We start from the raw sequence: 144,179 nt of genomic DNA, 5'->3' as shown, positions 1-144,179 counted from the left end.
AATGGTGTGCAAGGTCTTATAAAAACTTTTGAAATTCCCCTCCTGTAGATCAAGACCACCCCCAGAAACATCATGCATACATCACAGAAAGGAGGGGTTGAGGGAGGAGTTGTGGTGGTAACCTGAGTGTCCTGTCACCTGGCTGGTTCCCCCTTCCCCCCTCCACATGAGTACTTTCCAGGTGACAGAGGGGAGTTTGCAGTTTCCTGCCTGCAGAGGGAAGATCTGATCATTGCCCTTTGTTCCAGTCCATGCTGAATCCACTCCCATATGGAAGTTCTTTGTGATCTTGATGGTCTTCTGTCTAGGACCATCAGGGTTGGCATAGCAACTGGGCAGGGCTCCTGTGGGTGTGCCGGTATGCTGAAGGGATTATGGCTGCCCTGTATCAAACCTTCCCCATTTTGTAGTCCTTCCTTCATGGAGTAAAATAAAAGTGGAACAGTGCAAATCCGATGTATGGTTGATTTTCTATGAATTTATAACAGAAGCGTAGTGTATGTAGTGTGTGAGTGTGACTGTGTGTGAAGAATGTACAAACTGAATGATTGGGGGGGGGGGGGTTTCCTGCTACAACATGCAACACTATGCATATGCAGCCTGGTATTTCACATACTGCCAGAGTATATTTGAACTATTGATACCATTTCATAGGACAAATTGCTTTTTTGAAGTGTATCTTTAACCAAAATATTTTAGATCCGTGGAAGACAGGCTGTTGCAGAGCAGGTGAACACATGGCTTACAGCAGACAATTAGCACCTTCAGCACTGAGTCATAGTGGGAAATGTGGGGCTTGCAAAGTGACCCTTTTTGTGATAATAGGGACGTTGTGAGAATGTCAAAGTTTTCATCTGTGAAATGTTAGAGGGTATGATGTAACCTCACATGGATACACTTCTTTTAAGTGCAACACATTACTTTTAACGTGGAGCTGAGATCTGAACTGGGGATATTCTGATATGCAGCTCAGTCTATTAGCCACTCTGCTTTGCTAAAGCTGTTTTATTGTATTTCTAAATGAAATTGTTATAGTCCCAAGAAATCATTAAAATCCCAGAGCTGCATTGCTGCAGTTTCTCTATGTGAATGTAAGGGTGGATGTGGACTATAAGTAGGTCTAAGTGGGGGGGAGCAGTTGCTTCTTGTACAGTTTGACTTCACCACACATTCTTCCATTGTCTCCCGAGACAGACTGATGTCAAGGAACCAATTTGTATATTGTTGTGAGTTTGAAGGGTTAGTCTGCATGATGCCCGAGTCCCTTGTAATTCTTGGAATCCCGCAAGGGTTAAAATCTAATGGAGGATTCAGTTGTGCAAGTAGCCCGGCCACCTTCTTGGTGAGTTAAGGGGCCTAAGTCTGCTCCTTACCATAACAAAGGAAATGGCTTTGTGCCAGATGGCAAATGGGTGGCCCCTTCTCTCACCTGGCTAGTAGTGAGAAGGACAAAGGCCAGAGTTGAGTTGTGTGAGCTGGGCAGAAACTAGAGAACGAGTGTCATCCTTGACTTCTACTCGAATCCAAGGCTTTAACTAAGGGAGAAGCAAGACCTTCTTGGGGTATTGATTCTGGGAGCAACTCCATTGTAGGCTCAGGTTCTATATATGTGTAAATAAACCATATATCAAAAAGTCATCACAGTCTCTGCTGTCCCTCATTCCAAGGAAAATGAACCCTGGGTAAGTGCCTGGAAGCCCTGGAACCTCACACCACTTGGAGATTGGGGTAGCAGGCAACAATGTGTACACATAGGTTTTGGATTTAGAAGGTCATTATAATATATATGGCAGGCATGCATATGTGTGGTATGGAAAGGATAAAAGGTAGAAAAGTTTCATGAATCATGTAATTAGGAAAAATCTATATAGTGTATGGGATAAATATAAAAACTTTCTGGAAAGGAAAACACCTTTTTGGCTCTCACCTTTAGAAGCCATAGAGGTTAAAAAGGGAACATGAGAAAAAGCTGAGTAACATATAGAAATGTAATAACAGAAGTGGATGGTGAGATTAAACTAAAGAGGTTTGAGGAGGCTGCAGAAATAGTAACAAGTTGGTTGCAATATCATCAGCTTAATGAGGTATTCAAATTGGATAAGAGGAATGGTTTTGTGACTCAAAAGAGTCCTTGGAAAGAGACCTGCTAGATAATAATAAACCACTGTCTAAATGTTTAAGATGCTTCTAGAATGGCAAACAAAAGATGAACAGGTGAAATCATCAATGACACACTGGGCAATAGATCATCAATGGGCATACAGTGGGCAATAGATATTCGTCATAATATTGAAATAACTGAGTGGGAGCGATTGTGGAATGTTGACATGAAATTTACTGCATGTTACGGGATAAAAGAAATTATATGAAAATGATGTATAGATGGTATCTGACTCCTATTAAACTAGCAAAAATGTATAAATCAGAATCTGATACCTGTTGGAAGTATAAGGAGAAAGAGGGTACTTTTTAAATATGTGGTTGTCTTGCAAGGTAGCAAAAGCATACTGGAAAATGATATATACCGGTAATCAGTTGAAAAAAATACTGGAAATAATGCTTGTAAAAATTAAAAATAAATAAATCCAGAAGCTTTTCTTTTAGAAATAATAGGTTCAGAGATACCCAAAGATCAAAGGAAATTATTTATGTATGCTTCCATGGCTGCTCAAACGTTATATGCCCAGAGATGAAAATAAGAAACAATTCCAACTAAGTAATATTGGCAACATAAACTGATGGAGTGTGCAGAAATGGTGAAACTTACCGGGAGATTAATAAATCAATAAGAGAGATGCTTTAATATAGAATGGGGGGGGGTTATTGATTATCTGAATAATTATTGTAAACAACTTAAACCACTAGCAGGACTGAAATAAAAATGTGCAGTGAGAATAACTTAAATAGAACATAAAGGACGACTAGTAGATATATATGAACTGGATAGGCAATGGGGAAAGATATAACATAAGTAACCGCAGAAAGCGGGGAGGGGGGTTGATGATTGGATGTTTTGATGTGTAAATTTAGATTTGTGATTTAACTGTAAAATGTGAAAATGGAACCAGAAGAGATACCAGGCGAACAGAGAATTATTCAGAATCACACACAGAGCTAAAAGCTCTACCAGGTTTAAAGGATCCTGCCAGTAGCCCTGAATCTTTGAGATATGAACCCTTATTCCTTTCTACTAGCAAGAAAAAGAGGTAAGCAGCGGCATCAGGGGAATCATATAAACGGAAAATGATGATACGCATTGATACTGAATACTTTCCATGCTCTCTTTGGCATCCTAGCATCTGGCAGAGAGAGAGAGGACTTCTACTCCATGCCTTACCAGATGTTGGCATGAAAGTTAGCACAATAATCTTTTTAATACAAACCATAACAGTTCCTTAGTGTATTTTAGCCATTTTCTTTTATAAAAAAGAACCAGTTTGCATATTTTGAGCTAATTAGGCCCAAATTTTAAAGAATCCTTTCTAAACAAAACATTTAATTACACAAGGTCCTCTTTTCTACGTCAGCAAAAGAATTCTCCTTGGGAGGTCCAGATTTGCAAAACATAAAAAAATCTCCCACTCCTTCTGAATGTTATTTGATCCAGTCACCTGCAAGATTTCCTTTACTGTTAACTTTATCCAATATTTCATTCTTTTAAAATATATATATCCCACCATTCAGCCCGACAAAGCTCCTTAGTTAGACAGCTTGAGTCCAGGTTTTCCCAGACCTGTCCTCTTTTTTAGATCCAACCCGGCCATCCAGGCACATTTTTTTTCATTTTGAGGGAAACGTCCAGCCCTGTGCAATCTTATTTTCCGGATGTGCATCCAGGCCGATGGCACACTTGGTGCCCATGGTGTTGGAGCGAGTGGGCAGGCGCGGGTGCGAGGGAGTGAGAGAGGCTGAGCAAGGCAGCGGGTCTGCAGAGTGCATGGGGCTGGGGGGCAAGTAGAGAGAGCGGGCGGGCGCAGGCAGACAGCTGGCAGTTCATTTGCCTGCCTTGATGATGATGCAGCCAGGAGCTTGCGCTGTCTCAGTTGCAGTGGGCCAAAGTCATGCAGGCTCATGACCGTTGTTGTCGTCCAGCACAGGAGGGCATGAGGGAACCGGAAAGCGGGGACAGCTGGCTGGTCCACGGCGGTGAGGAAATGGACCAAAAAGCCAAATAGCAAGTTCTTGGAAAGCTCTATTTTTAAAAAGGAGCTAATTCAACATGTCCAAAAAAATTCAAATTCATGTTCATCCATTTACAAAACCAATTAGTTTGGTTCTTGCTTTTGAGAGAGAGAGAGAGAGAGATTTTATTAAAGACAAAAAAGCACATACCTTGTCTCTTTCTTCAGGTCGTGTTTTCTACAGATCAGTTACATTTGTTGTGAGACATTGGTGTTATATGTAGTACAGTGGTACCTCTAGTTACGAACTTAATTTGTTCTGGAGGTCCGTTCTTAACCTGAAACTGTTCTTAACTAGAGGCATGCTTTCGCTAATGGGGCCTCTTGCTGCCACTGCGCTGCTGGAGCACAATTTCCATTCTCATCCTGGGACAAAGTTCTCAACCACGTTAGCGGAGTTTGTAACCTGAAGCATTTGTAACCTGAGGCGTTTGTAACTCAAGGTACCACTGTATAGGGTTGGGAAGAAAAGAGAGGGAACGGGACGAAGGGAAGAAGAGAAGAAGAGAAGAGTTTGGATTTGATATCCCGCCTTTCACTCCCTTTAAGGAGTCTCAAAGCGGCTAACATTCTCCTTTCCCTTCCTCCCCCACAACAAACACTCTGTGAGGTGAGTGGGGCTGAGAGACTTCAAGGAAGTGTGACTGGCCCAAGGTCACCCAGCAGCTGCATGTGGAGGTGCGGAGACGCGAACCCGGTTCCCCAGATTACGAGACTACCGCTCTTAACCACTACACCACACTGGCTCTCCAGTGGGTTGGTAAAGCTTATGTTCTTTTAATTAGTGTATGTGTGGGGGTTTTGTGTCAGCATCACTTGGGTAGGTTCTCTTTCTGGTCACTTGTTATGTTTCCTATGGCGGGAGAGGTTGGGGTGGCCTAGGGTGTGGTTGATTGTCTCTGGTTGGCTGCAGTGGGATTTGTTTGTTAAGTTAGCTATTTTGAATCATATTATGTCAATGGATTCATGTTGTTGTCCTGTTGGACTGTGTATGTGATAAAGGGGAGCCATACTGGAATGAAGGCGTCCTCTTCTATTTGTCCCTGTGTCAGTGTCAGTTTATTGGTTAATTTTTGTAGTAGGGCGTTTCCCATACTACTTGATACCAGTGTTCCATGTTAATTCCTGACAGGTCCCTCCAGTGGCTATGATGTTTCTGGCTCCTGAAAGGGGTTGTGGGGTGGATGTCTTCCTGGGAGATGCCTCTCATAATTAGGTTCAGGTCACCTCCCAGGATTGCTTCCCCTTTGGAGAAGGAAATGAATTTGTTTAGAGTTTTCTAGATGTACTCTAGTTGTTTTGAGTTTGGGGCATATATGGAACCAACTGTCAGTTTAGTTTTGCCTTCTAATACCCCTTTGGCGAAAAGGAATCTGCCTCTTTTGTATTTTAGCACTGTTGTGGCTTTAAAATTCAGGTCTCTACTGAGTATTTTGAATCCTCACGACGGGGTGAGAAAGTAAGAGTGTCAACTGGGTTAGTATTCGGGTGGGGGTGGGAGTTGTGGGGTCTCTATGAAGGGGTGGGGGAGATAGTAACGGTAATAGTGATAGTAATAGCAGGAGGTAGAGTCTGTCAGATCAAGGTGGTTTCCAGCAGCTTCGTACGCAATGGTAGTTATTGCAGGGCTGTCAATCTATGGTGTATGGGCTTAGCTGAGGTTGGTTCATAGTTTTGTGTCATATATTTGACAGGACTGTTCTGTGAGCAGTGCTTGGCTGTGTTGGTTTGCGCTGTCCTTTCATTTCTGCTTATTCTTTTTCCTCTTTAATGTCATCCATTTGTTCATTATTGTTTCATTGTGGTTGTCATCTGGTGTGTTTGGTAGTTTGGTTCATGTTCAGTTCAAATTCAATTTCATCCATATGATTCTTAAACCTCCCCCCCCCCCCAGCATTCATAGAATCATAGAATGGTAGAGTTGGGTGGGGCCCCAAGGCTCATCTGATGCAGCCCCCTGCATTGCAGGAATCTCAGCTCAAGCATCCAAGACAGGTGGTTCAACCTGTCATTTTAAAAAATCACATGAACAGCATATGGATATTTTCACATAGGCTTCAAGGTCAGACGTACCCTTGTAAGATGATTACACATCAACCAAAATGCTCGCTTGCACTACAAATTCCTGATCTCTCGTTCCTTTCCCATGTTGACACCATCACATAAATACAAATGTTTGTCTTCTTCATCATCTTCTTCTTCTGTCATGGAAAGTCAAGAACATTGAAGCCTTCTGCCGCTGGCAGAGCCGGTGGGGTGGCTCAGAGCATTCAGTTTCTCAGGGAAATAAGGTGCAGATCAGATTATCTGGGGAGATGCCGTCAGCTTTGCTGGGAGTAAACCAACAATGCCTGCAATGAATAACGACTTGTTGGTAGATGACTTATTACTTTCAGGCTTCTACTTCCCTCCTTCTTCTTCTTCTCCAAGTTGCACTCAAAGCAGCCTTGTGACCCAGCTGCTCACAGGAGACCATGAGGGCCAAAAGGCAGTGGTGCTAGGGCTGAATTTTCATGGATTTGGACTAATCAGCCAGTTCTTTGGCTAAAGGTTTCCAGTTTTGTATTGGTTTTGTTTTTGTTTTTAAAGATATTTATTTATTGAAATTTTCAAAGAAGAAAAAAGGGAAAAAAATTAAAAAGAAAAAAAGAAAAGAAACACTCCACATTTACAAGCCTTATTTTCAATAACTTATTTCCATGACTTCCCCACGCCTCCCCTTCTTGTATTTCAATTCCAGTTTTTAGTTCAACAAGTTCTTATCCCCAATTTTTAATCTTATTATATATAGTTCATTATTATATTTAGTTCGTTTTATATAATCAATTTTAACTTATAAACATCAATCTTTATACATCAGTACCCGTTCTTAAAATCTTTTTCTAAGGTCGACCCCAATTCCCTTCCATGAATTCCCCAATTTTTATACTAATAACAAAACAAAATAAAAAACAAGAACAAAATATAATTGTACACCCTTTGGATTCCCAAACCTCACCCCCCCTTTCCCGGTTTCGATCCCCAACAAATATCCGTCGGTCTAACTGCTATCAGCCTGGAGACCTCACGTCCGAGGCTCTTAATTCTCTCTCAACTCCTCTCTGCCGGTTTTTTTGATAGTCCTTTATATTAAACACCAAGTCTCGGAGAAGCTCTGTCCCAATAATGTCCATTTTTCTTCCAGCCAGACCTCCATATTTAAGAGTGGAGCTCAAATCTTGTTTCTTGCTTCTTTTAAGTCCAAATGCTCCAAAAGCTCCAGCTTCCACCTTGGTCAAATTTGTAATCCATAGGTCTTCAGATCTCCACATAAGGGGATCTCTCCATTCTTCATTCTTCAATTCAAACCAGATTTTCATCATCCAGATCTTATTTTCCTCTATGTCCATCTTAGCAGGCCTCTGGCTCTCCTTAATCATCTGCAGCATTGTAGCTCCTCCTTCCTTTCCCTCCAGATCATCATGTATCTCTTTCTCCACTTTCTCAGATTTCTCAGATTTCTTTTCTTGTTCAGCTGCAAAGACTTTTTGTTCAGCTACAAAGACTTTTTGTTCAGCTGCAAAGACTTGAGTCAAGTCTCTTCCAGATTCAGTAAGTTTATTTACTGTTTCATTCAGTGTTGTAACATTTGTAGCCAAAACAGCACTTTGCTCTTGTAACTTTCCCAAGAGAAAGAAAACCCTATCCAGTTCAGTCAGTATTTTTCCACTTGCAGCCATTCTTGTAATGTCCCTGAACCCCCTCTAGAGGGATTCTAGTTACTTAGTATTCCTTCCAGTTCCAACCCAAAAGTCCAATTAACTTATTCTTCTTTGTTTTTGACAATTTATAACCAGATTGCAACAAATCTAACCAGCAAAGACACCAGAAACAAAGTTCTCTTTTCTTCCCAACTTTGACAGCTAGTTTGACAGCTGTCAAAATCTTCTATGTCTCTTCAACAGGCTCTCTCACGGATCACTCCCGGGTCCTGGAGGGGGGGGGTGACACTTCCGCCCTCAAAGTTAACTCTTATCCTCCAGCAAAGATCACTTATACTGCCAAAACGTGGAATTAATTGCTTTTATCCACTAAAGAAGAAGGTATTCTCTCAACCTCAGTTATTTAGTCCTTGCTTTAAGTTGTTTACAAGGCGGGGAGACGGACTTCCTCTTTGCGCCTTCCCCGATCGTGCCTAATCCAAAGAAAAATTTTCCCTTTTGTAAGTCCAATTTCCGTATTACTCACGGGTTGTTAATTTTAATCCAAATGTTCAAAGAAAGAAGTCAGCGCTCTCCGACCATGGCATGCGGCTTCACTCCGCAGGGGAAGCAGTCGACTCTCAGCACCGCACCGCTCCCCGTCCCCCGTTCCGAAGCCTTTAAAAAGGCTCCTTCGCGGGTCGGGGGGGCACAAATGGTGCCCGCCGAGTCACCAGGTCCACAGGCTTCTGCGCCTGTGGTTTCTGAGGGTCCCCGCGTCGTCGCCGCGGCAGGACCCGTCCCCTACAGAGCCGATTCCCTCCGGAGCTCAGAGGGAATCCGCCATTAGACGATGGTGCTAACCCGGAAGTACCCCCAGTTTTGTATTGGTTTTGTACTAGATAAACACTTTCCGACATGGCTTCAAGTGGAAGTGCCCTGGGGTGTTCCACTTGCATGTACCACATACAGTGCCGGATTTATGTATAAGCGAAACAAGCTATAGCTTAGGACCCCACTCTCTTGGGGGCCCCCCCAAAAAAATTAAGGGGGGAACATGGCTACTAGCAATATAGTGCAGCTTCTATAGCCTACATATAGGAGGGGTGTTTTAAAAGAGAGTCATCACCATGACCCATAGTTAGAAGTCAGTGAAGATGTCCTCTTCTTGGCTCATTGCAATATGGTAACTCTAGTTGGAGAGTTTTCAGCAGATCTGGAAGAAATGTTCAGTGTAAGACTATTTTAATTTGGGAACATTTAGTCATCTTTGGATAAACATAGAGTTATTTTAGCTCTGCTTTTTAATCTTATCAATGGTGCTTTTTATATAAACTATTTTAAATCAGTCCTTAAATTAGAAGTAACGAAAAAACCTACCACAATTTCTTCAAATTCTTGCATACTATCACACCATCAGAAGGATGTCTGGTTTTCTTTTTTGAAGCTACCATCAATAGGGATAGTGAGCAGAATTTCTCCAGTGAACATGTTGGATACAAATAAGAGCTTTCTGCAGTGGGAGATTTCTGAAAGGTTTCCCAAAATTTACCTTACACTACTTCCCAAAACTATTTGCTGTTGCTCATAGGCTCACAGTCCCAATTAGCAGTTAACTTCAGTACCATTTTTGTTTAAAAGTACATCTTCTTTCTCCCTATTAGTTTTGTCATACAGCCAGTCAGATTTGGTAATATGACTATTTCACCAAGAACAAATGACGCCAACTTTTGCATAGACAGTACCCTCACTCTGAACTTCATTTATCCTCAGTGACATCATCACGCATGATTGACAGCATGGCAACATCAGTATTACTAGAAGGAAATGGGACTACTTTTCATGGGGAAGACTAATTAGTGGTTGCAGTTGATTGGGGCTGTGAAGGGTCTGGCAATGAAGAATCACTGACACATGAATGCCACATATAGGGTTGAGCACACACAGGACAAGTGTATTGCATGCTTTCTTTTTGCACTGCACAACTCACACATACAGGAAAAGGATAAGGAGGAAACCCGGGTGCACCTCACTGTAGGTTGAAATGTACATGGAAAGCCTCACCCATCCACAGTTTGATTAAACTTGACTGAAACGATATCATTCTCAGGAGCTAATATGACAGGGAACTTTCTGTTCTTAAATGAGACAACTGCGAAATTGCCAATTATAGAATTGACATCAAATAACCAAAAGATTCCATCTCTAATAGTATTTACAAGAGATGTCATGTGGGTTGGATGGCAGCTTCACATCAAAAGGAATTATTCACTTCTCTCTTTGTGTGGTTAGTTTCAGCCACTGATTAAACACCAGTTGTTATGTCTTGAACAAAATCTTAGACAAGTAGTCAAACATCTCACAGCAGTGAAAGAACTCAAGGAAGTCTAGCATGATGGAAAATAACCTAGGATAAATAAAAAGCAAAAGAGAAACAGAAGTATATTCTCCCTAGATCTATAGCCAGGAAAGACCACAGTTCAGGTGGTGTACCTCCTCTGCCCCTTGAATCAACACTACACTAAGGCCTCAATATGATGGCAAATTAAATTTGGACAGCAATGCTATCTCAGAGAATTGACCTTGCCCCAGGATTTTTTTGGGACTTTTCCATTTAAGCAAGACATCGCCAACTCAGACCAAGAAGTATACTGAGGCCACTTTCTGTGACTCAATCGGGAAAGCAGGAAGACAACATACCACACAGCAGAGGCTGGCAAAGGCTTCAGTGAGAGACTTATTTTCACTAGCTGAGGGCTATTCTAGGTATAAGTAAATGACTGCCACCATAGTTCCATCCATTTCCAAAGTGTCATGGCTACAGTGGCAGAGCAGTTTAAAGACAGAAATATCCAGAAGATTGGCTGTATGGCCATGCTAGTTGGGAGGACAGATTAACTGTCTTCACCATACAGCAAGACTGTCTTCTTCTTCTTTGTCTTCTTCTTCTTCTTCTTCTTCTTCTTCTTCTTCTTCTTTGGCAATCACTCATAGCCGAGTGTGCCTGGTGTGCTCTGGTACATGGGGTCACGAAGAGTCGGACACGACTAAACGACTAAACAACAAACAACAACATAGCCGAGTAAGATTGTCTTCCATGAATATGGTCTTAACAGTGAGTCCATAGGTGACTATGGAGGCCAATTCTGGATGGAATCTATCAAGGAGTTGAAGATGGAGTTTATAAGTGGTCCATGTTTCACAAGCTTTGTAAACAAGTAAACTGATGTCAGCCCCTGTGGAAAGATAACTGCCCAGGTAGGAAAAGTGATCAACACTTTCCACCGTTACAGCATTAAGTTGGATTTGTGGTGCTGCGGAGGGGTTGTTTTGTGTTTGTTAGTGCAGCACTTTCATTTTTTGAATATTGAGTGACAGGCCAAGCTTTTCATAATAATAATAATAATAATAATAATAATAATAATAATAATAATAATAATAATTTATTTATACCTCGCCCAATCTGGCTGGGTTTCCCTAGCCACTCTGAGTGGCTTCCAACAAAATATTAAAATTCAGTAGTCCATCAAACATTAAAAGCTTCCCTAAACAGGGCTTCCCTAAGCAGGTCTTCTAAAAGCTCCTGTGAAGATATTAGGATGGTTTGGAGGTCATCTTCTGCGTGTGCACACACTACATTGTCGTCAGCATATTGAAGCTCCATGACTGAAGTTATGGTAACCTTATTCTTTGCTTTCAGCCTACTCGAGTTAAAGAGCTTTCCATCTGTTTGAGATATAATTTCTACCTGGTGTTTATCAGTGATTGTTGCCATTATATTATCATGGAGGAGCCAAAGGATTTACACAAATTTATCCGGGCAGCTAATTTTCAGAAGGACAGTCCACAGGGCAGGACAATTTACAGTATCAAAGGCCTTAGTCAGGTCCATAAACACCATATACAGGGGTTGGTTTTGCACTCTGCATTTTTCTTGAAGCTGTCAGACAGTGAGAATCATATCCACTGTCGGAAACCATTTTGAGATTCAGGAGATTCAGGAAGGGTATCCTCAGATATAGTTAGGAGAGGGTTTGCTAAGGGAGAGAGACAAAAAATTAATAGAACAAAAGACACCATGGTGGTTGTCACCCACGGAAACAATATCTCTCAAAAAGATAAATATGAAGACAAATTGGCCAAAATATAAGGTAAAGGTAAAGGTACCCCTGCCCGTACGGGCCAGTCTTGACAGACTCTGGGGTTGTGCGCCCATCTCACTTAAGAGGCCAGGGGCCAGCGCTGTCCGGAGACACTTCCGGGTCACGTGGCCAGCGTGACAAAGCTGCATCTGGCAAGCCAGAGCTGCACACGGAAACGCCGTTTACCTTCCCGCTGGTAAGCGGTCCCTATTTATCTACTTGCACCCGGAGGTGCTTTCGAACTGCTAGGTGGGCAGGAGCTGGGACCGAGCAGCTGGAGCGCACCCCGTCGCAGGGATTCGAACCGCCGACCTTTCAATCGGCAAGTCCTAGGCGCTGAGGCTTTAATAAAGAGCTCCTAATTGAAGTGGAAAATCAATTAAAATTAAGAAAATTTGAAGAAATAAGAGAAAAGATAACAGATTGGTTTCAATATTTTCAATTAAATGAGATTTTTAAGGAGGATAAAAAGACAGGATTTAGTTATACAATATCCAGATTTCAAAGAGAAATTGTAGACAAAGGGTACCCTCTTTTTCTTTACATTTCCAACACTTATTAGAACTTGCTCTATAAATTTTGGCAAGTTTTACCAGTGTTATGTACCAACAGTCCATCATTTTCATATAGGTCTCTTTCAGGATTGTACATGCAGTGAATTTCAAATCCACCTTCCAAAGCTTTTCCATCACTCATTTGAATATTATATCTTTTGCCCATTTTATCATCACACATTTACAAGACATTGATACAGTGGAACTGGTAAATGAAGTAGCTTCTTTCAAATTTCAAGCAACAAAACTACTTAAAAACATTGGCGCTGCTTCCCATTGAGATATGTTGAAATGTATAACCAAGTATGGGTTAAGGGATGTTTGGTGATAAAGCGAGATATCAAATTCAAACTCTTCTTCAGCTGTACTTGGTACCAAAATCTGCGGCACATTTTTCAAGATGGGAATTTGGACTTTCATTTTAAACTTTCCCTGACAGAAAACTGAAATCTGATGTAACAGTATCATATACCTGAGATCTTTTTTTTTTCATTTCAGACATAATTCTGTTAAAAACTTCATTGGCCGCCCACACTCCAGGGGCGCTGGGCACCCCTACGTTGTTTTTTTTCTTTATAATAATTTTTATTAATTTTTCCAACACAAAAAGAACAAAACAATACACACATAAACAAATCAAAAAACATACAAACATGTATAATTTCAAGAAGACATATTTTCATAACCTTGCTTCTCGGACTTCCCCTTACCTCCCCTTTTCTGCATCTCTGTTTTAAAAAATTTTCAGCAACTCTTCACACCAATTAATTAATTACTTATTTTCTCTTTAAGTTTCTTCTAACACTTAATCAATTACAGCTGTAATTCTATATTTTCCTTTCCCTTGACATTTCAGCATTCATCAATTTTACAATTTCTCAAATATACTTTAAATTTCGTCCAGTCTTCTTCCACCGTCTCTTTTTCTTGGTCACGGATTCTGCCAGTCATCTCCGCTAGTCCCATATAGTCGATCACCTTTGTCTGCCATTCTTCCAGTGTGGGTAGTTCTTGTGTCTTCCAATACTTTGCTAATAGGATCCTTGCCGCTGTGGTAGCATACATAAAAAATGTCCTATCCTTCTTTGACACCAATTGGCCGACCATGCCCAAGAGAAATGCCTCCGGTTTCTTATGAAAAGTACATTTAAGTACCTTCTTAATTTCATTATAAATCATTTCCCAAAAGGCTTTAATCTTCGGGCAGGTCCACCAAAGGTGATAAAAGGTTCCTTCCATCTCATTACATTTCCAGCATTTATTATTGGGCAAATGATAATTTTTTGCAAGCTTGGTTGGGGTCATGTACCACCTGTAAATCATTTTCATAATATTTTCTCTCAAGGCATTACATGCCGTAAATTTTATACCGGTGGTCCATAACTGTTCCCAATCCGCAAACATAATGTCATGACCAAAGTCTTCTGCCCATTTAATCATAGCTGATTTAACTGTCTCATCCAATGTATTCCATTTCAACAGCAAGTCATACATTCTTGATAAGTTCTTAGTATTGGGTTCTAACAACTCTGTTTCTAATTTGGATCTCTCCAACTGGAAGCCAATTTTCCTGTCTTGTTTAAACACCTCCATTATTTGAAGATAATGAAGCCAATCTCGTACTTTGGGCTTTAGTTTCTCAAAACTCTGTAATTTAATTTTTCCACTCTCTTGCTCTAGAATTTCACAATATTTTGGCCATTTAGATTCCATATTAGATCTTTTCACTTCCTTAGCTTCAATTGGTGACAACCACCTAGGAGTTTTATTTTCCAACAAATCCTTATATCGAATCCAAACATTATACAATGCTTTCCTAACAATATGGTTTTTAAATCCTTTATGAATTTTTACCTTGTCATACCAAATATATGCATGCCAACCGAATCTAATAGCAAATCCTTCCAAATCCAAAATGTCTGTATTCTCAAGAAGTAGCCAATCCTTCAACCAGCAGAAAGCTGCCGATTCATAATACAGTTTTAAGTCTGGCAGGGCAAACCCTCCTCTGTCTTTTGCATCAGTTAATATATTAAATTTTATTCTGGGCTTTTTGCCCTGCCAGACAAATTTAGATATATCTTTCTGCCACTTCTTGAAACAGTTCACTTTATCCACAATCTGTAATGTCTGAAACAAAAATAGCATTCTAGGCAGTACATTCATCTTGATTACAGCAATTCGGCCTAACAAGGAAAGTCTCAAATTTGACCATATTTCTAGATCTTTCTTTACCTCCATCCAACATTTGTCATAATTGTCTTTAAATAAATTCACATTCTTAGATGTCATATTAATCCCCAAATATTTCACCTTTTTTGCCACCATTAACCCAGTTTCACTTTGAAACCTCTCTTTCTCATCATTTGTTAAATTTTTCTCCAAGACTTTAGTTTTTTGCTTGTTCAACTTAAATCCTGCTACCTGACCAAAAGCTTGAATTAGTTCTAAAACTCTTTTCGTACTAGTGTCTGGCTGTTGTAAAGTCAATACTAGATCATCTGCAAAGGCCCTCAGTTTATATTGTTTGGCTCCAACCTGAATTCCTTCAACCAGCTGGTCCCCCCTAATCATATTTAACAATACCTCCAAGACGGATATAAAAAGTAATGGGGATATTGGGCACCCCTGTCGTGTCCCTTTTTCTATAGGAAGTTGTTCAGTAACCACATTATTTACAATTAGCTTAGCTTTTTGTTCAGAGTATATTGCACCTATACCATTTTCAAACCTTTGGCCTACCCCCATCCCATGGAGATTCTTCTTCATAAAACTCCAAGAAATATTATCAAAGGCTTTCTCCGTGTCCACAAATATTAATACCGCCTTCGTATTAATATTAACTTCTAACAATTCTATAATGTCAATTACGTTATCTGACATATGTCTCCCTGGGAGAAAGCCAGCCTGGTCCTTGTGAATCTCCTCCACCAACACCTTCTTTAGTCTTTTTGCCAAAATGTCAGCAAATATTTTATAATCCACATTGAGTAATGATATAGGGCGATGGTTCTTAATCTGGTTCTTTTCAATCTCAGTTTTTGGTATAAGTGTGATAAATGCTTCTTTCCACAATTCAGGCGCCTTTTCCCCCTCTAAAATTTCATTGCAGACCTCCTTCAGTGGTTGTACTAACCATTCCTTCAAAGCTTTGTAATATCTGGAGGTCAGTCCATCTGGTCGTGGAGATTTCCCTAATTGCATATTTTGAATGGCACCCTCTATTTCTTGTTCAGTTATTTTCTCATTTAGAATCATTGTACTTTGTTGTGAAATTTTTTGTAATCCATATTTCTTAAGAAAGTCGTCTATTTCTCCTTCATTCTCCGGCCCTCTTGCATATAGTCTTCTGAAATAACTCTGAAAACAATTACTGATCTCATTTGGTTTACAAATGTTCCTTCCTTCCACCTCCAAACTTGTAACTGTATTCAGTTTCTGTCTCTTCTTCAATTGCCATGCTAGGAGTTTCCCACATTTGTCTGCTGATTCAAATGTCCTTTGTCTCATTTGCTTAATTTTCCATTCTATCTCTTGATTCATCAGTTCCATATATTGCATCTGATAAAACTTAATTTCTCTCAATATCTCATGAGACTTTGGTTTTGACCTCAATTTCTTTTCTCCTTCTTTCATCTTTTCCAATATCTTATCTTTCTTTTCATTTTGTTTCTTTCTCTTTAATGAGTTCTGTTGTATTAGGAAACCTCGCATCACGGCTTTACTTGCGTCCCAAATTATTCTTTTCTCCACGTCTGTTTTCAGGTTTATCTCAAAATAGTCTTTTAAAGTTTTTTGGGCCTTTTTGTAAATCTCCTCATCTTTAAATAGGGTGTCATTCATTCTCCATCTAAAGGAACCAGCTGTTGTTAGTTTCATCTCCATCTTTACAGCATTATGGTCAGAGCAAGTCTTTGGGCAGATTTCTATTTTTTTTATCTTTGGAGCCATCCCACTAGTAATCCAAATTTGGTCAATTCTTGTCCATGTCATTTTTGCTTCAGAGAAAAAGGTTCCCTCTCTCTCAAGAGGGTTCCTTGTTCTCCAGATATCAAGTCCATATTTTCAGTCATTTCAAAGAAAGTCTTTGGTAATCTCCCATCCTTAGAGACCACCTGTCTTTGTGCTTTATCCATGTTTGTAGAGACCACGCCATTCATATCTCCCATTAAAATTACATTACGATCCAGATAGTCCATTAAAATCTCATGCAACTTCTTAAAAAAATCTGCCTTCCCTTCATTTGGTGCATAAATTCCAACTGTCAAGAATTTTTCTCCTTGGACTTGTATTTCAATTGCCAAGAATCTTCCTTGTTCATCTTTGAAAATTAACTTTGGGGCCAACTTTTCCTTTGCATAGATCACCACTCCTCTTTTCTTAACTTTATCTGACGAGATAAATTCCTGTCCTAATCTTTTGTTTATAAGTAATTTTCTATGTGCCCTGGTCACGTGGGTTTCTTATAAACAAATTAAGTCCAAATGTTCTTTTTTTAGGATATGAAATACCTCACGCCTTTTTCTGGGAAGGTTCAGTCCATTACAGTTCCAACTTAGAAATTGCAGAGCCATCTTGTTATTTAATTAATTACCTCCAGCTGCTCCCTGCGACTGTTCTTCCTCAGTCGGTGGTTTAAGTCCAAATGTTAAGTTCAGAATATCTGCTTCTGGGGTTGATTCCACCACTCCCTTTTGAAGATCCTCCTCGTATCCTTCCAGGAATTGTTCTTTATCTTGCACTGTTCTTATTTTTACTTTCTTCCCTTTGAAGTGAAAAGACAAACCTTGTGGAAACTCCCACCTGAAAGGTAAATTGTTCTTTTTCAGCAGGTGAACCAGGTCCTTATAATGTGTTCTTGCCTCCAAGATGGATTTAGGGATATCCTTGTAGATCTGAACAAAGGCGTCTTCAATCTCAAGAGTTCTTTGATAATGTAGATTTAATATTTTATCTCTTTCCTCTTTGGATCTTAAGGTTATCAAACAATCCCTTGGAATCCCTCCTACCCAATCTGAAGGCAGCTGTTATCTTAAATTCTTCTTCCTCCAAGTTTACCTGCCAAAATTCTGAAAATTCTTTTGTGAGAAAGTCCACCAAGTTGTCCTTTTCGCTCTCTGGGACCAATCTTAATCTCAGATTTTTTTCTTTCCTCTGCATCTCCCACAAAGACAAGGCCGCCTCATGTTGATCCAACTTTTTACAGACTGGTACCAATTTTTCCTGTGTTGTTTCTGCAGTAGCTTTAGCTTCCTCAGCAATCTTTCGAGTTGTGGCGTTTTCTTCAATCAATTTATTTATGGTTTCTGTATTTGATGTAATACTTTTAGTATTCAAGTCTAATTTTATTGACAATTCTGCCAACTGCCTGGTATTTTCCGAGCTCTGCTTTGTTAAGACTTCTAGAGATTCATTTATTTTAAGTAGTGCTTGTGTCACTGGATCCATCAGTAAATTTGTCACTTTTTCCTGCCCAGCTGCTCCTGCTGGCAATGTACTAGATAATGAGCCCCTTTTCTTTTGTGTAGCTTCAACTTTAGATCTTGTTATTATTTCTTCTGCTGGGCCACTCATGTCCCAAGGTCGTTCCCACAGGAGCAGCTTTAAATGGAAAAATCCACTGACTTGTTTTTCTACAGTCTGTTTTGCAACTGTTACCCCTCAGCCCTCTAGAGGGGGTAATTCAATGTATCCCATAAGCAGAAAGAAGAAAGAGAAACCAAAAATTCCCAATAGGAAAAGTTTTTTTAGCAACAATCTTTCACAATGTCCAAACTTTCAATTTGTAGCTTCAGTAAAGTCCCAAACTTGTAACAAATAATGTCCCAACTTTGTAGCAAGTCCCAAATGACAGTTCACTAGCTCAGTGCTTTATTCAGGCAGCCCGCTCCAAGAGTCTAAGACGGCAGAAAACTATTGTTCTTTACTTTTTTCCAAGCAGGTTAAGCCAAGTCCTATTCCCTTCCCCCCCCCTTGCTCCTGCTTGCCAGGGGGGGAGATTCAAGTTTAATGTCAAGGTTGTATAATTCCGAATTAATCTCTCCTCCAATTGCAGCTTTGTATTTTCGTTGCTTTAGCTGTCAAACAGTCCAGGGAAGGCAGACTTCCTTAATTTTAATCTTTCCCGTTTCGGCCAAATTTCAGACAAAGTTTTGAAAAGTCCCAGTAAGCCTTTCAATCCTACTTACGGGTATTCAATTTCAGTTCCAAATTTCAGGAAGGAATCGGCGCTCTCCGCTCATGGCGATGCGGCTTCACTTCACGGGCTGGGTAGCGACTCTCAGTACCGTGCGCACACCCGATGCCGCTCCGGAGCCTTTAAAAAGGCTCTTTTGCAGTAAAGGGGGGCGCAAATGGTGCCCGCCGAGTCTCCTTGTTCACAGGCTTCCGCGCCTGTGATTTTTGAGGGTCCCCGCTTCGCCGTAGCGGTCAGACCCGAACTCGTGAAGCAGTCCTCCTCCGGAGCTCGAAGGGAGGACCGCCATTAAGCGCTGGTGCCGACCGGAAGTCCGGCACCCCTACGTTGTTGTACTCCACATCATCATAGCGGTGGCGCTCGTTGAGCAGCAACACCTGCAGCAGGGCGCGCAAGTCCCTGCCGGCGGTGGCCGAGCACCCAGCCAGGGGGCGCTTTGTGGCGTCCTGGGAGGCAGAGAGAGCAGGCCATCTCCCATGTGTCGCCTCAAGAGGCAGGCTGAGCTAGAAGCACAGTGCGGCCTCCCCACACCCCACTTGTAACGCCGCGCAAAGGCTCTCACTGGAGCACATGCCTGAGCATGGCAGCCCCACGACCAAGTGGCTCACACCGCCAGAGGCGCCACCATGGCCGGGGCGGCTATCGTGGGGGGGGGGGTTCCTGGTGGCTGGGGCACCTCTGTTGCACAGCAGCTGCCTTGGGATGGCCATCCTGACTCGGCCCCAGACACACTGGCGAGATGTCTGGAAGCTGTGGCTGGATGGTTACGTGGGAGCCGGTTGAAGTTAAATCCTTCGAAGACAGAGGTCCTCTGGCTGGGCCGGGACGATATGGGATTGAGGGGGCAACTCCCATCTCTTGCGGGGGTGCAATTGGTGCCAGCACCGTCCGTTAAGAGTTTGGGTGTAATCTTCGATACCTCCCTCTCTATGGAGGCGCAGATTACAACTATAACAAAGGCGGCATTTTTTCATCTCCGCCAAGCTAAGCAGATGGCCCCTTATCTCTCTCGCCCTGACCTAGCCACTGTGATCCATGCGACGGTCACCTCCAGACTGGATTATTGTAACTCGCTCTACGTGGGGCTGCCCTTGAGACTGACCCAGAAACTCCAGCGGGTGCAGAATGCCGCGGCGAGACTCCTTATGGGGTCTTCACTGCGAGATCACATTCACCCAGTACTATACCAGCTGCACTGGCTCCCGGTGGAGTACAGGATCAGGTTTAAGGTGCTGGTTTTAACCTTTAAAGCCCTATACGGCCTAGGACCCTCGTACCTACGGGACCGCCTCTCCTGGTATGCCCCACAGAGAAACCTACGGTCTGCAAATAATAACATCCTCAAGGTCCCAGGCCTCAGAGAGGTTAGGCTGGCCTCAACTAGAGCCAGGGCCTTCTCGGCTGCGGCTCCAATCTGGTGGAACGCTCTGTCACAAGAGACTAGGGCCCTGCGGGACCTGACATCTTTCCGCAGGGCCTGCAAGACAGAGTTGTTCCACCAGGCCTTTGGTCAGGGTGCAGCCTGACTCCCTCCTCTGGCAACCTGCATAGAATATTGCTTAATTGGTTGCCATTAATTTGATTTTAATTAATTTTTATAATGAATATTTTGAATGTGTGATTATTTGATTGTTTGATTATTTGATTATTGTTAGCCGCCCTGAGCCCGGCTTCGGCTGGGGAGGGCGGGATATAAATAAAATTTATTATTATTATTATTATTAAGTGTTGGGCCGAGAGCTCGAGAAGGCACTCTGTGGGGACGCTGCCGTGACCTTTCCGAGGGGGCTTGGCTTGGGCAAGGGGGGCGCCACCAACTTTTTGGGAGCCCCCGCGGTTGGCAGAGACCTGCTGCTGTGGATACTGGAGCTGGGAGTGGCAGCAGGGACAATAGAGGAGGCAGGGACATGATGCGAACACCATGGTGCGAACACCGGTGGGAGCCCCTTCCCTGCTCTTCCTGCTGCACCCCCCTCCCCTGCACCCCTGGCGAGGGCCTTCCTCACCACCCCCTAGCTACAGCCCTGGTCATAGCTCTGGTAAGGAGCACATCACAGTGATCTTTAGCTCGGGGAATTACATAGTCTAAGAGGTGCCAGTGCTTCAACTGAGGGTGCTTCCATTATATTTTTAATTTACTTTTTTGTAAAAAGAGTGCATTGGTGGTAATAAGTTATGCACTGCACATATTGTCAAAAGTTAGATTCCTTTCTGGTTGCTGTTGCCAATTCCTTCTTTCCCAATAGTCCCTGACCACAGATTGAAGTATCACCCAACTCTAATTTTATCCTCCTTAGGTGTCTCTGATAGGATGGCATCCAGCTGAGAATATTTTTCTTCTGTAATGTCTTCATCAGCATCCAGGGTTGGTGCATAAGCACTTAAAATAGTTGCCTGCTGGCTTTTGGCAAGTTGTATTCGAAGGGTTGAACGTTGCTCATTAATGCCCGCAGGGACCTCTGACAAGAGCTTCACAAGATCATTTTTGATAGCAAAGCCTGCTCTGTGTCTGCATACATTACTGCAGAAATCACTTCCTCGTGGCTTCTTTCCATCTATTTCTGGTTAGCATTTAGATGAAGGAACCACATTGGTAGGGCCAAAGATTTAATTGCTCCCCATACAAATATTCCTTGCCAGAAAGAATTAGGTAAACATCCTTATAGTCTAGCATTATTTTTGAATGGTTGTTGCCTTTCAGAGACTGTGGCCACTGAAACCTTATGCAGTGCTTTTTTTCTAGAAAAAGAGGTGCCAGAACTCACCATGAACACTTCCCCTTGTTCTGGCAATGGCATCCACCTGAGAGGTGTTCGAAGTGAGTTCCTGTGAGTTCTCCCTGAAAAAAAGCCCTGCTGATAAGACAGGCATGAATATCATCCCCTATGATTGGACTACAGCATCTGGAGACCTCATTGTGCTGTGAAGGCCGTTGAGAGGTCTACCATCTATGAATATGTCTATTCTTTTAAATAAACCATCTAGTTTAGTGATCATCATCAGATATTGTGGTTGTGAATTCCATAATTATATGTTGTATAACCAGCATTTTCTTTTGTCTTGCCTAAACTGACTTGAAAACCAATTTCGTAGGGTGACCTCTGTGTTCTACTATCATGAGAGAGGTGAATTACTGTCATATGAATGGTTATGCTTTATGGTGAGGTGGGAATGGAACTTGCTGATGGATTTGGTCAGCTCTACTGCTCTCTTACCTTCTCAGTTCCAGCAAGTCCTTATGCGCTTGTTTCTGATAAAATGAAAATGGAAGAGGAACTGCTCATGTTTCATGAAAATCATCCAAGTTATTTTACTATTGCTTCATCACAGAATTGGGAAAATGATCCCAGAACATGGCTGCAAGGAGTAAAAGACAGTTCTTCCATGGGAAGCTCATTAGCACCACTGCTTTTCAACGTTTGGTTTGTCTTGAGGACATCTGAATGTATTCATCATTCAGTTAACTGAGGCAAAACAGCTGTTATAACTTTGAAACAACACAGTCATCTGAGAAGCCCTTGCATGTACAGCTGTTTGCACAAAGGTTGCATGACTGGGAACCCTAATTGCATTGGGTACTGCATGGTAACCTTCCTGCGCACAGCTGTATTTGTAAAGACCTCCCTGCTACAGATGTTTGCACAGTCTATGCATATAGGCATGCATGTAGACCTCAGGAGGAAATCTGCCTAGAAGTAACTAGAAGGATATTATCCGACCAGCAAGAGGAATATTTTTCCAATTCCCACCCCACCCCAAAGCACACACATACAAGTACTTCTTTGTAAGTTACTCTGGGAGCCTTTTTTTGGCTGAAGAATGGAGTAAAAATGCTTTAAATAAATAAATATTTTCTCTGCAATGGTTGAGGATTTCTGGAAACAGTGGGCTGTTGTTACTTAAGGTAAACCTTAAGTACAAATCTGAATCATAACATTTTTGCTGAGTACTTTGAGGAACCATTTAAAACTTGGAATAAACTATGCCCTAAAGACTTGAATCATCCTCTATCCCCTCCATGCTATAAACAAGTGCTCTTGGAAGTCAAAGTGTCATCCCTGTATAGCAGTAATGGAAAAGTTTAGAATGATGTATATACCATGACCTTAACAAAAGGAGAAACATAATTTCCACAGAAGAGACTTGAAATGATCCTTGAAAAGTTTTGCCCCTAGCAACAAGCTTGCCCCTAGCAACAGGCCTTGTGTGCCAAGGCCCCGTGACTCCGCAGTTCCCTGGGGAGATAAATAACCACACTGGACAACAGAATATTGGGTTTGGGGTTTGAATAAGGCCACCACTTTATTGATCACAGTAGTGAACGGTTTGGCATAGGCATTGGGTAAAGCCATTGCTATTCCACTCCAGCCCATTTGCTGGAAGTGCATCTAATAACGAAAGGGCTGAGAAAGGGTGCCAGGCATGCCACAATTTAACCTCTCCTGGAAGCGGGCCCAAGCATCTCCATTGGTTGGTTGGGCCTGCCACCAAAGGAACTCCCAGCTAATGTCTGCCAGCATTGGCCAATTTGCTGGTCAATCTGGCCTGCCATTTGTCTGATCACTTGGCATGGTTCGGGGCCATACCACAACACTGCCCATCCCAGAAGGTGAGCAGACTCCCCCAGTAACAGGGTTGCCCTTGACAACAGACTTCTTTATAAGGCATGCTCTGCAGGAGAAAGTGTGTGGTGTGGAGACTGTTACTCTGGCCAGTTGGCTGAAGAGCAGTGAGATAGAATGATTCTCTGTACATTAAGAACAAACTTAATTAATTCCGGAGGTCCGTTCTTAAGCTGAAACCGTTCTTAGCATGAGGCGCACTCCCACTGGTGCTGCACTGCCGGCACGCAACTTCCACTTGCATCCTGGGCAAAGTTTGCAACTAGGGGCATCTACTTCTGGGTTAGCGGAGCTCATTACCTGAAGCGTTCACAAGGAGGACGGTACGTAACCCGAGGTTCCACTGTATATAGTTCCATTTTATTTTCCTTAGTTATATAAGTTATATACACTGTAGTGTTAATTCAACAATAAATACTTTATGAAGAACTGAAATAGGAGAGGTGTTTATTCTCACATGGGAGTTCATCAACAGATGAGCAGCTGAATTAAAAAAGGAGATTCTGGAAGACTTTCTAAGTGACTCTGCTAACTGAAAAAAGGAACCCCAAATGATTGACAAACTGCAGTAACATTTTGCCACTCAGTGCAGTCAAAAGACTGAGGAAGCAGCAAGTCGGGGCTCATCCACACCTCCACTTGTCCCAGGCATAGAAAGCAAAGGTCTGAATGGTTTTCCTTAGAAAACCCAAATTACCATTCTCTCCAAGGGAATGCTAAAGAGCAGTCCCCCCCCCCCGCCCTGAGGGAAAGGAAATGGACAAGAGGAAGCATGGAGGAGCCCTCAGTGGTGACCATTGTCTTAGTGACCTGATAATCAGAATTATACTTGTGGACATAATTCATTGGCCAAAGCCGTCAACTGAAGAAGACAATGTAGGATTAAAATGGAATATCATACCCACCCCCAGTTTCTTGCCCAGTCCTCAAACCTTCGTTTCAGAACAAGTGCTGCAAATCGACCATTAATAATCAAATAAATAATCATGACCTTCATGATGGTGATGCAAGAGGTCCTCTATGAACTGAAGAATGAAAGATGGAAGGAGAAAAAAATACATCAGAATCAGGCATGGGCATCATTCCATTCTGTTTAGCAACGAGTGGTAAAATGAGTGAGATGTGAAGGCAGGCAGACAAACCTCCAAGTCTTCCTCCTCTGCTCTCAACTGCAAAATAATTTCCTGCTTGCTTTCCCACCCTCCCTCCAGCATGGAGCTATCAGAAATTTCCTTTTTTTCCTAGGGAGAATGTAGGGTGACTCAGAAATGTCAGAACATTTAATTGAAGGGAGTGTATGAAAATAAAAAGAACTCTGTCTGACCAAAGAAGAAGGAAAAAATGTTTAGGCAGCCTAAAGAAAAAGCCCTCAATTCACTTTGGGAAGCAATATGCATATGTTTACTGAAAGTTAAACACCTGAATGAATTCATCTCCTGAGAGAAAGTAATTCTTGCATGATATCTCAGTTACTGAGGCTACAGCAGCATGAAGTGCAGTGACATCATTACCCTGCTAGCTTTTCAGTCATCCAAAGGTCGAGGACACCTGAAATAAGCTTTCCCAAAAGAGTGGGAGAGGGCTTTTCCACGGTGCTTTTAACTGTATGTAACCAGCATATTAATACACTGATGAGTTGACGGGAAATGGAAGTAGGAGCTCAGCAGTAACAGAATAGATGGAACATTCTTTAGCTGTTTCATTTACTCTGAAACACAACACACAGGAAAGATAAGGATTAAGTTCGTGAGGTAGGGTCTGTTGATTGCCTTGGTGTTCTGGTAGGGCTGCCATGCATCTGGAATTTCCTGGACACAGCCAGGATTCGTCCGTCAAAAATGGTGTTGGGAAGTGTTTATTTTTCCCTTAAAAATAACTTTAAAACTGCTCTCTTTTTTTGGAGATTTCCACTTTTTGAAATATGGCAGTGCTATGATAAACGTGTAACCCTGAAATTTTGGATCCTCTCCAAAAACAGGTCCTGGAGCCATGTTCCCTCGCATTCCTATATCACTCCACCACCGCTTACTTTTCCAGATCAGTTCTTCAACACAGAAATAAAAGTTTTTGTCATAAACAGAAGGATCCACAGGTGGTTCATAGCAGTTGTAACTGAAATTCCATAGCAACTGCATTTCAAGACTCACCATCACAAAGTTCACTCCAGCCCCAGAGGGACTATCTTTATCTCCTGTTCCCATGATCACAGCTTAACTTAACCAATGCCCTCTTCTGCAGTTTAAACATTTTAAAGGCCTGCGCAGTTCCAGAGGGTTCAACCACATTTCCTTGTGGCATCCAGAATGAAAACAAATACTGTACAGTACAAAATACTGCAACGTTTTCATTTAACTCTTTCACCACCAGATAACAATCTCCAGGGTCATCATACAAAGAAAAGATTAAACTCAGGGCCATCATCACTAACACACGGGATTTCAATACTGTTCCTCAAATCATAGAATAATAGGATCATAGAGAAGTAACATTACTTACCTTAATCTGGACACTATACTAAAATGGTAAAGGTAAGGGACTTCTGGACGGTTAAGTCCAGTCAAAGACAACTATGGGGTTGCAGCGCTCATCTCGCTTCAGGTCGAGGGAGCCGGTGTTTGTCCACAGACAGCTTTCCAGGTCATGTGGCCAGCATGATTAAGCCACTTCTGGCACAACGGAACACCGTGACAGAAACCAGAGCACATGGAAACGTCGTTTACCATCGTGCCACAGTGGTACCTATTTATCTACCTGCACTGGTGTGCTTTTGAACTGTTAGGTTGGCAGAAGCTGGGACAGGGCAATGAGAGCTCATCCCATCATGGGGATTCAAACCACCAACCTTCTGACTGGCAAGCCCAAGGGGCTCAGTGGTTTAGACTACAGCGCCATTCGCCTCCCAATAACAACTACTACTACTGTTGATGTAGCCTAGAATAGCATTAGCTTCTTTTGCTGCTGCATCACACTATTGACTCATGTTAAGCTTTTGGTCTACAACCCCTAAATCCTTTTCACATGTACTATTCAAAAGCCAGGTGTCCCCCATCTCACATTTGTGCAGCTGGTTCTTTTTGCATAAGTGTCACCTGCAGTTCCTGCTATGGCATTCTGCATGTTTCTGTGGTGTGCAAGACACCAACAGCCCACCTTATGTGTTAAGAGGGCATGCAGGAGGGTGGGGATGGGGCAATGGACAGGAGAGCCAAAGATGCAGATACAAAGATAAATAATAATAGGAAATTACTTTTTACATGCCTGGTGACTGCTAAACACACTGGAGCCTTGGCAGAAATGAAAATGGCAGTACTTGACTGAAAGTAGTTAGCAGAGCTACAATTCTGGGTGCTGCATCTCCTATCATCCCTGGCCGCTGCCCATGCTGGCTGAAGCTGATGGGAGTTGGGAGCCCAGCAACTTTGGGAGGGCCCCAGGTTCCCCACCCCAGACAGACAGAGCGAGGTGGTCGCTGAAGGTAGCTTGATTCTGGACTGTGTCACTTCCATGAGTAGGCAGGACATCATATTTTTTGAATACTCTGACAAAACACCTCCCTTCCTGTGTAGCATATATGAGAGAATGATACGCCAAAACTTTAAAGTGGTAGCTTTAATACAGGCAATTTACTTTTTATTTCCTTTTTTAAACAATAAGCATGCCTGCATGCAAGTATGACTCACTCAGCCTTGCTTCCACCTGCAGTCAGAACTGGTGTGGTCTGGGAAAGGAGCCTTTGGGGACCTAGGAACATAGTTTGCCACAAAGAGACTTTTTGGGCACCACAAACAACTCCCTCCAAACACATGCAAAACATCTATAGACACCCTTGCGGAGAGAAAGAAAGAAAGAAAGAAAGAAAGAAAGAAAGAAAGAAAGAAAGCTCCTCCACTCAAGCAAACTAACAACCAACAATTTTAGCAAAAGGACAGAAGCCAACATGGTCTAGAAATGTACCACATCAGTCCACTACCTAATTCTCTGTAATGTGTGGTTTAGCTAGACATAGCATTTTGAAGAATTCCCATAAACTAAAAAGGCATATGTATTGATGCTGCTGTGCGATTTAATAAAAATAAAATAGTAATAACTTCAACAATAATGTCAAAATTAGTATGCTGCAAACTGCATTTTAGTCATGTATTTATTATGAGGGGAAATCCATTAAAACTGTTGGTACGTAAACAACAGTTTACTTTTGCGCTTCTATAGAGCAGCATAACACTCTAAAAGTCCCAGAGGTTGTGATGAGGGAGAATCTGAAATACAGGAAGACAAACTGTGATTTTGACACAAAGTATTCAGAGTTTCATCTGCCAGATTTGCACATTCACGCAGCAGATGGAAGTGGGAACAATTTTTTGTTACTATAGCTTGCTCAAAAATGACAAGCATTAAATTGCGGTTTATGAAACAGGAAACAGATGTACTCTGTGTAGCAAGTCTTATGAAAGTAAGGTGGGGCCCTCCCATATATACATCTTCATAAAGAAGGACTCATAGTCAATGTCCCAAAAGTTCAGGCAGCCATGGCGATTCATTGGGTGGGGGTGGGGCAGAATCCAAGCTGTATCATCATTAATTTCAGCTTTCACTTGGTCCTTGTGAATGTATTGTGCTGCTGCAGCTGTTTGGATGAACAGAAGTAAATATCCCTTAGCACCCTTTAACCATCTTTTTAAATTTACAGGGTACTAAAAGAATGGATATTCCACTTCAGTCAATGCGCATAAGTGAACTGGAACATCTAATTCACTTTAGTGACTGTGAATATAGAACCAAGAAATAATTTGTAGTTCTGTGTTAATTAATAAGTGCTAAAGGTATGAGCTTGTATACAGGGCAGCAGTCCTGAACAAACACATTTGAAAGTGAACATGGGGGGGGAGCATTCAGAAGGAAAATATATCTGGACATGAAATGCAGCTAGAGCGTGCCTCAGTGTGCTTGTGTAGTTTCTGCTCATTTAGTCTTAAAAGTGCCATGGGACTCCTCATCGTGTCTTGTAAACAACCTCAATAATTTATTTGTTTCCACAAAAGCTGTACCTTGTTCACAACCCAAGTGTAACCTTGCTCCCATTTGCAAAAACTTGAGCAATGGGTCTAATACTAAGTTGGCAATGTAGTAAGAGTTTATCACAATAATTTAACAATCCTAGAAAGCATTTCAGTACCAGTCCTAAAAGAACTGCATTGGCTCCCAGTACATTTCCAAGCACAATTCAAAGTGTTGCTGCTAACCTTTAAAGCCCTAAATGGCTTTGGCCCTGTATACCTGAAGGAGCATCTCCACCCCCAGCGTCCAGCCCAGACACTGAGATCCAGCTAGTGGTTCCCTCATTGCAAGAGGAGAGGTTACAGGGAACCAGCTAGAGGGCCTTTTCAGTAGTCAGCTCTGTGATTTTTAAGACACCTGAAGACAGCCGTGATGCATTTCAGTCCCCCTGAAATTCCACCAGCGTGCTGGAGCCTGTTGCTGATTGGCTACAAAGTCAGTTAGCCACAGAGGGCAGAGGAGCATAAAAAGGAGAATAAAAGGAGAGAGTTACGGTAGATAGGGCTGGATTTGAGAAGTTGGACAGGGTTTGATTTGAGTTGTGAGATAGGGAGAACTGGTTCAGATTTGAGTTAAACATCCACACTGAGTGAGGAGACTACCTATGGCAAGAGGACAGAGCCTTGCGGCTTAGACAGGGAGACCACGTTGAGGGTCTGGGGAAGGTGCACAGACCTGGAGGGCCGAGTCTGAGCCGGGAGAGACAGAATGCAGACGACACCTGGGTCTCATTCTAGCCAGGAGGTGAGGGTTCTTCTAGGTAGATAAGACTCCCAAACCAGTCGCAAAGGGTGAGGGGATCCCCTACGTCTGTTATACTATTTGCAAACCCTCAGGAGTAGGATTGTGAAGAGTGGGTAACTGAGTGCCCCTTGCTCATGAAGCAGGGAATAATCTGTGAAGGAAGCTGTATGGTGTTAAAAGAATTTAACTGTCATAGCTAAGTAACAGAAACTGAATTTGAGTAAAGAGAGGTTAGGGTTACATAACTAGCTGCAAGAAAATGCATTTACCGTATTTTTCACTCTATAGGACACACTTTTTCTCCTCCAAAAATGAAGGGGAAATGTGTGTGCGTCCTATGGAGCGAATGCAGGCTCCTTGGCTTCAGCAATAGTAACACGAAGCCTACGAAGCGCAGAGGGAGAGCTCCCCCTGCGCTCTGGAGGCTTTGTGTTGCTTTCACTGAAGCCGCCTGAAGCCCCCGGAGTTACCGCTGCGCTACGAAGGCTTGCGGATAGCCTCCTGAAGCCTGGAGAGAGAGAGGGGTCGGTGTACACCGATCCCTCTTGCTCTCCAGGCTTCACTTCGCGAAGGGGCTCCGTCAGTGGAAGGGGCTCCGTTTCTCCTGCCGCTTCGCTGAAGGGGCGCTGAGCAGAGAGGGGGAGAATTATTTTTTTCCTGTTCTCCCCCTCCTATGGTCCGGTGCATCCTATAGAGCGAAAAATATGGTAAGTTTCATTATTAGCATCGTTAGGGACCTGCTCCAAGGAACATACATCCTGGTTGCTCTTGTAAGCTTTCTACTTCAGTTCTTTCATAATCAGGGTTTTAACAAGGTACAGTGGAACCTCAGTTGTCGAACACTTTGGAAGCCAAACAATTCAGAACCTGAACGCTGACAACCCGGAAGTGAATGCTTCCGATTCTGAACATGCCTTAAAAGTCAAATAGCTTCTGAGGTGCGTATCTCCAATTTTTGCAATGGATTTTACAGGCCGGCAGTTGCGCCTTGGTTGCTGAACGTTTCAGAAGTCGAACTCTCTTCCGGAACAGATTACATTCAACAACCAAGGTTTCACTGTACACCAAAATGTGACACACCTTGAAATGAATTGTCCCTATTTCTTTGGAAAATATCAGGAGACACTAGAACACCAAGGCAGAGAGCACAAAAATAGGTTTTAAGCTTTTTGCCTTCAACTAGCCTGCCTTCAACCAAGCAGAGCTGAAATTTTGCAAGTTAAATGTGCATAAGATGTGATCATACTGTACCTTAAATTCTCTTTAAAATGTCTCAGATCTTAAGAATGCTAAACTCACATTTTTCTCTCTAGTTCTTCATTTTCTGGGGAAAAGATTAGCAGGTATACTTGTTTGTCCTACAGCCTCGCCAGGGTACCTTAGATGTCTGGAATCAGTTCCCCTGGCTTTCATATCTACTTGAATATTCATCAGAGTGTATCTAGTATGCCTTAACTATTTGAGCAGGTTTTTATAGAACTGCAATTTCAAGCAAGCAAAAAAACTATCAATGAAACACAGAGTCATACATTAACCAAAACTTCTGTAGTACATTACCCAGCACCCCACAAAGAAAGGTTTCCTGGTCATATTATATTGCACTCTGTAGTACTTACAGAATAAGAAGTGCAGTTGAAATAAGGATGTAGGACACACTTAACTCTGATAAAGAAAAATTAAATAATCAAATAATCAAATCAATGCCAGGTTTCAGAACTAGAAATGTGATATTTTAAGTTTTGCATCTCTGGCTTTAAAGGCGAGGAGAAAGCAAGAGGAATATGATAAATACATAATTCTGACTTCTTACTGGAAACCAACCAGCTTTCAGCCAAGCTTCCTGCAAGCTATCCAAGAACGGATGAGTCTTCCTCGTCCCATCTTCCTCCACCCCTTCCCCTGCACACAGTGGGTAATCCCAAGCCTAGAAACCAATGGAAAACTAATGTGCAGATATTTTTATTTATGTGTTTATCAAAAGCAAATGTTCTGACTCAATGTGAATATTATCCCCTCCCAACTAGTGCACTGAGGCCCCTAGATCTCAAGAGCTTATTTCAACTTGGTTATAAAACTTGATTGCTCCTGAAGGAATCAGTTTGTATGGAAGAAATTTTAAGTCCCAGAATTTATTTTTATTTTTAAAAAGCCATGCCTGTTTTCTGATATGGACTCCCACACATCATAGTCTGCCTGGATCAATTTGAACATGTTTTACCAGAGTGAGCAGTGGGCATGAATACATTCACTTGAGCCTTCAGACTGTGAGCTGTGGAGCCACTTCTGTCTGGAATAATCCAACAAGACATTTACACTTGTATTCAGGCACCAAGTGCTTATGGGATTCAGGCTTCCCTTTTCAGAAACAGCCTCCTGAAGGTATCGCTGTCACACTTGTGAAAAATAAGGTTTCAGTCTACAGATTAACTAATGTTGTGGCTCAGCCTGTCCATATGGCTTTTAGCTTAGTTGGGGGAAATGGATGCTGCTTTTTCATTTTGAACCACATATGATGGAGGATCCAGACTTCAAGCCAGGTTTTCGTTCACCTGGGACATTTTACAGCAGTTTTATTGGGTCACCTTTCAGAACTTCATTTGAACCCATCATCCCCAAGAGCGAGTGGCTGATGACTAACTGGTGAGTAAGCCTTATAACCCTAACCCCACACCCATTCCAGTCTGTGTCATTCACAGACCAGACAGGAGAAAATGCTACTTCAGCAAAATAGTGAGACTAAAATAAATAGGAGGAACTGTGACCCCCTTTGACCGCACACCCCAGTATCTCCTTCCACAGGATTTCTCCTCAGTTGCCTGAGTATCTTCTGCTCCTCTCTGTGGTTCTCTCTTGCCTCCCCAAAGTCCTGGAACTCCCCTTAGAACACCCACCTCTATGACTCATTGCAAATCCCTCCTCAAGGTTCTCAAAGGTGTCTCACTTTTCCTTAGGATGTCCCTATTTTCATCAGAGAAGTGTTAGAGGGTATGCCATATATAATCTGGGACAGGTAGCCATCAAAATCCACCTCCCCCAACTCCTGTATACTACATACTGGGTTCCAGAAAGTCTCTGAAACCCATTAAGGGACAGGGACCTGTAGCAAGTTTTGGTACTCTCGATAAAATGCAGCCAGCAAATTCTGCCAAAAAAAATACGCAAATATAAACAATATATCCAAATGTGAAAACCCAGTATAAAAGACACACATTCCTGGAAAAGCTATGATTAGTCTCAGTCAATTTTATTGCACATAGCCAAAGGCTGCCGCAATGTACACAGAATTATTTGACAATTAAAAAAGCTATGATTAAGAAATCAGAATTCCTTATATGGGGGAGAGAGAGTCTGGGCACAACAGTTTCAGAAGGCTGGGTTTCCCCTGGGGAGAATCTATATAATCAAGCTTCCTTGCTGCTTTTGGTAGAGTTCACATGAACCATTTACAGGAAACCCACTTCATCCCCTGCATGCGGAAATGGAAAAACAAATGGAAAAGTTCTGTCAGGGGCTGGTTTCCAGAAGATGACAATGATGAGATCATAGACTTGCTTGCACAGTTTCTCCTATGGTATTGTTACCCATGGAAAAGTGAAATCTCCCTGGAGTTCAGAACCCATGAGAGGGAGTTGAAAGAGGGGAGAGTTAGACATGCAAAGACTGAAGGAAAATAGGCCTGGTATTCATTATATCCTCAGCAAGAGTGCAGAGCAATATAAGAGCTTCCAGAGTGTGCAGTCCTCTGACATGAGCCTCAGACGCGTTTTCCTTAAAAAGTCAACTCTCCAATAGAGCTGGCTTCCCTTGATTCATGGTTTGCTGTCATTGGGCCAGAATTTGATAAAACAATAACTTTCAGGGCGCTTTAGGTCTCCTGAATCAGAACTCTGAAGTCCAGGCAAGTTCTTTAACTGTTCCCCTGCTGTAGTAGATTCCAGCCAAAAAACATTGCTCAGGCTGGGGCAAATTCTTTCAGGTTTCAGAAACTACATCCGCTCTGACAGTGGCTAATATGAACCAGGAGTGGGCAAAATCATTCAGGCTGTTGTGTCTGGATATTTGAAAGAAGGAATCTGTTGGTCAAGAGCCCAGGCTTGTCATGTATAGACTTTGCCTAAAGTGGACCAGGAAGTATAATGTTAGTAACTATTAAAGAATGCTCAAAAGGCAGCAAAGCAGTGATTTGAGATGAATTAATCTGCAATGCAAAGAGTGTGATATTGTAAAACATTTGAAAAATGCAAGGAACAAAGGGCACAACTGAGGGATTCTTATCATAATAGGGTGGTTGTTTTTAGCGTCCACCAAATTGATATTAGAGAGCTACAAAAGAATAACAACAACAGCAGTCCTTTAAAAAGATGTGCATTTTATGCTTTGAGCACAGAAATATGGATTGGAGTAGACTTGTGGAACATCCACTGATCATAGAAACCAAGGTGCAGGTTTCCGCTGCCATCTAGTGGTTAATGCAGAAGAGGAATTTGTCTCCATCTAGTGTTACACCAGGGGACGCAGGTGGCGCTGTGGGTTAAAGCCTCAGCGCCTAGGACTTGCCGATCGAAAGGTCAGCGGTTCGAATCCCTGCGGCGGGGTGCGCTCCCGCTGCTCGGTCCCAGCGCCTGCCAACCTAGCAGTTCGAAAGCACCTCCGGGTGCAAGTAGATAAATAGGGACCGCTTACCAGCGGGAAGGTAAACGGCGTTTCCGTGTGCGGCTCTGGCTCGCCAGAGCTGCGATGTCACGCTGGCCACGTGACCCAGAAGTGTCTCCGGACAGCGCTGGCCCCTGGCCTCTTGAGTGAGATGGGCACACAACCCCAGAGTCTGTCAAGACTGGCCCGTACGGGCAGGGGTACCTTTACCTTTACCTTTAGTGTTACACCCATCCACTGATTGCAGATGTAGCTAGGCTTCAGCTTAGGCCTCATCAACTTTCTTGCCTGCTGACTGGTGATTTTCAGGGTCATGCCTGGGTTAAGGGCCACGTCAAGTTGCAAGCTGAAATCTCTATGGTAGTTTTTGAATGGTGCCACGGACCCCCTGGGTAGGTTGTACCCAATGTTGATGTACAGGACTCAACTCAATTCCACCCAAATTTGTGAGAACTGCTATGAGGTAGGCAAACCCCGCCCACCGACGGGCCCAATTTGCAGGCAAATTTCTTCCTGGTGGGCCCTGAATATGGCAACCAATTATACCCACATTTTAATAATGCAATATCCACAGCCCATGGTACCTAGTGGGTCGGCAGGTTGATCTGCCACCAACTGTGCCACTTGGTCAGAGTGTAGCCAACCTTTTAAACTGCTACAGCAAACCAGAGTGAAGCCTTGCTCCCTCTGGTCCACTGTCAAAGCTCTGCCCACCTTGAAGACCACGACTGGCCAATTTACGTAACTGTGGTTTTGGTGAGCCATCCCAATGTTACCCACAGCTGGCCAGGGCCAAAGCCAATGGTCAGCTGCAAAGAAGGGAGGCATCGCTCACTCCCCGTCCCCAGAAGCCAGGCTGGGCCGCAACCATCACCCACTCTGAAAGGGTAAGCAACCATTTCCATTTCAGTTACTTGAGCTATCAGTGAGAATTCACATTTCTCCTTAAATGTGGAAATTTTGAAATAAGGTCAGTAGTACTATGCTATATAATTTAAGGAATGAACGCTACTTGAGAGTATACTATTCATAACATTTTACATTTATGTTTTAACTTTTGGAAACATTACAAAATGTAATAAATATAAGCTTTGTGTTGTGCTTACATTTCTGTAACATGTTTATTTTGCAGTTTATAGAAATTAACATCAAAACTATAACATATTTAAATTTTACATTATCCTCTCTCATTTTTATCATCTCAAGAACCTTATGAGGTAGGCTAGGTTGAGAAATAGTGATTGGCCCAAGGTCATCCAGTGACCTCCCTGGCTGGATGGGGATTTCAACTGGGGTCTCCTAGGTCCTTTTCTTGTCTAAATGCAGCTGCTTCCCAGACAGAGAGGCCCATGGACTGCAGTGTTTGGAAATCTAGTTGCACTGAGTCAGCTATATGTATGACGAACATTTGTATCTGGCAGCTCACTTCTATCCATCATGCTTGTAGAAAAGTGGGTTGGAAATAAAACAAATGTATTCAGCTGAGGAGAATCATCTGAGGTCTTATTAATATTGTTACAAAGTCCGGTGCCTGCCCCTCTCTCTGCCGAGTGGTGGCAAGAGCCCATGGGGTCCCAGGCCCCATGGATACAGGATCTGTGCTCCTTTGGAGAACCGAAGACGTGGCGGAGACTGTCGTGGCTTTAAGAAATATAGTTTATTCGGAATTTGATTGTTAAAGAAGGAGGTAAATGGAAAATGAAACCTTATGAGGAGGTTAAAGAATACGTTAATGATTGGTTGCATTATTATCAGGTTAATGAAATGTTTAAAAAAGAGTTAAAAGAGAAAGGTTATGTTGAAAAAGAATCAAAATTTCAAATAGAGATATTGAATAAGGATTTTAAAATTTTATCTAAGATGTATAAATTGCTACTAGAATAGTACACCAAAGATGAAGAAATTAAATTGGTTATGATTGATTGGGCTAGAGATTTTGGATATAATATACAGCTAATGTGAATGGATAAAACTATGGAATGAAAGGTTAAAATTTACGGCCTGTACTGCATTAAAAGAAAATGTTATAAAAATGGTATATAGGTGGTATATTACACCAGTCAAGTTAGCAAGAATGTATAAAATGTGTAATTAATGTTGGAAATGTAAAGAAAAAGAAAGGACTTTTTATCATATGTGGTGGGAATGTAAGAAGGTGAAAGGCTTCTGGAAAATGATATATAATGAATTGAAAAAAATGTTGAAATATACATTCATTAAGAAACCAGAGGCATTTTTGTTAGGAATGGTAGGAAATGAAATAAACAGAAAAGACTATAAGCTTTTTTTATACATAGTAACAGCGGCAAGGATACTTCTAGCCCAAAAATGGAAACAAGAAGAACTACCATCGATGGAAGAATGGAGAATGAAGTTAATGGAATATGCAGAACTCGATAAATTAACAGGAAGGATCCGAAACCTACGAGACCACAGGTTCACTGAAGACTGGAGTAAATTTGTAGACTATTTGAAAAGTATATGCGATGAACAAATAACGTTTGTGGGTTTGCAAGAGGCTCTGTGAAAAAAAAATATTAGAAATACTGTAAAAAAGGGAATAAGAGGGAGGAGGTTTTTAATAAAAGGCAATATTAAATTAAGAAATGTGGAAGAAATATTAAAACGGAGGATTTGCAGAAGAGCTGAGGGAAGTCCAAAAGAATGCATTTGTGAAAATTTTTGTTATGTGTTTTTATGATTTTGTATTGTAAAATGAATAAAAATATTTCTAAAAAAAGAGAAATATAGTTTATTCACTTATTTACACCCTTAGTCTGCATGGAGGGAGTCCAGATGTCACTGCATGGTTATTTCAAGAGGCAACAAAACAAGCTGCTTGCAGCCAGCCTAGCCAAGATGGATCTCAGCTCTTCCTTCTGCTTCTGCTTCCCAGCAATGCTTGCCCCGAAATTCCCCTTTCCTATCCCCCCAAACTCACATCCCATCACCTTAGTAACATCTCACTCCCCAGGCTAAATGATTCCTCTCCCCATGGCCCATCAAGGCCTTTTGTCATGTTAACAGGTTTGCTCTTCACTAAGCCAGCCAGGCTGGTTTGCATAAGTCAGCCCAGGAATTCCCTGTCCGGCACAGCTCTACGGCTTGTACTTTAATCCATTTGTTGTTGTTTAGTCGTGTCCGACTCTTCGTGACCCCCTGGACCAGAGCACGCCAGGCACTCCTTTCTTCCACTGCCTCCTGCAGTTTGGTCAAACTCGTGTTGGTAGCTTCAAGAGCTTTAATCCATACCCCAATCAAAATCTTGGGATTTATTAATTTCTAGGGTTTGGGGCTCCCTCCCCCCCCCGAAAAACCTATATCAATATAGTGTGAAAAGCAGCCCTTACAAGTTTAAAACTCATATTCCTATGGGAGGTGGAGAATTGGCTAAGTAACAGGACCTAAAGAATCGTGAAAGAATGTAGTCTGCATAGATGAGTGCCCTTGTCAGTCTAACCTATAGTATGCAGGTGTTATAAGAAAAAACTGCTCCTTTTCCCTTATGGGTTATCCAAGGGCCCATATAGAGTCCTCTATTGGTAGGAGAAAATAACAGAGGCCAACCAGAGAAAACTGAGAAGCAAAGCAGCTAGTAAGCCTGATCTTTATTAAACTGTTGCAACAGGATCCTCACTCACCACACGCAGGCGGGAAGAGGAACCCAGAACAATGGTGTGCAAGCCCTTATATAGATTTCTGAAATTGCCCACCTTGTAGTCCAAGACCACCACATACATCACAGAAGGAGGCGGTCTACAACAGAAATCCTGTTTTGATTGCTTTACCTGCAATCTGCTTTACCTGCAATTCTTTACCTTTACCTGCAATTCTTATAACAGCAGCTTCACTCAGTAAATGCTACTAAGTTCTGTGAGACTTCCTGGCGTTTACAAAGTGCTCAGCAAGCTGCAGGGCTGAGAGGGGTGGCGTTCTAAACTAGAAGGGATCAGAGCTCAGCTGCTCAACTCTCCAGCCCCCCACAAAAAAACCCAGAATGCTGCCAACAGTTCTCTTGCACTCTGGCTCTCTGCACACTCCAAGCTCAGCACAGTTCAGCTATAATCAGCCACAAGATGGCCCCATAATGAGATTCACTAAATTAACCCATGTGTCTCTTTTCCTTTAAATGCTATGCTGCAAGATGCTTCTGATACTAACATGGCACAGACATAATGTGGCTGTGTAAATATGGCATGGGCAGACAAAACTTTTTGTCACAGCACCACAATTAGCTAAAAGCATAATTCTCTTGTCAGCAAAAAAGAAAAGAAAAGAAAGCAGATCTGGGTCTCTGCTTGGCAGGTTTGGGGTGGGGGGGGGCACCAAACTCTATCAATATATCGCCCAGCTCTATTTTCAGAAGGCAAAGATGAGAAGGAATCGCCAGAGAGAGGTTGCTGCTTTGACAAGTGAAGGCGCTCAGGACCAGCAAAGTGTCAGGGGATAAATCTGAGCCACAAGTGACTTACAACCAAGTAAAAATTGCAATAATAAAACCGTTTGAACCTATTTAAAACAGGCTAAACAATACAATATCATGGGCGCTATCCCCAAATGCTGAGAAAGCAAAAAATGCCTTTGTCTGGCATCAAACAGATGACAAGGTTGGCTCACCACACAACAGTCCTGTTGCCACTCTCAAGGGTGATGATCTTAGGCTCCAGGCAGGTTCATATGGGGGCAAGATATTTCAAAACTAGCAGCAGGGAGGGAGAACACATTTGCAGGGACTATTTATTTGACTGAGTAAAGACCTATTACTTCCCGACCAATCCTCTCCCTAACCTCACATAGAATCATAGAATTGTGGTGTTTGGCTTATAATAATAAAAAAATCCTAGTTGAGAATTAAGGTGGGAATTCAGTTATCAGCACCTTCAAATGTAAAGTGCCTCTTTCTCTCTCTGCTTCCTGAAAACATAGAGGAGGTTTAAAGAATGCACGGCAAAGGCGAGTGAATGGAGGCGAAAGAACTCACAGCTAACAGCAACCTCCACATTCTGACATTCTAAAGTCTATGTTGCCACCCTGTGGAATTCAGAGGGGAAAAGATGCCTAGGAGAACCTTGTGGACAGCGACAGAGAACTACAGCAGGAACAGGACTACCAATCAGTGGCCCTGACTAGGCCCTGCCCTCCTCGACTAGCCATCTCCTCTTGGCAGTGGGGGATAATGGGCATCCAAGAAGCTTACTAGACTACAATATGGTGGCATCATCTTGAACCGTTCCCAATGCAAACGCCCAGCTCCTTCTTGGTGCTACTTGCCTGCTGTTGCTACAACAATAATCTAAGGAAACAGCAAGGTTGAGCCTCAAGACAGGCATATTTTGAATAAATCTGTCCAAAATTTGCTACCCCTAAATTTTGCCCCAATTCTCTGGCTATAGTGGCAAATAACTTTTTTCTGATTTCCTAAGCACTGTTTCCAGTAGTGGAGCCGCGGCAGCCTGTGAGAGTACATTTGAGTGGAGAACACAGGAGGCTGCCTGAGGCTGAGAGATGCCATTGCTCCATCTATCTCAGTATTGTCTACACTGACTGGCAGCAGCTGTGCAGGATTTCAGACCAGGACCCTCCCAGCTCTAACTGGAAATGCCAGGGGTTGAATCTGCAACCATGTCACCAAAGTGATCACACCCCACGTACAGCACAATGCAGTAGTCCAAGCAGGAGATAACCAGAGCATGGACCACTCTGGCGAGACGGCCTGTGGGCAGGGAGGGTCTCAGCCGGCATAACAGGTGGAGCTAGTAGAATTAACCTTCACCTCCATGGACAACTGTGAGTCCAAAAGGACCCCAAGGCTAGGGTTGCCACAAAAGTTGTTGAGTTTTTAGTTTTGCCCAAAGTTGTTGAGCAAAAGAAAATTGCCATTTTTGAGCTTTTTTAAAAGGAAAATCGGCAAAACCAACGCTGCCAAGATGGGTTGTCATACGTCCGGATTTGCTCATTTCTGCCCTGCTTCTGACTGCAGTATTCTGGAAATGTCCAGGAAATTCCTTATGTATGGCAACCCTACCCAAGGCTTCAGGGGCACAGTCACCCCATTCAGGACCAGGGATTCCCCCCCACCTGCCTGCCCCCTGCCCCCCCCCAAAACAGTACTTCTGTCTTGTCAGGATTCAACCTCAATCCGCTAGCTGCCATTATCAGATCCCACAGCCCAGAACCTACCAGCGTTATTGTTAGATATGATTGAGAAAAGAATGAGATGGCAACTGGAGCCTAAATGTTGATATTAGATGCACAACGTTAGGTGCACAACAACAGCTAATCATGGGAAGACTTGCATTCAGATTCAAAAGGCCCCCTTCTGTGGACAGAGTAAGTCTTCCTTTCTTTGGTCAGCAAAGGGAAACCTTTGGTCCAGCCCTAATCACTGCAACCTGGGGATGGGGAATTTGTGCTTCTCCCAGATGCCGTTGTGAGTTGGAGTTCCGCAACCTCAGTCGGCCGGCTGATAGCCAGGGATGATGGGAGCTGGAGTCCAGCGACATTTGGAGAAAAACAAGTTCACCACCTCTGTGGTAACCTGTTGAACACATGTTTGATATTAGAACACTTGCTGTAATAAAAATGTTACTGAGACAGGCCACAAGACTTTTTGTATTAGGTAGAATATGTATATCCTGCTATATAGACCCAAGAGGATCTCAGTGGCTTATAAAATATCCTTAAATATAGCACAGGAACAGAAATTAAATGGCGCTCCACAATGAATCAGGATTATCTGGGCAGCATCCTTGGTATCCTCCTATCAGGTAGCAACTCCCAACAAAATATTTTGAGGCAAGGGAGCCATGAATAGTGTGGGAGGGGAGGGGGAGAGAAAGTGTGTAATTTCTCACCCAAATACTGAAACTGAACAACATGCAGTGCAGCTCTCCTTCTGCATGATGCTTAGGCTGCAATCCTAAACATACTTTCTAGAGAGTAACCAATAAATCACAATGGGACTTTGTTCTCAAGTAAGTATGCATAGAACTACATTGTAAATTTCACAAAGTAATCTGCAAGGACCAGATAGTTTTTTTGTATTCTACAATTTCTAAATTGCCTTAGAAAAATGGTTGGAATTTCAATGTGTCTAGCATTCATTAATCTGCTTTACAAAGACAAAACATACTTCAAAACAGGGAAGAATCACATAAGGACTTTTTATTTATTAAATTAAGGTATGAAAGTATAGAATCAATACAGTTCCCCCCCTCCCCCCCAGGAAGTGACAAAGCACACATTTCATATAACTGTTTTAACATCACTGGTACAAACACTTAAAATACCTCTTGCCATTTTGTTAGGTATGTTGCAACCACAAAAACCAAATACCATCTGGTGAGAGCACCAGCTCTTTGCTTTAAAAAAGTAGTAGTGATAATGAACCATCACCACATCCATAGTTTAAAACCATGGCTCATTACCAGACCAAAACAGCAAGATACTATTTGAGCTATATTAAAACATTTTGTATCATTAGCTTTTGTAACACAATATAGATTTCAATAAACACATTTGTTCCAACAGGTTGGTGAAAAATAGATGCAAGTGCAAAAAAAAGTGCCCCTCAATTACTAAATGTTCCATTTCGAGCCAAACCTCAGGACACCGTAATGTCCAAGTTCAGTATGTGATAAAAATATCAGCTGGAACAAAGGAGGCAACTGGAATCAATAGCTACTGCATACGGATCTAGGACAAAAGGAAGGCTTGCAGATGTTTTCAATACAACATCTTTAAAAAGATGCTTACACAATAATCTTTCACAGTGGAACAATGGATTCGTGCTATGATGAGGAAAGCTCAGTAACAGCCATTGTAGATTTTTGAATCTTGAGGCAAAACCAGCTCAGAATAGCAGGATTTGATTTCTTCACTTCTAAAAATGCTAATTAAGACAGAGTAAGACTCTTTTGCTGCTAGGAAGTAATTTGCAGTATGGTTTCTGATGGTTCTCACAACATTCTGCCATTGTTGATGAATACATCACCCACATTTACCAGACAGAGAATCTCTAATTGCATAGATGGATATGAGGAGTTTTGCTGGCACGATACATGGTGTATTCTCAAGAGAGAAGGAACCTGATGAAATGGCAGTTTTAAAAGGAGTTAACTTTCCACCCTGTTAAAATCCTACTTAAACAGGAACACAGGAAAATGGTCAGTTATGGGAAATAACTGTACCAATTGTACCAAGCTGTCAAAGAGAAAAACATTACATCTGAAGCAGTACAGGAGGTTTCTGTCCCTGCACTTTTTATATTCACTGCAGCTGTAAGACTACTGCCGGTATCTAATCTAGCACCAAAGCTTATAGCAGACTCCAATCACAGACTTCTCCTGAGTCAAGGAGAGTCTCTATTGCATCACGCTATACAACTGGTACAACAGGTACATCATCCTGGATTTATCCTGCACTTCTGAGATATACTAGTTTCCTGAAGGAAGAAGTCACATTACTTCAAAATCAAAAGTTCATCCAAAGGCGATCAGTGTTATGACGGAGAAGAACTGAACTGGACCGCAATCAGATTGACTTCCCCTTTCACTGTGCATCTTTCACTCTTTGGATAGGTTGCACTGGCAATTCGAAAGAATTCATCAGCAGCATCAAGGGCAATGAGACGATCCTGCACAAGAGAAAAAGTGGCTGAACTCCAAGCAAACTCAACCCTTTATCTCCAGGTAGAATTTCTATCATAGTGACGTTTTTGCCCCTGCTGGGCAACTTAAAGACTCTCTTGGGAAGTTTTCCAAACACCACTCAAGGTTGTTTGTAGCTTCTGTATATAATCTTAAACAGACAAAGGGCTTCTTTACAACACTCCCTTAACGGATTGTGCAGAGACTTCCCATATACTAGTTTGAGGAGCACTGAATCAGGATACATGCACATCAAAAACTAAGGTGTTGGTCCCATTCTTTTCCATGAGCTATTTCAGCAACATGTGCCCTATAGATTTATTCAGCCTTTCAACTAAGCCATTGATCCAATGACAATAAGCCAGGCTTGCCCTATGTTCAATTTTAGTAATTTTTAAAATATGCTGCATTAACCAGGAGATGAAAGCTCCACCTAAGTCACTGGCGACAGTTTGTGGTAAGCCCCAGCAACAAAAAACACTTAATAAAGTTCTTGCCACAAAAGGGGCACTAATTTGTGATAATGGAATCATTTCACAAAAACAAGTACAATAATCAATAACAGTTTAGTTATACTTCTTGCCAATTTTGTGTCTTGTGGCATTGGGCCAATAATATCTACTCCAGTTTTAGTGAATAGTTCCCCAATAATCTCACTGGGCTGCAACGGGAAACGCTTATGATCTCCGTCATGTTCCACTCATTGGTATACATCACAAGACCTGATATATAACATCTCAAAACACATCAGGCCAATAAAATTCTCTAGCAACCTTTCCCAGTGTATGCTTAAGCCCCAAGTGCCCTGAAAAGGCAGCTTCGTGAGCCAGATGTAAAACAATCTATCTGTATGTCCGGGGTACTAGCAACTGTCTTCTCGGCTCACACTCTGGGGCAGATTTCTTTGGAAGGAACTGTCTATAAAGCAATCTTGATTCAGTGCCAGAGACAACTGTCAATATGTCATCTGTGGCTCTTGGCACAAAAGTTGCTATATTTCTATATTAATGCAAGCTTGCAGAGATGTAAAATCTTGTGCTGAATAGGTCATTCCTAGACACGGGACCAATCCTGAACAGGACTGTATGCAGCTAGACAGGCACTACTAGGTCATAATCCAATATACTTTCCAAATCACACTGAGCAGTTCCATGAAAGCGTATGAAAAGGTAATCACAGGAGAGAGAGAAGTCAAGACCTACCACCACAAAGAGGTATCTCTCTGAAAGCTCCCAGCTGGTTGGGAATATAGCTGTCTCCTCAGCCAGCTTCAGAAGGATCTCCCGGGCTTTCCTCATGTTCTGAGAGTCACTGACAATGCTTCGTTTGGTCACGGATAACAGGGTATCTGCTTCCTTCAGAAAACCTAGGGCAGGATTTTAAGTCCCATGTTAGCAAATGCAGGTTACTGCAAATATCTTTGCAAAGGAACAAAAGGTAGCCTTCACCTTGCAGACACATGTGAAACCCAGTGGTAAAATGAAACGGGGCACAGTATTAAGTAATGGGGCTTTTGTTTTTTTAAAAAATATCTCACTATCACACAAAATTGAGTGCGTATATCTTTGTTTTTCTTTTTGTGTGTTTATTAGATTTCCCTTCCTCACATATAGTTAACATACAAACATTATGTATAAGAAAATAGCCTGAGCTTCACCGGCTTACCCAAATCTTCCAGAATGCATTTCCACCTGTTTCTCACTTCCCTTCGCATTTGCCGCAGGGTATAGATGTCATAGTTCAGCTTTTGCCATTCCTGCAAAGGAAGAAGATCAGCCACCTTTACTCCTGAATGCCTTAATTCAGCTCTCTCTGATCTCCAGGGGTCTTCACATTCACAGGTACATTTGCCTTTTAAACACAATTTTATTCAGGAGCACTATATGTTCCAAAGCCAGTTTTCCCCCATACTGCACTCTAATTATGCTCACTGGGTGGAGAGGGGTCAGGGAGTTTGAACTCATCAACCAAATATTTTGCTTCAGGACAATTGCTTATAGGTGGATATTTTTGATGGGGAGGATTGCTTCCTTCTCACATAGCTATTCACAAATTTGAACTACTGGCCTGAATGCAGAGGGGACTGGTTTAAATCAAAGCAATTTAAAAAAGAATCACAGAGAGGACCAGCTTAAACAATTACATCAAATTGACAATCTGAAAATCCAACTTTTTCCAACAAACATGTCTACTAACTGGTTGCTATAACTTTTGAAATTAGTGATGTTGTAGTTACCTGGTTCAGAGTATGAATAACAAACTTAGTTGGTCTCTAAGGCGCTAATGGGAAGATTTTTTTATTTTGCAGTGTGTGTGTGTGTGTGTGTGTGTGTATTGGGGGGGGGGGGGAGAGAAGTGCTCTCCCAGCAGTGGCAGTGCTGCTGCTCAGCGGAATGGAGATGGAACAGAGAGTGGCAGCAGCAAAGTGACAGAGCTCTTGATTTGTGGTGGCTGCAAAAGGGGGTGGGGGTGGAGTTGCTGTTGAATATTGTTGCAGTAGTTATAGCCTTCAGATGTGTTTTTGTTGTGCCTTCAGTGTGCAGCAGCATTTTGGTCACTGGAAACGAAATGGCTAGTTTGTATTCAGCTGAGCAGCATATACAGGTAAGGGGTATGTAAATAAAAGCCCCTCCTACCCAGAGGGGTACATGACAAACTACCTTCCCCCAAAAATAAAGTGCACCAAAGACTCAGCTATACAGCTGCAAATAAAATGACTGTGTTTTAAGTGTAGTATACAATGTGACACTAGATGGCAATAGTGAGCCTTATGGAAAAATTCAACGTATTTTTAAAAACACTTTTCAAAAAGCATTTTCAGAACGGTTTTTATATGTGTGCAGATTCCACCAAAGAAGCTTCCCTGTCAGCAGTGACTACATTTTTGTACTGGGCCATTTATCCTTGGTGGATTATCCATGGATTGGGAAAATCTGGATTAAATGTGTAGGAATTTGGGACTGCCATTTTGTTAAGGATGATGTGTACACATTGAAAAACCTTGCTCACATAACTAAGAGCAAATGCACATTAAACGAACATGTGGAGAAGCCCTTTATTTGTCTGGACATGTTCCAACTATTGATTTGCGGAATAATGGTTACCGGGAAATTGGGCATTTTTCTCTGCTTGCGACAATGTGTTTGACATATGTATGAAAGGAGCCTGAATGTTTTATGAGTGTCCTGTATCAGTTTATGAATGACCTATTCATTCAAAGCAGTAAACTTGTGAATTGGAGTGTTGTCTTTGTAAACCCTGTAGGTGGTGCTGTGGTGCTGTTTAGGAGCCTGTACTGTCACCGTGTAAAAAGGTAAAGGACCACGGATGGTTAAGTCCAGTCAAAGGCAACTATGGGGTTGCGGCGCTCATCTTGCTTTCAGGCCAAGGGAACCAGTGTTTGTCCACAGAAAGCTTTTCCGGATCATGTGGCCAGCAGGACAAAACCGCCTCTGGTGCAATGGAACACCGTGACGGAAACCAGAGCACATGGAAACACCATTTACCTTCTCACCACAGTGGTACCTATTTATCTACTTGCACTGGTGTGCTTCCGACCTGTTATGTTGGCAGAAGCTGGGACAGAGCAACGGGAGCTCACCCCATCACAAGGATTCAAACCACCAACTTTCTGATCGGCAAGCCCAAGAGACTCAGTGGTTTAGACCACAGCGCCACCTGCATCCCTTGTCACTGTGTAAGATCAGGAAGATACATACAGTATATCATATTGATACAGAAACAAAGCTTCACATTACAGTCTCAAGTAGAGACACACTTTGGAAATAACTAACATAGAAACTACTATAAGACAGATAGAACGTAAACAACGAAATGATATATTTGGATATAGGCATTTTCTTATAACAGATGTCAAATGCAAAAAAACTCTACTAACACATATGACTAACAGCAAATTGACAGTGAACTCCTGTGTGGAGCAGTCCTTTGTTTGAGTATTTCCCAAGTGATCCCTGCATTGTGCTGCTTATTCTTAGTATTTTTTTAGTTTGAGTATTTGATTTAAAAATATATATATATTTGCTGGCTAAAGGGTTTTGGGGGGGTTTATTTTATTTATTCAATGTGTATACCACCCTTCTTCTGAAGACTTCATGGGGGTTCACAGCATAAAAATACAGAATGATACCACAAAACACATAACAAAACAAGAACAAAACCCAAACAAACCAATAACCCTGATTCCACAAAAGGACGTAGACTGTTAATTATCCAAAGTCCTCGTTGATAAAGAATGTTTTTGCCTGGCCCCTAAAAATGTATAATGAAGGCACCAGATGACATTCCACAAACAGGGAACCACTACAGAAAAGGCCCATTCTCATGTTGCCACCCTCCTGGTCTCTCATGGAGGAGGCACACGAAGAAGGGCCTCAGAGGATGGTTGCAGGATCTGAGTCGGTTCATACTGAGATAGACGGTCCTTGAGGTACTGTGGTCCTGAGACATTTAGTGTTTTACGCTGCAACATCTGCTTTCATACATTAGGCTCACAAAGCGTGTAGCAAGTTCAGGGCTCCTTGATTCCATGACAGGAAGGATGAATTATTTCCTCATTACTCTGAGAATACAGCTCCTTCGCTGCTAAGAAGTGAAAGGAGTCAATAATAAATTCATTTCCCAAGCTTGCCTCACCCTTCTTGGGAGTAAGAAATAGCTGCTTTAGCGGCTCCATCCTGTTGCCCTTTGTCAGACTTCCTAAACCTGGTGCCTTCCAGATGCCTTTGACTACAGCTCCCATCTGCCCCAGCCAGCCTGGCCAGTGGTCAGGGAAGATGGGAGCTGCAGTTCAGAACAACTGGAGGGCATCACGGTGGTGCGGAAGAAACCATGTTGCCATGGTAATATACAAATAGGCTCCCTCAGTGCCTGGATTATTATTTATTTATTTTAAAAATAATTTTTTGTTAAGCTTCAAAAGAAAAGGAAAGAAATGGTTTACAAAATTCTACAAAACACAGTGTTACCAAACAGGATCTGATAAAAATATACAAATTATTTATAAAATCATAGATCACTGTTGGACAAAAACGGACATAAAATAAAACCAAAATAAATAGATTACAGGTAAGTGAATGTGTGGGAGGTAGTGACTGGAGCTATTTATAGCACAGACATAATGGTTAAACAAGAGAAAGTGACAAAACGTAGACCCTGTTATACCAAGGGAAAGTGATTTATTTAATTGAAATCATATTATTCAATAACATGTTTAAACAGAAATAAATAGGACATAATACAATTGCATAAAAATAAAAATTAAACACACACAAAATAAAAGGATACAAATATGCATTCACAACCCCTGGGGAAAATAATAACTATTGATATTTCATTCTTCAGCTAAACTTATGTATGGGTAAAAACTAGAAGTGCACTTTCATTCTTTTATATACAGGCAGTACCTTATTTATTTGTTGTTAACCGATATCCCACCTTTCCAACTAATGGGGCTCTTGGAAGAGGCATTGCACCCTACGTAAGAGATATGAGAGAATGCTTGTTCAAGTGCAATTTGAAGTTTTTGTAAGTGTTTGAAGTGTAAAGATACATTTCCTAATCTATGTGTTTCCTTCCTCGTGAAGGTGCTATGGAGATATACAGGAGAAACACCCCCAAATCTTGCAAAGAAGTGGCTACCACAAAATGATCTGCTTGGTATGTCTGGGACAGGAATTACGTTGTTGTCTATAACCAGCCCTTAATGCTGCTTCAATGCCATTAGCCTCTTAAGAATACCATGAGAGAGTGTATCTAAATACTGTTTAGCAAAGTGTAAAGTAAAGTGATGTTGGATGGACATGCTCCCACATTGTTCTTGGGTCATGTACACTCAGAGCAAAGCCCTGTAGCTTCAAAAGCTGGGCTAGGAAAAGAAAACCCTGCCTGGAGCTTTATGCTCATAGTGTGCATAAAAAACCAAGGAAATTGTTGAAAGGACAGTGGGCACAGATGCCAAAATGTGAGCCATGAAATAGGGGTGAGGGGAAAATTTCATTCAGTTCACATTTAAAGGCAAGCTTACTTCATTCGCACTATCCAAAACAATCTGTGAACTGAATCACAGCCGTCCTTCAAAATTCATACAGCTCTGTATTCCGCAATGCAGGTAATGTACAAAATGTATATATTATGGTGAGGCATGCATAAAAATGCTGAAAGTAGTAAAAATAACCTACAGGAATCCATTAAATCCAGAAATTCACACTAAAACTGGCGAGTTTTCATGATGACTAATAATAATAGCAAACTGGCATAGAAGTATGGAGAACTGAACATAAGACTGGTAAGATGAGAAACTGGGAGAAACCAAAACTGACTGATTTGCTCATCCATACCCTTAACCACTTGCTGGAGTGAAAATTGCATTCAGTTCTGTGGAAAACAATGACTGACCAAAGTACCATTGGCTTTAATGGAATTTAGCACCAAACTAGACAGGATACTGGAGGCAGCTGATATCCTGCTTTCTACAGGTGCACGCTTGGTCCCAAGAGGACAAGACTCCCTGCCCATCACTTGATGTTCAGTGTCCCACATCTGACATTACATGTGGTGTCAAATATGGGGCAGGTGGGTGTGGTTTGAAGAAAACAGCCTCACGGGCCAAATCTGGTGGGTCAAATCTCGCTCTCAGGCCAAAGGGTCTCCACCCTTTGTATTGAATTGAGGGACCAGGGATGGAGAACCCAAGCCTCTTTATCTGGCCTTCAGGACTCAACACCGGCCATGCCCCCAGGCCACATCCTTCACTGGCCCTACTCTGCACCCTACCTGCCTTGGCTGTGCCCCTGAACTGTGATAGCACCTCTTCCTTGCCTGGGTGGAGAGTGGCAGGACCCACCACTGGTGTGGAGTCCTAGAAGGCTGTCCATGAAGGAAGGTGACCCTTTGGCTGACAGAGGGTCCCCACCCCTGGCCTAGATGGCCTAGAAGGGGGCCACTTCTCTCCTCCCACAATTCTGTACCATCCTTCTGAAAGACATTTTGCTAGACTGTACATAACAGTCCAAGGAGATCAGCTTAATCATATAGCTGTTTAACTTGAACTTCAATTGGCTGCTTCCATAAAAATGCAATTTTAAAACTTGGCCTAGAATAATAAACCTGTTGGTATTTCTCCACCTCCTGCTCTTTCCTCAACAGCTCATCCAAAAGCCAGAGCCTTTATCACTCATGCTGGCTCCCATGGGGTCTATGAGGGAATCTGCAATGCAGTACCAATGGTGCTGATGCCGCTTTTTGGAGATCAAATGGACAATGCAAAGCGGATGGAATCTCGAGGAGCAGGAGTGACTCTGAATGTAGTGGAAATGACTTCCAAGGATTTATCTGATGCACTGAAGGCTGTTATTTATGATAAAAAGTGAGTAATGAGTGGTACAAAATGAGCGGTACAAAACTCATTTTAGGGTTGGCCCATAGTACCGTATTTTTCACTCCATAAGACGTACTTGTTTCCTCCTAAAAAGTAAGGGGCAATGTCTGTGCATCTTATGGAGCGAATGTGTGGTCCCTGGAGCCAAATTGCCCAGGGGCAAAAAGCAGGTGTGCTTTTATTTTTAGAATGAGGGAAGGAGGTGTTGAAACAAAGTCGCTGAGCAGCTGATCGGCAAGCGATCGCGAGGGAGATAAGGGACTCTAGCGATAAAGGAGGCTGCCTGGGAGGGGGAAGGTAAAGACAGCAAACTTGCAAGACAGGAATACTAAAACAAGCAATGAGGAGAGAAATTAGAAGAAAAGGAGGAGCAAAAAACTGCTCCAGCTAAGGAAAAGACACTAAGGCAAACAAGAGGGAAGGGGGTGTTGAAACAAAGCCACTGTGTCTTATGGAGCTAAAAATATGGTACATTTAAAATCAGAATATGCAAGGAAGTATACCATGGAAATATACAGGGGTGGGAGGAGTGTTCTGCACCGGGCGTGAGGGGGGGGGGGTTGTAGGATGCCACGGGGGTCTGTTGGGTGGCAGGGGGGCTGCTGGGGGTGGACTTCCTGGTGGGATGGGAGCTTGAGGGCAGCACGGCGGCTGCTTGGTGATTCGGGCCCTGCAAGGGGGCAGGGCCACTGCTTGTCATTGAAATCAGCGGGGGTTGCTACATGGCTGCTGGTGACAGGTGAAGAAGAAAGTCTCTTCTAAACAACCCCTCTGCTTTTACTGCTTTGATTCTTTATCGGCACTCTGGGTCCTCTGCAGTAGTGGTTTTAAAAATGTCATCTCTCAGACCGTGGCATTTTCAGAAGCTAATCAGAGCATTATCAAAGAAGAGTTAAGTAATGGCAACGTTCCGTAAAAGAAAGCTTTCCCTACAATGAGCAGCTGCAAGAGAGCTTGGAGTATCTTCTAATGCGTAGTGCTAGCTCCCCCAAGGGGACAATAAGTGGGGGCAGGGGGGAGGGCCAAGAAGCCGTGCCAGTGCTCCAGGTGAGCCAAGTGCCCTGGAATATTCTCCAAAATCCTCCATGATGCGCAGGAGTTTCCAGGGGTTCCTACACAGACAGGTTGATCTGGAAAGCATTCCATAACAGTCACAAACCACTGTCCTGCACCATATTCCATCTCTGCTCCTTGACAATGCTGTTTCTGCCAAGGGTAGCCAGCAAATCTGTCGTTTGTTATTATACCCTGTGCTGATTCATACCATCCTGCTTCCAGTTTACACAGTCACTGTGGGGCAACTGAAGGGAATGGAAAAGGACGGCCTTGGGAGGAACTGTCAGGAAGCAGCAGTGAAGGCAGGGGGCATCTCCCTCCACAATGGGAAGTGGCCCTGTTCTTGACTACCTCCCAGCTCCTGCTTCCCTCAGTGGGCCACGTTCTGTGTTTAAGAGACACTGACTGAGATCATCCCTCCTCCAACTGCCACCTGCTGGTGGTCACCAGTATCATCAGTTGCCCCACAGAAGTTCCTGGACACTGCATCATTCTCCATTTTTATCTCCAAGGACCTGTGATCAGCAGCAGCTGTCACATAGGAGACAGATCAGCTATGTGAAAGATCCACCAGAGAAAAATTAGGGTTCAGCTACTAAAAGCGCCGGAACTCTGGCCTGTATAAGCTGCATAGAGAGTATCCCAAAGTGTGTGCATCTGCACCCACAGGAACGGGGAGGGGGTTTGCATCCCATGTCCCCAGTCTCTCAGAACAGTATCAACCCAACTTGGATTTCAAATGCTTTGGAAATCTGCTTCTATGCTGCATGTTTTATTTCCCCGTAATATTTATTTCCTAAAGAGGTTCTTTTCTTTTAGGTATAAAGAGAACATCCAGCGTCTCTCAGCTCTCCACCTGGACAGGCCCATTGAACCTCTTGACCTTGCGGTGCATTGGGTGGAGTTTGTGATGAAGCACAAGGGGGCTCCCCACTTGAGGCCGGCAGCACATGACCTCAACTGGATCCAGTATCACTCTCTTGACGTCATTGCCTTCCTCCTGGCTGTTGTACTCCTTGCCCTATTTATCTCACTGAAGTGCTGCCTGTTCTGCTGCAGAAAGTGGTGCTGTAAAAGTGGAAGGATGAGCAAGAAAAGCAAATCAAAATCACACTGAAAAGGGGTGGGGCATGTAAGATGAAGAGGAACAGAAGAAATTGGGTCCTGCTCTTGGGGTTTAGAAGGCAGAGGTAGCCAACATGAAGTCCTCCAGAAGTTTTGGATTACAACTCCCATCAGACCTAGCTAGCATGGTCAGAGATGATATCTGGCGGGCACTATGTTGTCTACCCCTCCCAATTTGCAAGAGCTCTTAAAAACACAAACATGATGATTTGCAAGGTCACTTCCATGCCTATATTTGAATTCAAACTATTTTAATCAATGAACAAGCAACCTGATAGCCAAGGGACCTGTGAACTTCCATACAAATCCCACAGTTCTGTAGTCAATTGATCTGTTGGGGAATCAATTGTTTGCATAACTTATCTTGAACTGATGGGTCGAGGTCAGTGGCGCCACCAGCGTTTTTGAGGGAGGTTTATTTTAACAGGAAGAGAGAGATGGAAAACACAATGTTCAGATAGCAGAGAAAGGAAGCTGAGCTACCTTTAACAATTGAGTTACAGATAGGTAGCCGTGTTGGTCTGCCATAGTCGAAACAAAAAAAATTCCTCCCAGTAGCACCTTAAAGACCAACTAAGTTAGTTCTTGGTATGAGCTTTCGTGTGCATGCACACTTCTTCAGATACACAGTATCTGAAGAAGTGTGCATGCACACGAAAGCTCATACCAAGAACTAACTTAGTTGGTCTTTAAGTATCTGAAGAAGTGTGCATGCACACGAAAGCTCATACCAAGAACTAACTTAGTTGGTCTTTAAGGTGGTACTGGGAGGAATTTTTTTTGTTTTAACAATTGAGTGAGAGAGTGGACTCTGACAAGTGGAGCGCATTGCACAGGGTTGATAAAAGCTGCTTATGGGAATGCCGCCTTCCATAGGAACCCCCTGCCCCCTCACCCTGGAAAGAGAAGAACGAGGTATGGCCCTATAATGCCACTAAATACAAGGAGGAGGAGGACAGGCATATGCAATATATTTAAAGTGGAACCTGCTTTGCTGGTGGACCTGAGAAGGTTGGCTATTAATGGTATACATGAGCCATTCCCGTGTTGGTTGAGTGGGCTACTGGTGTCTAAAGTCAATCCGAGTCCAAGCACTTTCCAAACATAAATGCCGTCACAGATGACCCTCTCCCTTTGAAATGGCAGCACAGCCGTGTCTGTTGGCTGCAAGTGTTAATTAGAACATTAGAACAAACTCCTGTTTCCCCTCCTACTTCAGAAATGTTGTTGTGACAGCATCTCCTGTAATATGAAGAAGACAGTGAACATCCTTCTGAGCGCCATACTAATACTGCCGGTTTGGCTGTCTACAAGGGGCCCTTTTCAGAAACATCCTGTACACAGAAGCAGAAGGCCAGTGGTCGGTTTAATCCAGCATCCTGTTTTCACAGAACTGGGGGTGGCAGGAGACAAAAAAATGACTATTGAGGACTGAAAGTAAAGGCTGAACGAAATTATATCAGAGTGAAGGCATAACAAATATAATGGGAGAAGAAGTTCTGCTGTGGCTCCGTGATCAGAGAAGCCTCCCCCCCCCCCTCGACAATTAGGACAATGGGAGAAGTGAAATACCTCAGGAAAATAGGGGGGAAGACAAAATGGAATGTATGGGTATGGGGGGGGGGAGGGGAGGGGATTGAATGGGATGGGTAATGGGTTATATAAGTATCATAAGACACGAGACCAGAAATTAAGAAGTACATTTAACTCATTGATAATGAAATAAGGATTTCAACCTTAAACATTAGAGGGCTGGGGTCGATTATGAAAAGGAGGATAGAAACATTACTGAATAAAGATAAAGAAGTTATAATATTTTTACAGGAAACGCATCAGACAAAAGAGGCGGTTAATGAACTCAGACTGAGAGGTATAAATAATTATGAAAAAGCATATGGTACTTCAAAATCAAGAGGGATAGCAACAGTAATTTCAAAGAGATGCAGATTTAGTATATTAAAGATGAAGAAAGATCCTGAGGGAAGATACATTATAATTCAGGGAACAATGGCGGGGGAAGAATACACTATAATTAATATTTATGCTCCCAATGAAAATCAGGTGGAATTTTTTGATAAAGTGTTTAAGGAAATAGGGGGTATTCAAAAGGGTTATATGATTATGGCAGGAGATTTCAATATGGTATTAGATAAATGACTGGATAAGTCAAATCCCACCCCAGAGGAAAGATGTAATAACATTACAGGATTAGCTAAAATTATGAAAAGGAAAGATATGAAAGATGTTTGGAGAGTGATGAGGGGAGGAGAGAAGAAATTTTCGTTCTTCTCACCAGTGCATAAGACCTACTCAAGGATCAATTATATCTTTGTTTCAAAAATCTTAGTGTTCTAAAATAACCAATACGGAAATTGGAATAATAAAGGTAACCGACGACACATTGGTAAATATGGTATTAAAAATAAAGAAAGATTACAAGGAAGCCAGAAGATGGAGGTTAGACACGAGGATCTTCAATAATAGTCAAACAGTAAATAAGATAGGGAAAGAATTATTAGATGTATGGGAGATCAATAAGAAGAGGCAAAGTACTCAAGCAATAATATGGGATACAAGCAGTGATGAGGGGAATTAGCATTAGGTGGACTGGGGCTTCCTAACATAAAGTTATATTATATAGCAAATCAGTTAAGATATGTCATACACGTGATAACAGAACAAGGAGAATTAGAATAGTTAGAGAGTGGTACACAGGAAATGAAGGAGAAGTTAGTGAATATATATTTTTATCAAACCAAATAGTAAATAGTGGCAGAATATTGAAAATCCCTTATTAAAAAATATCATTGAGATATTGGCGAAATATAAAGGAAAATGGATACCAGCAAATTCCCCACTAACCCTGGTAGTGATGATAGAAGACTTCCCAGTAAATTTTAAAAAGGAAATTGAAAAAGAAGTGAAAGAGAAGAAAATACTTAAAATAAATGATTGGGTAGAGAAAATGCGAAGCAAAGAACAAATAAGAGATGCTCTAATAGGAAGTAAAATAACATGGTATAACTGTATACAACCGGAGCAATGGGCAAAGAAGTGGTTAAGGGAAAACAAGAACTGCAAAGAATATACAAAATTTGAAAAAAATATGATAAAAGGGGGAGATAAAAAAGAAAATACAGTTATAAAAGGGGAAATCAGTGAAATTTATAAAATATTGCTAGAAATCGAGGATCAAGAAGATCAATTAAAAGAGGTGTGGGAAAAGGAGACATCAGGGCAAATAGATAGTCAAAGCTGGGGGGGAAATATGGAAGAAACATACGTTGAAAACGTCTATAAGAATTAAAAGGTAAAGGGATCCCTGACCATTAGGTCCAGTCAATAAAAGAACATTATTATAAATTAATTTGGAGATGGTCTGGTGCCAGGAAACAGGGAATTATGTTCACATGTGGTGGGGTTGTAAATATGTACAATTTTGGGGACAAAGGGTGTTTAAGGAAGTAACAGAAATCACTGGGTTAAAGCTGACTGAAGATCCAGAAGTAGCGTTATTATCAATTTACGATGGGGTGGAAGGTTCACAGGCTATGAAGGACTTGCTCACAAATTTATTGAAAGCTGCATGAATTATTATAGCCAGGAAGTGGAAGGGGCAAGATTTTTTTAGGGCAGTCGACCCTTGAGCCCCACTGCTGAGCCCAAGCCAGAGTCCAAGCCCAAGTTGCCTGTGCCAGAGCCTGAACCAACCAGAGCCACCCACCCATATTAAAAAAAAAACCCAAATCCATGACAATTGCTTTCAAATGTAAAATCCCCCACACCAACAGGCATGTAGGACCCACAAAAGAGGACACGTCCGGGAATTCCCAGACGCATGGCAACCCTAAAGGAAACTGAAACGTAGAAGCTGTAATTGGAGCTAAATCATTTGAGGAAAGAAGGTGGCGACAGAACATAGAAAGGTACCGTTGCCTGGCACAGAAACAAGAACTTTGTGTTGGCAAACAGCAGTCCCACATAGAAGTAGTTTCCTTCTCAGGCACTTGTGCAATTACTCCTTTTAACTTCAAATAGCATTGATCTGTGTAATTTCCCCACTAGGGGGCACCAAAAAATCACAAAAGAAACTACTAAGTGGGGTCTCCACTGGAAGCAAAAATACTGGCTCATATTAGATAACAAATTTCAGCATGCTTGTACTTTTGAGAGTGATATACAAAATTATTCCTTTGTTAAGTACATATGCAAACCATTCTTATGGAAGGACAAGTTTCAAAAATGTCATTCAAAACCTTTTTTGGGATACAGTGGTGCCTCGCAAGACGAAATTAATTCGTTCCGTGAGTTGTGCCGTCTTGCAATTTTTTCGTCTTGCGGAGCGCGGATTCGCTGGGTATTAACGGATTTAAGAAAAAGGAAGCAAACTCGCAAGACGTTTTCATCTTGCGAAGCAAGCCCATAGGGGAAATCGTCTTGCAAAGCAACGCAAAAAACGAAAAACCCTTTCGTCTTGCGCGTTTTTCATCTTGCGAGGCATTCGTCTTGCGAGGTACCACTGTACTGACAAAGCATGGCAGCACGATGCTCTTACAAAATGTCGAGAGGACAGAAGCAAGAAGTAAGACTTCCAATAAGTCTCCACTGTTGAATGCTGATGGGGTGAGGCAGGAAAAATGAAAGACAAAAAGTCTTGGACAGTGTCTTCCAGTCCCAAATTGTCTTTGTTGGGGACAAAAATGTCGCTAGGAATAAAAGGAGTCAAATTTCCCTGACTACTGGATCCAGAAGAGAGATAAGAATATTTCAAGTCCTAGGGCCTGACAGACTGCGGACTTCCTTGCCCAGCAAGGAAGGAAGACCTGCCGAGAGTCTGAGGGTCCTGCTCCGACCTCTCCGTCATGCCCAGGACGGGGCCGGACAGGCTTCACAAGGACTGCTGCTACCCAGCAGAGAGTACTGTTCACATTCTTTTAAACTGCTTTTTAATTGTGTTTTTAAATTGTTTAAAACTGTTTTTAACTATGTTTGTTGCAGGGGAGGCTGTTCCTGATTATATTTTGTTTATATTTTTATTCTGTTTATATTTGATTATGCCTTTTGTGTTTTTCTATTGTAATTTTATCTTGTAAACAGTCCTCAGGCCTGCAGGTATAGGATGGTATATAAAATAAGGCCTCTGAAAAATGCTTGAGATCCATAGCCGTAGGCGTACTCTCCTCACAATTTCACAAGTAGCAGTTATTAGGAAAACCAAACTGGCAACACATCAGATTGTATTATTAATTAATTAATTGGTAAATTTGTATACTGCCCTTCAAAGATCACAGGGTGGTTCACAACATAAAAAGAAATATTGTAAGAACACTGTAAGAAATAAAACAAAAACTGAATGACTTTCTTGTGTCATATACCAATTGGGTGTATTGGAATTCCCTTCCTCAGTGTAATCTTAGCTGAATGACACTATTTTGGATATCACAGCTCAACAGGAATAGCACCGGGGAAAATATACAACTTTAAGAAAACTAAAATATGACTCTGCACTGCTGTTGTGGAGCAGTCTGGAAGCAGAATAAGATAAAGGACTGGACTCCAAAGCCTCTACTGAACCTTCACAGGTGTCCATCACATGACACCAGCCCCTCTGTCCAAGCTGGCCTAGGGAGGATAGTGGACTCAGGGATTTGGCCTGCTGGCCAGGCAGTCCCCCCCCCCTCTGCTTTACAACAGGCTCAGCTGAGCATCAATATACAAACACAGAAAGCTCTCAAATGAGTGTGAGAAAAATATGTATGTATGTTATCAACTGCCTTAATCCTATCGCAACCTATGCAGTCATTTCTAGACTTTAAGGCTACAGGTATCGTGGCAAAAGCATTACAAAATCCGAGAGCGTAACAGATTAGCTTTGCAAACCTCAAATCACCGCCTGCCGCATTTCTGGGTGGCAGAACTCTACACGGCTGCCAAAGCCTCCCTCACCTGGTTTGATTTGGTGGTGGCACTGGGGCCTGATGCCTGCGGGGGCACTGCCTCTTGCGTTTCTGCCACCTGAGGCAGCTGCTTCACCCTACTTGATGGGTGAGATGGCCCTGTGTCTCCAGCCTTTCTGCCCAGGAGAAATGGACAGCACCAAGTTCTCAGTCATCCCCAATATCTATCCTGCAAAATTTCTAGAACTTTTGTTCCCTGAGCTTAAGATTTCAAATGCACGCATAAAGGAGAGTACTACGTGTAAAACAGAAGCCAAATTAAACACAAAACCAAAAGCTTAAATACACATCATGCCAACAGACCGTACATAATTGTTCTCCAAATGTTCTGTTCCTCTCTCACTAAGAGGTTGGCTTCTTTTGTACTGCTGGATGTGACAGTCCAGCAGAGCAGCTTCATTGTGCCGTGAAGCTTAGCTTTTGTAGCATTCTTCTCGCAAGGTCACCACCAGCACTGAATACATCCTTCAATAATTGGGACACCAAATTTGGATGTCTTTCAAAGAACGTAGGCCAAATAATTGGGGTCTAGGTTCTCTTTCCCTGTGTTTCTGTACTGTGCTATGGCTCAAAGAAAAAGTTCATGTTCGCTTAAGATGTGGCAGATTTACCCAAGTGTCAAAGCCTTTCACAGTTCTCTAACAAGTCTTTGGGTTACTTTATTTTCCAATGTCATTATCTCCCTGAAAGCAGTTGACAGATACACTTCCATCTCAATAGGGAAAGGGAAAGACTGTGATGTTGTAGAATAAAAGAAAGCAGTCAGGAGCCATTTTGAAACATGAAGAAACCCACCTTCTTACTTAGATATGTGCAATACATGTTTTATTGAGAGCATTTTAAAATTAATATTGTTGAAATTTCTGCCTGCAATCCTACTTTTGACTGCCTCTCACTTCACTTGTGAAGTTCAACAAACATAATTATCTGAGTCACAGACATACAGTTTATTAACCACTGCAGTTCAAAACCATAAATCACAGGATTGAAAGGGACCTTGAAAATCATCTAGTCCAACCCCCTGCAATGCAGGAATATGGGGATAGAATCTGAGATTTTGGTGTTATCAGGATCACGTTCTAACCAACTGAGCGTTCCAGCAGGTTTTTCCGTTTGTGGGGATTGTTGTGGGGATCAACAAGAAATAAGACACTTTGCACACTGAAAACTGGTGTGAAACTGGATTTTCAAAATAAAATGTTTATTAAATGTACTTAAATCAAGTTGCAGCTGTTCGTTGCAAGATTCCAAAAGTCATAAATCAGAAAAAGAAAATTATATGCATTCATTTTGTTATGAAAAGAATAAATGTTAAATGAGGCACAGGTTTTTGTTTTAGTGGAAATCGATTACACAGTAGCACAGTAGTACTTTCCCCAAGTCATTACAGGAATCAAACTGAGATGCAAACCTAGAAGTGAAAGCAACATGGGGACAGATTTTTCTTTCACTTTTTCAGTCTTGTGGCTTGGAACATGAAAGTATATTGAAGGTTACCTTCGGTCAGTATGTCTACAATTTTGCACAAACTTCTGTCTTCTATTCTTTAGACCAGGGGTTGTCCACCTGGTCCCTACCGCCCATTATTGGGCGTTTCAGGATTCTAGGTGGGCGGCAGGGGGGTTCTACGGCACAAGCTGAATCCTCCTTCCATCGAGCACTGGGGGGCGGTAAGGAAACTACCATCAAGAAAGATGCCTTAGTGGGTGGTAGGTATAAAAAGGTTGACTACCCCTGCTCTAGAGAGAGAGAAATCCACACACTATGAAATGGAAGCACTTTTGTATATAAGGCAAGGTTCCCAAAACTTCGTGGCTGCTTATTCTAGCTGCTGAACCCCTTTCATTTACATATAGACAAAAGGAACCCCCAGAATAGTTAACTCAGGGCTTAGTTCTCATAAAGGTACATAAAGTTTCCTACACAGAGAACTGCTGTATTTTTCCATCTATAAGATGTCCCCATGTATAAGATGCCCCCTGTTTTGGGGGACTCAGATTTAAGAAAATGGGGGGAGATGGCCCCGTGTATAAGACACCCCCTAATTTTTGACATTATTTTAAAGGGGAAAAACCTAGTCTTATACAAAGAATAATATGGTAGATTATATGTGAGAAAGATAGACTTGAATAATACCCACCACACACATTTTCAATCACTCTATTATTAGGGTATACTTACAGAAAATAAACATTTATATCACTGCAATTCTAAGCCTCAGTCCCACATAAATGGAAGATCCAGGATCCACTGTGCTGCAGGATTAACAGTCAAGCATTAGCCTTCACCAGGAAAACTGACACCATCACTTCCTAACATCTCAAACCTATCCTCTGAATCTGAAAGGCTACCAGCTTATACTAAACCCATGTGGAGAGCTGGAATGTAACAACACTAAGAGGATTACGTCCAGTCACATGCTGTTATAGTTCCCATCTAAAACCACTGCTTGTCACAGAGGATCAAGTCCTCTTTAAAGAAGCGGGAAAAGTGATTTTGCTCTTTACTCAAGATGAAAGTCATCGCATATAAGAGCTTGCTGTTCTCCTAGTCTACTCCTTCAACCTCCTCTGAGCTCCTTCAAGCGACACACACACACTTACTTTGCTGGACTTTTACTTTCCAAGATCACTCACTAATCTGGAAGTATCTTAAGTCTTATTTCTTCTACGTAAAGAGGGATTTATTTGACCATGTTGACACTATAATGACAGGGGGGATTATGGAGCCATTTCTGGAAACAGGAAAGGAGGTTTCGTGACTTCTATTCCAGGAAATCCTTTGTAAACATCTTTGCTGATTCAGTTCCTTGCTTTCATTCTTTTATCTGAGCAAGTTCAACAGCATTGCCTTTAAGGCTCATCCACACTTCTGCTGGTCCCGTGCCTAGAAAGCAGGGGTCTGAGCTGTTTTCCCTGCTGCTTTCCCCAGGAAAACTCTCTCTTTACTGCTAAATCTGAGCAAACATCAGTCCATGGAAAACCCAACTGATGTTTGCTCCGATTCAGTGGTAAAGTGTGGGTTTTCCCTGGGTGAATGAGGCAAGAAAAGCAGAAGTGTGTTTGGCATGTGCAGGGCTTTTTGCATTCGGGACTCACCAGAATTCAGTTCCAGAACCTCTCAGGAGGGTGCCATTGCCATTATAAGAGAACAAGAGAGGGAGGCGTTCATGGTGAGTTCCGGCACCTCTTTTTATAGAAAAGTACTACTAGGCATTTTTATAAGCCATCATCTATATCTAGAAATCTATTTCTGGAGATCTTGCCAGTGTCTAGCAGTATGACATGCTTGTACATGCAAATCAACATTTTCCAACACTCCCGTCAATACATTTCTTCTGAATACCTTAGGAGACTCGATATTTGATCCATGTTTTCCGTCACTCTTCTCTTGCGCATGGTTGGGGACTTCAATCAAGACAATAATACACTCAAACACTGTTGTATTTTTAAAATATTAATACAGTAAGTTACAAGCCTCTTGTAAGATAAAGGAGCTTACAACAAGCTAACAGAATCAGAAGTCATTTTTCTGGAACACAATTTACAACTTCCCTGTCTAGACTAAGATGTCTGATCCATTTTGGCCCCCCTTAACATCAGCCCGTGTCATTCATGTGTGCTCCAGAGGATGCACTGAACACCACACCAAGGCAACCATTCTACTGGGGAAAGCAATCCCCATCTCCTGCTCGCTGCATGCTTCTACAAGGGTTCTCCTGAACCTCTTTCCAAGCCAATTTTGGGGGCATGGGGGGGGATAAGGGAAGACCCGTTGCACAAGCTCTTGCACAATTTCACTGATGGGACTTACTAGTTATTGTGGAATCAGAGTCGTAAGGGACCCTGATGGTCATCTAGCCTAACCCCCTGCAATGCAGGAATCTAAACTAGCTCTAACAATCCACCCTCTATTTAAAAACCTCTAAGGAAGGAATGTCCAGGACCTCTCCTGGGAGTCTGTTTCACTGTTGAACACCTCTTCCTGATGTTTAGTCAGACTCTCCTTTCTTGTAACTAGATGCCATTGGTTTGGGTCCTACCCTCTGGAGCAGGAGAAAGCAAGCTTTCTCCATTCTCCATGTGACAGCTCTTGAGATATCTGAAGATGGCTATCATATTTCCTCTCAAGGCTCTTTCCTCTTTTCCAGGCTAAACATACCCAGCTTCTTCAACTGTTCCTCATAAGGCTTGGTTTCCACACCCTTGAACATCTTGGTCACCCTCTTGAATCCCACCCTTGATTTTAGTGTTGTTTGGGGGGAATCAAAACAAATGCCACTTTTTTGGGGGGGTCCAAATAATTTTTATTGGTTTTCATGTAAATACAAGAACAACATATAACTACAGTAACTTGTCCAGTGGTACATTCTTATTGAGTTTCATATGTAGCACACAGTACGCAAGCAATATGTTTGTTTATGCATTATCAATTCAAGCATCCTCTCCACAGAGATTCTTGTATTGTGGGTGGAATAAAAGTACCTTTTGTCTCATTCATAAATGAAAGGAATGGAAGCCAAGTCTCGCCAAAAGTGTCTATTCTTGAAGTGCCTTTAATTACCCTTCTGTGGCGAGTAAGGCGTCATGATAGAGCCACATTTCAAATATTATTTACCCAGGTTGCAATAGGAATTTCTGTAGGTTGTTTCCAGTATCCGACTATTGTTAATTGGGCTGCTGATAATAGAAAAAATACTAAGTCTCTGCATTTAAAGTTATTGTTTAAATTTAAGTCTAATGATAACAAGGCAAGAGCTGAATTGGGTAACCCAATCAATCATCTCCAGCGCTGCTTGATGTACCAGTCACTGGCTGCTGCCGGCACCCCTCTGCTGGAAGGGTAAAGGCTCACACAGTGTGCACTTCCTCCCAGGATGATGCCCGGCGTGCGGCTCCCTGGCCTGCTCCTGTTTCCGGCCACCCATGAGGCTGCGAATGGCCTCCTTGGGACTCCCAGTCCCTTCCTGCCTTCCTCCTGTGGTGACGGCAATGGCAGCGGTGGCCGTTGAGGGATGCTCGGATGGGGGGCACCGCTGCATTCTTTCCTCAGCTTCGGAGCAGGGTGAGTTTCTTTGCTCAGCTCCCCAGGCCTCCGGGCTCTATTTGGCTGCTGCCAGGGCGATCTGGGGCAGAGGTTGTTGGGGAACAGGGGGCTCCAAGTGGCCTCTTCGGCTCTCACATTGGGCTCCCCTGGCTCTCTCCCATTTGCAGCGGTGTCGGTAGCGTGGGGACCAGCCAAACCATGTAATTGGTGTTGGTGGTCCCTAGCAGCTCTGTGAGGCCGCGGCAACCGCCATCTTGCCTCCCATTTCCTCTCTTTTAAAAGGGATTTTTCCATCTCCATTCCTCTTATTTTTATTTTGTTATTGTTTTATTTCATCTAAATTCTTGTCCCCTCTCTCTGACAATTTGAGGAGGCAGGAGAGAGCTGTGTTAACTTTCAGCTGAATATACCAGGACCCAGAGCTAGGGAGAACCGCACAGCAGCTGGTTAAACTCTGCCTCCAAAGATTTTAACCTTTTAACTTTCAATTTTTGGTTTATTCCTTCAAACCGTAATTTGCATCTTGATTTTGCATTTTTAACTCCAAAGAAAGAGAGGGGAAATCTTTACATTTTGATTTTTTAACATCACCTCCCATTTTTAACTTGATTCTGTCTTGAACTCTGACTTTTACCTCCAAACCCCTACTCTTACTCTTGCACTCTTTACCCACATTCAATTCTTTCCTTCCCCCTTCCTTTTTCTTTTCATTTTGATCTTCATCTATCCTCTCATTCTATTCTTCCCTCTACACTGACACTCCCCTTCCCTTCCCTTCTCCCCTTCCCTTATATGAGTGCATAGAGACACACAAATCCAGACACATACTAGGGTTGCCATATGTTGGGTTAAAGGTCTGATCTGCAGTCTGATCTGCTCTTCAAAATATAGCAACCCTAAATTAGAAATTCCTAAGCAACTCTTTTGCTTAATCTAATTAGCTTCTTAATGTTTTTCCAGCTGTGTTTTCTCTTGCTGAAGAGATATGTACAAATTAACATTAAAAAAAAATTATGTTCAAGATTTCTGCATCAAGTTAATAGAACTAACAGCAACCATCAGGTTAACAATAAGAGCATTCATAACCATCATCATTCACTCTCAGCATACCTTGAGCATTTATTCAGGGTCCGCATACAGGACTTACCTCAGAATCTTTGTCCAATTTGTCTCTAACCACAATTAAGTTGTACAATATCCGGTCATCATCCGCTTCTGTGTGGGAGATGTCATGAGGGACACTCCACAAGTTTTTCTCTTCATCCCATGCCTGAGTTGTTCCAAATGAAGCATAAGGATTGTTATTACTGAAATACAATAAAGAAAGAAATGGAAGCTCTGTTAGCAATGCAGCTTTGAAATAATGATGTAAATCATATGAATTGCCAGCATCACTTATATTTTACACTTATATTTTATATCACTTCTAGCTTACAAGTAGGCATGCAATTTTAGTATGTGGTTTTACTATTTTATGTATATTTTAAACAACTGACAACTTATATTTTAATGCATTTTTAGATTAACTTGCCTTTAATGTTTGGCTTTATCAATATTTCTATGTATGCTGCTTAGAGGTTACAGATGATTAAGCAGGGCCCATCCTATGTTAGAAACCACACATTACACAGCAGATCCAAGATTTATTTTTTATTTTATTCCCCCTTTATATGGCCACTCCATGGCAGGAGATCTCTGGGAAGCTCACAAAGCCAACAAAACTTAATTCTAACTCTTCTCTGCCAACACTTTGATTTTTAGTTAAGAGAAGCCCAGGGGATATGAGGTGGTATTAGGGTTAAGAGTGATTCTCTGCAAGTTGTAAAGCAAAGGCTAGACCAAACTACCTCTCCGTCAACCATTTCCCCTGTGAAGTGGTTCAGACCAGAAACAGATTTCTTCCCTCAGTGAAGGCCAAACTAAATGAGACAACAGGACAGCTGTGATCACATCTCCCACAAGGTTCTTTAAATCCAGCACTCTGGCTTCTTTTCAGATTGTCTAAAGCAGGTTGCAGAAAAGCTAAGTGCACCAAGCTGATGGCAGCAAAACGGTACTTGAGCAGTGGAGAGACTGTTAAACTTTCTCCCCTGGCACTGCAACCCAGTCCTAATCAGGAGCTCACTTTGTGAAAAACAAGGGGAGCCAAGGCAAAGAGAAAATGCACTAGAGCAACTTCTTCTTCAATATTGAAATGAGAGACGTAACCTCACCAACTGTTTGTTTGTTTGTTTGTTTGCACTAACCTTGTGCAAACTGCTATACGAAACAGAAGAAACACAGTCCTCAAAGCCAAAGTGTACAAAATTAAGACTAGGGTGATCTCAGGTTTTCAACATCACAATCTATCACCAGCCAAACATTGTGGGGTCTGGTGATACCACGATGCATCGCCCCCAGCCCCGTGAGGCGCCAGGGTGAAACTGCCACTGCTCTCGAGGGAGCCGAGGTGCTTTCGTGGAGACGACACAGCTTGTGCCCAATGCCTGGAGGGAACTTGCACTGCACAGCTGGGGGGCTCCTGCCCCCTGAACAAACCACATGAGCCAGAGGAATGTGGGGCTTCTGTGCGCTTCTCAGCCGGGTCCGAGAAGGCTCTCCCCCCCCCCAGCTGAGGAAGCCCCACGTCCATTCATCTTGCGTATGAGCTGGAGGGACAGGGGGATGTAGCCCAGCCCCCCAAGCGAAGCCACCCTCGCGACGGTAGCCAACGGGCAGGCTACCTCATTTTCCAGGGAGAAGGAGGTAGCCCGTCTGACTTTGTGCCAAGGCAGCTCCCCAGCTGATCAGCTTCAGTCCTTCTGCTTGCACGCAAGCTGGAGAAGGATGGGGCTCCCTCAGCTGGAGGGTGGGAGCCTTTGAATGGAGCTCCACCCTGCCTCCAGCCCTGTAAAACTGCTTGACTGAGGCAAGGCCAGCCAAGAAGTTTAAAGAAGCAGAGAGAGGAACAAGTCGTATCGTGCCTCGTCGATGCATCTTGTATCTCCCTCTGTGCCAGTATGATGGCTTCAATCAGCGGTATATCGCGGGTGAGACTGCCGCTGCTCCTGAGCCCCCCTGCCTCCAGCGCCGGCTGCAGCTTGTTTTTTCCTCGGTGCGCTGGTAGCAGAGGGACTCAGGAGCGACGGCAGTTTCACTCGCAATATACCGATATACCGCTGAGTGAAGCTGCCACCGCAGTCACTCCACAGTCATGCCAGCCCTGGACAATATATTGATATATCGCCCGGGCCTAATTAAGATTAGCAAACTAAAGCAGCTTATAAAATGAGGAAACAGAAAGTGCTAAGTCTAAGTGAATCTCAGATCTTTAAAACTGACTTTTGTATCTTATACAAAACACACACTTACTCTCTCCATCCAAAGGGATTTTGCTGCAAACCTGCAACCTTTACATTTGGTTTTGTGCATTTCTGGCAGTGTAATGTTTTCAAGCCCCCTTGAACTGGCTGGTTTCAGGAGGATGCCTGGTTTTACTCTTCGTCTTGGCATCACGAGGAGCGTCCCAAGCCAAATAGATTCACACACACACACAATGCAGAGGCACTGCTCATATGCACCCCTGTGATGGTTTGGTGCAGGCATAGGCAAACTCGGCCCTCCAGATGTTTTGGGACTACAACTCTCATCATTCCTAGCTAACAGGACCAGTGGCCATGGATGATGGGAGTTGTAGTCCCAAAACGTCTGGAGGGCCGAGTTTGCCTCTGCCTGATTTGGTGGATTCACATGGGAAGAATGGCTGCAAGTGGTGGCTGAGGAGAATGGAAAGGAGCCTAAATCAAAGAGGGAAGGATTGGGTTCAACAGTTTGAGACCCACTGTTTCATAGCAGTATTTCATTTTCTTAAATAAATGTAGAAGGGTAGCTGCAGCAAATAAATTTAAGACTCTTGTGGCACCATAAAGACAATATTTTCATGGCAGAAGCTTCATCACATGCACTGAATGTTATCCCAAGCTGGCAAGTAGGAATACACATGGGGTGGGATGGGGGGGGGGGGGTTAAGCAGTTAGAAACAAAGGCAAGGGGAAAGGAAAGGCAAGACATAGAGAATGGCCTGATTCACACTTCATGGTGGAATCCGCTTCTGCTTTGCTCCTCTCCTCTGGGGGAGAACAAACAGCGATCTCTGGAGGAGATCAGCAAGCAGGAGCAAGAAACTGCGATCTCTGGCTTACTGTCACATCCAAACTGGGGATTATGGTCTGTTTTGGTCATGATTGGTAGGCTAATAGCAAACCTTGGGTTAAGAGAGTTTGTTTGGAGTGAAACAAACCACAATCTAGGAGCAGACAGTTTTCAAGCCCCCTTGAGCTGGCTGGTTTCAGGAGGACGGACCCCAACGAGCTGGAAGTCCACATTCAGGATTTTCCATTTCACCATTCACCATCCAGGAGGAAGACTTTAAAGTGCCAATACGTTTTCCCCTACAGGGCAAACAGTAACTTCAGCCATTTTATTCAGGCCAATGGTGGGAGAAGAGTTTAATAATAATAATAATAATAATAATAATAATAATAATAATTGGGCGGCTCCCAACAGAATATTAAAAGCATGATAGACACATGATAAATCCGCCCCTGGACCATGGTTCCAATCCAACTCCTGACTCCCAGCTCTTTAAATGTCTTTAAAATGTTCCTTTTAAAGACATTTATAAAGAGGGAGACCCTGTTCAGTGATCTTCTGTGTCCCTTCTAGTTCGGCACCAACATCTCAGTCACAGCTGATGATTGTGTTAATGTAACCTGGGGCTTTACAGGACCAAAGCGGACACTGCCTGCTGCACATTTTCTCCCTGTATGCTTTAGGTATGCTTCATCAAAATAATAGGTATCAGAGTTTCATAATGTTGTAGTAAGTTATGCTTACAAAAAGAAAATGAAAAGTTTTTGCCTTTAGACAACACTTCTTCTCTGATGAGTTGCTTTGCTCTGCCAGTCCATTTAGGACTCCCTACAAAATATGGACTTGTTTATAGAGCAGGCATAGGCAACCTCAGCCCTCCAGATGTTTTGGGACTACAATTCCCATCATCCCTGACCACTGGTCCTATTGGTTAGGGATCATGGGAGTTGTAGTCCCAAAACATCTGGAGGGCCGAGGTTGCCTATGCCTGTTATAGAGAATAGTAGAAAATGGAAATCATTTGGCACACCCTGAACAGCAAAACTTTCACTGACAGCTGTTGTGAATTTATGTTTCACTCTGTTGCTTTTTAAAATAAATTCTGCAATTAGAAGCATGAGTAATTTCCATTAGTATCCACTTGGAGAATATAAAATAACAGAGAACTGTATTTTCAGAGTAAGGTATTGACATGCCTTTAGAAATAATGGGTTTGGATTAGTACATACCACTTACAGAACCTCAATTAAACGCTAAACAATTCATTTAGGTTCACTGCCACGACAAATTCACTACCAAAAACACCAGAATATAGTTGGACAAAGGCCATGAAACAGTTATTCTTTAATGGGCCACTTCAATTAGGCAGGAACATTTTCTCTAGTTCACATTTCTTTAAAAAGCCAATTATACTAATCCCATCTCACCAGGACTCACTTAAGAGGCCTAAAGTGGGAATGAAAGAAGCCTGTCTACCCACTAGTAAAGCACAAGGATGAATAAGGTGCAGAAATATTTTGCCCCACACAGGATCTAAATAGGACAGTTATGTGATCAAGGAAATCCTAGTTTAATTAATCATGAGCTTTAGTACAGATTTCTAGGATTTAACCAAATCTGCATAAGAGTTCATATGAATAAAGCAAAGGCTTGACAAAAGAAAATCAGATTTCTATTGCAGCAGGTACTACTATACGCTCACATAGGAAAGAATATTATTGTTATGAGTAGTAATATTAAAAGTTCATATCAATTAAATGCTGCAGCCTAACTCTTAGGAAGAGGTGGGAAAGATGTTACCATCACCTCTTTATTCCATTTACTTATCCTATAAACATTTACTTACCCTATAAACATTATCTTCAAGTACCATTTTAAAATGTTTGTGTGGTGACCCTGCAAACAAATGTGCTTGCTTGGAGACTGTTTTGCATCAACATTCAGTAATGTTTGCCCAGTTTGCAAACCCCACTAGTTATAGTAGTAAATTACAATTCCTCTACATAATTTCCTTTGTAAGATCATTATTAGTTAGCTCACACTGATAGTTTTAAAGCCCTGCTAAGGAAAGATATTCTATTACAAATCTAACTAGATCAACTAGGAAGACTTCCCTAAAGCAAACTGCAACATGTGCAAATTAAGAGATTTTGCATAGCATACTCTAAAATTTATAGAGCAGATGTTCCTGTATGAATACTGCAGCTTCCTTTGTCTGCCACAGTGCTAATGGGCTGGAGAAGGGAAGAGCTCAGAGCTGTACTCACAACACATCACACTCAAAACAGGTGTTGTGTCAAACCATGAGCATCAGCAGCACAGGGCATTGCAGACAGGTAAATCCTTTAGATTCTTCTGCAAGGCATCAGTTACCATGCAAAACAAGATGAACAGAGGAATTGCAAGACCATTAAATCTTGTGATCATTTTCAAACAAATTCCCTGCACATGAAGTACTTCTGTAGAGGGGCGGGGGGGGGGGGGAGAATAAATCCCAGGTGTAAGAGAGAAGAAAGCAGAAACAAGTGAAATAACTTTCTCCCGACAGCCAGAACATGGGAAGCCCTCTGCAAATTTTAAATTCGGAATGTATAGTTGGCTTTATTGTTTGTATTATGATGTTGCAAGATTTGATTTGATTTGCTACCAATTGGAATGTTATTAATTGAAAATTAATAAAAAAATATTTTTAAAAATGAAAATAAATCCCAGGTGTAATAACTGCACATATCTAACAGGCATCACAGATGGTTTGTATGGTTTTTCTTACTCGGCCCGTAGCCAACAGTTTGCCGCCTGCTACATATATGTCAGTGATGGCTGGTCAATCTTATGCAATCAAAAAGAGAGTGGAATATAAATGTTACTGTGCTGTACACATATGGCAACACTTCAAAAGAAGCAGTGACCATCTTAGGTGTGTCCAATTGACCTGCGATCGGCAAGTCCTTTAGGACTCAGAACGGGGAGTGGGCGCTTATATGAACTCCATCAATGTGCATAGGGGCCAAGAATGGAAACACACACACAAAATGGCCACTGCTGGCACTGCACATACATATGCTCACTTACTAATCATATGTGTTTAATCCACAAGCTATGAAGGATTTATCCAAATCAGTTGGCATTTGAGGCCTATTGTTTAAGAAGTGGCAAGCTATGAACATTAGAAATCATTCACAGAATTACAGTAGTACCTCGGGTTATATACGCTTCAGGTTACAGACTCTGCTAACCCAGAAATAGTGCTTCAGGTTAAGCACTTTGCTTCAGGATGAGAACAGAAATCGTGCTCCGGCAGCACAGCAGCAGCAGGAGGCCCCATTAGCTAAAGTGGTGCTTCAGGTTAAGAACAGTTTCAGGTTAAGAACGGACCTCCGGAACGAATTAAGTACTTAACCCGAGGTACCCCTGTACATGAATGAACAAATAGCACTTGGGTGTGGGGCATGAGATCGTAGAAAGATGTATTACTCATACTTGTGAAAGCCGCACAATTTCATAATATGAAAAAAATAACCCACAACACAGTGTCAAGTTACTTTCCATTTTGTCAGTGCCTTCTTCCAAAAACACTATTAAAGTACCAATAACTCCTGCCTGAAAAAAGCAGCAACATACCCACCCACCCTGGCAAACCAACCAGGAATATTATTGGCCAAAAGCACAAATATCCTTTGAGCCTCACAAAGGGCTTTCATTTACAACCCCATACTGTGAAAAGACAGAGCTGCTGTCTCTGGGCACAAATAGGAGAATGCCCAGCATAAGCTCATGTTTCATCCTGTACAGCAAGCAGGAGAGTGGGTTGTCAAGTTCTGCCTCTTTGCTGTAAACTTCCTTGGTTAGGGAAGAATTGTGGCACATACATTGTTCAGTCCAGTGATAATTGCCAAACGGCACCTTAAACCCCGGTTATGGGCACAGCAGAATATCTAGGCACCTTTTTTTACATGAGATTTTATTATTATTACTTTCACTTTACAACACATTAAAACATCAAATAAAATAATCCAGAATAAAAGAAATTCAAGTTTCAAGGAAAAGAGTTCAGATCCTTCTCCAAGTGAACTCTAGGGAGCCAGTGTGGCGTAGTGGTTAGAGTGTCAGACTAGGTCCTGGGAGATCAGGGTTCAAATCCCCACTCAGGCAGGAATCTCACTGAATGACCTTGGGCCAGTCATAGCCTCTTAGCCTACCTTGCCGGGTTGTTGTAGGGATTAACTGTGGAAGGGGGTGAACCATGTACTCCCTGAACAAAAAGGTGGGATATAAATGTAGTATATAAGCTCTTCTGCTTACCGGCTTAAGAAAGCTGGAGGGGCCAGCCAGAGCCGTCAGTCGCCAAGCTAGCACCCAGAAATCTCCACATGGTTGCAATTGGATCTGTGCCAGTCACAAAACATGCCTAGCTAGTTTCAAACACTCCTGCTCACAAGCTGCTACAAGTCCCAGGTTGGGAAACACATGATGTAGTTACTTTGCTGGAAGTAACAAAACTGTGTCTCGTTAGTGGACGGAGGGGAGAATGTTTGGAAAGCCTATGCACTCTTGAGTTGCATTTGTGGGGGGAAGGTAGGCTATAAGTATTATAAATACCATACCAAAGCTTGGATTAAAATTACTATGAATGACAATCCTAGCAACAAACATCTCATACACTCTATTCAGATAACATGTCATGCATGCTACAATTAAGGAACCTTAACTACGGTTTGATGTCCTGTCCACAAGCTGTGACCGTCACACTGTCTCCTCAGGCTGCCATGAACAAGGGAGTGGGGCCTAGAAAGTTTTGAGTTCTGACAGAAAGAGAAAACAGATCAAACGCTCTAAAGTTACTGTGTTTGCTCGAGTCCTGCCTTGGGTTCTGAAATAGAGTCAGCACTGTTCATGGTTTGACATGTTGTCCAAATGGAGCCACGGGCAATTATTACTTTAGGTCTCAACACTGTTTTATAATGAGCAATTGTCATTTTATTGAAAGTATTTATAGTGTACCCTTCACCCACAGGCCACAAGACAGAAATGCACACTCTTCAAAAACAAAGCAAAAGCAATCAAGTTAAAACATAAAACAAAATACAGGATTCCAGTTACGAACCGGAGGAGAAAAGAAAATCACTATTAAAAAATGTTTGCTACAAGTAATTCCCACAAAATCTACAATTCTAGCCTTACTTACTTGTTAGTCTAAATAAAATCAAGAATCAGGCTAATAGCACAAGAAACATTATCTAGGGTTAGAAAGGTTGTACACTGCCGTTCTAAGCTTTCTTGGGGGGGGGATAACCACACCCTGAACAGATATGCACAAGATGATTCTAGTTTTAATCATTTTTCATTGTGGTATGCTTTCTTGACATCAGCTTTTTTCACACAAGCAGTGCCTCAAGTTATGTTCTGTAGCAATCACACATAGAGTTTCTGAGTCCTCAGCACCAACACTGTGTACTCCTGTCTGAAGCCCCAATGAATCAAGACCCTAAATTCCTGGTCAATGCATTTAGGAATTCAGCCCAAGTGAGGAAGCTACCGGTATATCCCAAATCTGGAAACCCACTTCTAGCACAGCAGTTGAGGGCAAAGTTACAAAAAATGGCCACTAATTTGAATTTTAGATTAGAAAGGCCTCCCTATCTTAATTTGAGCTACATAGGGTGCCTTTTGTGCATACCAAATTCTGTACTTTTATCATAAAATTCTTATTTACTGGAGCTTGGCTGCTGAACTATTCCATACACAGTTGCCCACACACAAATTAAAACCCCAGAGTGTGTACCAATAACCTCCATCCATTGAGGATGGCTACAAACAGGTTGCTCATCACAGCTGTTTGTAATGGCTGTGGGGATCAAGTTATCTGTAGCGTCCAGCCAAGTTAGCCAGGCAAATTGCACCATGTACTCACAACTAATCTGATAAATGGAATAGCAAGAACAAAATACAATTTGGCTCACTGTATAAAAACATGCTAGCCCTCATCCCACTCCAAACTAGCCAATATTATTATTGTTTGGAAGCATTTACCCCTGTGTATCGCCTATCGCCCAAACACAGGTTTACCACCTCAGTGAAACTAGGCCCAGGAGCATAGTGGCTTGGTGGCAGTCGTGTGCCAGTCATTCCACAAATCAGAGCAAACTAGGGCAGATTCCAAAGGGAGCTCCATTTTCCAGCCCTTAATTCCACTTTCATGCATCATTTTAAAAATCATTTCAACTTCACTTCTCGTACAAAGGTGTTTCTAAGGCTAGCTGAATAGGCATTGCAAGCAAGGATAGTCTCTCCAGCAGACACCCAACAGATCATCAACATGCATCGTGGGTGTAGCCAAGGGGGGCAGGGAGGGGCAGCTGCTCCACCAATTAATAAAAATACATAGCTAACTGAGGTTCTGCCCCCCCCCAACAAAAGGCCTGCCCCCCAACAAAAATCCTGGCTACGCCCATGTGCATCATAAGCAGTTAGCAGAACACCTCAGGAAGATGGCCAAGATGCAAACAGAAGACTCAAGGCAGCAATGCCCATCCAGCTCAACAATTCAAATGTTATTGAATTCTTCTGGTTGTTGAAATTTGAACATGATTTCAGCATGTGCCAATCGGTGCTAATATTGCTTGGGGAGCTGGAAACAAAATGACAGGGGCATGCTCGGATGAGGAGCGAACAAAAGTAGCCATGGGATGACAGAAGCCAAAGTGAGCCCTTTAAAAATGCACTAAAATGCACCCCAGTTTTTTACTTAATGGATATGGCACACTAAAAGGAAATCCGGAAGTAAAAAAGTACAGGCTGGCGTTTTGAAAATGTCATGTGGATGGTACGAAAACTTGTACAAGGACTCCATAATAGACCTCCATCTGGAAACATACATGGCAGCTCCACAGAAGCTCCACGTTCCAGGGAGGACGGCTGCCTCCAAGCCGCGTTTGCAGGCTCCTCGGCGGTACCTGAAAGAGGATGCCGACCAGGTGGAGCCACCTCCGCGGCGCAGCAGTTGAGGAGAGCGAGAGGCGCGCGTCGGCCACTGCGCCGGGTCCCGCAGGGAAGCCAAGAGCCTCGTCGCCGGACAGGCAGGGGCCACTCGGCCAATGCGCCCCCGGCCAGTGGCGTGGCGTGGGGGGGTGCAGGGGGGCCGGCCGCACCGGGCGCAACATCTGGGGGTTAGGGTTAGGGGGCGCAAATCCACGGGTTAGGGGGTGCAAATCCACGGGTTAGGGGGCGCAAATCCACGGGTTAGGGGGCGCAAATCCACAGGTTAGGGGGCGCAAATCCACGGGTTAGGGGGCGCAAATTACTTGCCTTGCCCCGGGTGCTGACAACCCACGCTACGCCACTGCCCCCGGCAGCCTCGGCTGGCGTGAAGGAAATGCTTGGAGGATGGCGGCTCGGCGGCGCAACCCGTTGCCCCCTTACCTGACCAGGGGCTCCTTCTCTGGAAGCGCCGCGTCGCCCGGGCATCGTCCTGGGAGGCAGCCGCAGCAGCAGCACCAAGCCTCCAGCCAGTCGCTCAGCCCCATGGAAGAGCGGCGGAGACACCCGCCCCGCGCCCGCAAGAGCCGCGCTCAGCTCCTCCGCGCCCGGGCGCGCAGCGCTGCCCGCTTCATGCTCGCCGAAATCCCCTTCGGCGAGGCGCGCGAGCACCGGCTCCTTCTGGCCGCGGCCGCGCGCGCTCTCGCGGCTGCCACCTCCCGGGGGAAAGCGGAGAGGCTGACGCACGCCACCGTCTCCCGGCTCACGCACATCTCTCTCGGGCTTTCATTTGCAGCGCGCAAGATCGAACTGGGAGGAAAGATGAGCCCGGAGTCACGCCTGGAGCCCGGAATCTCACACGGCTTGGCGGGGGGGGGGGCGGGGGGGGGGCGTGAACGCAACAGCAATGCACAGCTGGCACAGAATCGGACCTTTCCATTTCTGCCATAATGGCTGCTGTCTGACGTTTGCTAAATTTAGTGGCTTCTCAGGACTAAGAGAATAAATTTAGCAATGGTTATTAACCATGGAATGGAAGCTCCTTGTTCAGAGGAAATATACTTCTGAAGGCCAGTTACTCGGAGGCCCTGTCCAGCTTCACAAAAACAGCTAACAGCTGGCCACAATCTGAACCAGAATGCTGTATTAAATGGGCTTTTGCTCTTACCCAGAAGGGCTCTTATTAGATTCTTACATAACCTTTCTTTGGTTACACCCTATTTTGTCAGAAGTATGAGGTGTTCATCGTTGACAGATGTAGACACACAGATTTATTTATTTTTTAAGAAACACTCCCATCCATCCTATGGGCTCAGAGTAGCTTACAGCTGCTTTTCTAAAAGTTAATAGTCCTGCCACAATGTTTTTACTTTTAAAAAATTACATTTTTATTCATTTTTATCGTAAGAAAAAAAGTATACAAAAATATAACAGGTGAAACATAGGAGGAAAGATGCAGCCTGCACATAATAGGATGTCATTTACATTATAAGTATATTTGATCAGAATTTATTTATTTATTTATTGCATTTAAATCCTGTCTCTTTCTCCAAGGAGCTCAAGATGGCCTACATGGTTTCCCACCATCCTACTCATTTAGTCCCTACAACAACCCTACAAGGTAGGTTAGACTAAGAGGCAGTGATTGGTCCAAGGTCATCCAATGAGCTTTATGGCTGAGTGGAGATTTGAACCCTGGTCTCCCAGGTTCAGTACTCTATAATCACTACACCACACAGCCTTTCACTGACAGAATGACAATCAGTGAGAGGAATGATAGCAGTTGTGATTCAACAAATTGTTTTTCTATTTAAACTTGTTTAATATAGTTTTTATTCATTGTGAAATCGCTTGGAAGAGCTTCAAAGGAAGCATGAAATAAACATCTGGATGGCATCAGGCTGGGGGGGTTCATTCCAGAAACAGCCACTGATAACAGAATAAATTAGCATGTGAAACTCTTGCACCATGAAGAAAAATGTAATCATATTATTATGAGGATTTTGTGGGGGCACGGGTAGTCTGTATGCCATGACCCTGCTAATGCCTGGGGCCCCTTCTAATTCTTGGAATAGTTAGGCTAGCTTCCTGGTGGGGTAGTAGTTTAGGTAATGGGGTATTTTGTCCATGGAGTTTTATATGCCTGTTGTTTTTGTCCATGGAGTTTTCTTGGCAGGAATACTGGAGTGGCTTGCCGGTTCCTGCTCCAGGTGGATCACGTTTAGGGGCATGGAGCCACTATGACCTGTCCATCTTGGGTGGGCCTGTACGGCGTAGTTCATTGCTTATCTGAGTTATTCAAGCCCCTTCACCACGGCAAGGCCATGAAGGAGAGTCACGAAGAGTTGGACATGACTAAACAACTAAACAACAACAATAGGCTATTAAGAGAACAAAGAAAGTAACTGGGTGGAAGAGTACAAATGGGGGGTGGGGATAATAATAAAAATAGTAATAATAATACTAATGATAATTTTAGTTATTTATAGGCCACCTATCTGATTGGGTTGCCCCAGCTACTCTGCAGCTACCAACAAAAAATAGTAAAAACACAATACAGCACCAGCCTCTAAAAGCTTCCCTGAAGAGGGCTGCCTTCAGCTGTCTTTTAAAAATCACATAGCTGTTTATCTGTTTGACATATGTTGGGAAGGCATTCCACAGGGAGCGTGCAACTACTGAAAAGACCCTCTGCCTGGTTCCGTTTAACCCATGCTGGATCCGGCCCAATCGCCTTCTCAATCCGGCCCGCGGATGGTCCAGGAATCAGCGTGTTTTTGCATGAGTAGAATGTGTGCTTTTATTTAAAATGCATCTCTGGGTTATTTGTGGGGCACAGGAATTCGTTCATTTGCCCCCCCATATAGTCTGGCCCCCCACAAGATCTGAGGGACAGTGGACCGGCCCCCTGCTGAAAAAGTTTGCTGACCCCTGGACCTAGACCGTCTAGCAGGGCTGGGAGTTGGCGTCTGAGGCGAACCACAAAATGGCACCTCCCTCCTCAGCAGGGAATAAGGGGTGCGTGGAGATCTGCATCAGGAACAAGGCTATGGGGGAATAAAGATCTACATCAGGATCTGCTGCCCTGCGGATCCTGCCACCTGAGGCAGTCACCTCACATTACCTCATGGGTGGGCCGGCTATGAAGGCAAGCTACAAGCAAAGATGAAGTAGTCACTGCCTCAATATCATACAATCTTTTTGGGTATTGGGGTCTGTAAAATGCAGTGCTCACTACCATGGAGGAGGGAGAGGTGGTTCCCTCCAGTGTTTCCCAGCTGTTGTTGGACTGCAACTCCCATCATCCCTGCTCCCAAGGGATGGTGGAAGTTGTAGTTCAGCAGCTGGGGACCTAACTTTGAAAAGCACTGCAAGAGTCTCTCCGAAGCGCCCCCGTTTTCCAGGGACACCCCTGATTTGATCCCCAGGTCCCACTTTCCTTCACGATGTCCCTATTTTCATTGGAGAAATGGTGGATAGTATGGATATATCCCAGAGGCATCTAAAGACAATCCTGTACAGTATAGGGAAGTTTTTAAAAAAAAATGTTTAATGTTTTATTTTGTTTATGTATGTTGGAAGCTGTTTTTATATATTTATGTATATGTTTATATTTTTATATATTTATATTTATGTATGTTGGAAGCTGTTTTGTGCGGGGCAACCCAGTCAGATGTGTGGGGTATAAATAGCAACACTCCCACTGCGCAAGGGCGCGTCCCTGTTTCCACGGGAGAAATGTTGGCGGGTCTGGGGCAACCTCTCAGCGCCCCCCCCCCTCCCACCGCCTGAGGGCCAGAGGAGGCAGCGAAGGGTTAAAAGAGCCCGCTCGCTCCTTTGCAGTGCGCATGCGCAAACTCGGATTTTCGTCCCCGCGGGCGGGTCTTGTGTGTGTCCCTCGCCCGCTCCCTGCGGCTCAATAAAGTTCTTGTTGCGCAGCTGTCAAGCGTTCACCCCGGGAGCTCCGCCCCGTTCCTTCCACTTCCGGTTCAGCGAGGGGGGAGGGGAGAAGGGGGCGGTGTTGCCGCTGCCGGAGGAGCGGGAGCCTCGCCGGGGATGGTGCTTCTGGCGGCGCTGGCTTCTCCGGGCGGCTCGACGGCGTTTCCAGGTGAGCAGCGCCGCCCGCCACTCGACGTCTCCTCAGCGCCGACGCGCCGGCCTCCCGCCTTCCCTCCGGAGAGCCCCCTTCAGCGCCCGGCCCGACCCCGGCCGCCCTTGGCTCCCTCACGCCGGAGACGCGAAGCTTCCCTCACCCCCCCCCCCCCGCCACACACAGGGCCGAGGGAGGCAGCGCAAGCGGAGCGCAGGCGCGCGCCGTTAACCTGCGGGATTCACTGCCGCAGGATCTGAGGACGGCCGCTGGATTTGGACGCCTCAGGAAAGGGGTCGCGGGGATTGGTGGGGTGCCTCTCCCCTTCCCACTCCCAGTGATTTGATCTCTGCGCAGGGCAGCGCCGTGGAGGCGTCTCCGTAGAGTAGGTGTTGGGGTGAAAACGATGGTGCTGGTGGGATGGCTCCCCTCCTGCCCTGGCTGGTGACGGGGAAGTTTCTGCTGGCTTAGCTGGTCTGATCCTCCGGGGACTCTCTTCTGTGCCTGCCCACCCCAAAGAGCCCAGCTGCATCGGACGAAATGCCGGTACACCATCCTGTTTTCTGCCTGCAACTGGTTGGGAAGCTCCAGGAGCAGAGCATGAAAGCAATGGGCACTGTGGTGGAGAGTCTAAGGTCTAGCTTTAGATTTGCCAAACCTTCTTATTTTGTTTTTTAAAAAGCCATTTAAGTTGCCACCACATCCCATCCCAGTGAATTCTGTAAGTGCATTGTGTAGTTTTGGGGGCAGCAGTGTTCTGTCTTGAAACGGCTTTCCTGGACTCATGGGTTGTCTCCCACCAGACAAGTGGTAAGCCAAGAGCAAACCTTGCCTACAGCCAGTGGTTTGTCTGGAGCGAAACAAACCATGAGCTCATGTTCAGACAAATCTTGGCTTACCTTTTGGTAGCATGGCAGCAGGGTGACCAGCAACTAGCAAAGCAAACACTATTTTTCTTGTGCATACCTGCGCGTTCATGCTTAACCATGGGTTAACTCAGCATTCTGCCTGAACTGAGATATCCTGACTTTTATTCTTCTGTAATCTTATTAGGTAGTTGTTGGAATGTTCTAACTCTTCTTTTTTAAGATGCTACACCTTTGTACTTCTTACGAGCCAATAAGAAGGCTGCTTTGACAGCAGTGTCCATAATGATTATGGTAAGGGACCATAGTTCAGTGGTTGAGCACATGCTTTTGCCTGCAGAAGGCCCCAGGTTCAATCTGGGAATTGGAAAAGCCTCCTGCCTGAAACCCTGGACACCTGGTCCCAGCTAAAGTAGGTAGTACTGGGCTGATGGAGCAATAGCCTCACTTACCAGAATGCACTTTTCTATGTTTATAAGACTGACATAATGAAAACAGATAATTTTATGTAAGGAATTATGTATTTCACAGGTATTGAGCCTATTGCTGTGCATAGGTTATACAAGGATAACTATGCTTTCATGTAACTGAACCTTACATTTGGAAGAAAATACAAACAAGGTTTTCAAAAAAGACTAATTTACTTTTATTTCATATATGCTTTAGACGGAAGATAGCAGTAATGCTAACATTGGCAAGCAAGCTAAAACGGGATGATGGTGTCAAGGGGCCCCGTTCATCCAACCCAGGTTCTGATTCAACTCGAAGAGTGTCTGTTAGAGATAAGTTACTTGTTAAAGGTAATGCTGCTTTCTATATGAAATATCACTGTTCTCCTAAAATTTAATGCACTGTCTGATAATTGAACTAAATGTGCAGAGGTTAACAGAGTGTAAAAAAACTTTTTAAAGAGAAAAGTTAAGATGCTTACAAATTCATGAACACGCCAAAAAGCATGGAAACTGTAAGTTAAGGATCCACATTAACTTCCATATCATATAAACAATTAGTGCCAAGCAATCGTGTACATGTTTACCTAGGAGTAAGTACCACTGTATTCCATAGAGTTTACTTCCAGATAACTCTGCATAGGATTTCACAATCTTACATCATTCTACTCACGTACAATTTACCTCCATGCACCTTCAGTCTTTTGGCCCCAGTCCTCTTCTTCAGGCTGGGGGACAACTGAACTAACAGCATTGTGGTATTGGTTGGCTAGTTGAACCCTGAAATTCTTGTTTTCTCTGTATGCTTTGCATTGGTTCAGAAAGAATGGCATATATTACTGTCAGAGCCACCCGAGGTCCCAGCTCACAAGAGACCAAAATCCAGTCCAAGTTATATACAAAAGGTTTTATTGAAGAACATTGTTGTCGTTACATCCAAGCTCCGTGGCTCAGCATCTGTTACCCTTAGATGTTTGAAGTCCCCTCTGAGTCAGTCCCGCCCCTGCACCAGCTTAAGAGGCTTGTACTGCTCCACCTTTTCCTCTCCTTCCTTTTCCGCAGGGTCTTCCTGCCCCCCTGTGCTCCCTCCCTTCGGGACTCCCCCGAGGCTGAGTCTTCTGACGCCTGCTGCCCCCTCCTTCGTGCTTTGGGACCAGGCTCCTCCTCAGGGCTCTCCTCATTTCCGCGCGCCTCCACATTTGAACTTGGCGCGCGTACGTTGCCTCTGACCTTCCTTTCGACCGTTACGCTACTCTCGGTACTACACTCCTCCCCTTCCGGCAGGACGTTCTGCTCCGAACTCCTTCCCCTCTCTGCTCCCTGTTCTGCTCCTTCTGACACACTGGTAACTCCACCCCCTTCACTCCGTTCCAACGGAGAGGCCGGTCCCGATCTCCAACCCCCACTGGGGATTCCCTCTTCGTTCCCCTGCTTCTGACTGCTTCCCTCTCTACTGCCCCTTGGCCTGACCAGGGGGGCTCCCTTTTGGGAATCCTCGGATTCACTTGACGGACTCACTGACAACCTCGGGTCATCGTCGTCCTCTTCCTCGTCACCCTGGGACCCCTCCCCCTCGCTCTCTGTCCCTGAAACCCTGACAATTACTAAGGATAGGTTGCATATTGGGGTGAGCAGATGATGAATGAAAGACTACAAAGTGTAGAAGAATGGAGAGAGAGACTGTGGTACATGCCTGTATTACTATGTGACAAAACATGTTGATGAAAGAACAGAGAAGGTAAGTCCTGTATGGGATTGGGCTTTGGAACTGACTGGCACTATTTAAATTGAGTGAATTAAATTATCTGATGTTCTAATAAAACTTGAATAGTTACTTGGTTTGTTTTATTTTTTATTGACCATGCTCAAAATCGCCCTCTGTGGTTCAAAATAGACATTTTATTATACTGTTAGAATTTAAAATGTGTCCCTTATACAGTGGTGCCTCGCAAGACGAAATTAATTCGTTCCGCAAGTTTTTTCTTCTTGCGAGTTTTTCGTCTTGCGAAGCACGGTTTCCCATAGGAATGCATTGAAAATCAATCAATGCGTTCCTATGGAGACCGTCCGGGGACAGAGGGGAAGCACCGCGCACCTTCCCCTCTGTCCCCGGAGATTGCGGGGCTGGCAACGGGGAGAAGCGATCTTCTCCCCGCCGCCCCTTGCTTCAAAAGAGGTCCGGGGACAGCGGGGAAGACGCGCTGCGCTTCCCCGCTATCCCCGGAGCTTGCAGGGCAAGCTTCGTTTTGCGAAGCAAGCCCATAGGGAAATGCGTCTTGCGAAGCGGCTAAGAAAACGAAAAACTCCTTCGTCTAGCGAGTTTTTCGTCTTCCAAGGCGTTCGTCTTGCGGGGTACCACTGTATATGAAATACTGTTCCCCCAGTCTGCAGAGGAAGAACAAAAATCCTCAGGGGGGAAATTACTTTATTTCTGAACTTTGATAAGTCTTCATATCTCTGGAAAGGACTGTACCATGTGCATATAAAATCTGTGCTGAACAGTAAAAGTTCCAAGGAAATGGAATTCATCCTCAGTTATGTACTGAATGAGTCTCATGAGAAATTGCATCCAGGTCACACCAGCCAATCTATATTTTTAAGCATAAAAGAAGCTTGAAACCAGCTGCCAGGTATTCTAGGGCATTGAAAAGAAAATGGGCTTTTCTGAAGAATTACACCAGATTATGATTGCTGTAATAAGTCTAATTTTTTTCTCCATGGCTAATGTTTGACCCACATCATAGCATATCATAGCACAAGAGAGAGTGTTCATGTGGCTGTAGAGCATGCTGCTGTTTGCACGTCTGCCTCACTGCATTTTTGTCAGTGCTGTACCTAAAATGCTTATCTGAATCCTATTAGTTCACTTTGAAATAGTGGTTGTGAATTTGTGAGCATTTACAAATAATTGTGTGTTCTTGGACAGGAAATATGGTCAGTTGGCCCAGTCCACTAGGCTGAATAAGAATACAGTTCATATGCCAAATACTAGGAATTCTAAATCCATTTTCTGCATCGATAATGGGAGGGGGTTGTTGCTAGTATTGCTCATTTAATAAAATGAAATAAAAATGTGGGAATGTAAAATTTAAGATTCATTCATTTAAGCACAATCAGCTCTGCAGCAAGAATAATGATAAGCTGAAGAGAATACAAATGATGGAAAAGATACAGAGAATAGTTGGCTTTACCTTGGTTGGGGAAAATATAAGCTACTGGAAGCAGGAGAGGGAAAAGTAGGTTGTATATTAGTGGAAAGAGGATCATCAGGTTGCCTTGGTGTTCTTTTGTCTCTTAAGCTTTAAAGCAGGCACCCCAACCTGCAGCCCTCCAGGTGTTTTGGCCTACAACTCCCATGATCCCTAGCTAACAGGACCAGTGGACAGGGATGATGGGAATTGTAGTCGAAAACATCTGGAGGGCCGAAGGTTGGGGATGCTTGCTTTAAAGTGTGCTGTCAGTTTTGCATTGAGTTGACTAGGTTTTTTTAAAAGCAGACCGCTAACCTTTATTTGAGGCTTGAAAATCATTCTAGATCACGTGGTTCAATTTTTGATGACTTTTTTTACTTCATGTTCAATTTTCTTAATATTTTGTACACTTGTTTAATGAGCAGAACTAAGTTTAAATCTAAAATTTAGTTTATCTCATCCTGTTTTTGAGTTTGAAATTTCAGAATATTGACAATTTTTAGTATTGTTTATTGCACCTTATATTTTAACATGAATATTGTAAGTATATCTATATTAAGATACTGTTTTTGCTGTGACTTTTTATTATTGCTTTGTCAGTTTAGATGTAAGTCAAAATTATCTTGAGCATTATATATAGAAAGATGTTATATAAAGTTGGCATTGACTCACATTTTTATTTCATTTTTAACAGAAGTTGCAGAACTTGAAGTAAATTTACCTTGTAAGTATAGTGTTCAGAAGGTTTTCTGAGGAGTGTACAAACTCTTCTTTTCCAATGTATATCATTTTCAGATAGCTGCAGATATTGCAACCTGGGACTCCTTTGGGAGGAAGGGTGGGATATACATTTATTTAATAAATTAATAGATTTATGCATGAACTCAGCTCAGATTGTAGTTAACTTTTGTAAATATTAACTGCACAATAAATTCCCTTGTGAGGCCTTTTTCTCTTTCGTTCCTATGTTTGTTGCCTTCCCCCTCCACAGCTTGTCAGAAATGTCACAATTGGTGGTTATTTTCAGATTTTTTAATTTTGTTTTTCAGGTACATGTGAAGTAAACTTTCCTGACCCAAATAAACTCCATTATTTTCTCCTAACTGTAAACCCAGGTAATCTTTTAAGAATGTATTTTGAAACTGTTAATGTTAAGCGCAGAGTGTTCTATAAACACTCAAATCCCTTTATGAATGCGCACACACAATTTTCAGCCTTCTCTTTTGAAATTATTTGGGGAAACTGAAGGTGAACATTTGTTATTTGAAAAGAAATGTAGAGTAAGAGGATAGATATATTTATATTTTGATGGTTAACTTACAGCCATACTTGATGCATCAAAGCTATGCAATGCCAAAAAAAAAAGAACTACACTAAATCAAGAATACAGTAAAAGCAAGTGGCAAAACAAAAAGGTACAATTTTTTTTAAAAGATACTTACGTTTTAAAATCAAATGTAATAGACTAGGTATATAATAAGTTAAACAACAAATTAATAAATTAGAGCAAATGTTCTTTTTTTAATTCTATCAAACTCTACAATTCTATGATTCTGTGGTTTATATGCCCCCTTTTCTTCCAAGGAGCTCAAGGGGTGAGCATGGTTCTCCTCCCCAGTTCATCCTTCCGACCACCCTGTGAGCTGTAGGTTAAGCTAAGTCAGGGGTCTGCAACCCGCGGCTCCGGAGCCGCATGTGGCTCTTTTACACCTTTGCCGCGGCTCCGGGGCGGATACTAGCGAGGGGAGGAGGCGCATTGTGCGCCCTGACACTCCCCACTGTGACGGGCGCTGTACTGGCTGTGATGTCGCATGGGGGCGGTGCGTGCGTTAGTCACGCACTGTCCCGACGTCACCTTCCCACCCGCTGTCAGATCGCGGCTCTGGAGATATATTTGTTTTAAATGTCGCAATGGTTTTGCGGCTCCCAGTTTTTTTTCTTCTTCGGAAATGGGTCCAAGTGGCTCTTTTTGTCTTAAAGGTTGCAGACCCCTGAGCTAAGTGATGGTGACCCAGTGAGCCTCATGGCTGGGTGGGATTCAAACCCTGGTCTCCCAGGTCATAGTCCAACACTCTAACCATTACTGGCTCTATGACATCACAAGAAAAGTTAATGTTCTTGATCTTACGGCAAGCTGTTTTCCAAAAATCTGGTATCTTTGGTCATGGACAATATACAGTACATGGTATATATCAGAACATAGACAAGTACATCTCTAGCACCTTTTGCTGATTCTGGTGTAAATTTAACTTGGCCTACTAGCATCTGCACAAAATTATATAAAACCTTTTTGGATGAGTTTGAACAAGTTTGAGAAGATGTAGCCCTCCAAATCCAAATGTCCCATGTTACACATTTGACTCAGAAATCTTATCCATTGATTGCTCAAAATCAGCACCTCATTTTGTGTACTATTATACAATTAATGTCTTCACAAAATTTTCATAAAACGTCTTAAGGCATCTTTACACGAGTTACAGATCTACTATACAAGATAAATAGCAGGGAAATCAGCCCCATACAACTTCATTTGCTACACAGTGTAAATAAAAACCTTTAGCAGTAAAGCTTAACAAAAGATAAATTGCTGATAATTTAGTTGACTCTTCCAGATAACTATTTCGGGGGTTATTGTGTATTTCTGTTACATATGCTATATTCTATACTATATTCTACATATTGAATATATGTATTCTACATATACTATATTCTATAGTATGTAGAGAATGCGTAGTTTGAAATTTAACTAGTACTGTCACATTGATCATGCTGGTTGGAGATCGTATTTCTTGAGTCTTTCTCAGGATAAGTAGTAAGTGTTTAGCTTGCATGAAAAATAATTACCAGTATGTGGTTTGGTACCATGTCAATGTAAAAGGACGCGGGTGGCGCTGTAGGTTAAACCACAGAGCCTAGGACTTGCCAATCAGAAGGTCGGCGGTTCAAATCCCCGCAACGGGGTGAGCTCCCGTTGCTTGGTCCCTGCTCCTTCCAACCTTCTTTGAACTCCCTCCCTCCCTCCCCAGCCCTGCCTTTTGGGCTTCCCATAGCCATCTGGTTGGCTGCTATGAGATCAGGATGTTGTACTGAGACTGATCTAGCAGGACTTTCCTTATGTTCTGCTGCCATCACACCTACTTTGACCATAAGCCTCATCTAGCTGAAATATGCTTAAGAATATAGGGTGTTGAAGCCAGTTGTCTCAAACTTTCACCACCTTTGGTTAGAAAAAAATCATGAGCAGAGGGTGACATCCAAAAGGGCATTCCCTTCCTTCCTCTCTCTCCCTCAACCCTGACCCTCCACATCCACTCCAGAGTGTCCCCCAGCCCACTGTTCCTTCCATTGGCAGATGGACACCATTGGATTTCACCTGTAACTTCCCTAGATCACTATCTTTTCTGTTGCATATTTCATTTAAGCTTCTGTTTTTCCTTTAACAGATGAAGGTTATTATCAAAATGGAACATTTCAGTTTGAAATTGAAGTTCCTGATGCCTATAATATGGTGGTAAGTAATTAGAACAGTTTAATACTTACTGAGTTTCCTTTTACAATAGGCTTCGAAAAGCAGTTGGTTTTTAACTGTATGGCACTGTACTTGATTATGGCCATATTGTGCAGGTTATTCATATTCTTTTTAAAAAATGATTTTCAGTTATATACATTTCAATAGTTTTACAGTCATTTTAACATTTCAAAACTAGACTTCCTTCCTCCTCTTTCTGCAGTTCCTTAAATTTATTTTTATCATTTCCTGCATATTCTAAATTAACTTATCTTATTCTTTTATTTGCATATTCTTATGAAACTGCAGGTTATTACAATAATCCTGCCAATGTTCTTACCTGTTCACAGTTTATTTGTACATACTCAATAAACCATTTCCACTCTTTTGTAAAAAGTTTGTTACCTTGATTTCTTATTTTTCCGGTAATTTTTGCCATTTCTCAATAGTCCAGTGTTTTTCAACTACTGTTCCGCGGCACACTAGTGTGCCGCGAGATGTTGCCTGGTGTGCCGTGGGAAAAATTGAAAAATTCGAAAGATTTAAAAATAAAGTATTTTATAATTTTTCATATTTCTGTTTACTTACTATTTCATAATAAAGTAATTATAAAATACTTTGTGTTTATTTGATTCCTATTCAAGAGAATTACTTTATATATAGTCAATATAGGCACAGAGTTAAATTTTTTAACATTTTCTAATGGTGGTGTGCCTCGTGATTTTTTTTCATGAAACAACTGTGCCTTTGCCCAAAAAAGGTTGAAAAACACTGCAATAGTCCATAAGTTTTTGTATCCATTCTTCTTTCATCAGTACTTCTTCTTTCCATTTTTGGGCAAATAACATTCTTGCCACTGTAGTTTCATACATGAATAAATTTCTGTACTGTTTAGGTAGGACTACCCCTATAATTCCCAGAAGAAAAGCTTCTTTTTTACAAATGCTATTTTAAACACCCTTTTCTTCAACTTCTCTTGCTCCTTTTTGGTCTCTTGCCACCACTTGTACTTTCTTGGAAGATTCATCCAAATTGGATGTTTTAAGCTTTAATTCTTGCACTGTTTTTTTCCTATTCTAATGTTTTATGTGACAGTACTTTAATTTCTGTTGTCAAATTTGCGATCTCAGCAGTGTTATTATCTGTTTTCTGTTCCAGTCTCTGTATTCCTTCCTTCATTTCTTTCCTCATTTCTAATAAAATTATCATTAAATCAGACTTTGTGTCCCCTTCTGTAATTGAACCTTTTCTTTGACCTGGTTTTGTAGTTGGGCCTCATGGTGGGTTTTTTTGCTGTATTAGCCATGATTTTATCAAAAAAGATTTTTTTTCCTTTTTAAAAAAAGTTACAAAATGCAAAATAATTTTTGGTTTTTATTTTACATAATAAATAGTTTTAAATAAGTTTAAAGAATATTTTAAACTTCAGTTCTCATTTTCTATATAAAAAGAAAATCAATACTTATATCAAAATACCAATAGGTGGCGAGCTCTCCTTTCTTATGAGAAAGTACTTAAAAAAAAAGAAAAAGCCAAATAAAAAAACCCCTGTAATTATTTTTCCAGCCACACTGTGTCGCTTGTGTTTCTGTCCTTTTTCTCTCACTCTGCTTTCCCTCTTATCTATTGTTTTGGTTTCTTATTTCCTGTTTTCCCTCCTTTACCACAACATATTCACAAGATTTCCCAGGATCTAAGAAAATAAAAAATGAAATAACCTTTAATCCACACTTTTTTTAGCTCATGTGAAAGTTTTAAAAATCTCCTTTTCCATTCACTAAAACGGCATTGTTAAACAGTGTTTAACAGCATCTTCAAAAAGCTCTCATAATATCCACGTGTGTGAGAGAGGGGGGGGGGTGAGAGTTTAAGATCTTTTCGTACCAAGTCTGCTTTTCCCTTTTCTTCAGCTTCTTCAAAAAGCCCACTAATTACACAGACAAGGTTCATTTAAAAGAAAAAAAATTGCCACATCTCCAACTTGTTTCTGATCTGTATTGGACCCTAATAATAAAAATAAAAATATTTAACCATCCGATTATGATGTGCTCTAAAACCAGTCCTGATTTAAAATTTTAAATTCATAAATACAGTTTCTGTCTCTTTTAGTTCATAAAAAGTAGCAAAGGAAATAAATATGTTTCTTAAAGTATTAAGATGAATAATTCACAAAGTTCTTGTCCTGCTTTCTTCTCTTATCACCCCAATGTCTAAAATTCATTTCCAGTTTGGTAAGCTTGCTGGAAAAGCACTATAAAGTCTTAAACTTATGCATCCAATATTTGCTCAAATCACAGTGTTAATTCAATTCATCCAATGGAAGGCTTAAAAAGAAAAATCATTAGCGGGTAATTTATTTATTTTTTCTTAGCCCCTGCAGATTTTATTCCATGCCGATTCATACCCGCTTCCCAGGAGGGACATCCTCTTTACCTCCCTGGTGTGGATCCAGTTGATAAATTCTTCTTAAATATATATTTTTAAAAAATTATCTTGTCCAAATTGGTCCGATTTCCTTTTACTTTTTAAAGAAGTCGCTGCTTTAATGGGGGCACTTGAGGCATTTTGCTGTGAGGTCTGTGTTCAATTTTAGTGCTCTGGCTGCTCCCTCCAGAGCTTTGGGGGCTCCTAGAGAGCCTTCTCCGACACCGCTGGACCCTTCCGAACCCAAATGTTCCTTCCAGGCTTTTTAGAGAAGGCGCTTTGGCCCTGCTCCCTTTTCGCCTCCTTGCAGCAATTAGGTTGCTCAGGACGAGCGATCCCCCCATAGCCTGCAGCAGACCCAGAGCTCCCAGGTTATTCATATTCTTTATCCATTAGGAATTTGTAAAAATGTGAATGAGTTTTGTATGATGCTTGGGAAATTTTCAACACTGAAGAGCAATCCTCTTGAATTAAATCTCATCAGATATAGGTATAATTCTGAAGTTATCAAAAGAAAACTACCGTATTTTGCATAGAGTGTACTTATATACTCTGTTTCTTTTTCTGAAGAGCACGCAAGATACCATTCTGAATTGATGTTTTTGGGACTACAAATCCCATCATCCCTAGCTAACAGGACCAGTGGTCAGGGATGATAGGAATTCTAGTCCCAAAACATTTGGAGGGCCAAGTTTGGGGGTGCCTGTACTAGATAGTGTATTCAGCTGCTTCCTGCTCTGCCCATTGTAAATCATTAGACAGTTTTTGTTTTAATTATTATTTTGAAAGCAGAAATAAAATTGTTGATAAAATCTGAAATATAAAAATTAGCCTCCCTTGGATTTGTTGTCATGTGAAAGGTACACATATGTGTTTGTGGTTTAAGGTTTCCGAGAATAGGATTATATAAAAAGGAGCTGCTACAACATTCTCACCAGGCTCTTGTTGTATTTTTTGCCTCGCATAATCAACTTTTATAGAAAAATAAGTATTTTTGTTAATGTTTTCACACCTTTTCTGGATGAAAAAATAAGCCTGGTAATTGCAGTCAAATACACAACAGCAGCTGAAGTTTGAGTGTGTGAATATGATTGGCAGAGCTATGAAATTAATTTCTGAAAGAGTTAGCTGTTGTTTTTACCAGTAAGGATTATTTTGGAGCTGCATATTATAATTGTATTTTCCAGTGTTTATAAAGAATCCGTTTGTTTAATCAGTTTAAGTATATGATACAAAGATTTGTGGGGATGAAAGGGAGAGAAATTATGATTACGATATCTTTATTGTCATTGTCCCTTGCGGAACAATGAAATTGAAATATGAAAAAATAGAAATATTGGATTGACTTTAGAATCTAACCAGACTAATTAAGTTAGATGGTTATTAGTTATCATAAATTACTTGAATTGATCATCTTACTTTAAAATATGTTTGGTAGTCACATTTGTCTGACTTTTCCTCTGGCAGTAGAGCAACTTAAACTTTTGCCCCTGCTACTTGCAAATTGCCTCCTTGAATGCTAACCAGCAAATAAAGCCCAACAGCAGTGAATATTCCCTATGCAATGGGGATTTACAGTTGCAATTGAAATTATTTAACCCCCATTGCCAATTTGGTTTATTATAAAAAATTACAGACTTTCAGCTGTTTGCAATGAACAGATCAAACAAAAGCAATTGAAATAGCTCAACACAGTGGTTGCTTCAAGTGCGTCCCCCAAATTCAGCTGAAATTGCAACTTTTAATGGCTTCTCCAGTCTCACTATTATCCAACCCCTTCATGGCAAGTATTTAGTACAGCAACCTTTCGCTGCTATAACCTGCTGCAAGAGAGATGCGTAGCCATACAGCAGCTTCCGACAGCGTTCCTGAGGAGCCTGAGCCCATTCCTCATGAGAGGTGGCCTGTAGTTCAGTAATATTCTGGGGTTTGCGTGCTGCAAATCCTGCCAGAGATTTTTTATGGGGTTCAATTCAGGTGACTGTGATGGCCACTGTTCCTTTAACTTTGAACTTGTGAACTATGCTTCCAGTGGTGTCTCTAGGAACATTCGGTGTCCTCACTATCTTTTTGTACCCTGCTCCTTGTTTGTAAAGGGTGATCTTTTCTCTTAGCTTCGTGGACCATTCTCTTGACTTAGCCAGATTCTAACATGCAGCCAAATGAGACAGTTAGCACATCCCTAGCCAGCTCAGGTGTTTCATATGTTCCAGCTCAAGCACACCTGGTGCAATTAATTATGTTGTCGTCTCATTTTGAACTTATTCCTGCACCACAAACCTTGCTAGAAGATATGAGTACTTGATAGGAAAAGACATCAGCTACAAAACTGAGGGTGGGTGCTGTCTGTTCTCTGGATAAGTAATGGGGGGGGGCTGGGGGGGCCCACAGTGCAGATTTCTGGAAAGCGGATGTCCAGTACAATGTGATCTCCTGATTTGTCCTTCTGCTTGGGCAGCTTTGTAATCTTACGTTTTATTTTCTGGCAGCCTCCCAAAGTGAAATGTTTGACTAGAATCTGGCATCCCAACATCACGGAGACAGGGGAAATCTGTTTAAGGTAATAAACAATTTTTATAGCTCACTTCTCTTATTCTATTGTCAGAGTTAAATGCCAGTAGATGAAATGGCTATTTCTCGTGTGTATGTAGGAGGAAGAGAAAGAGCCTATATCACTGTCAAATGGCTCCTTCCCAAATGGGAATTACTTCAGCATAAGTATGCATGAAAAGTTTCTCCTGGTTTGCTCAAACTCCACACCAGGCAGTAATGTTTGTAAAACAACAAACAAACAATCCACCCAGACAGAAGCCTGTCTTATGATGCTCTGTAGCTGAACCAACCTGGCTTACGCAGCCACCTCTCTGCCAAGAGATTTGTTTACTTTAAATGCTGTGTTATTTGGATCTTGCTAACTATGAAAGAGCAAGTTCAACCTGCTGCAATAAAAGAAGAGAGGCTACTACATCTTACCAAGCTGAATGTACACAGGCATTTCCCACAGGAAAGGTGCCATTTCACTTTCCTCCCCTAACCTATGCACTGTGAGACACTGATACACACCATATTGCGGCCAGCAAAGGTTGGTGGGTCTCAATCAACTGAAAAGGCCCAGCAGAGGAATAAGTGGGACTGGGCTTAGGCTGGCAGTTGCACTGCATTTGCTGCTACCAAGTGGGCAGGGAATCTCACTGAGGAAGAAAAGAAAAGAAAACATGCAAGCCAGACTAAACAAACAATGAAGAAGAATCAGAGAGGGGATTCAAATGACTTGCACCCAGAACTCACCTTCCTCTCTCGATCTACCCAAATGCATTTCTTGGTCACCTTTCTCTCCCTTAAAAACGCGTGTCCAGGCCACCAAATAGGCAGAGAAGCAATTAGGAAAACCATCCCAATTGCTTCTCCAACACTAAGACAAAAAACGTTTTGGGGTTTTGCAAACCCACTACAGCCTGAAACAGGACGAAGGCTGGCAGAAAATGACCAGGGAACTCATCCCCATCACTTTCTCCAACTACCACACACAAAGTTATGACAAAAGCCCTTTGGGGGATTGCAAGCCCCCCCGCTGCAATGAATCGGTGGGTGGGGATAATATTTCCTTCTCTTCTCCAAAGTGACCAATAGCAGAGCCAAACAGTTGGGAGATGTGGATCCTGGAGGCAGAGGCCCCAGGGCTGAAAGGAGGGCTGACAGCAGAGCAGGGTGGCTGACTTCGCTTGGGCTGCCCATCCACCACCACTGTGGTTTGCAGCGCCACCTGTCTGTGTGGCCAAGTGAACTGCAGCATGACGACATCTTACCGTTTTATATTAGTTAGATTCTTTACCCACCCTTTACCACAGAGGCCCAGGGCTGGTTACTGCAATGTAAAATGCAACATTAAAAACAGATTGAAACAAATTGCAATAACAACCAGTTGATACAAAATTGTGGGAGCAAAATGGACTGATTGAATTAAGAACCTTGATGAAAGACAGAGTAGTCAGAATATATCTCCAAATGATATGAGGTGGGACAAGACCAGCTGCTTACACTATTTGCCAAGTTTTTGTGCAGTCACCTATATGTAGGGGTACACATACACCCAAATGACTTTTCAGCTATTAATATCAAAATTTCTGTCATTCCTTAGGAGGCAGTTGTCTGTGCATTTAATTTGTCTCTTAAATCCTAGAGTAAGCAAAGCACATATGAATTCAGTGTATAATATGTATTTGCATCTTTATTTCAGTTTATTGAGAGAACATTCAATTGATGGCACTGGCTGGGCTCCAACTAGAACATTAAAGGTAGTATTATCTTAAACATACAAATGTGATAATCTTTATCTTTATCAGGTGAAAACTTTCATAAATCAGAAACATTTGTGTCAGTCTTCAGGGCAAATTTTAACAAATTGTTGTTATCTTGATTTGAATGGGGAATACATGCTCTCTAATAAGATTAATTTCTTGCCTCTTCCAATAAATAAATGGGACCTAAATGTGGTTTCATTGTTTATTTTTTAACCCAAGCTGTATTTTTTGTGTTCTATGAAAGTTTTGGTTTCTCTGAGGCATATGCCCCTGTTCACCTATGAAGTGAATGTGAGAGGTTGTCTCGTTAAGGCAAAAGGGAGTATTAGGATAAAGCCTATTCCACCATACGGTCATGCTGGAAATGGTTCGCTTTCCCCACCATAGGCTTTGCCTCATAGATACCTTGAAATTAAATGCTTAAGGGTCGGGTGTTTTGTTTTTTACATTCTTTATGGAAAGCTCAACATTTACTGAACATTTTGTGCTAGAATTCAATATTTTAGCATTTTGCCTTTGGTAAAAAATAAGTAAGAATGTGTTGTTCAACTTCTTTGACTGAATCCACTTCTTTTTCTTTTCAGGATGTTGTTTGGGGATTAAATTCATTATTTACTGTAAGTAACAAGTGCACTGGCTGAGATCTTTTTCAGTTGGACTCATCACACTTACCCTTTGCAAAAGAAAACAGTGCTTACAGCTTCTAGAAGAGATACCATGTGAATTTGTTGCATCAAAGGTGTTGTAGGGCCTGAAATATCATCATCTTATTTATGATTGCATAAGCTTCAGTAAACTAGAGTCTCATTGCATGCACCTGATTAGGTAGACTATACTAAAGCTTATGCCCTAATGAAATTATTTCTCTTCAGCGTGTTACAAGACTCTTTGTAGTCCTTATAAACACCAGGAGCCTACTTCCCCTAGCAAATCACATTGACAAGAAAGTATGTACTCTTCTCAGGCATTTTGGTACCTAAGGTGAACTACAAAATGGTGCCTTCCTCCCTGTTAAAGAAAAAGAGGAATAATGATCCACATCGGGATCTGCTGTCCCGGTGGATCCTGGGTTGACCCCAACTCTTCTGTAAATTTGGCGTTTTAAGTTTATGTTGTGGTTTTATTGGGCTCTCAGTTAACTTCTATGGATGTTACCTTATGTAAACTTCTGGGATGATAAGATATAAACAAATCTGAATCTATGTACTGTTGCGTCTTTAAATTAACATTTCTGTGATCAAACGTTCATGCTATTTTTCTGGAAAGTAAGAGGAAGGATAAATAAGGTCTTAATAGCTTTTTCCCTTTAAAGCATAGCTGTCAACTTTTCCCTTTTTTTAAGGGAAATCCTTTTTGGAATAAGGGAATTTCCCTTTTAAAAAGGGAAACGTTGACAGCTATGCTTTAAAGTTATGTAGTTACAGCATCAGATGGAATATATTTCTGCTCTGCTGTCCAACTTGCAATCTGAAGTAGAGATATATGGTTTATATTTATGTCTTTGACGCTGGGAAATCTAATGATTATAAGGTATTGACAATCTACCAAGAGGAAGAGGAAGTATCATTTTTATTCAATTTTATTAAAGGTTTTCAACATATAATAAAAACCAAACAAAGCTAATATTCAAAAAGAGCAAAATAATAAAAAGGAAAAGAAAAGGGGGGACACACTCTCTCTCTCACACACACAAAATTTTATATTCTTTCAACCTTCTATCTTAATTTTCAGTTCACAAACATAAATCCACATCGTCCCAGCTCCCACCTGGGACAGTTCCCATCTTTATCAGCCTCACACCCTGAGAAAAACCACTCGATTCTGTCTCTCACACAGATCTCTTCTATCATTTTTTTCTCTGTATGTATCTTCGTATCATATTATCATCTCATCTCATACTTACATAATTTAATATTAATCAAAACAAACTATAAAAACTTAAATAATAAGGGGGGAGAGGTACTTCCACCTTCTTTCTGCCAATTATGTACAATGCAGTTGTTTCCAACATTTGGCAGATACACTCCATCGTAACTCCTAGCTGCAGGTGGCATGCAGCTTTCTGCCATCTGCTAATGGTATTTCTTCAAATTTCCTCTGCAGGCCTCCAGCATCGCCAGTTCTGATACTCAATCAGTTCAATATGATGTTTCATTTTAGAATGTCCCAAACTAATATTTCTCCAGTTTCTTATGGGATACTTCTTTTTGTGGATTCCAGAACTTCTCAATAAAATGAGAATTCACATTTATTTGCCTGATGCTTAATCAATGAATCATAACCTCGTGCTTTTCTCTCCTGCTTTTCCAGTTTTTTAATCAATCATCCTTCAGGAGATAGGCAACATTTTCATCTGACTTCTCTTTAAGGACGTTTCGATGTGAGCATTTTTTATTTTTGAATGATTTTCGGCTCATGAGTTTACGACAGGCACTTTCCCCAATAATATTTTTGTATCTCTGTCTCCACACCGCCATCTGCTGGGTTGAATTTATCCTTTCTTTCTGAGTCTTCATAATTCATTAAAAATGGGTCCTCTTGTTTTTCATCCAGACTCATCACCTCCCATTTGTCTCATCTGCATTCCAATGTAAGGTTACCATATTTTTTCAGTGAATCAAGGGGCACTTGTCAACTTCAGTGGATTTTGTATGGGGACTGATTTGTAAATCCAGGGACTGTCCTCGGGAAAGGGAGACGTCTGGTAACCTTATTCCAGTGTCTCTAACCATACTCCAAAATTCCAATTTCAACTGCATTAACTGCTCTTTAAGCATTTATTACAAGAGGCCCAAAATCAGCCTTCATGATCACTGGATTTCTCTTCCAGAGCTGTGATGCAGCTGTAAATTCAGCCACCGTCTCTCATCCACTCAACACAAAGAAACTGCGAGCTTTCAAGTACATAAATGATAGGTTGTAGACAGTTACAGATAGGTAGCCGTGTTGGTCTGCCATAGTCAAAACAAAACAAAAATTTTCCTTCCAGTAGCACCTTAAAGACCAACTAAGTCAGTTCTTGGTATGAGATACACATGTGTGTATCTGAAGAAGTGTGCATGCACACGAAAGCTCATACCAAGAACTGACTTAGTTGGTCTTTAAGGTGCTACTGGAAGGAATTTTTTTTTTTGTTTTTTGTTTAGGTTGTAGACAGTTGAAAAGTCACAGTCTGATCTACATTTTTCAAAGTTATCAGATATTTAGAGCGTCTTGAAGACATTTCCAGCCTGTTACGATATTTTATATTATTTTTGTAGTCCTTAGCAACCTTTATCACTGGGTGCTATTGACAAATAGAGAGTCCAGTTTACTTTTCTTTCCAATCCGTTAAAAATAATTAATGCAATGGAGATGCAAACCCGACGCCCTCATTTCAGGGCGATTATTCGGTGTATGAGCTGCTGTAACTCCTTGTTCTAAGCGCCCCTTCCCTGGAAGTTTCACCTTCCTCCCCATAACAATGGGCGAGTGTCTCTTCAGAACTGAGGCTGGCTTCTCAGGTATTCTGACCACCTCTTATTAACAAATAATTATCCCTGATGGCAGACAAGCTAGCAGTGGATTCCCTTCAGCTTCCTGTGCTCCTCCAGAGGTCTGAAACAGCATCATTTTTAAACTTCCATTGTAAATAATTATGCACCCAGGACCATATTTTCTACATCAAAGTATTCTTTCTACTTCAAAGGCAGACTTTGTGAATTAACTGAATTGTGTGTGTCCTGCCCCAATTTAAGCACATTCTACAGTATAAACTCAGAAGAACCACGAGACATTGGAAAATGTAAGGCCTGACAAGCGGTAGAATCTGCATACTCTGAACTCTTGGCAATTGCCTGTATATGTGCTTTACGAGGATTTATATTTCAAGAAGTATCCACATCTCCCCCCCCCCCGCAAAAAAGTGTAAACAACAGATTGTTTCAGATCACAGGTTCTGAATACTGCTCAGATTGAATAGGCTAATGACCTCTTCCCTCAGGGCTGCTGGTCCAATTAACGTGGGATGCCTTGGGCAGCTTTTATGTAAAAATAAAAATATCAGTTGACCTGATCACATATAGCATGTGCAATTTAGGCCTGAGCTATGTTTTTTAAAGCTAGTATAATATTTTATTTTTGTTTAAAAGACACCACATTTTGGGGATTTTTGTTTAGGGGATTAAAAAAACAACAACCAAGAAAAGCAGAATATTGTAGGTGCAATATACCACTTTCAGCACCAACCACTGCAAAAATAATTGCCAGACAATCTTCTGTTTCCATAGTGATGATTTCTTTCTCCTCCTTCTCACAGTGACTTAATTACTGCATGAGATTGTCAACTCTCAGGCTGCTTTGATTTGAACAAGGTTAAATTTTAGCCTTCTTGCAAAAGAGTAGTAGAGTTTGTTGCAGAGAGAATTTTGGAACTTTGGACCTTATTGTCTAGTAAAACTAGCTAAAATTAGTCATATCTGAGACTGCAATCCTACACACACTTTGAATTAAGCCTCATGGAAATAGTGGAAATCCCATTGAAAGCACTTAAGTCCTATTGCTTTCATAGGATTTATATTTCACTTGTATGCATATCTATTCTGAAGGAATTCATTCAGGTACAAATTTATAGAACTGCAGCCTTATTTTAACTAATTTTAGCTAGATTGGAAGCGTTGCTTTCTCCTATAGGGTAACTTGATTATTGTTTTTATTGAGTGAAAAGTTAATGGATTTATGGACATATTTATTTTGTGGAGACGTAATATTAACATGGTTACTTGCTTGGAACTGAAGTATTGCTCACCCAGTTCTTGGATAACAGCATGTGTGCACATGCACACGCAGACTGCCGAATGGTGAACCTTTGTTGAAATGGAGGAGTGGGTTTGTTTGTAATAAGGCATAGCAACCTGATTCTTAAAGTCTTAAAGTAAAAAATTGCAGTAGGCTTCCCTAAGGGTTTTGGTTTCCCTTTAGGTTCCAGATTTATTTATCTAATTCTTATTCAACTGTTGCTCTGCGCAAAATTCAATCTCTTTGGCTCAGTTAAGTGTCACAGATCACCATGAATGGGCTTTGGACTTACTGCACTCCTTCCTCCCCTTGTACACTTCAATTCTTTTCCTCACTTCCTGGTTTATGTTAACCATAGTTGGCCAGAGTATATGAATTGGGCAAACAATGGTTGTTGCAAACCATAATTCAGCTGCAAAGCAGAGTTCAAAACTTGTTTGAAGCGGGTTTCCAGTGCTATTTTGGAGGCAATGTTAGTGTGGTTAGTCCATTGTTTTTACAGTTGTTGGAAATCTGATCAATAAATTCTGTTGTCCATTCCAACCTTGTAACATTAGTACACCAACAGCAGTCGCCCAAGCTATGATCCCAATACTATAGAATATTGAAAGAGATTTAAAACTTATTTACTGAGCTTTCAGAGGGTAAGAGATCTGCCTCTTCATTTTTCTCTGAGGCTACCAGTACAGCTTTGTGGGGTTTTAAATATATATTTCTGCTGTTGTGACCAGCTACTTTAAACCACTAGGGAAAGTGGTATGAAAGTGAAAGTATTTAAAATAAACAAGTGAGGGAAAGAATTGAGAGTGTAAATGGGATAGAAACAACCCAAGGCACAGCCTGTTAACTTGGTTGTGACATCTGAACCAGGTATTTGCAAACACCTTAATAGTAAAACATTGGTATATAGCCTCTGAATGCTTAGATTTTCAATTTGTATAATGAATTTCCGTATATATAAGAATTTTCGTTAAATTCCATGGATGGGGTTCCAGAGATCTCATTGAGTCAGTCCAAGAGCTTGTACATTCTATATGAGACATCTGACTCTTTTTTTATGACATCAGACCATTATACCACATCATAAACAGTTTGCCGTGTGGTAGAAAGGGTTAGTTTCAAAGTTCATTTGTGTGATAGTTATAGCCAACCATTTTCTTAAATGTCTGGTTTTTTCTCTTCAGGATCTCTTGAATTTTGATGATCCTTTGAATATTGAAGCTGCAGAGCATCATTTACGTGACAAGGTGAGTAGCAGTGTACTAAATATATTATCTTATGAGAATACGGCTCAATTTTCTAATCTCTTGTGTAGCCTTTGACAGGGAATGATTTCTGTGCATCAATATTTAACAAGCATCATTAAAAAAGTATTCAATGGATCTTGGATCTACCTTCTCCACTGCACAATAATATGGCATTAATGTTTGTGCAGGATGCTGGGTCTTCTCTTTCTGCCTGCAAGCCCCTGTGCCCACCCCCCAATAGTGCCAGAGTGTTCGGTGCCCCTCCACAGTGACTGGGAGCAGGAGCAAGGTGCAATGGGTGGGAAGAATTGGGGGGGAGGGGAGGGAGCACCCTACAAGCAGAAGTATATTCAACTTGTGCACTTTCATCTTTCTATCCAAACCACCATGATTATACTGTGAACTCTATAAAGTTTATTGTGTCATTCAGTAAGAACAGTAATGAGTTATAGCCAAAGAGCCATAGGTAGAATCTCATTGCACAAACAATTGTAGAACAATACTGTTGGCCTATGCTGTGGAAATAGATTCTTGGAAAATGGTGAAATATCTGTTTTTGGAAATTTTTAATCATATTACTTTTTTAATCACTTTTAAAAAAATGTAACTTAAATGTAGAAGTTAATGTAAGCCCATGATGTGGCGTATCATATTAAAGCCCATGAAGTTCTGAGGCGATTGATATTTTTAGTTTTGAAATATCTCAATTTTGGGCTGAGCCTTTAAGGTTATTGTTGCCAATTTTGGCCAAAGTTGCCAATTTTTTTAAATTTCAGACCCTCATAACTCAAAAACAGGATGAGATAAAAATGTAAATTTTTAGATTTAAACTTCGTTTTGATCATTAAACAAGTATTCAAAATATTAAGAAAATTGGATTACATGAGGTAAAAAATAATAATGGATCACTTGATACGGAATGACTCTGCACTGCTATCATCAGTACATTCTCTAGCAATTCTTGTGCTTTCCAGAACATTTTTGAGATTGAGTTTCAGTTTCTAGCACTAGACATAAAACTGCCTTTTCACAGTGAAATCCAGCCCAGTGCATAAATGTGCACAGGTGTTCAGGGTTTGGGTATCTCCTTACCATGCTGCTGAGATATTTTGAAGTGGTAATAGTGATTCAGTAGCTGGCATGCACTTTTGCCTTAAGACTAATTTATTGGAATGTCAAGTTTTATCATTAGGACTAGGACCTAGGAGACCAAAGTTGAAATCCCTCACCGAGTTACCTTGGACTGTTCTGTGTGTCTCAGCCTAACCTGCCCCAAAAGGTTATTCTGAAGATGAAATGGGGAGGGAGAGAATCTCCTACAGCTTGTAGGAAAGATGGGACATAAATACATTTTGAAAGTAAGGGCTACAGGTGTGGGTGTAGACAAGATACAACAAAATGTTGCAGTGTAGAGTCCTTCATGTCTTCTTGCACCCCACCCACCTTTCTAAAATAGCCAAAAGAAGTCATAGGTGGAAATAATGGAGAATAAATGTTTTGAAACTATCTAGAGATCTCTGCTGTTGCAGGGACTTAGAAGTAGGTGACAGATCAGGCAATTTAGTAAGATCTGTTGAGTTTCTAGTGTGTCCTTTATAACTGAGTTGCTTTTTTATTTATTTTATAAATTGTTTTTATTGCAGTGGTACCTTGGTTCTCAAACTTAATCCGTTCCAGGAGTCCGTTTGACTCCCGAAACTGTTCGAAAATCCAGGTGTAGCCTCCAATTGGCTGCAGGAGTTTCCTGCACTCAAGCGGAAGCCGCGTTGGACGTTTGACTTCTGAAAAATGTTCGCAAACCAGAGCACTTACTTCCAGGTTTGCAGCGTTCAGGAGCCAATTTGTTTGACAGCTAAGCCGTTCGAGAACCAAGGTACCTCTGTATATTACTTTCCTGACACAAACAAAGCCATTTCCGTTAGCAGAAAGAATTATTCCATACCAACAATATAACCAGCATAATAGAAAACAACAGGTGCAAGCAAGACATGTCTTACATCTTTTCCAAAGCAACAAAAAACACCTTTTGTCAACTGTTCAGGAAGAAAGGCCTACAAATTCAGTTCTGCTACTATAAAGGTTTGCTGTCTAGCCACCACCATGCAAACCTGAACAGTAAGGCTTACTGACTAGTGAGAGCAGACAGTCCTCTTGGCTAGGCTCAACACATTGAAATGTTTAGCCGCAAAAGAGTATTATTTGTTCAGGGTGCATCATCAATTCTTAGACTAGCATTTACCAATGAATAAGCAATACATATCTCATGGCAGGAAAGCAAAAACACTTTTCAGAAGAAGGAGCTGCTATTTTGTGTATAATATGAATACCGCAGATAGCTGAACAGAGGGGAAGGGAAATAGTGTAGCTGCTCTACTGTCTTATTTGTTTGCTCTTGCCCTTCTTAATACTTTTTGTGATCATTGTGATGAATACCTTGAATCAAACTGAGATACCAAAAAAAAGGGTTAATGCTTCCTAGGACCTGTTTGCCACGCTGCACGGCATATTGCTTTTGGCACTGAGCGGAATGTGGGGTCTCCTAGTTTAAGACAACCTGGAAAACTTGTGCTTGCATCTCTAGGAACACCCAGGGTATATCTTGTTGGATTTCAGCTTCAGTATTTTGTGTGTGACGCAAAGTGTACTACTGCTTGGCAATTAATATTTTTGGGGTGGGGAAGAAGGCAGAAGGTTCAGTTCATTACAAATCACAGTTAGTGCTAATGAACAAATTAGGTTGCTTTGCACACCTGACAGTCGAGCACAAAGGGACCATCTGTCCAGTAGCTGTATGAATGTCCCTGTTTTTGATTCACTCACTTAGAACTTGTCACCTTTTCAGGAAGATATGCACAAGCAGCAGCAGCAGCAGCATCTTCGTGAGGGTTTCTGCTGTATTTAAATCACTGTTTTTCTACTAGAAATTCAGATGCAGAACTTAAGAATTGCCAGTTGTTGATGAAAAGCAAAAAAGACTTTTCTGTAATTCACTTTCCACATCTCTAAGGCTTTTCAGTAACTTCACAGTACAGTGTAATCACATCACACACACATTTTACTTGAGTGAATTCAATTACACATACTCGACTCCACTGGTGGCAACGGCTTTCCTGGCACAGTTGCAGCACAGGAGAGGGAGATATTAAGGCAGGAGAGTACAAAGATGCCCGTCTCTCTCAGCTGCAAGACGAGCAGGGAAGCAGAGGCAGCTGGAGAAGAAGAAACCCTAGTTCCATCAGCTACAAAACAAGTGGGGAAGCAACAGAGACAGGCAGAGGAAGAAGAAACCCAGCCTTCAATGCCTGTGGAAGGGAGGAGAGAGGCAAACAGAGATAGATGCAGGCAGAAGAAATTGGAATGGAACTTTCTTTTACAAGAAAGACTTTTCTGGCCAACTGTATGCCCCACCTTCCTATAGCTCTCTATGGAGTAAGGACGCTCTGTTCACTTTCTGGTCTGTTTCTCTGGCTTTCTAGACTTCTTACACAACTGGAGGTATGCTGGGACTATAATGCAGACGTATGCTTTGTAGTGGGTAGAAGGAGGAACGGTCTTCTGTTCTTCGGAGGAGAAGCAGCAATAATTCCCTCCTTCACACGCTAAAAACTACCCCACCACTCAGAACTCAGCACAACATTCTTCCCTTGTTGCTCACCAGAACACAAGCTAAAAAACAAATTTGTGGGAGGGTATCTAGTGAAGACAAGCATCCACAGTGGACACAGAGCCACCAGGAATTAAGACAAGGAGTTGCAGAAAAGAATCCTTGATCTCTGTGGTGGCACAACCTTAAAAGTGCAATTTCAGCAACTAATATTACCAAAGTTTTGGATATCAGTTAATGAAGTGTACTTAGAATTGGCAAGTGAAGCAATCATTCATTCGTTGCCATTTGGTAGCACCTGTCTTTGTGAGCAGGCTTCTCAACAATGGTGACCTTCAAAACAAAAACAAAACCCCAATTTTGTTGTACAAGGTGAGCTGTGGGTTAGCTTTTCACGTATCACCCCCCCCCCACCGGAATTAAATCTGAAATAATGTTTGCTCAGATGTCTCGTTGAAATGGTGAGTCAATCAATCAATCACTGGTTTTCAATAGCTTCTCAGCCTTTTGGCTAAGAAAAAGTGTAAAAATCACTGGTTTTCATTTCATACTAATGCATACTAAAGTAGCACTATGCATGTTGCTTTGTGAATTACTATTTCAATAGAAGTGAAGTGTCTTAGTGGGTGTCGTCAGGCTATTAAGTTATAAATAAAAAATGAATATGTGAAACTAGGTCCCATAATACAAGTTGGGAGTCAGGTGGATCTTGGCTCTGGACCCGTTGAAGACCACTGGAACATACTATTTGCATGCCACCTCATTCTGAGTGGTATGAGATTCCAGGGGTTCCATGCACTTACCAACAGATTCCAGGGGTTCCATGCACTTACCAACTAAGCCAGCTATTAGTTACACAAAGCAAGTGGAATTAACTCTTGATTAGGAAAAAACAGGATCTGCACAGGAGTGCCAGGCCTAATGAGCAGAGCAACTCATCTTCAGTAGCAGAAACTGAAGGTCCCCACCTTCCCACAGCGATTTGAGTCCCCTCCTCTCCAGGGCTTTTCCCAAGCAATCTCTGACTGTGCCTGCAGTTTTTGCTCCTTCTGCTTCTGGGAGACCAGGGAGAGGGGAACTTGTTGTAGCAGGAGGGGCAGACAACCACACCTCTTCACCAGCTGGACTCCTCTCTCTGCCTCTTGGCCTCCTTCCTTTCCTGCTTCAGCTTCTAGTTCCAATTCTGGACTTCTCTCTGCCACAAGCTCTCCCTGCTCACTAAACCCTCTTAACTCTTAAGCTTCCAACACCTCCCAGTCGTCGTCTTCTCCCACCACCAATACCTGGGCTCTGAGCCTTCTTCCCTTTGGGGTTCCCCAGCTGGTTCTTCCTACCATTTTTATGCGTCAAACCAGTCTGTGACAACCCAGGGTTCATGTTTCATTCAGAATGGAACACAGTGGAGCCTGTGGTGTCTTAATGATATATGGTTTACTTACACATATATACAACCTGAGCCTACAGCATCAACATCCCAAGATGACCTTTCTTCCCCCATAGCCACAACCTTTGATTCGAACAGAAATCAAACATCACTCTCTCTGGTTTCCTAATCTTCAGCTTTTCTGCTAGCTTCTAGCTCACACCACTCAACTCTCAACTCTGGCCTTTGGTCCTAACTACCCATGAGTTGAAGGAGGGGGCCCTACCCATTTGCCATCTCGCACAGACCACCTTCCAGCACCGCACCAGGAAGCTCACCTGGCAATTAAAAGAATTAGAAGGGGGCCTGGGCATTCAGTCTTCGCCCCCCCAATCCCTCCTAAATCTACTTTCCATGAAATACGGAAACACAAGCTTCCGATGTATAAAGTTTCATATCTCTCTGCACAATCTAATGTAGTGAGTCATACTATTCTATTTCTTTCCATGTATTGGCAGGCTGAAATGCGTATATTTTCAAGTGCAGATGCTTTCTTTCAGCAAAAATGTTACCAATATTTCTGCAGACAAATCTTTCTCTATTCCTCCCCCCCCCCCACCCTCACTGGTGTAGGAGGATTTCCGATCTAAAGTGGAAGATTACATTAAGCGCTATGCAAGATGATGAAGGGAGAAGGCAGGACCATGGATTGTGTATGCAATGTTGATTGGTAACTTGATAAAACATCAAAAACCTGGAATGTGCTTGTTCTGTATCCATGTTGTTCTGAAGAAGATAACAAGCTTCAAAATAGTTCATGTCAAATGGTGAGTTCACCATCAATACAAGAAGAAAATTGTGTATGTTGGTTGGAGAAAAGGTTGTTTTCTTAACTCTTGACAATGTTTTCTTTTCTGAAATTGTACTGTATATCTGGAATTGAGATATGCTTGAAACTTAGAAGAAATCACTATTAAGATTATTTTCACTCAAAAAATTATTCTTGTCTAGTAAAAATTAATGGTATGTTTACTGGAACACTTAAAAATTGGCAATAAAATTGGTCTTTATAGAACTTTTAAGACGCATAAATATTTGCCTTTGCTGGAACTGAAAAAAAAGTCCTGCACTTGAGCAAAGGTAATTGCATAATTGCATAAAGCCAGTTTATACCTACTGTTGAAGTTCTTATATTTAATTTAACTTTTTAAAATTGCTGCTTTCTCTTCCTTTTTTTGCCTACAGTGTTTTTAGTTTGCATTTATTGTGCAAAGCACTTACTGAACCCAAGGCTGATTCTATGGCCTACATATAAATGCAGTGTATTATTTTTAAAACCCAATATTTTACATGGAGGTGCAATGAAAGGGAAGTGTTTTTTTAAACTATCTTTTTAAATTTTAGATTTTGCTGTGGAAAGTTGATATTTCAGACTATTATATAATAAAGTGACATGAAGTTTCAAGTAATAACTTGGGAGAACTACCCAAAGCTCTAGCACCTAATCCATGAGAGCAACTTACTTCATGCTGCAATTTCATTATCATCACACTCTTGCAAGCCAGCCCTTCTGGGACAAAGGCATACTTTATGAAGAGTGCTTTTAAAGCCTACTTAGCTAGCTAGCTCTATATCAAAGAATGTATATATCAGATTGCAGCATGCCTGTTGGGTGGGAGGGTGCATGTACCTCAGGAACTAGTTCAAAGCAAATGCCACACACAATGTGTGTTTATTATTTTAGCCTACTTCTTCCTGACATGATGATCACAGCTGATACTGTAACTGGCCTGGGAATCAATTGAGAGAGCCATAGTCATCAAATTTTATTTAGGTTTCATACATAAAAGTGAAATGTATTTTGGGTTACTGTGATAAAATACCGCTAAAGCCAGAAATGAATAAATGTTTGTGTAGTTTCATGCATATGTTGTGCAAAACATTTCCTGCCTCAACCGTTACCTGTGCCATATGAAAGAATCCATTTAAATTCATCAGGTGCTTGTGATTTGCCATTATTGTAAAAACTGTAAACTTTGATAATGAAAGCCCTGAAATTGCACCATGATTTTCATAGATTTTATCTTACATTTGGCTGTGCAATTGTTACAATCTAGCCAAAGTTATATGCTTTTAGGTCCCATCGATTTGAATGGGAAATATTTAAACATAAGTTTAACTTTCCTTTTGCCATCAATGATACTTTAAAAGTACTTAACCTTTGGCGGGATTGTACCTAGTGTGTCTTAAAGATCTGTTGCAAAACATATAGTTCCTTAAACTTGCAATGCTGCAACTCAGAACTTGGGTAAATGACCTTTTCTAGTCACTGATGTTGGTGTGCAGAGTTGGGCCTCTGAGAAATTATTCAAAAATATTCCTCTGAATCTATAAAGCAATGTGTAATTTTATTGAAAAGTATGAAAGAGATTATTCCTAATCAGGGCAGTTTTCATAAGAAGCATTTTCCCCTTTCTTAAAAAGAAAATACTGAAACAGCAGGAAAGATAAGAGCCACTGCACATTCATCTTTGTAAGCAGTAACATGAATATAGCCTGGAGGACTGTTTCCCCTGTTAAACATGTATAATGTGGAAATACATTTCTTTAGGTATGATTAAAGTTATCCATAGTTTTACCATCTGCTGATTTGTCCAATAAGTGACCGTCCAATCATGTATCTGGGAGGAACTTTTCACCTTAAGAAAATAACCTAAAATGGGTGCTCAGTAATTCATGCTCTTTGATATTGTATTGGTGTGAGATACTGATTTTGTAAAACAAAAAACCCTGGCCACACTCTGGACCTTGTTTTCTCAACTGGGCAGCAAGAGGGTGACCTGAAAGTAGGGGGATATTGAAATCAGTCCCTTGTCATGGTCAGATCACTTCCTGTTGAGATTCAGGTTTTCAGCACCTTTCCCCCTCCACAGAGGTGGGGAACCTAGGAGGATGGGCCACCCCAAGAGGCTGGTGAATCCAATGGGTTTCTAGGTGGCTCTGGAGTGTTTTCCATCTGATATGATGCACTCCTGTCAAAGCCCTAGCTGACCTCTGGAATATCCAAATGATGTGGGCTGTTGACACGGTCACTCCAGAGCACCCTCTTTCACTTCATGGAGTTCTTTTGGCTCCCTGGTATATCCCAGAGCTTAGGCCAAGGAAACAAGATGGGAGACTGCTGGAACGCAAGTCTAAGAAAACTCCAATGCAATTGAAAACTGGTGAGGGCTCCTCATCAAGCCTACCTAGTGGCAGCAAAGAAGGCTTACTTTGCTGCCTCTATTGCATCCTCATTGTGCCATCCAGCAGAGCTTTTCTGGGTAGTGTGGGGCCTGTTAGTCTGGCATAAAGGAAGTGACAGAACTGACAGTAGTTCGCTGTGACTTCTTTGCAAAGCATTTTGAGGATAAAATCACTTGCATCTGCCAGGACCTTGACTCAAGTGTTTCAGCAGATGAATCTTGAGAGGCGTTCAGCACACTGTCTAGTCGTGTTATCTTAGATGAGTTTAAGTTAGTAAGGACTGAGGATTGGACAGGGTCCTTGGGTAAGCCAGCGTGACCATGTGCTCTGGACCCTTGCCCCTCTTGACTGGTGGCAGCTGGCTGGGCCAGGAAGGTGATTATTGTCTCCCTAGGAGAGGGGATGGTCCCTCCCTTTTCGGAAAATCTTAAGTAATTACCAGCCAGTTGCTAATCTCCCCTTGGGCAAGGTTCTTGAGTGGGTGGTTGTGGACCAGATCCAGGTGCTCTTGGAGGTAACTGATTTTCTAGATCCATTTTAATTGAGTTTTGAGCTCAGTTTTGGCACAGGAACCGCTTTGGTTGCCCTGTAAAATGACCTCTGCCATCAACCATGGTATTCTTCTGGAGCTGCTATCCAAGTTCTGGGTGGGTGGCACTGTTCTGTGGTGGTTCCAGTCATACTTGGATGGTTGTCTCCAGTCCAGAGGGTGTTACTTGGGAAGTACTCTTCGACTTTGTGGAGCCTTCAGTGTGTGATTCCTCATGGTTCAGTTTTATCCCTCATGCTGCTTAACATTTACATGAAACCTCTGAGTGGGGTCTTGGGATATGTTGTCAGCAATAGGGCTTTGCCCCATATTGGATATTGAAATAACATTGTGATAAGTGTTTCAACAAGGCAATATACCATTGAACAAAAGGTGGAAACTTGACAGCTTCCCAGGGGGTAGCTCAGCTGAACTGATTCTTTACAGATACTTTGCACATAATTTGCAGGCACAGTCTCCTACTATGTTTGCTCTCTCCCTCCTAACCAATAAGAAAAGATCCAGCAGCAAAGTAAACAAGGCAAAGTAAATGAATAACTAGACAAAGAACTGGAAAGCATTTCCTCCTCTCACACTCGCCCCCACCAGTGGAAAAAAGATGGGGAAGAGTTTTTGTTTTTATTTTCTGGTGGTGTTTTACATGGTTGGTTCCCCCTAGCTTTCCTCCATATCAAGGGATTGGTGTGATGAGGGCTTTTTGCGTGTCTACTCACAAGCAAGCCCTGCTGAATTCAATGAGGCTTACTCCCAGGAAAGTAGAAGTAAGCTTAATTGAACTCAATGGGGCTTAAGCATGCACAGATTCCACTTAGACCTCTGAGTGGGGAAGCAGATACAACTTTACTAGTAAAGGCCCTCCACCGCAGATAGGTCGTGATATATTGAGGTATTGCGATACTTAGCTGGTGATGTATCGTGATGTGGAAAACCAGACATCGCCCAGCCTTAGTCAGCAATATGCTGATGGAACACCTCTACTCCTTTACATGGACAGATGTGGCAGTGGAAGTGCTGGACCGTTGTCTTGCCTTGGTAGTGGACTGGATGAGATCAGGTATGTCGCTTGGAGGCACGTCTGGATCCCCTGCTATTGCCTGAGGCTCAGGTGACCTCAATGACCTGCAGCTTCAGGAGGTGGCCTGTCTGTGCCACAATCTGAACAGGAGAGCCTGACTTCTGTAGTCTGTGCTCTGGTAACCTCTAGGTTAGATTGCTGCAACATGTTAAACGTGGGGCTGCCTTTGAAGATGGTTTGGAAACTCCACACAATAATTATGTTTTCTGAGAAAAAAGCTGAGTGGTGGTGAAGCTCAGAATTCAAGAGATGGGGATCTTTTATTATGGCAGACAGGTCTAGTTTTTTTATCATAGTCAATTATTTTCTCACAGCAATTTGCAGGAAAAATTGACAACTTTCCCATGCGTATCTATGCCCTCCTGAATGCAAGAAATTGAGAGGTCTCCGTTGTATCTCCAAAAATCCATGGGGCCGGGGGGGGGGGGGACAAAGGCCGATCCCACACTGACAAAATGACCATTGGGATAGCAAGAAAGGTCCTTCTGGGTTGGGGCTGCTCCCAAACTTTGAAACACCTTTTCTAGAGAAGTTAGACTGGCTCCCTCCTTGTTGCCTTTCAGTCAGCAAGTGAAGACTTTCTGGGAACCAACTGCTTTTAATGAAAGGGCTGGTCCCATGCTGCTTCTATTGCAATTATCTGTATGTTTTAAATAGATTTATACATACATACATATGGCGTGTGTATGATTGTTTTTTAATTATTATTTTTCCATGTTTTTAACTGTTCTTAGTTTTTCTGTAAGCTGCTTGGAATCCCTGTCAGGAAAAAAGGCAGGCTCAAATAAATAAATAAATAATGGGGGACAGACGGCCTATTCTATTTCTTCTCCACCCCTTTCCCTATTCAAGTCAATGAGAAAAGAGGCTTTATCCCCAAAAACCTGTTGAATGGTAATGCTGGCCCTTGTGGCAGATTAACACTAGTTCTTATTCCAAAATTTGTCATGCTTCTGTCCCTTAGAAGAGGCCACTACATGCCTACCAATTTCATTCAATTCTGTGAAAATGTGGATGGAGCTACAGCCATTTTTAGATTCCCCATTACAGTCATACCTTGGAAGTCAAACGGAATCTGTTCCAGAGGTCCAATCATCTTCCAAAGCTTCTGATTGGCTGCAGGAAGTGCTTGACCTTCAGCTTCTGAAAATCATTCGAAAAACAGAACACTCACTTCCAGGTTTTGATCGTTTGGGAGCCAAGGCATTTGAGATCCAAGGGATGACTGTATAGAAAATGGGAATAAGCTTTGTTTTTAATGGATCTAACCTGGTCCCAAATAACAAGCCAAACTGGAAAGACACAGAACAGCTCTGAAGAAATTCGGCTGCTTTTCTAAAGGTACAGATAAAAGCCTACTGTTGTGGCCAGTGCACCCCCCTACTAACCAGTATTTCTATCTTTACAAAATTTGGAATGGCTTTTGTCTTGCCCTGAGCAAAGAAGAACATAGCATGCATGTATGTATGTAAATGAAATGACATAGTTGTGGACTACAAAGACTGAAAACGTAAGTGCAAGGGAAATAACTGTGTAAACAGATGACCATCACCTTAGTAGTTATTAAGGAATGAAGATGAGTGGGATCTGATTTCAAAGAAGAGGAAATTACAAGGAAGATGGTCCTGAAGTGCTTTATAAAAGGTAAGATGCACTTAAAAGCCTGAGCCAAAGGGAGATTCAATCAGCCAACACAGAAAAACAGCAATAGTGTCCCAGAACAGAATTTCATATCCTGTAGATACACAATCAAGTACAATTTTTAAAAAGTTTTCTATCACTTTGATTTATTTGACTAGTAAGTTGAATGTACAGCCTGATTCTATGCATATTTGCTCAGAAATAAATATCCACTGCATTCAGTGGACTTTCTGTCAAGCACATTGATACAAAATTAAAGCCTTACTTTGTTTTAAACAACTATTGCAGTGCTTGTGAATCCTTGTAAGGTGTAATGGGCAGGTAGCATAAAATATCAGTGATTATAATCATGTCAATATGTATAATTTGAAACCAATAAAATTAACTTCTTGTGATTATGGTTACGATTGGAACTTTCAAAAAATGAAAACTGTCAGTTGTGTACAAAACCACCACACTTCTTAGTCACCAGTTGTGCAACACAGTGACAATTTTCAGAGATCTTGCATTTATTCTATAGACTTGGGGGGAATTCTGAACTGGTGAGAATTGGGGGGGGGGGATTGCAAAATATAGGGAGCAAGAAGTTTGAAATAATCATATTTCAATGCTGCTTTTCATTCGGTCATAAAGCTGCTTATGAACAATACATAACTAGCATACTAGAACATTGCAATTAAAACATAAATCACTTAAAAGAATTAGAATATAGATTTGTAGAGTTGGAAGGGACCCCAAGAGGCATCTACTCCAACCTCAGAATAACAATTAACAAATCATCAGTAAAACAACCACCTTCTATAAAATATTATTAACAAAATTCACAAGTTCCAGTAATGAACTGAATTTTTAAACTTCTTATTTCCCCCCAATATTTCCTCACTTGGTTTTAGCTTTTTAATATATTTTTCATAGTTTTCATAGTTTTAACATTTGAAAATATAGGTCTTACCCCTTCTGCTGACAGACAGCCATCCTCTTCCATTTCTGCCATATCTTTTTCTCCCTTTTTGACATGTATCAAAATAAAAACATATCAAAATAATTTTGCTGGTCAATGGGCTTGAATCCATACTCTCAGACTCAATGGGTAATATTTACGATGTCATAATTAGAATTGTAATTAGTGGACTTAAGTATCCATTAGGAAAAGAAAACAAAAGAGTAAGACTCTTAATTGTTTGTTTTTTGTTGTTGTTTTTTTAAAAAAGATCCAGTTGACAGAGCAAGATCAGTTGCAAGACAGAAAAGACATTTGAGGAGTAAAATAATTCATTCAAGCTCAACATACTTCACAAGCTCAGTTCAGTGGGATCAGAGTGACATGAAAACTCCTGACAATCTGTTAATCATTCATCCTGATTTACTCACACAAAAGCTTATGTGGTGGTTTTCAAACTTTTCTCTGAGCCACATTTTCAGAATAAACATTTCCTTGTGCCACATCAATTTTTTTACTGGTAAGAAATAGATTGGAAAACAAAAAGTGACAACAACTAGCAATGCTTGGTTTATAGAAGAACACAACTACTTTATAATATGACCACTGGACATCCAGAAAGTATAAAGCAAGGCAGTGACAGAAGAATATGGATCATTCCCAAAATATATTGATTGCCCTTGAATCTCCCCACCACACTTGCCATCCTCCCCTGCCAAACCCTTTGAGAACAACTGGACTAGGCTATGCCCAGTCTTTACGGAGCATTTCTTCTGCTCAATTTCCAAGAACAATGAGCATTCATCTTGATTTGCTTGGGCAGGGCTTATTGATTTTCCCATTAGCCATTCTGCACTTTTCAGCGCATTTACCCTAACTTTCTGCAAAAAAATCTTAGGATTTTTAAAAAGTAGATTTGTTGCACTAGGGCGACTGAGTGCTTTCATCCACTTAAATGGCACACTCCCAGTATGTCTGTGAATCCCTCCCCCACACAAAATGACAGTCTGGAGGAGAGCACCCTGTCAAGACCACCATCACAGAGCAACAGCTCCAGGTCCACAGCAGCATGAAATTGGCAGCAAATACAGGATAGCCGAAGGCAGAATACAAGAGCAGGGTGGAATTAGCAGCAGCGGAGCCAGGTGAAGTTGCGCTAGGTGCAAACTACTAACAGCTAGAAATCAATTTAAAGAGAAAAGGTTAACCAAAAACGTCATGTTAAGTTCAGTAAGCATTATCTTGTGCCTAGAGAGTAGTATTGGAATTCACATAGCTCCGTGTTAACACCCCTTTTTTTGATGCACTTCATAGAAACAGAGAATTGAAGATTTGGAAGTGATGTCCAAGGGCCATCTAGTCCAACCCTGGGCAGTACAGGCACCACAGTAAAATAATAAGAGCAGGGCTCTTTTCCCTCCTCTTCCGTTATCTGAGTCTGAGCCCCCACTCCTATTTTCACCTCTCTCTTACCCATCCCATGCTTGCTCTCCACCTGAAGCGAAGGCGAGTTGCTCTTTGGGTGTGCATGTGGAAAGCAGCCATATCCTGAAGAGCAAAGCAGAGGACAGCTCCTGTGCAGACACCCACCCATGAAACAGCACAGTCTGTTATTTCACGGTACATAAACCTTAGCCACGTGGCTGGAGGTCTTTATAAGTAGCCAAACTATTCATCAGTAACCTACTTGCACTCCTTGATGTCTCCCCCTTAAAAATGCTTCTTCCTGCCAGTTGGGGTATCAAGCCCTGATCCGCCAGAAACCGAAAGATCAGCAACATGCAGGTACCAATAACAGCAGCACAATAATTGTAAGAGATGATGAAGGGGAGAAAGGAGGGGGCTTAAAATGTTTTTTAAAAAAACTTTGAAAAAGAACAACACCCTTCTACCCAGGGTTGCCTTTTTTCAAAAAAAAAACCAAAGCAAAGCCACTTTTCTTCTTTTTGCAAACTGTAAAGTAAAGGTAAAGGGACCCCTGAACACTAGGTTCAGTCGCGGACGAGACTGGGGTTGCGGCGCTCATCTCGCTCTATAGGCCGAGGGAGCCGGCATACAGCTTCCACGTCATGTGGCCAGCATGACTAAGCCACTTCTGGCGAACCAGCCCAGCCCATGGAAACATCAGTTACCTTCCCGCCGGAGCGGTACCTATTTATCTACTTGCACTTTGACATGCTTTGAAACGCTAGGTTGGCAGGAGCAGGGACCGAGCAATGGGAGGTCACCCCATCGTGGGGATTCAAACCGCCGACCTTCTGATCAGAGTCCTAGGCTCTGTGGTTTAGACCCCAACGCCACCCGCATAAGCGTTTACAATTGTTTAAAGGCCCACATACATTACCTGTGTTCTTAAACTCTCTCTGCACTGTAGCTCTTTTGGGGTGGTAGAACGTCTGTACGTGCTCAGAGGTCCTCTCTCGGCCAGACTAAGTGTACTAGCAGCCTGATCCTCTCTTGCAAACTGTAGGACCTGTCAAATCCAGCCGCTGAGGGAGGCATGAGCTCTCCCCACAGAAGCAACAGGGTGTAGAAGCCACAGCGGGGTCCTTCGCACCTTGGGAAGAGGAGTGAAAGGTGAAGAGCAGGCAGACTCTGCAGAACTTCACTGTGGGGGGGAGTTCATTAAGGGGGGAAGAGGGAGACTTGTTCTAAACAGGCGGGGGAAGGATTTCCCACCACTCATCCTGAAGCGCTGCTTCCAAAACAGTTGCAGAATCTTTTCCTGCCCCAGATGCAACTCACAGGGAGACCTCCTGCCTTTCCTCTACCTTAAAATCATGCAATGGCCAAAAGGAGCGAAATGAAAGGGGGGGGGCTTTCCCCGACCTGGCAGGAGAGCCATTCATCAGCTGATTTGCCCCATCCCAGCAGGCACCATGGGGGCACACCAGAGAGAGAGGAAAGGGATCCTTGAGGGATCCTTGCATGCACACTTCCTGGCTCTGCTTGCAAAGCAAGTCTTTGTACAGAGCAGGTGCATCCATAGATATGGGAAAAAGGAAAGAGTCACACACACACACACACACACACACACACACACACACACACACACTTCCTGGTTCTGTTTGCAAAACCTCAGACATTTTGCTGATTTTTAAAAAATTCCCCCAGATGGTGACTTCACCCTTTGAATCTCATACATGTCTGGGGAAAACCGTACATATGGCAACCCTGGAGAGCACTCAACAGGCTGGCCATTGGCGACATACCCAGGCCATCTATCAATAGCACGAGGAGTGGGGGAAGGATACTTCCATACCGAAATGAAGTTTAGGGAAGGGTTACCTTCCAATGGAAGCATTGCTGAACTTTATCCTTTCAACCTTTACCACGTCTTAAGAGTTATTAGAATGCAAAGAGTTCATTGCCAACTCCACACAATCACGGTTCCAATCTTGATCTTTTAACATACCCCTGTGCTTTAATGTCAAGGGAAGGGAACCTCAAAGGTTCTCTGTCTTCCATGGGCCCACATCTGACAGCACAGTCCAAGAAGGCAGAGATTCACATCTGAGATGCTGGAAGGACAGTTTTATTTCACATATGCTGCTTTACAGGCCTGCTTCCACCCAGGCCCCAGGTTGCTTTCGCCAATATGTAAGATGTTTCAGTGGGATTCCCCTCCGGGGTGCCTGTCTCCTGTGCCCAGGACTGCTATGCCCACCCATAGGGGAAGGGGGCTGATGCAGCGATTTTGCCCCCACCCTGTGGGGTTCATAGGCGGAACCTGAAGATAGCCTCTGGCAGGGGACTCCTTGCGGGGAGATAACATTTTCACCTGAAGCTTTTTTGTTTCCAAAAAATTGACTGTGCTGGATTCTTTCTTAGTCTTCCAACAGGATGTCCCCCACCCCCACCCTGCATCTCTTTTGTTCTCTGACACACTCATGCCACCTAGCTCCCCCCCCCCCCCACTGATGTATCGCCCAGCTGGCTGCCTCCCTCCTTCCTGTTGCTTAGCTACTATCTCAAAGCTGGGCAGTTCCTGTCTCAGCTGTGCATTCTCCGAATCTGCCTGTCTCTCTGCTTCATGAGACTCTGAAAATGGGGTGGGGTGGGGGTGTTGAATATCCCCCCTCCTCTTCTGTTAGAAGCTGATCTTCGTGCGATTGCATTCCCCCATCTTCTGATTTAGACCAGCCCCTAACAGAACCGGATTTCGTTGTATGAGTTTACAACACGTTTAACTGAAATGCTTTTTTGGTGTGTCTGTTGTTGTTTAGTCGTTTAGTTGTGTCCACCTCTTTGTGACCCCCTGGACCAGAGCACGCCAGGCACTTCTGTCTTCCACTGCCTCCTGCAGTTTGGTCAGACTCATGTTTGTAGCTTCGAGAACACTGTCCAACCATCTCGTCCTCTGTCGTCCCCTTCTCCTCCTGCCCTCCATCTTTCCCAACATCTAGATCCAGCCTAATAGTAAACAGTAAAATTAAATATCAGCAAATAATTATACAGTTCACACTTATCAACCACAATAATTACCAATTTATAATCAATAAAAATAACAGCAAACCACAATGCATAAAATACCACAAAACAATGTAAAAAGATCAAATTGAGAAACAAAGACACACAACTTATAAAACTGTTTTGAAAAAATATCCCTGAACTCTTCTCAGCTGCTGTTCTCAAACTGCAGTACATGTGAAAAGGATCTAGGGGTCTTTGTAGACCACAAGATGAACAGGAATCAATGTGATGCAGCAGCAAAAAAAGCTAATGCTGTTCTAGGCTGCATCAAGGCTAGCATCCTGATCAAGGGAAGTAATAGTCCCACTCTCTTCTGCCTTGGTCAGAGACCACACCTAGAGTCCCGCGTACAGTTCTGGGCACCACAATTTAAGAAGGAGGTTGACAAGCTGAAACATGTGCAAGATGATCAAGGGTTTGGAAACCAAGCCCTATGAGGGAGTTGGGTATGTCTAGCCAGGCTAAAAGGAGACTGATGAGCAATATGATAGCCATCTTCCAATATCTCAAGGGCTGTAACATGGAAAATGGAGCAGTCTTGTTTTTCCTGCTCTGGAGGCCAGGACCCGAACCAATGGCGTCAAATTCCGAGAGAGGAGATTCTAATTAAACATCAAGAAAAAACATTCTGACAGTGAGAGCTGTTTGACAGTGGATCAGACTCCCTCAGGACTCTCTTTTCTGGACTCTCTTTTCTGGGAGATTCTTTTAGCAGAGGCTGGGTGGCCATCTGCATTGCAGAGGTTGGACTAGATGACCCTTGGGGTCCCTTCCAACTCTAGAATTCTATGATCCTATAAAGTAGCAGGATGAGCATCATCAACTGAAGTTCTTCTTACCACACAGCTGTTAAAGACACATTGGCAATTATATCCAAAATAACTCCATTTGAGCAAGCTAAATTTATGCATATTTTCTTACAGGCCCGCCCCATTGAGGCCAGTCAGATTTACTTCCTAGTTTTGCAGCCTTTTTCTCACTCCCACATCACACTTTGCTGGAGAGGTCAAGTAGACTCAAACCCTTGCTCACTGTTTTATGACATCTTGATTGGTTTTGGTTGGTTTGAATTTTTCAAGTCAAAAGAGTCACTCTGGTGCTTAGCCCTGCTCACTTCCTCTGCTTTGCTTATTATTCTCTCTACTAGAAAAGCTCATTTATTTGGCATTGCATATAGCAATGGCATATAGGATTGGCGAAGAGCAACACTGACCCTGCTGTGAAATAAGTGTCAGAACGTTGTCCCTGCTCCACCACATCCCTAGGTGTGAGAGATGTCAAGGTCACTGAGAGCACTTGAGCACAGAGATTTCATCCAAGGACTGTAGCAGGAGAGGAAGGGGTTAAATTCATTTCCCATGCCTGATCTGATGCCATTAATTATCAAACATACACCCAGCTGTTGTTGGTAAGTTGTTGTGAGGTGAGGGGTATACAAGAGCTTATTCCCAGGTAAGCACATATAAGATTGTAGCCTTAATATTATGCCTCTGTGTACCAGAGGCAGGAAATAAAACCTACCGTATCTTAGGCTATGTTTCCATGCAAGTCTTTCTTAAATCAGTTAAACAAATTGTAAATAAGATAATTAAAAAGGACAAGCAGTTCCTTTCCGGAGCTTTCTGACCTGTATCTGTCCTCTGTTATGCTAATTTCTCATTAACATTCCAGCTTCCCTGAATTCACAACTGTTCCATCCTTTGTTGCTAGAATTTGAAAGGTTCCATAAATAGAAGGTTCTGCAGTAAATTTTATGTTGCCTGCCCTTATTAAAAATCAGAATTTAATTGCTGTTGCCAGCTCTTCAGCTAACTAGGCTGCCTCCAGCAAGTGGTCTGCCTTTAGCAGCTCTTTTACCGCAATAATATATCTGAAGCATGCATTTAGCTTCACAGTTTGCCTGTACCCAAACTGGTACTGTTTCTTTATTACTTCCCTCTCCTGATTGCTTGAAGCCTGCAGTCCTGTACACTCTTACCTGAAGGTAAGCCCCACTGAGGGGAGTGGGACTTTCACCTGAGTAAATAAATATACATAGAACTGCACCTGGAAAACATGCTCCAAATAAACAAAGGGAGGTGGAGTGATTCTTCCTACATTAGGAAACTCAGGAAGCTCCTTCTACTAAGTCTTTTTGTTAATCTGTCCCAGATGTAGACAGCCTAAGACCCATGGGTTCTGCACATGCCCAGATGCTGGAAATCGCTTCTGCGCAGGCGCGATTTTCGGTATCTGGACATGCGCAGAAGCGATTTCCGGCGCCGCAAAACATGTGCAGATGCAATTTTTGGCGTCGCGCTGCATCGGTCCGGCCCACAGAGGATCTCTGCAGGAGTGTTCCGGCCCATGCCCGTTAAGCCTTGCTGACCCCTGATCTAACCCTCTATCATCAACACTGACTGGCAGAGGCTCTCTCCCACAGCAGGGAGCAATCCTTCCAGAGCATTTGGAAGTTATTCCCCGTTATCTCTATTCCTCAGAGATACTATGATAGATGGTATCTATTGTTAATCACCACTTAATTATTTCTGTCAACCGAGATGACTAACCAGCCATGATGCCTCCCCAGAAGTCCCAGAACTTTTTGCTATGTATCTCAAAATCCTTCTGTTAGTAGATCTTACATGAGATTTAGTCCATCCCCATTGTCTCTTTGGTTCCTCATTTTGTGAACTTTGTGTGCCTGCTTTTCTTCCTACTTTCCAGCCTCCTGTGCAAGAATAGATTTAAACATTCTAAACAAAAGGTAAACAAGTTGAACATCCCATACTTGTTTACAGCATCTGGAGGTGAAGCTTCAACTGTCTGCATATTTGGAGTCAAGGCAGCTGTTCCTTTGGTCACTCAGTCTTTTAGCATACATGAGCAGCTGCTGTTGTGTCTTGCGGTGTGTCTTAGGAGGATATACCCAAAATAGAAATTCAGTCCACATTTGGCCTGGATGTTTTCATGGTTAAAGTTTTGTTTCCATCTTTTATTTATTTTTATTTTAATTTATTGGGTTTTATAAACAAGAATAATGTTATACAAATAAGTATACCAAGTTTTTAATGTCACTTGTAAATCACAAAATATCATAATAAATGTTGAAACATATCTACAACATATGGTGGTCAACATATGAGTGGTCAATGTAAAAATTATTGGTTTATGAATTGGTTTAAACAATTAGGAAGAAGAGGAGGGGAAGGGGGTGTTTCCATCTTTTATGATTGTTTAAAATTATTTGTATGCCACTTACCATTTAGATAGTCTTGAAGCAGTTCATAATGATGAAAAATTAAATTGATTTTAAAAAGTGAAAATATCAGACGATCAAGAAATTGAGGACTTTAGAATTCAGCATTAACGATCAGGAAATGCCAGAGCAAGAGGAAAGTTTGCAGTAAATGTCAGAAACACGTCACTCTTCATTGTGTGCAAATAACGTTTGCTCAGGAGGATTTTTTATCTCTGTTGGAAGCCGCCCAGAGTGGCTGGGGAAACCCAGCCAGATGGGCGGGGTACAAATAATAAATTATTATTATTATTATTATTATTCAGTGTCTCTGAATTATGAACAGCACAATCCTCACCATGTCCACTCAGAAGTACGGTAAGTCCTACAGAGGTCAATGGCGCTTACTCCCAAGTAAGTGGGTTAGGATAGCAGACTTTTTTTCTTAGGGATGCCTCTTTGCTATGCCCTCTTCAAGCTGTTTGAAATGTAGTGGTTACTCGGGCATCAATATAACTGTAAGAAAACACCTAAGTCTGCCATTTGATGTAAACAGTCTGGATGGAGCACTGCTGACAAATTCTATTTGCATGTCTGTTCCACAGCCTGCCAGACTTCTTTAATTTTCATGATTTTTTTGCTGAGAGCAACTGATGTATTTGTAGCAGCAGCTCAGCCAATGACTATGTGGAACAAGCAGCACTGGGATGGAAGGACAGTGCCTGTCCTAATGGAACACAGAAAATTATGGTAGGGCAGTGGGAAGAATTCAGCTTCCCTTACCAGCCTGCACTTTTTGTGGTAAATGTTAGACTTTTGAACTTGCACATAATGTATGAATGGGGAAGACCCATAAGCAATAAACATAGCTGCCCTCACCATTTCTAGTTTGGCCCATTTTGACTTTGTAATGTTAAGAAACAGTTACCCTCTATCTGGTTTCTGAACAAGCTCTGTTCTCGAGAATAATAATTATCATTTTATTATTAATACTCCACCCATCTGGCTGGGCTTCCCCAGTCACTCTGGGCGCCTTTCAGCACATATAGAAACATTGGAAAATGTCAAACATTAAAAACTTCCTGAAATAATAATAATAATATATTATCTGTAAAACGCTGTTCCCAAGATGGCTTTGGAGTCTGCACTGAGAGAGCTCATGAACTTGATAAGGAGCCCTTGTGGGCTTCTGGTGTTCAGCAGCTGCCCAAACAGGGACCTTGGTATGGCCTACAGCCGCAGTAGTCAGTAGGACTTCTAAAATCAAGCTGTAATGAGGGTTCAGTCAGCCTGCTTATATAGAGCTCCAGTACAACGTAACTGTAACAATTTTCTAAAACTATCCAATCACTGAACGTCACTTTCGATCCCTTATTTGCATAACTATCTACAGTATCCCCCTGCTGGCCCAGGGTGAGAACTTCAGTACATAACAGTATCACTCTCTGCCCCAGCAGCAAGCCATCACCAGCAAAACACTATGTGTTGCAAAATATTGTACTAAATCTTACTAGCTCAGGTAGGAGCTTTATTTACAGTATTTGCGGGCATCCTGCTCTTTATGGTGTTGACTTACACAAAAAAATCTTTCAGGGGCTCTGGATACCTGCATTGCTTACCTTCATATCAAATTAGGAATATAATATTACTCTGAGCTATCCCAGCCCTGTATGAGCTTTATAAGACAGCTAGTTGCAGACTTTGTTGTAAATAACATACCCAGCCATTGCTTCACAAGGATGACAATGGCCTGAACTGTAATTCTCCCTTTTATAGGACAACTGACATGGGGCCTGATGTAATGGTCTTCCTTAACTTCCTTCCCCACATTGCTAATGGGAGCAGGGAATGCATGCCATGACATCAGAGCATGTTTGGCAACCACCACACAATACACAATACCAAATGTGTTTTGCACTACAGGAGGCTGATAATGATCTAGTCTTTTAATCTGATGGTGCAGGTCTCAAGTGCTCACTGAGGAGGTAACTACTTCAGGCTGCAGGTGGGGGCTGACATAGAACTGTAGAGTTGGAAGGCCACAAGGATCATTTAGTCCAGCCCCCTGCAATACAGGAATCTGGTGCACAATGTGTGGCTCAAACCCATGACCCTGAGATGAAGCGTCTCATGCTCTGCCAACTGAGCTATGACTTCTACAGCTTCTATAGCTTTTCTTTATATAAAAAAATATTTTAAAAAACCTCTGCACAAACAATTCTATACATGCAACGCAATGGTATGAGGATGTGGTGACAGAATACTGAAGTGGCAGAAGGAATACTAGCAGCGCAGGGGGTGGGATTGGCTAGAATATTTTCCCCTGATGTGCTACCCTTCTACCTGCAGGAAGAATTGGGGAGTCTAAATCAAATTCCTTATAAATACACAGTGGAAGTGAGGAACAGGTTTAAGGATTTAGATTTGGTGGACAGAGTGCCTGAAGAACTATGGATGGAAGCTTGCAACATTATACAGGAGGCAGCAACGAAAACCATCCCAATGAAAAGGAAATGCAAGAAAGCAAAGTGGCTGTCCAACGAGCCTTACAAATAGCGGGGGAGAGAAGGCAAGCTACAGGAAATTGAATGCAAATTTCCAAAAAATAGCAAGGAGAGACAAGAAGGCCTTCTTAAATGAGCAATGCAAAGAAATAGAGGAAAACAATAGAATGGAAAAAAGCAGATATCTGTTCAAGAAAATTGGAGATATGAAAGGAACATTTCGTACAAAGATTACCATAATAAAGGACAAAAGTGGTAAGGACTTAACAGAAGCAGAAGACATCAAGAAGAGGTGGCAAGAATACACAGAGGAATTATACCAGAAAGATATGGATGTCTCGTACACCCCAGGTAGTGTGGTTGCTGACCTTGAGCCAGACATCCTGGAGAGCGAAGTCAAATGGGCCTTAGAAAGCACTGCTAATAACAAGGCCGGTGGAAGTGATGATATTCCAGCTGAACTATTTAAAATTTTAAAAGATGATGCTGTTAAGGTGCTACACTCAATATGCCAGCAAGTTTGGAAAACTCAGCAATAGCCAGAGGACTGGAGATCAGTCTACATCCCAAAGAAGGGCAGTGCCAAAAAATGCTCCAACTACCACACAATTGCACTCATTTCACACGCTAGCAAGGTTATGCTTAAAATTCTACAAGGAAGGCTAAAGCAGTATATGGACCAAGAACTCCCAGAAGTGCAAGCTGGATTTCGAAGGAGCAGAGGAACCAGAGACCAAATTGCAAACATGCACTGGATTATGGAGAAAGCTAGAGAGTTCCAGAAGGACATCTACTTCTGCTTCATGGATGATGCAAAAGACTTTGACTGTGTCGACCACAGCAAACTATGGCAAGTTCTTAAAAAAATTGGAGTGCATGATCACCTCATCTGTCTCCTGAGAAATCTCTATGTGGGAAAAGAAGCTACAGTTAGAACTGGATATGGAACAACTGATTAGTTCAAAATTGGGAAAGGAGTACGGCAAGGCTGTATATTGTCTCCCTGCTTATTTAAGATATGCAGAATTCATCATGTGAAAGGCTGGGCTGGATGAATCCCAAGCCAGAATTAAGATGGCCAGAAGAAATATCAACAACCTCAGATATGCAGATGACACAACCTTGATGGCAGAAAGTGAGGAGGAATTAAAGAACATTTTAATGAGGATGAAAGAGGAGAGCGCAAAATATGGTCTGAAGCTCAATATCAAAAAAACGAAGATCATGGCCACTGGGCCCATCACCTCCTGGCAAATAGAAGGGGAAGAAATGGAGGCAGTGAGAGATTTTACTTTCTTGGGCTCTATGATCGCTGCAGATGGTGACAGCAGTCACAAAATTAAATGACGCCTGCTTCTTGGGAGAAAAGCAATGACAAACCTAGGCAGCATCTTCGAAAGCAGAGACATCACCGTATAGTTAAAGCCATGGTTTTCCCAGTAGTGATGTATGGAAGTGAGAGCTGGACCATAAAGAAGGCTGATCACCAAAGAATTTATGTTTTTGAATTATGGTACTGGAGGAGACTCTTGATAGTCCCATGGACTGCAAGAAGATCAAACCTATCCATTCTTAAGGAAATCAGCCCTGAGTGCTCACTGGAAAGACAGATCCTGAAGCTGAGGCTCCAATACTTTGGCCACCTCATGAGAAGACTCCCTGGAAAAGACCCTGATGTTGGGAAAGATGGAGGGCACAAGGAGAAGGGGAGGACAGAGGACGAGATGGTGGGACAGTGTTCTTGAAGCTACCAGCATGAGTTTGACCAAACTGTGGGAAGCAGTGAAAGACAGGAGTGCTTGGCGTGCTCTGGTCCAGGGGGTCACAAAGAGTCAGACATGACTAAATGACTAAACGACAACAACAACAAAGAATACTATTTTCTACCTGCAGTCTGAGGTGATGCCGTTCATTCTACCACCTGACAGGAGTAGATCAGGCCTAAGTCACGTATCTAGAGGCTATAGCAAGGCCATCTGGGGCCACTGATGGTGCTTGAGTCTCTGCCACACAGGCAGTTTATGCTTCCACCATTGATCCTTCTTGGCAGCTGAGTTCCTTCCAGTATATAAAGAGCCTATCTGGAAAAAAGAAAAGGATTGAAAAGTTGGCAGAGGAGCAGAATCCCTTAAACTTCTCTGACTACAAACCGCACCTCACTGTGCGTCCTTCCCTCAAGTGAACTGCAAGCATGACTCAGTCTGATACTGTTCATTGTGTCCCTTGCAGGCAAGAATTAATCATCTGTGCAGTTTGAAAGCCATCAGTGCTTAATGGACCCAGAGACCTGACCTCAATTAGTTTGTAATGAGACAGCATTCCTGGGTGTGCAGGATATTCCATGTGGATGAACATTCTTTAAACAGATGGAGGCTGAAAATGAACTTGACAAGACACAGCCTTGTGGCCGGCTCTGATGCAAGCCACTGCTCCAAAGGCGCTGCAACGGATTACATAACCAGCACATGTCGGCAAGAGATGCAGGAGCAGCTCCCATACGAAAAATGGAAAGCTACAGATAAGTGATCAAGCAATCTCTGTATAGTGCTCAAATGATCTGTGAATAGGGTTACAGCTGATATACCTGCCAAAGCTGGTGAAGCATGCTTCTGCCTGTCCCTGCCAAGACCTCCCAAGTTAGTGCAGAGCCTAGACCTGCCCCACACGGTGAACTTTGGGGTGGGAGAGTGGGAGGTACCATCATAGATCCCCACAAACCCGCTTCTGAAGCCGGTGATCTCACAGAACTTCCATCTTGCCTCAATTTAACCTTATGCGCCATTCTAATGATTGCACTCAGGCACTGTGGTTATATTGTTTTTTTAAAAAAGAAATGCAGGCAATACAGCATTTAGCTTAAATAAAAAGACTGATTTGAACACATGTTTGTGTGCATGCTCACGTGTGTGTTCACACACACACACTGCTAAACAAAGTAGGGGCACCTGAGTATAGTCAACATGACACATTTTATAAGTTGCAGGACTCCAATTCCCATGGTCAGGGATGAGGAAAGCTCTAGGCTGGCAACATTTGGAGGGTACCACACCCTGCTACAGAAGCATGATGATACGTTCAACTACCTAAGACAGGCATAGGCAAACTCAGCCCTCCAGATGTTTTGAGACTACAGTTCCCATCATCTCTGAACACTGTTCCTGTTAGCTAGGGATGATGGGAGTTGTAGTCCCAAAACATCTGGAGGGCCGAGTTTGCCTGTGCCTGACCTAAGATGTCACTGTATGCTTGAAGAAGCACTCTATGCTTCTTCAAAATGAGATGTGCAGTGAATGACATTTTAGGTGTGTGAACCTATCAACATGCCTTTATTTCTGTGGAGGTTGTGCCTCAGAAGCAATAGCAGAACCACAAGGGGGCACAGGACAAAAGCAACATGGTGCTGTTGTCATGTAGATGCAGGGTAAAAAAAGGAGTGGATGGCAAAAACTTAGCGATTTTTCTTTTGCCTAATTCCCTGATCTCTGTGACAGAGCTGGGGTAGACGGGTTCAGGTGATCCCTGAGATATCCAGGAAACCAAGTTGTTCAGAGCTTTGTAAATCAATCAAAGACCCTTGAACCCGACTCAGTAGGAGATGGGCAGCCAGTGCAGCTGTTTCAACAGTGGTGTCACATGTTCCCAACCATAATCTCCCATCAGCAATAAGGCTGCAGCATTCTGTACCAGGTGGAGTTTCCAAACCAGTCCAAACACCAGCCCCAGACAGAGCGCATTGAGCAATCCAGCCTCAAGGTTACCAGCGCGTGAACTACAGTGGTCAGGCTGATCCTGCCCAGGAATGGCTAGAACTAAAACATATTTATTCTTGCAGGTTTTGAACCTGACATCTGTCTGGAAATTGCCATTGCCATCATCAGGGAAGGGAGGGAAGATGATCCTAAATACGACCTGGAATAAAACCACCCCCAAAAATTGTTGTGCTTTGCTGAAGCTAAGAACAGTTGTCTTCCACTGGTGCTGAAATCATAGCCTCCTTTATAGCTCTGAAAAGCAGGAGCCAAGTCTATTTGTGTACCGATGGATGTCCAGCCAGGGGCTGAAGTATTCTAAGAACAGAAGATGAGCACCAGTTGACAGATGCAAGCAGTTAAGTCTAGGAAAAAATAGCTGCAGTTAAGCAGAGGAGCAGCATGGTGTTGGATGGGCATCCTAGGAAGCAGCAGCAGGCAGTGAAACATGTTCATTTTTCCTCCAGCCAGGCTTTTAAAAAGCATGGATTTCTAGCCATTAGAAATGGGCTCATCATTTACTGCCAGCATTAAGTGGAAACCTATGCTAGTTCCAAGCAGGGGTGCCAACTATAGGGGGCTCTGGGTGCCTGAGCACCCATAAAAATGGTTGTGTGTGCTCAGCACCCACACCGCAGGGCTCACAACACAACCTTCGAGGTCTCACAAGGCCTAGGACAGCATCTCCAAGGCCTGGAGAGACCTCGGAACCCAACTTCAGTTGGCAATGGAAGTAAGGTTCCAAAGCTGGCTTCTCTGGTTCCAGGGAAGAAGTTATGTGGTTCAGAGAGTCTTTTAAACCAGCCACCTCCTTGTGTGTCAAGGTTATCAGTCAATCTCAAGCGTCTTCCACCTTGCATCAAATTTCAGAATTAAATTGTGAAGGTTTTAGCTCTCTTTCCTTTCCCCAGATTTTTGTGTGTTCTCAGTGCTTTATAACAAACATTCCTAGGAAGAAGTTGATGCTTAGTTATCCTTTTTCCCCCCGTTCCATTGAGAAAATGGTAGCTCTGCTTAGCTAGTACATGAACTGTGCAGAGGAATCGACTCAGCACATAAAATCTGCAGTGCACTGGTCTTTCCATAAAAACAAAGCTTTTCCCTTGATACATTAAGGTGGCGGTGCTACATTTGTTTGTGCATATATACAGTACATAGATCTGTGTGTTATCAGTCAACTGAACTTATACCCTGCTCTGCTAAAAAAGACAGGATAGCAACATTTCTCTGTATACAGTCCAGTGGTACCTTGGTTTTCAAACAGCTTAGTTCACAAACAACTTGGAACATGAACGCTGCAAAACCGGAAGTAGGTGTTCCTGTTTTTGAACTTTTATTTGGAACCTGAACACGCTCCGTTTTGGGTCCTCCTGTGATTCCTGTTGCACTGCTCATTTACATCTCCCCATTGTAATTCAAGCCTTCCGTTGTCGATTGCAGTGTTCTGAGATGATATTTGGAGCTTCTATTTGGTGCTTTTGTTTTTGCTATTTATTTTGCGGTTTTTGTTTTGAGGCTTTTTCAGTTAATTTGTTTTTGTGACTGTGTGGATCCCAGTTCAGCTGCAGATTGATTGATTGATTGATTGATTGTGTAACTACAGAAATGGATAAAAGCCCCATCCAAACAATGACTATCATCAGTGCAGGTAAGAAAATTTTAACTTTTATCATCTACAATACTGTTTTATTTATTACATTGATTATTGCTTTCATTATATGGATCAATGGTTTTGTTAGATAGTAAAATTCATGTTAAATTGCTGTTTTAGGGGTTGTTTTTAAAAGTCTGGAACGGATTAATCCATTTTGCATTACTTTCTATGAGAAAGCCTGCCTTGGTTTTGGAATGCTTTGGTTTTGGAACAGACCTCTGCAACGGATTGAGAACCAAGGTACCACTGTACTCATTATGCAATCACCGAACAGAAGTTTTCTCACTGTCTCAACACCTTCCAATCTCTCCCAACTCATAGAATCATAGAATCTTAGAGTTGGAAGGGACCCTGAGGGTCATCTAGTCGACCCCCCTGCAATGCAGAAATCTCAGGTAAAGCATCCATGACAGATGGCCATCCAACCACTGCTTCAAAACCTCCAAGGAAGGAGAGTCCACCACCTCTCGTGGGAGTCTGTTCCACTGCTGAACAGCTTTTACTGTGAGAAAGTTTTTTCGAATGCGTAGTTGGAATCTCCTTTCTTGTGACTTGAAGCCATTGCCTTGAGTCCTACCCTCAAGAACTTAAGAAAACAAGAATGTTCCCTCTTCTTTGTGGCAGCCCTTGAGATATTTGAAGATGGCTATCATATCGCCTCTCCGTCTCTTCTTTTCCAGGCTAAACATACCCAGCTCCTTCAAGCGCTCCTCATAAGGCTTGGCTTCCAGACCTTGATCATCTAGGTTGCCCTCCTCTGCACACGTTCCAGCTTGTCAACATCCTTCTTAAATTATGGTACCCAAAATTGGACACAGTATTCCAGGTGGGGACTATTACTTCCCTTGATCTGGACACTACTTTTGTTGATGCAACCTAGAATAGCATTAGCTTTTTTTGCTGCTGCATTACACTGTTGACTCATGTTAAATTTGTGGTCCACCAAGATCCCTAGGACCTTTTCACATGTACTGCTAGTAAGCCAGGTGGCCCCCATCTGCTTCTTCCTGCCTAAGTGCAGAACCTTACATTTGTCCCTATTGAAATTCATTTTGTTAGCTTGGGCCCAGTTCATATTGTTAAGGTCATATTGAATCTTTATTCTGTCTTCTGTGGCATTAGCTCCCCCTCCCAGTTTGGTGTCATCTGCAGATTTGATGAGCATCCCCTCATCAAAGTAATTTATAAAGTCATTGAACAAATACGGGGCCAGGACAGAACCCTGTGCCACCCCACTTGTCACCTTTTTTCCAGAATGTTGAGGAACCAGTAATGAGCTCTCTTTGGGTTCGGTCCTCCAACCAGTTAAAAATCCACCTAACAGTTACCTCATTCAGCCCACATTTTACCAGCTTCCTTGCGAGATTATCATGGAGGACTTTGTCAGATGCCTTACTGACATAAAGATGCACCATGTCCACAGCATTTCCCTGATCCACCAAGTTTGCAATTCCATCAAAAAAAGAAATCAGATTTGTCTGGCATGACATATTTCTGAGAAACCCATGCTGGGTCGTAGTAATCACAGCATCCTTTTCTAAATGCTCACAGGCCAACTGTTGAATTATCTGTTCTAGGACCTGTCCTGGTATTGATGTCAAGCTCACTGGCTGGTAGTTAACTGGTTCTTCATTTTCCCCATTTTTGAAGATGGGGACCACATTTGCCTGCCTCCAGTATCTAGGGACCTCACCTGTTCCCAAGAATTCTCAAAGATCATAGACAAAGGCTCTGAAATTACATCCTCAAGCTCCTGTAGAACCCTTGGAGGCAGCTCCTCAGGCCCTGGAGATTTGAGGCAACTGGAGTTAACTCCTCTGCCTCCAACTGAAAATTGTCATCTAGGCAGGGGTGTAGCTAGCTGCTCTGGCCCCTGGACCAGCAGGGGCGGGGCAGTGAGCCGCCCATGGAATCCACCTGGCAGACGCACGCGGCCGTTTTTAGCAGTGCAGTGCCCCAAGTCACTGTGTCACTCCCAGGAGAGATGTGTGGCTCGGGTGTGCTGCAGGCCAGGCCCTGTGGTAAGTGCTGCTCCTCATGGTGTGCCATTTTGTCACCCCCCTCAAGGATGACACCCAGGGCAGACCACACCCCCCACACCCCTTCCTACACCCCTGCATCTGGGCTTTCGTAAAATGAAACGGTTACTTTAAAAAGGATACAAAAGCCAGAGGTTGTTAATAGGGTTTTACTTACTCCGCACAGGCATTAGTAATATATTTAATATACTGAGTCAACCCAGTGGTTCGCCATAAATTTTCAGGGAGTATCTGGCACCCAGAAATTTAGTGGCACCCACAAACTTATAACCTATTTCCAAAAGAGAAATAAATTGAAATAATGTGGGAGAAGAAGATGAAAGCAGCAAAATTGTAAACCAGATAGTGTTCCTGAGTGAAGATAGTTAAAATATGGCAAGATTACTGTTTCCATATTAGGCTCATTGCCTAAGAACTGTGAAGAAGAAGAAGGAGGACAAGTCACAAAATGGAGGAGGCATTGGGGGTCAATTGTGTCACTAATGGCATCACGGGAACTAACAAATAGGTGCCGAATAGGTTTTTGACTAATCATATCATGCCAGTCAGCTGCAAAGGACTGCTGCAAATGACAGGCTAAATGAGGGGATAACATTTCATTTTCCTAGGCTTAAAGTACTGCAATTTGAGTTATGTGAAAATGTGCTGTCCTTCTGGCAGATTCATATTATTCACACAGGAAGCTGCCCAGATCCTTGGAAGCAATGAATAACAACTGCAAATGATTACACTTCTAAAAATAGAAAATCTTAAAAGGTGTCCTCAGTGCCGCTTGTAAAAATAACCACACAGCAAAACTCCTTAATTAATCTTTATGTAGTTTATTCATCAGGAATTTAAAAATGTTTTAGCTGGAAAAAATGTTATTTTGAGAAAGCATCAGGATCTAATTTATAACCCACAATTTGGCAGCCAAATGTTACTAATCAAGAGCTGACATGAAATGAGTGAACTGTGACCACCCGGTTGTCCAGAGAGAGTAGGGAACCCATAGCTCATTGCATGGGAAGGGGGGGAGGGTCCTCAAGTTTTATTTTGAGAAAGGAAAGTAATTAAATCTCTGCTTTAGATTTCTTTAGATCTGGCTAACTTTAAGAAATACCACTGGGAATTTTCTCTGAACTGGTGCCACCACACCTTCTCTGGTAATTCTTTTTGACACCCACCCCCATAAGCTTTGTCCCAAAGATTTAACATTAATGTTTTGTGGTCATGAGCAAACAGCCAGAACCTGAGAGACGGCTTTCAAGAGGTGCCAGACCTAAACAGAAAGGTCAAGTGCAGGGCATTTGCTTCACCCAGTTTGCAAAATTATGTGGCCTTTACATCCTTTCCAGTCCTATGTAGCTATGAACTATCCATGAACCATCAATCAATCCAGATCAAATCTGAGTCCTGAGTGCTGCCATCATAAATAATTTCATGCAAATTCTGTCCAGTGATTAAGCTTTTGCCAGGAGTGTTTTATTGCACACGTTCCAGCTTGTCAACATCCTTCTTAAATTGTAGTGCCCAGAATTGGACCCAGTATTCCAGGTGTGGCCTGACCAAGGCAGAATAGAGCAGTACTGGATCTGGAGACTAAACTTCTGTCAATGCAGCCAAGAATAGCATTAGCGCCCCCCCTTCCCCCCCCTTTTGCTGCAGCATCACATTGGTGACTCATATTGTGGTCTACTAAGACTTCTAGATCCTTTTAACATGTCCAGCTGGTAAGCCAAGTGTCCCCCATTTTATATTGGTGCAGCTGGTTGTTTCAGGCTGAAAAGGGACTAGTGGGACTTAGAAGAACAGAAAGACAAATTCCTTCTCATTGGCTCCTGCATCACTAGCTACAATTCAGGGATTTTTTTAAACAGGGAATTTTGTGAAGCACTTAAACTTGGGGAAGTTTAAAATGGCAGCCCTCATCTGACCACACCACCCATTGGCGCCAACTCCTGATGAGGGAACCTCATCCCTCCAAATGGGATGAGGCTGAGCCCCCCCCCCAACCTTGAGGGGCCAGGCCTCGCTGCAACGGGCTTCGCCAGACCTTCCTGTGCTTGGGCATTTCTGCACCTGCGGTGGGCTGCAAGAAGACCCAATGGGGCTTGTTGCAGGTGGGGGTAGCAGTGGCGGAGCATATGACCATGTTGCCCAGGCCAGGCGCACTCCCAAGGGAGGGGAGCAGAGGGTGCCCTCCCAGGTGCGGGATAGCTGCTCAGGTGTAGCCGGGGGAGGAGTGAGCTGCCCACGGGGGGGGGGAGGGGGGAATGCTGCCGGCAAAGCAACGCAGCTCCCCCCTTCCCCCGATGGCTCAGGGTAGACTTGGGAGTTGCAGGCAGGTGACCCACCAAATGTCACCCCCCCCAGCAAAGACACCTGGAGCAGCCCGTCCCCACCGCACCCCCTTCCTCCACTCCTGGGGGGTTGGCCCCAGCGCCTATGACTCTACCTAAATCAGGCATAGGCAAACTCCGGCCCTTCAGATGTTTGGGACTACAATTCCCATCGTCCCTAGCTAACAGGACCAGTGGTCAGGAATGATGGGGATTGTAGTCCCAAACATCTGGAGGGCCGGAGTTTGCCTCTGCCTGACCCAAATCCACCGTACTTGAGCAGCATTATGGCTTGAGTTCTGTCTGTGGTTGAAGCAAGGGAAACAAATTACATGATGAGGCGAAGAAGAGGTGGAATCTGAGGTGACACGAACTGAGTTCCTTCCCACCCCTTGGGAAGTGGGGGCTCCTGGATGAGGAACAATGAGAGGGGCGGCAAACTCAGTGACTGCCCCAGGTGGCAAAAGCCCCCGAGCCTGAGGTTCCCCACCCCGCCCTTATCTTGCTTGCTTGATGGCATCTGACTGCATGGAGTGGTGGCTCGGCTGCTTCAGCTGTTTTCCTGGAAGCCTCATTCCCAGGGCAGTCTGCATCAGGAACACGAGGGCAGCTTGTTTCCTTGCGCCCATTTGCACTACCAGAGCACAGGCTATGAAATCGTCAGGAAATTCCAAGTATGCAATTTAGAAGAGAGGCAAAATAATAGATTCTCTCACCATGCCAAGTACCCCCAGAGATCCCTTTAAAGGGCCATGGTCATGCAGATTGCTTGTGTGAGCAATTATCCATGGGAATTAGGGGCTTTTGAAATTCTGTCTTGTACTTTAGGCAAGCACACAGTTGCTAACACCCGTCTCTTATCAACAATTTCAATCTGCTAATGTGCTCTTGCTGCAGCACTGCCAAACAGTGTTGACTTTGGCAAATATTTTGTCTGTGTATTGGCTTTATTGAGCTACTTCAGGGCAATAAGTTAGCAAAGCAATCACCTTGATCAGGAATAATTAAAACTTCACATCTTAACAGGGTATCCAGGCAATGAACAAGTTGCTGCAATTTCCAAGTGTTCACCCAGCTGGCAATAAAAACCAGAATAAAAATTTAATTGGTGACTAATGTTGACTTTCCCACATGTATGGAAACCATTTAGAAAATAACTTGGTGACCATGAATGAACTTTATCATTTCTGCAGTAAGGAAATGGAAAATAGATGTGGCACTAGTGGTGTGGCCTTATTTAAGGGTGTTATCTGCTCCACAAGAGCAGATAGGACATTCATTGGTTGCCTTCAATGAAAACTCTTGAGCCTTCTGTAACTGAGCTCAACCTGGAAATGTCTTTATTTTGTTCTCCAGTGACTTCACTTAGGTTTGTTGCTCCACTCTTTGGAGGTGGTTGAAGTAGCTTCCCTGTTGTTTTTAAAAAGGGGAAGGAGAATTGTTGTTGTTGTTTAGTCGTTTAGTCATGTCCAACTCTTTGTGACCCCCTGGTCCAGAGTATGCCAGGCACTCCTTTCTTCCACTGCCTCCCGCAGTTTGGTCAAACTCATGCCGGTAGCTTCGAGAACACTGTCCAACCATCTCGTCCTCTGTCGTCCCCTTCTCCTTGTGCCCTCAATCTTTACCAACATCAGGGTCTTTTCCAGGGAGTCTTCTCATGAGGTGGCCAAAGTCTTGGAGCCTCAGCTTCAGGATCTGTCCTTCCAGTGAGCACTCAGGGCTGATTTCCTTAAGAATGGAGAGATTTGATCTTCTTGCAGTCCATGGGACTCTCAAGAGTCTCCTCCAGCACCAGAATTCAAAAGCATCCATTCTTTTGCGATCAGCCTTCTTTATGGTCCAGCTCTCACTTCCATACATCACTACTGGGAAAACCATAGCTTTAACTATACGGACCTTTGTTGGCAAGGTGATGTCTCTGCTTTTTAAGATGCTGTCTAGGTTTGTCATTGCTTTTCTCCCAAGAAGCAGGCGTCTTTTAATTTTGCGGCTGCTCTCACCACCTGCAGTGATCATGGAGCCCAAGAAAGTAAAATCTCTCACTGCCTCAATTTCTTCCCCTTCTATTTGCCAGGAGGTGCATCTAATAACGACATTGTCTTTCAGGTGATAAGATAGTGTGGTGTTTGGATGATGAGTTGATCAACTGGATTATGTGCAGCTACTTTGCTACAAAGTGTATTTGAATGGTCAGCCAGGAATGAATTGAGCACAGTATCTTAATTTCAATTCAGGGATTTATACTTTGCTTTTTGAGCAAATCCTCCACTAATCCGTTTTTTAGGTACTATAGAAATAGGGGGGGGGGGATACCCCTAAACACTAGGAACAAATAAAGACTAGGATTTTGATTTGGATATGGATTAAAAAACCATAAACTTTGGGGCTGTTCCAGATGGGATTCCTGAGCTGCCTTATGCAAACCAGTCTGGCTAGCTGAGGAGCAGGGCTGTTTTATATTATTACCACATAAAGCCAAGGAGGGTCCTCAACAAGACCCCCCCCCCCGGGTGTGACCAGAGACTGGGAATGTTGTCAGGGTAGCTGCAGGGGGGCAAGGGGCTTCTGGGAAGAAGAAGGAGGGAGGAGGGGAGTTCTCCTGGAGGGGAAAATGGGGGTCCATGCATGCTATGGGTTTGCCTCTGCCCATCTCACCCCTGGCAGGAGGGGGGGTGAGCCCTTTGCTCCTCTTCCAGTTCTTGCCTTTGCCACTTGCCTGCTCTGGGCACAGCAAAAGGAAAAGGCAGGGATGCCATCTTGGAAGGGAGCTTTCTTTCTTTTGTTCTTCCTTTGTCTTCGTTTCTTGGATCCCCCTTTTCAGCTCCCTGCCGTTTCCATAAGAGGCTTTTGCTCTCGCTCTCTCCCTCCCTCCTTCCCTCCTCTCGGCTCTGATTTCCCCCCAGGCCTTTTTTGGCCTGCAGCCCTTTGGGCGCCTCTGGACCTGAGAGGGAAGCCTGGGAAAGGGGTTCTCCTTTCTGGCAGATGGAGCTTTCTATTGACTCCTGGGGGGCCTGGAATCCCCCTGAATTTAGCAGCAGTCCAGGCTGAGGAGGTTTTGGGCGACCTGCAGAGGGGCCTGATCCTGCAGCTCCAGCCCTTCAGAAAGTGCTGGGAAGCTGGCAAAGGGGGGTGGTCCCTGCCTCCCCCTCCCCCTGGGATGCCCGCCGTGACCCCTGGGCGGAAATGCCTGGCTAGGTCAGGCTTTGGGCCTCCCCAGACCCACCAGGGCCCCTTCGGCCAAGGGCAGCAGCGAGGGGGGGGCCTTCAGGAAAGCCCCCCTGGTTCAAGCAGGGCTGGGGACCAGCAGGATGGCAGGGAGGAGGAGGAGAGCTGCCCCTCTCCTTCCGCCGTGGGAGACTCCTCTTCTCGGGCGGAGACAAACCAACATCATGGATCCTAGTTCTCCCTACAGAGAAGGAACTTACCATGGTGAGGACCAACGTTTGCCTCCATCTTGGTGAGGGAGAAGGAAGGCCTGCCTGCAATGTTTCGGGCCATGCTGTGAGATGCGGACCCCCTCCAAACCCTATTTCTTCAAGCATGAGGGTCTCCAAGTGTCTTCTGTTCTCCAAAGGGACACAGACCCTGTATGTGTGCCTGTGACCCCATGCGCTCTGGCCACTGCTTGGCAGAGAGCGGGGCAGGCACTGGGCTTTTGTAGTATTATTTAAAATTACAAATCTGTTTTGTAAAACCTTTTATAAAGCTTGTAACGATAATAACATTAACCTAATATGCTTGAAATCATTTGCATAAACTATGGCTGTAGTTAATTTCCCTCCTTAACACTGGAGGAAGAGCAAGAATGCCCAAGCCTTATTATGTCAAACGTCCTGAGTATCTGACATGAGGAGAGCAAGGGCGAGCTGGATGTAGAATCATAGAGCTGGAAGGAAACCTGAGGATCACCCGACCCCCTGGGATGCAGGCATATGCAGCCGTCCCTTAGGGGGATCGAACCTGTGTCTTTGGAGTTATAAGCACCATGCTTAGTCTAAGCAACTGAGCAGCCACATTTAATTATCACAGAATATTAAAGTATGGGATATAATGCAACATTAAGTAAATTGACTTTGGTGCAATATGTGTTTCATAATATGTGCTTCACAATTATTTTGAATAAACGTTTTCCATACTGTATTGGAAGACAACATGACAATTGATGACACTTTTCAGCTGCTAATCATCAGGATATGGTCTATTTTATTACTCAGTTTCTACTGTGTGTCCCTTTCAGTTGTGTTCTCTATGTGTATTTGTTTTGTGTCCCTGTGTATTGAAATAACTGATTTCAGAGTTGGTGGAGCTGGACAGTGGAAACATCTTCAAGCATATAAAAAACAACTAGCTGCTGGTCCCTCTGTTCCTGGGAGGCAGGTGTTTAGGTGTGGTCATATAAGACTACCTTTGAGCCGCTTCTTGACAATAGCATCAGCTCAAGCAATGCCTGTCCAGAACTCTGTGAAGGCACCAATCTCCCAAACCTCTCCAAAGGCTCAGAGGTAAGGGGGGCTTTGGGCACATACACAAGTACAGTTGTACCTTGGAAGTCGAACGGAATCCGTTCCAGAAGTCCGTTTGACTTCCAAAGCATTCAAAAACCAAAGTGCGGCTTCTGAATGGCTGCAGGAACTTCCTGCAGCCAATTGGAAGCCGCAGAAGCCCTGTAGGATGTTCGGCTTCCAAAAATAGTTCGAAAATCAGAACAGTCACTTCCATGTTTGCGACGTTCGGGAGCTAAGCTGTTTGACCTCCAAGATACGACTGTACATTGTACAAAAGCATGTACTCTGGGTACTGTAGTTTGATTAGGATGCTGGGAATGCTAGCTCTGTTAGGGGTAAAATACTGTTCCCAGGATTCCTCAGAGGAAGCCGTGTGCTTTAGATGTGTGTTAGATGTGCTTTACATGCATGTTGTGGATGTGGTCTTTATCTCATAGACAGCATTGTTAAGCATGCATCCTTCTGACTTCATTAAGGAGAAAGCCAATGAGGTCAGAATGATGCACACTATGAGATACAGCCTTACACACACCTCTTTGTTACTGATTGGATTTGCCCATTTGGTGAGGTCAGAAAAACTGGTAGCTTATGGAGATCAGTGGTTGTTAACAGTTAATACTAGTCATTTAGGTAGGGCATGCTACATTCAACTCTGCTAGTTCAATACACTGGCAAAGCCATTTACCAGGTAGGACACCAGGGAGAGTTATTACTTTTAGCATCTTTGTATGGAAATACATTTTGGGGAAGGTATCTGTGGACATTAGAAAACTGAGTTTTCTTCATATCAAGAGATGCAGAAGTCAGGGAAGTCATTTGCTCTTTACCAAATTATTTTACTTCCACAAAAAGTTCCTGTTATGACAGTTCCCTTCTGTGAATTTTGATGGCATATATTCCAAAATTCTGATTAGAGCTCTGAGACACCCTTAACAAGGAAGGTTTCACTTAGCTGGTATATCAATTTATCTCCTATCCACACAAGAGCCCGGGGAGCCCTGACATCTGGTCACTAGAAAGAGATTCTGTATCTCCCCCTGCCCCTCAATGCCTTCCTCTTTTTAATTTTGTGTGTCAGGCACTTTCCTCCAGGACACAAGAGCAGGAGAGCCTGGAGACATGGAGCTGTGAGTAACCAGATATTTTGCTTCCTCCTGCTTTGGGGTCTGTGCATTCTCTTAAATCCAGCCACTCAAGGTGAAGAGGGCTTCTGCGTGTTGCAGTGCAGAAGCAGCTCGAGATCCTGCCCCAGATGACTGTGCGGTGCAAGTGACAGGATCAGCCAGTCTTATGCTGATCATATGGAGGCCCTCATGAAGCTGATTGGTGGGAGAGCCTAGATGGTGCTGAGTTAAGCTATGAATTGGCTGCTCCAAGATGTGGGGACGGCTTCACTGGTCTTTAAAGGGATTAAACAAATTCACAATGGGTCAGGCTATCAAATGGCCACTACTCATGATGGCTCTGATCTCCCTCCTGGTTCAGAAGTAATATGCCTCTGAATGTGAATGATCGCAGGGAGAGAGCTTGTGTCTCTCGGGTCCTGGGGACATCTGGTTGTCCACTGTTGTGCAAAACATGCTGCTGGACTAGATTGGGCTCTTATGGTCTTATGAGCGCTTTTCATCTTTTCAGGTCCAGAGTTTGCTCTTCTACATCCCCAGGAGCCTCTGCCCAGCACACCATCCCCTCCCACTGCTAGCAGTATGCAGAATACCAACCCCCTGAGGGTGAGAGCTGAGACCCCCGCCCTCCCTGCAGTGATGGCAGCAGTGGTGCAGAGAGCCACCAGTCCAGGAAGCCAACCACACCTTTCCTCTGGAGGGGAGCGAACTGTGATTCCCAAGAAGGTGCTCCTTGACACACAGCCCGATGGAGTGGAAGATGAAGGCAAGGCAGTTGCTCTGTCCCGTGTCATTCTTTGGAGGCAAGAAAGCCAGTGTCGTTTAGAAGAGGCAGATACTCTTTTGGTCTTATCCTGTTTTGTTTTTTGCTATGTTACATTATTTCTTCTACAGATGATGATATCATAAATCAGGCTAATTGAAAGCAGGCTCTACATCTTTGATACCATAGCAGTTGGTGTCACATAAAATTAATAAGAGACGCCCAGTTTCAGTGTTGAGTTTCTGTGGTTTCTCCATAACACAATATATCACTTGGAATTTTTGCAGGGGCTCATTTTTTGGGGTCCTGAGGGCCACCCAGGATAACAAGCAATATCCAACCTCACTCTCTAGTGTTTTATACGGAGTGCTGAAACGGGGGAGGGAAATGTGACTTCCCTTTCCTGCTGCCATGGACAGGTCTCTGACCATTGCACTTTAGTCAGAGCTGCAATGTCCGCAGGGCCAAACAATTCCTTCCCTATTCCCTGACATTTCTCCAAACCAGGGAGCACACTACACCAGATCTGGCGTAGTTTATTCCTTTCCCATTGTTCCTCCTGGTTAGATTACTGTAATGTGCTCTGCATGGGGCCACATCTGAAGACAGTTTGGATGAATGCCACTAGTGCAAGTGTTTACTGTTTCAGCTACTCAGAATCACATAGCACAGTGCTACTTTTCTAGAAAAAGAGGTGCTGGAGCTAACTATGAATGCCTCCTCCCTTTTTCTCTTATATTGGCAATGGTGCCCATCTGAGAGGTGCCAGAACTGAGTTCTGGCAAGTTTGGGCTGAAAAAAAGCATGACTTTTGTTGTTGCCCTGCACTACTGAAAATTCAAAAGCATGTTGAAGAAATTCCCTAGAGAAAAAGGACAGGGAAAGGGAAATTCAGGCATCTTTCTGGAAGAAATAGTCTGAAACGTAGAAAAAGTAAGTTAATGGGCTATAATGGTTCTCATGGTCATTCTAGTGCATCAGCTTTGCTTTCATAATGGTGGCAAACAATGTTGCAGTTGGATTCATTTGTCACTGATTAACAAATCAGTAAGTATGAAGGCATAGATAGGTTCATTCCAGTCAACAAATGGAAGCAAATGAATTTTCATAGGTAGGTATTTAGTATCTGTGAATTGCACAGATTCTTAATTGCTTTGAGAATAAAGTTGACCTATGTTTGTTGAGTACATCTATAGTCAGTGTTGTGTAGAGATTCAGCTTACTTCTCATTAGCAAGTTTTATTGGTCAGAATCTATAACAATCATATTGCTTTAAGAAAAACACTGTCAATGGGACTAAGTAATTGTTTTGAAGGGCTGCCAATTGCAGGCAATGGCGGTGGGGCCGTGGTGAGCCTCCTGGCTTGCTTTTGGGCTTTTAATAGCATGGATCATATCCAACCCTGCTGTTAAAGGCACAGGATCTTTCCCCACTTCCCACCCCTCCCACCCTTTGGAAGTACTAGTGGAAGTTCCCACATTAATCAAATTTCTTTTAATGCCAAATCACAACATGGAGACATAGTATGGGCACCTCCCTTGATGCTTCTACTTCAACTGCCAATGCAATCACCACCACAAACTCCTGTTCCCATGTTGCAAGTTACCCCCCCCCCCAAGTGTCCTTGTGCTAATACTTCCTTCTTAGTTCCCAGGCTCTGTTCCCACCTTATGTCCTCGGCAGGAATGGGAAACCTGAACTCCCACCTACCCTCTGTCCCGGCTACCCACCAGGGCACCATAGACTCTTCAGGGATGGACGGGGGTTGGGCAGAGCTTTTGAATGGGAGTTCAGCACTGCTCCAATCAGCCCTTAAGTCACAAATGCCTCTGGTTTGCTGAGAGCACGCGAATTTCTGTTGACAGTATCTGTTAATCTGGTTCACATATTACATTTCCCCAGGAGAGTCCACCGTCTGGAAAGCTTGAGGCAGTAATTGAAGCAACTTGGCTTTTTTTAGCAAATGTCTACATTTTGGTTGCATTTTATTTACTAACTTTAAAAGAGTAAGTGATCTGTGTTGCTACAGCAGCAAGTCTTCCTCAGATACCAAAACAGAATCCTGTTATTTAAAATTACAAGGGATACGTGACATTGGATTCCATTCTCTCTCTTGCACATTCATGTCACATCAATGACATGAAAGCCCTGCAAATGGTACAGTGGTTCCCCGCAAGACGAACGCCTCGCAAGACGGAAAACCTGCTAGACGAAAGAGTTTTCCGTTTTGGAGGTGCTTCGCAAAACAAATTTCCTATGGGCTTGCTTCGCAAGACGAAAATGTCTTGCGAGTTCCTGCGGGGTTTTTTTTCCTCCCCCCCCCCCTTCTTCTAAGCCTCTAATCTGCTTATCCGCTAAGCCAATAAGCTGCTAAAAGCTGCTAAAAGCCGCTAATAGCGCTAATCCGCTAATCCGTCAATGGGCTTGCTTCGCAGGACGAAAAAACCGCTAGACGAAGAGACTCACGGAATGGATTCTTTTCGTCTTACGAGGCACCACTGTAATTACTTGGTAGGGAATTCCTCCAATGTTAATAAACTGTTAGGGTTTTGCTGCTGCTGTTTGCAAACAATGTTAGCAATAATTTATTTACTAATTAATGACAGAAGTTCATAAAAATTCAAATCCAACTTTTCAAAGACCTAGGATACATTTTAATTGCTACAGAATGGTTCCTCACAGAATACATTATGTGGCTGATTATTGGCAAAACATATAAATAATAATTTGCTAGAGCTTCATCTCCTCCACTGTCAGCAGTCAAAATGAATTGAGGGCATGCCTGCACCAGCTGGCGTTGTGTGTCATTTACTCCAGAATGCACTACAATTACCTTCTGCACTTTACAAGGCATCCTGACAGTGTCCTAATTGGTACACACCACAAAATTTGAAAGTTTAGGCTTCTTTAATGTGGTCTTGCTCTTCATATTATACACCTTAAACTTGTTTGTACAAATCTCCTGCTCTCATTCTGTCCACTGCTCTGCTGTTCTCCTAGAGCTGGAACTTTGCTTTCTTTTGTTCTATTCCAATATTGCACAGCCCCGGTCACTTCTCGCTTCCACAAAGATGGAGGGTGCCTATCCAAGATGGTTCCCAGCTGCAAGTTACCTAACCCAAAGAACAGCCCACAGTCCTAAATACCGTGGACCCTCCGGATACGAACTGAATTCGTTCAGGGGGTCCTTACGTACCCTGAAAAGTCTGCAACATGAGGCGCCACTTCTGCGCACAGCGTGATAGAGCGCTTCTGCACATGCACTCATGGCGAAACCCGCAACTATACACTTCCGGGTTTGCCTCGTTTGCAACCTGAAAGTTACGTTACCCAAAGGTAACGTAACCCGAGGGTCTGCTGTAAGTATGTGTGGCTGAAGGGCATGAAGAGAAAACCAGAAATAACCCAAAGGCAAAGGGAATCTGAAGGAGACGTTGGTGCAGGCATGCCCTTAGCATGATCAAATCATGAATACAGGAAAAGAATTTGGCTGTTGAAAAAAGTGGTTCAGTCCTTGACGCTTTTTCTTGGCTTCAGCAAAATTCTTGTTAGCTAGAGAATGTGGAGTTACAACGTTTTTCTCTGGGTAGCATTGCCTAGAAATACTCTTTTTTTGGGTGTTCACAAGAGGAGTAACAAAGCTGTTCCTCAGCACAGCTGGCTTGGGGTTCTGCTTCAGTCGCCTATCAGGGTTGGAGACTTTGGGGTTGTGAAGAACTTCAGACAATGCCTTCACTGCGTTTGCTCCGCCACACAACCAGTGCTGTCATGAGCAGCGTGACAAAAATGGGTACCAATATGAACGGGCACAGTATGGTGTTAGGGGGGTCTCTCAAAGCCCTTCCCGAGACAGGGCAGTTTTTGAAGTAGTGCTTGTGAATTGCTATGAAGAATTCATCCACTAGCTGGTTTGGCCAGAAGCAATGCATTCTCCCAGCAATCTGGTAGGTACAATTGGTCAGCTCCCCATACCAGCTGAAAAAGAGAAAAGGACACTTGTTAGTAGGCAGCCGCAATCAGGGCCCATTTCGCACATTACAGAGAGGCAAAGCAGGAATTGCCACCAAAGTGTACACTCAGCTGTGGGCAGAGCCACACAGTATATATAAGGCACATTCAACACACAGTTAAAACATGTGACTCCCCCCACCCAGGAATCCCGAGAACTGTTTCACCCTCAAAGAACTACAATTTTGAGCGCCCTTAAAAAACTACAGTTCCCAGGATTCTTTGGTAAAGGCATGTGCTTTCAATGTATGGTGTTTGTCTGCCCAAAGTTGCAGCTACAGCTTCTTTATTAGTCTACCTGCATGATGCATAATTGCTCTGTGCCACACTACATTTAAAATGCATTGGGCATGCTCCTAAAATTATGACAAGTTAGAAAATCAAGAAGGGTAAATCAGCAACAAAACCTGCAGAATTCAATATTCTTTCAGGTGTCAACATTCAGAGCTCCAAGCTAAATGACAACCAAAGCAGTTTGTTTTTAGTATTTCTAAATGATTGTAATGACTACATATAACTGAGCATTTTTATTTTTAATTTTTGATCGGAAAGACAAAAGCCCTGTTCAGGTTTTCAATGAACGTTTGGGGGCATGAGCTCCATTTCTTCACTTGCCAATTTCTTCTTACGTTCATAGGCATATGAAATTAATGTGTGCATAAATTCCTACTGCATGGTCTATATGCACATAGTTTCCTATGCAGATATTATGACCCACCTGTGGATTCCAAAGCACATACTGGGGTGGCGTATTCACTTTCCATACATTTCTTAAGCACAGCAAGACAAAAACAGATGGTTCAAACGTCAAGCATTGGCAGGACTGGCAGGACTTGGATGCATGTGTGTTGGATGCTGGGGGGGCTGGAAACTGACTTGGGAGAGGGACCCATCAATTTAGGAGTGCCGTGACCCCCCAGGAGGCAGGAACAGGGTCAGAAGAATAGTCAGAGCTCTCAGGGATGGAGGGCAGAACAATGGGCTTGGAGGAGCGAAATGGAGAGGCTGATTACGTAAGTGGAGGGATGAGTGGACTGAAGAGGGAAGAGCAGCTGCTGCTGCTGCCATGTGTGGTGTGCCCTGTTGCTGAAAAGCAGACTGGGAACAGTTGCCTCAGTGCTAGAACTTGAATGCAAGTGGACTCATAGAGTCCTGCAGAGAAGCTACTGTAAGTGATTGCTTTTGACAATAATCAACTACCTGCTGTGTGCATTGCTTTGGCTGGGACGTGTATGGAGCAAGTGGGTCATTTTATCTGAAAATGAATGCCAGTGGCACAACTAATATTTTTATACCTAGAAGTGGCTGCTAATTTACAATGCTCCGTGACTTCAGAGTAACCCAAAAGCAAGAGGATATGGTTTAATAGGGTTGCCATATATCTGTGTTTTCCCAATCATTTCTTCTTTGGGGGACTAACATTTTGGGACCAACATTTTACAGGAAATGTCCAGTTTCTTTCTTTCTTTTTGGCACATGCACACTTGGGAGGGTGATGACGTTGAACTGCTGTGCCCCGGAAGCGCTATGTGGAGCGGTCGCTTTGGCCGGAGGAGAGTGTGCAGAGGAGAGCCATTGGAAGATGAGGTGGGAATTGGGTCCTGCCTCTGCCCCCAGCTTGCCATCATCAGTGCCGCTGCCAGGCCTGCGTGCCTCTTTCCCTGGCCCAGGCTGGCTGTAGCTGCGGCGGAGAGATGCTCTGAGCGCTGTGGCCACGGCCAGCCCCAGCCAGGGAAAGAGGCGGGCGGGCCTGGGGGGGTGGCACATACCGCCACCAGGTATGTTCACATGTTATTCAGGAGACATATCACTTGGATTAATGATGCTGGGCCAGAAGTGTTTCAATGTGACAAAACAAATAAAAACCCTGCTGTTTCAGGGATCAAATGTGTGTTTATGGCCATCCCATAAGCCTTGAATGCAGAATGATGCAGTAAACAAGCGGCAACTCTGGGCTGATAATTATTAGTTAGTTAGTTAGTTACGTAATTGATTATTATTTAACTTTGGTGATTGATGAATTGTCTTCAAGATTTGGCAACCACAGTTAGCACATCCTAGTATTCTTGCATAAATGAACAAGAGCATTTGAGTCCACCCATGAACCACGATGTTCCTCATCATTTAAAAGCAAGCTCACAGTATCAAAAGAAGCAAGAGGAAAAGCGAATGTGCCAGCAGGGACTCAATTTACATAGCAATTAAAGCAAATCCAAAATAATCATGAGCAAGAAGCACTGGCAATGGGAGCACTCAGTGAAATATCACACAGTGGGCAGCATCTATCACAGCTCATGTACATCTAGGGGAGAGGAGGGAGCCATTACACTTTCACAAAATGTACCCTGGTAAGTCAAGCACCCCCAGGAACAGAGAGAAATTCAGG

General features: G+C 42.7%; 4 protein-coding genes and 1 long non-coding RNA gene across 7 annotated transcripts in view; 3 read left to right on the top strand and 2 right to left on the bottom strand.

Moving 5' to 3' along the window:
* Positions 1–40,967: 40,967 nt before the first annotated feature.
* On the bottom strand, positions 40,968–74,874 carry MREG (melanoregulin). The gene is made up of 5 exons (XM_083714930.1): positions 74,609–74,874; positions 64,206–64,365; positions 44,141–44,231; positions 43,678–43,841; positions 40,968–42,462 (listed from the first exon to the last, which is right to left on the bottom strand). The coding sequence occupies exons 1-5, from the start codon at positions 74,710–74,712 to the stop codon at positions 42,328–42,330; spliced, it is 654 nt and encodes a 217-aa protein (XP_083571056.1). The 5' UTR covers positions 74,713–74,874; the 3' UTR covers positions 40,968–42,327.
* LOC310851827 (UDP-glucuronosyltransferase 1A9-like) lies at positions 47,327–52,175 on the top strand (the record flags this gene model as incomplete). Its single annotated transcript, XM_083754483.1, has 4 exons — positions 47,327–47,337; positions 48,018–48,154; positions 49,643–49,862; positions 51,750–52,175. The coding sequence occupies 4 exons, from the start codon at positions 47,327–47,329 to the stop codon at positions 52,045–52,047; spliced, it is 666 nt and encodes a 221-aa protein (XP_083610609.1). The 3' UTR covers positions 52,048–52,175.
* A 3,266-nt stretch (positions 74,875–78,140) lies between the features above and the next one.
* Positions 78,141–106,621, top strand: UBE2F (ubiquitin conjugating enzyme E2 F (putative)). Of its 3 annotated transcripts, none has more exons than XR_014558475.1 (10): positions 78,141–78,272; positions 79,787–79,920; positions 83,455–83,484; positions 83,810–83,875; positions 86,204–86,271; positions 91,182–91,252; positions 92,930–92,987; positions 93,578–95,909; positions 96,140–99,016; positions 104,617–106,621. XR_014558475.1 is itself a non-coding variant. In XM_083715280.1 (10 exons), exons 2-10 carry the CDS (start codon positions 79,803–79,805, stop codon positions 104,665–104,667), a joined length of 558 nt encoding a protein of 185 aa, XP_083571406.1. In that variant the 5' UTR covers positions 78,141–78,272; positions 79,787–79,802; the 3' UTR covers positions 104,668–106,621. The 3 variants fall into 3 exon arrangements, 2 of the variants coding, with proteins under 2 accessions (XP_083571406.1, XP_083571407.1); XM_083715280.1 differs by having other exon boundaries at positions 93,578–93,610; positions 98,954–99,016; XM_083715281.1 differs by lacking the exon at positions 83,455–83,484 and having other exon boundaries at positions 93,578–93,610; positions 98,954–99,016.
* A 29,801-nt stretch (positions 106,622–136,422) lies between these two features.
* On the top strand, positions 136,423–138,009 carry LOC310833234. The gene is made up of 3 exons (XR_014558600.1): positions 136,423–136,585; positions 136,976–137,024; positions 137,533–138,009. It is a non-coding gene; the product is annotated as an uncharacterized lncRNA (long non-coding RNA).
* Positions 138,010–140,416: 2,407 nt separating this feature from the next.
* Positions 140,417–144,179, bottom strand: part of RAMP1 (receptor activity modifying protein 1) — a 34,603-nt gene continuing 30,840 nt past the window's right edge. The window contains exon 3 of the mRNA XM_083715474.1: positions 140,417–141,760. Within this exon, the coding sequence (XP_083571600.1) occupies positions 141,505–141,760 (256 nt within the window). The 3' untranslated portion in view covers positions 140,417–141,504. The remainder of the gene's footprint in view (positions 141,761–144,179) is intronic.

The sequence above is a fragment of the Podarcis gaigeae genome, assembly GCF_964106915.1.
Source record: "Podarcis gaigeae genome assembly, chromosome: 1".
NCBI lineage: Eukaryota > Metazoa > Chordata > Lepidosauria > Squamata > Lacertidae > Podarcis > Podarcis gaigeae.
The sequence above is the reverse complement of the archived record's forward strand: the minus strand, read 5'-3'. Positions and strand labels throughout refer to the sequence as shown.

Excerpts from the sequence above, each read along its gene's own strand:
- MREG (XM_083714930.1), bottom strand. The coding sequence starts at position 74,712 with ATGGGGCTGAGCGACTGGCTGGAGGCTTGGTGCTGCTGCTGCGGCTGC. Across the intron at positions 44,232-64,205 it reads AATTGGACAAAGATTCTGAG|GAATGGCAAAAGCTGAACTA; the intron begins GTAAGTCCTGTA and ends CTTCCTTTGCAG. Across the intron at positions 42,463-43,677 it reads AGAGATACCTCTTTGTGGTG|GATCGTCTCATTGCCCTTGA; the intron begins GTAGGTCTTGAC and ends TCTCTTGTGCAG.
- UBE2F (XM_083715280.1), top strand. The coding sequence starts at position 79,803 with ATGCTAACATTGGCAAGCAAGCTAAAACGGGATGATGGTGTCAAGGGG. Across the intron at positions 86,272-91,181 it reads CTGATGCCTATAATATGGTG|CCTCCCAAAGTGAAATGTTT; the intron begins GTAAGTAATTAG and ends ATTTTCTGGCAG. Across the intron at positions 91,253-92,929 it reads ACAGGGGAAATCTGTTTAAG|TTTATTGAGAGAACATTCAA; the intron begins GTAATAAACAAT and ends TCTTTATTTCAG.